We start from the raw sequence: 132,722 nt of genomic DNA, 5'->3' as shown, positions 1-132,722 counted from the left end.
GGAAGAGACGCTCTCCTCCCGCGCTCTCAATTCTAATTTGCACAACATTCTCCAATAAATCACAGCCGCATATTTGCTCAATTGTATTTTAGCACATGCTTGTATTAATATATAGTGTAGAATAGTTTGCGATGGAACTGTGCAGAAACAGTGAAAGAAATGAAAAAGGAAACTGAATACAGTGAACATAGAAAGTAAAATACATAAGGGCAAAGAGAAATTGTTAAAAGCAAGGGCAATTTCCTGTATATGGTGATGGATGATAGAGAACCGACTCTGGGTGGTGGACACACAATGTGATATATAGATGATGCATCATAGAATTGTAAACCTGAAATTTACATACCTCTACTAACAGTTGTCACCCCAATAAACTTTAATTTTAAAAAAAGCAAGGGCAATTTAAATGCACAAATTAATGAAAGAATAAATGTGATAAAGATAGAAGTCGGGGTAAAAAAGGGTGAGAGGAAACTAGACTGACAAAAATTTGGTAATGAAGTGATTATATATCCTTCCCTCCCTCCCTCCCTTTCTTGTCCTGTTCTTTAATGTTGCCTATCTTAACAGTGCTTAAAAAATATTGGCTGCTTGATAATAATGTGTAAGGATTAGTTGAACATTTTTAACATTGTGTATGACAATACAGTTTCAAAGTCACATTCCTCTAACAAGAAGTCACTTACCGCACTGCTTATATGTACAGAGAGAAATGTATTGATCAGAAAGAATAAGATGTAACAAAAATTGTTTTTTTAAGAAACGATAAATACACAAATGGCGCACATACATCATTCTTGTTTACACACCAACACAATCTGATGAGAAATGATCACAGCTTATAAATTATAGATATCACAGCTGTTGAACAGAGGCTATTTTTATTCATTCTTGCGATCATCTTTCTTGCTGACAAGAAGTATCATTAAGAATCGCTCTACCTAGCTGGCAATTTGGAGAAAATAGCCAGTTATTTTAGATACTAAACTTTCATTTGGTTAAGCTCAATCCTTCAGTGTTCATTCAGATGAATAAGAAAACAAAATACCTCTTCAGCTTTTGCAATATAAGATTCATGTCTGTCTCTTGTTCTAACATTCCGTTAGAAGATGTTGAAAAGTCTATTAGATTGTTTTCTTGAAGCTACATGAAGACAGACTATAAATAGATATTTTAAGGCATTTTGCACTGTCTTAACTATTTGTTGATAATTACAACTTAAGTTATACACGTCGTAACAATGAGCCTTACCTAGCTACTATGAACTACCTTTATTTTTATGTCAAGCAAGTGTATGATACTTTGATTAAAAAGTCCATTTAAACACAAGTATCTCATTTAATTGTCATAAAAGAAACTTATGATTATCCCCATTTTATAGATAATAAAACTTAGTTTTTTCCCTTTCTGATTTGTCCAAGGCTAATCAGCTAAGTGACAGAGTCAGACCTCATATCTAGTTTTGACTTACCCTTTATCTCTACTATTACCACAGCTGCCTATAAAAACGTGGTGCTCGTGTAAGTTTAAAATCTTCACAATTGTCGTCCCATTCTTGTTTTTTTGATTTTTTTGTTTTTTATTTCTAGGACAGGCCAATAATATGCCCTTTAAATTTATATTTTTAGCTCTTTACCTGACCTTTAGCTCTTTTAGAGGAACGGTTGAATGTTAAGTGGGTGAGAAGGGTGGGAAAGCACGACTTCTGGCAGCACTCAGCCTTCTATTGCCCTGAACGTTTTAGATATGGTTCCATCCTTGCCTCTCCCTACAGAGCAATACAGTGTGACAGTTAATCAGACCAAATCTGCTTAACAGTCATGCCTTTTGAGGGTTCACTCCCTAAAGATGTCTGGTAAGCCCAATATTCCCCACTTTATTATTTTCCAATGATGTTTTAATGTCCGTGTGTTATTTAGTGCCAATCTCTGAGATTCGGTGGACCAGGCAGCTATTTACTTCTTAACCCTAGTCCAACTGTTACTGCTTTACCCTCCTACTACTGGGTCTTTGGCGTTACTTTACTTCAAATATTCTAAAGCAAGACCTGAATAGGAGAATAATGGAGTACCACTAATCTAATAAACTACATTCCACTGGTATTATCAATAACCAGTTCCTTCAAGTTGCTCAGGGTCACCTTCTGAGTGAGGCCTACTTGCTCTGACCAATCCTATTTATTGCAGTTTCACCTCACTCATACACCCTGCCCTGAACTCTCCGTCCCCTTAACTTCCTCAACTCTGTCTAACATACTATTTACTTGTTTACTCTGTTTTTTTGTTTTGTTTTGTCTGTCTCTCCCAAGTAGAATGTAAGCTTCATGAGTGAGAGTGTTTTTCTCTGTTTTGTTCACTGATGTTATCCTCAGTTCCCAGAACAGTGCCTTACAAATAATTATAGGCACCTGAGTGGATTCAGGCTGTGACATCTAATGTTTATACAATCTGGGGGACCTCATTATGGGGGAAAAAAATGCAAAATTGGTCATGAAAGTGAATATTTCTTTGAAATGAAATAAACTATCTACAAATATGTTTAAGCTGACAACACAAACATCCCCAAATTCAGAAAAAAAAAATCTATATAAATTAACTATCCCACATACCGTTATAATTCTTATTTTCTACATTTTTTGGTTGTATATTCTTTGATTGCCTCTTCATATTTTATAACATTTTTTATAGAGAGAATAGAAAGATAATTCTGTCCTTCCTCTAAAGTGATTCATCAAGTTTTTGACTGCATATTTCTCTTCAGGATTCCCATAGCACTTTTTTCATATCGCTAATACAGCATCTATCAATTCTGTTATTTTATATATATACATGAAATATATATATTATTGTATATACATGATATATATATTGTATATATATATATATATACTATTGTATACATGAAAAATATATATTTCATGTCTACATTAATATATATATATAAACAACATACTCCATCTGCTGCTTCTAGGACCCAACGGAACTTGGTACATCATTCCAGAAATATTTGTTAAATTGAAATAAAGAAGATGGTTATTAACCTATGGAATTAAGGAACAAGAACACAGGAAAGAGCACTTTAAAAAGAAGTCAAAGTTAATAAGTTCATTTTATGCATATAAATGTTAAATACCAAGCTTAATTTTCCATCTTGGGGTAGGTAGGTGTCACTAGTGAGGTTGGAGTTAGGCGTAAGCCAGAACATACTGGACCTTATAGATTCATGATAAGGTGTTTCCGTTATTGTTCTCCAGTTTAAAATAAAAAAAAATTAGACACTCAGTGATTAATGAAGTGTGTTGATGATATCTTATATGTAATACAAGCCAAATAATTATTTCTTTGTTATTTTTATTATGAAAATATGTAAACATATACCAAAGTACAATAATATGTCAATGATTAGCAACATTGTCAACATTCCCCAATCTACCTTCCCATTTTTAAAATTGGTTTGTTTCCTGGGGTGTTTTAAAGCAAATAACCATATAGATTATTTCACTGGTCAATACTTCTGTATATAGCTCTAACAGGTAAGGACTTCTTTTAGGCACAGCCACACTACCACTATTACAGCTAACACAATTACCAATAATTCCCTACTATTATCGAATACCCACTCTATGTTCAATTTCCCTCGATTTTCTTAAAAATATAGTTTTAGTTTTGGTTTGTTTTAATCCAGATCAAAAAAAGTTTGCAGTTACCATTTTTTTTAAATGTCATTTGTTGAAAAGTTGGGTCATTTTACCTGTTGAATATCCAAACTTTGTTGGATTTAGCTCAATAATTATTCTTGATCACAAGAGATAGTATGGTGTTGTAGACAAAGCAAGGTATTTAAAAACAAAAATCCTGAGTTTTTGTCTCAGCTTAGCCACTGAGCCGTGTGTCCTTAAACATGTAATTTCACATCTCATTGATAAAACTAGTAATGTTGAACTAGATTATATTTAAAGTTATTTTCCATTGCTAGGAAATTGAACTCCCAAATCCCACTTCCCATTTTAGAAGGAAACTATCAAAGGAAAAAGATAGGGAGATTATTATAAAGTGCTGTAGTCCAAGGTATCTCAACAAACTATTTGATCTTGGTACCTTATTTTCCCTACACACATTTATTTAGTTCTCAACATTTATTATTATTGGTTTGTAAGGCTGAGAGGATATTCCTGGCCCAACCCCTTCAAAAAGATAAATAGATAAAATACATGTGACGATACTTAAAACACTTACAAGGAAAACGTAATATATAACTTTGAAATATTATTTTTAGCAGGTACCCTAGTAACAAACTTAATGTAACCCATTTCCATTCTGTGGCTGAGTACATTTATAAATTGCTTCAATATGAGTCAACATTGTAATTTTCAGTGTAGCTGAGAAAAAATAAAACATTTTGGATCAGACTTCTTCCATGAGCAGATGTATTAATTGGAATAACAAAGGTTGTTTGCTTTGTTATATAAACATTATGGGTCTGACAGCATTTTTAGAATCTTGCTTTCATGTGTGTGTTGACAGCTTGTCTGAAAAAGGCTCAAACACACTTTTAGATCAGTTAAGCCAATTATTTCTCCCCTGGCATGGATTCAGTGCCTATCAATACCGAATATTTTTAGGGGTGGCCGGATGGCTCAATTGGTTAGAGCATGAGCTCTGAACAACAGGGTTGCCAGTTCAAATCCCACATGGGCCAGTGAGCTGCACCCTCCACAATTACCATGTTTCCCCAAAAACGGACGATCAGCTTTAATGTGACCTGGTCTTATTTTACTATATTATAAGACAGGGTATAATATAGTATAGTGTAGTATAGTGTAGTATAATATAGCATAATATAATATAATATAGTACTGGGTCTTATATTAATTTTTGCTCCAAAAGACGCATTAGAGCTGATTGTCCAGCTAGATCTTATTTTCGGGGAAACAAAGTAGATTGAAGACAATGAGCTGCCGCTGAAATTCTGGAGGGGCAGCCAGATGGCTCAGTTGGTTAGAGCACCAGCTCTCAATAACAAAGTTGCCGGAATCTGCAACTAAAGATTGAAAATGGCAACTGGACTTGGAGCTGAGCTGCGCCCTCCACAATTAGATTGAAGGACAACTACTTGGAGCTGATGGGCCCTGGAGAAACACACTGCCCCCCAGTATTCCCCAATAAAATTTATTTAAAAAAAAATACTGAACATTTTTAAATTGGTAAGGTTTGCCTAAAGAGATACCAATGTCACCTTGAATTGATTATCATTTTTGTTAGGCTTGTGCATTGGAATTAAAACAACCCTTGACAAAACTATACAGTGTACGTATTATTTGAAGTCTTCTATTACACACTTTTAATGACCTCAAGCGGGTGTTAATACTTTGGCTTGTTGGCTCAACCCTGTGAACATTAACAACAAAGCTTTGATGGGATTAATTAGTGCAAAATTCAGATCAATTAAGTAATTTCAAAATGCTCTGTAAATAATAAAATAATTCTCCTTCCAAGAATAAAGACCTTTAAAAATAGCCAGAGAATTCACTTTCTTTCTTTTTTTATTAGAGTTTATTGGGGTGACAATTGTTAGTAAAGTTACATAGATTTCAGGCGTACAATTCTGTACTACATCATCTATATATTACATTGTATGTTCACCACCCAGAATCAGTTCTCTTTCCATCTCCATACATTTGATCCCCTTCTGTTTTTCAGTTAGAATGTTGGCTTGCATTAGGTACCCTTCAAGGGCTCTTGACTCTAAGGTTCTGATTCTATGAAATTAAATTGTTAATCTTTTTTTTTAAGTCTTGATTAATAAATTTTCACCTTTGAATTTTAAAATATTGAAATGTTTCAATAGTGGTATAAAACTAGCTATTCCACCTATTAAAGATTCCCAGATCATTTGAGAACATTGTTCCTTGTTCCAAATATATGCATTCATTGGACACAGGTGTGTTGATGCCTACTGAGTCCTAGGCCCCTGGTCTAGGCACTGGGGATACAGTAGTGACTGAGACAGTCATGGCAGTTAGTGACTCGTTTACCACTCATAATGTTAACATTTTGTTAAAGAAAAAATTAATCATGACACTCGTTAAACGCATACTTTACTCGGGACTACTGCCATCGGTATAAGAACTACTGCAATGGGGTTTTGCAGTAGGAGTGAGAAATTGGCCTCGACTATGCATAAACAAAGAAAAGTGAGGATTTATAGCCCAGGAGCAGGGTACAAAGGTCACTGGCAGAGAAATGACCAAAAGGGGATAATTCTTTGCTAAACTGACCTAACAGGATCCTTGCTGAAAGCAGGCCAAGGTCATAGGAAGGATAAGGAATTTTGTTGCCTGTCGAATCATTATCCTGGCTAACCTGACTCAGCAGGATTCTTGTTAAAACGGGGCTCTTGAGGACATGCCCCACTATGGGTTCAGTTGGGCTCAGAGGATCCTGACAAGAGTTAGGTCAAGGAGAGAATCTTTGTCACATTTTAATGGAAAAGGCAGACAATAAACTATCAAACAAATATACAGCAGTCCCCCTCTTATCCATGGGGGATACATTCCAAATCCCCCAGTGGATGTCTGAAAGCACGGATAGTACGGAACCCTATGTATACTACGCTTTTACGTTTGCACACATACCTATGATAAAGTTTAATTTATAAATTAGCACATTAGGAGATTAAAAACAATAGCTAATAATAAAATAGGACAATTACAACAACATACTGTAATAAAAGTTATGTGAATGTGTCTCTCTCTCTCTCTCTCTCTCTCTCTCTCTCTCTCTCTCAGTATCTGATAACTGATCTTATAACCTAGACAGCTACTAAGTGACTAATGGATGGGGAGCATATACAGCACAGATACCCTGGACAAAGAGATGATTCATGTTCTGGTTTAAAGAGAACAGGAAAACACAAGATTGCATCATGCTACTCAGAACGCATGCAATTTTAAACTTATAAATTGTTTATTTCTGGAATTTTCTATTTAATATTTTTGGACCAAGGTTGACTATGGGTAACTGAAACCACAGAAAGTAAAACTGTGGAGAAGAGGGGAACTACTGTATAATATAATGTAATGTTCGTGGCAAGCGCTGTAAAGAAAAATAAGTGGAGGAAATACATACAGAAATGAAAGTGAGGGGATGTGAATAGGCATTTTACATAGGTTGCCAAAGAAAGTGTCTGAGAATGTAGCAGATACATTTGAACAGATACATGAGAATTATGTGAAGAAAGGAGCCATTGAAATATCTGGGATAAAAGCATGACAGACAGAAGGAAGAGCAAGTGCAAAGGCCCTGAGACAGTACAAATAGCATATTGGAGGAATAGCAGTGTGTCCAGAGTGATGAGTACAAAAATAAGAATGGAAGTGTTTGCAATTAGAATGCCTAGAGCCAGATCATACTTGGTAGACTTTGTTAAAAACTTTGGATTTTTTTTAAAAAGTGTGATTACATTTTGGGAGAATTTTTTAATATGAGTGATGTGATATGAATTATAAACTTAAGAGATCTCTCTAGATGGCTGTGTGGAAAAGAGTCTAAGCTGACAAGAGTGGAAACAAAGAAACTAAGTAAGAGGCCATTGTAGTAGACCAGTTGAGTGTTGATAGTTGCTTAAACTAGGGTGGCAGCAGTGAAGATGGTGAGAGCCATTCAGATTTAGCATACATTCTGATGTTAGCACCAAGAGGATTTGCCAATGGTTGAATGAGAGGTGTGAGAAGAATCACAAAAGCAGAATCAAAGACATAGATTTTTTTGGCCCATACAACTAGATGAACAAGCGGGCCACAGACGGAAATGCAAAAGGCTTCATGAGTAATAAGTTGGGAGAAAAAGGAGGAGGGCCAAAATTCTGTTTGACTATGGTTAAGTGTGAAATGTTTTATAGAAATTCAAAAGGACATGTCAAGTAGGTTGTTGACCGCAAGAGTGTGAACTTCGGAGGAGAAATCCAGACTGAAAATGTAAGTTTCAAAATCATCAGCATATATACAATATGACTGGAGATCCCTCAGGAAGTGAATATGAACACCAAAAGAGATGCTCAGACTGAGATATCCCAGATTTAGAGATCTATAAAAGGAAGAGGAATTAGCAAAATATATGGAAAAGGAATATCTACTAAGGTAGGAGGGAATTTAAGAAAGTATTATCAATATTTCAAGACACTATTATCAACCATGTCTAATGCTACCAATACATCAAATGAGATGAGGATGAAGCATTGACCATTGCATCTGATGACCTTGACAAATGACTTTGTAGTGGAATGATAGAAATAAAGGTCAGAGTGCAGTAAGCTTATGAGAAAATTGAAGTGAAGAAATAGAGAAGGTGCTTCTGTACAATTCTTTTGAGTTTTGCTATGAAAGGGGCAGCAGCAAATGGGAGGTGTGGAGACAAGGGTGGACTTTTTAGGACAAAGGAAAAATACAGCACACTTGTAAGCTGATGGGAATCATCCAATAGAAAAGGGATAAATGATAGTGCGAGATAGAATAACTGTAGAACATTTAGCAGTGACTCCTGATTTGACAGTTCTTTAGGACCTCCCACACCTTCTTTCAAGGGACTTATGCTCTACTGAAGAATATATACATTAGATTAATAAATTTCAAAATGGTACAATAAGTCATATGAAAAAGTTGTGGATAGGACTGAAAAGTGTGGAGCGGTAAGTTACAAGGTCTTGTATTTGACCAGAGGAAATATGACGAGGACCCGAACCACTGGCATTTCCAGTAGTGAAGGAAGGGAAAGGATGGACGTGAGAACTGTTTAAGAGAAAGTATGAATAGGATTTAATGATTGCTTATTTATGAATTAGGAGAGAAATGGAGTAATTCTGGATGACTTCCAGATTTCTGGCATGGTACTGAGGATGGATGAATCTTCCTAACATAGCGCTTAGCCTTTTACTTTCTTCCTTAAAAATGTTCAAAAACTTTTTACATTGCTCAAAGATGAATGTTTAAAGCTCTATAGTCTGGAATTCACCCCTAAAATCTGCCCTTTTTGGCATGCCCTTTACCTTTCTGAGGTACCTCCTTAGAACTTAAGGACTTACCGTAATAGCATCCGGTTTGAAAAAGGACTGGTCTGCAGAGTAAAATTCAAAGCCTTTAAGTCTGCATTCAAGGCCCTCTGCAATCTAGCTTCTCCCAAACTAATTTTTTGCCTCATCTTCCTAACCCAAAGCTCTAACCATATGAAATTTCTTTCTATTCTGTGTCCACACCAACCTGTAGTAGGCTACTGTACCTTTTCTCCCATCGTTCTCAGTGTCTGGAACTTCTTTATTCTTCGGTACTCTCAATCATGGTCTGCCAAACAAATAACCTCCACATGTTTCAAAATTCACCTCCTTTGTACTGTCTTTCTTCAACGTCCCAGATACATTTGACCATTCTGTCTTTAATAACGCTGTGTACTTTATGCTTAATTAAATCCATCATTCTACTTACCTATTTATGTATCTGGTCCACCATTTGCTTATTAATCCCTTGAGGGCAAGCACTGTGAACATAGTAGGCATTTAATAGATGTTAGCTGAATGACTGAGTAACAAATGAAATCTCAGCTCAGGCATCACTTTATCTTCATTTACCTGTCCCCTCCAAGACAGCGCTAAAGACTTCTTTCTGTTCATTCCTGTAAGGCCCTATTTCACTTCTGTTTATTCCTGTGAGGTCCTGTATCACTTCTGTTTATTCCTGTAAAGCCCTATAGCACTTCTGTTTATTCCTGCAAGGTCCTGTATCACTTCTGTTTTGCACTATATTGTGCCCCAACATCGTATTTGTTCTATGGCATTGTTTTTTCTCTCTCTTTTGGTGTATGTGTCTCCTGCCTGAAATATTCAAAGGCATGGATTTTATCCTGTTTATCTTGGCATCCCAAGCACTTAGGTTCTCAATAAATGTTTTAAGAATGTATTGTTTAATAATTAAAGTGCTATCTTACTTTTTAAAGTCTTAGACCATGCAATCATGCCCATCTTTTTCCACCTTCACAGAGTGTTCCCTAATCATTCTTGGCTAGAATTCACCTTTCACTCTGTCATTCTATTAAGCTGTAGCTGTATCTCTGTTGTGTAATTATCATTTCCTAGGACAGTTATTGATCTAGATCGAGTACAAAAGCCTAAGAACAAGAACACTTTTATTCTTCATTATAGTCCTGTACTGTTGTGATTCTCGACTCTTCTTTTTTGTGTACTGCGATGCTTAAGCAGCGTACACCCCTACCAATTTCTAGAGAACTTGACAAAATTAATGGCAAAGGACCATTGGAGAGAGTCATAACAGCAACAATCTTGAATCTGATATGATTTATTTTGTCAAAATAAACAAGTAATAAGCTCCTGCATTTGTACTATCACTAGTAACATTTTCCGACAACCTTCGCCCCACTGAACCTCATACATGGTAGGCATTCTTTAAATACTTGATTAATAAATAAAGGAAGGAAGGAACACTATTGCCACTACCAAGTTCAGAGGGCATTCAGACTTTGCCTTTCGTACAAAATTTGTTCACTCATTTATCTATTACGGTTTAGAGCCAGAAACAATTTATTTACATGGGCTAGAGGAAGACAAATAATTTATTTATATTGTCCTTCATAAACTAAATTCTAGATAAAATAATAGTTTTACTTTAAAAAATTAGATTTCTTTTCCCATCCCACACTAACCTTGGAAACAAATAGAAATGTTACAGGAACTGAGTATTCCCTGAGGTTTTATTAAGTTCTGACCTCTCTATTCTCTCTGGAAACCCAAGTGACCCATACTCTTTGCCATTTCCCAGGGTTGCTCAGCGCTGATTGTCTAGCTGGCACCCTCTGCTGCTAAGATCCTTAAAATTGAGGAGGAGGGATTTTTTGTTTATTTTCTCCTTCCGGTGACAACTCTTTAACCATTAAAAAGGTGATGGTCTTCTTTTAGGTTACAGCCCTTTACGACGCAGAACTTGAAACAACTTTCTCAGGAAAAGGGCTGAGCAACAAGGGAAGGAGATCATCCAGGTATAGCCATACTGTCATCCCTGCTAACCATAACTGAGTAGCCCAACCCTCGTGTACCTGTCTTTCTGCTTTCTTCTACCACTTGGGTAATCCTTACCTTTTCTGGGAACACCTTCCACTTTCCCAAAGATTGGAGGCAGCATTTATTTCCCCCACTTTGCTTTTTTCCTCTTTGTGTCGTCATCCTAGGGCCCCACACAGAGTCTCCTATTACTGGGAAAAAGAGAGGAGGGAGAACAAAGCACGTTGGGAGGAGGTCCCCACACAAATTTGACACTTTGGGGCCCTTGCCAGAATATGGAAAGTGAGCCTGTTGTTGGTATCCCCACTATGATCCTGCTCTTATACTCTTTTCATTATTTGATCCACCTGATAGCTCAGAAAGATTATGTAATAAATGGTGTAAAATTTCAGGCGTTCTTGGCTACAGACATAGATTAGGGAAATGCTAAAAATTATAAGGTGTAATGAAAAATCTATCACAGCATCTGCCATGAGTTTTTTCGGGGCGAAAAAATAGACGTCAAAACTGTCTTCAACTACATCCCCGGAAGTGGAGCTTTAACATTTTCCTAATGAGGAATAAAAAGAAATCACCTTACGTATCTTCCTTTATTTTTTTTAAATGTACATGTTAAGCCTTTTATAATCTATTTCAAATATTGTTTGGAGAACAGTGAAGAAAAATACATTTTGAAGCATTCTTTTTTTTTTATATAACTGATTCTGATTCACTTTTATAAAACTTACAACTACTTTTGATGTGGCTTTTTTCACATTTTATATTTGGCTTACTATAAAGTTCAATCATTAGAATATTTTTTTGTAATTTAAATGCTAATTTTTCAGAATGCAATTCAAACCTCAAGAATTTTTTAATGTTGAATATACTAGATACAAAGAAGTATCTCATGAACAATGCCCTTAAGGCTCTGACCTTCTCGAAGAGAAGACTTGTACCCATGAAACAATTTAAAAACAAGTTACTTATTTTTTGACTTGTGGATTAAAATGTGCAACACCTCTATCTATTTCACCAAACTCTTTTTTTCGTTATATAGGAAAGAAGTAACTTAATTTTTGTTCATTATTTTCATTGCGTATGACATAAATACCTTCAGAAACATACCCTTGTAAAAAAGAGTGTGATTATACACCCTTTCTGCCTTTTCTTTACTCCCCCATTCTAAAATCTAACGGTAGCTTATGATGCCCACAGGACAAAAGCTAAATTGTGTGGTGATTGCTTAATGAAAACAACCTGGAAGGCAAGGAAAAAAATGTTTTTCAGACAGAATTAATCAAACCTACTTTTAATAAATCCCATGCTTTTAAGTCCCAACGTTGACTATATTTCTTGAATCCAAAACTCAGCTTCAATCCTGAATTATTGCTGGAAAGTCTCTCTGCATCAGTCTGATGTATAGACAGCTGTTGTTAACTCTTACCAGTTGTTCCTTACTTTGCCTCTTAGTTTTCTGGTTAAGTCTGTTCTACATTTTTCTTATTTACCCATTTTCCATTCCTGCTCCATTCAAAATCCAAAGGCCTCAACAATCTGTTGTTCATCCCCACTAGTCCAAAATTCATTCTATAAAATTCGGATGCACCCTAGAAAACTCCAAACTTTCACCGAAGAAGGATGCCATAGTATCAATTAAACCAGGAACACGCCTCTCTGACAAGGTTTTGTCATACCAAGCAACCCCCAACCCTGCAACCCACCAGCATTTATCAATATTGAGAAGGGATCGCTTTTTCCTCTTCTTCGTGAAAGAGGTTGCCATAAACGGTTATTATTAAGCTTCGTTTAAAGAATTGAACCTATTGAGAGGTTTTAAGTGAGGAAATATTTGGATTGGTAGTAGAAGGCATGAATAGCTTTTATAAATTGGAGAAATGAAATCTAAGTTTAGTTAAAAGCACATTCTACACTTTATTTCCTGTTCAATAAATGGAGCATTTTTGTGGAAATAAGCCAAAGGTTTTATGAATAGCTCTTTACTTTTTCCCATGAGCTTGGAGCATTTTTCAAATATAAATTGAAAAATAAATCCCTACAAGAATGTGTATGTTCTCACTTTTTTGCTGTTGGGAACTTTACATCATAACTTTAGTTGTTTTAGCTGCGTTTGTATCCGATAAAATCCTTAGAATAGAGTCAAGCATCAGATCAAAACAACTTGATCTTATTGTATGGCAAATATCTCTTAGCAATAAGCAAAGAATTTTGAGATATCAGATGTTATCTATTTTTTAACTGCTTTACTATTTCTGCCATAATATGTCTAAGTTCCTAAATTAAAAGCTCCTGAATATTTGTTACAAATCTGATATTTCATGAGGTAAGCTGGTATTGCTGTGTGGTTTAGATAATACATTTAGTCTCTAAACTGTTATCACATTTTAACCTATTAAAAAATAAAGGCAAGTTCACTTGAACTGTGATGATATCCATTTGCATCCTCAAAAGTTTAGTCATGACAATTAAGTTTCCCATAGTAACGTAATATGTATGTATAAAAATCATGAGCACATTCTGTTTCTTTTTGCGTAGCTATATTAAAATAATATTTTCTATTCTTGTCACATATTTAGTCTATCTAAAACCAGTTACAGAATTGGAAAGTTATGGTTTGAGGAAGCAGGGGAAATTGTAGAAATGATATCTCTATATTATTTCTGGATGACTTGCACAGATGCAATTTTATATGAACTTTATTTTAAAATATTGCACGACTTCAGTGTGAAGTTTGAATCATGAAAAATATACAATTGAGCCAAGTGAGTTTAACAATAATTATATAGAAATTGAAAGCTTTATTATATGCATTCAATTGGTAATAGAAACCAGTTTGCGTTCTATTATTTCCATTTTTTTAAAAATTAGCATCAGCTTTCTCATTCCTTTATATTGTTTGCTATTTACTGTGATGGCACTGCATCATACAATCTATTTGAAATATTTTTAACTGTGCTAGTACAGTGATAGTCCTCCTGACAGGCTCATAACTACATAACGTGAATCTCTGAAGGTTTTCCCAGTAAGTAAATTAGAAAAGCAAGAAATGTGAAAGCACCCAGTTCAAGAACTGCTTTTCATCAGTAGTATAGTAAATGAATAGTGAATACCCTAAAGACAGTTCCTAAATGTATAAAAACTGCACAGATCTCTCTCTCTCTCTCTCTCTCTCTCTCTCTCACACACACACACACACACACATTCACACACACACAGGGACGCAGGTGCACACAGCTTATCTGAGTGAAAGTACTTGCAGTATATCAAAACAATACATGTATACCAATGATAAAGTTTAATTTACAAATTAGGTATAGTAAGAGATTAACAGCAATAATTTATAGGGGGTGGCTGGTTAGCTCAGTTGGTTAGAGCATAGTGCTAATAACATCAAGGTTGCTGGTTTGATCCCCACATGGGCCTCTGTGAGCTGTGCCCTCCTTAAAAAAACAAACAAACAAAACCCAATAATTTATAAAATAGAACAATTATAGGTATATAATGTAATAAAAGTTATGTGAATGGCTTAGGGCCATTATTTAATAAAATAAGGGTTACTTGAACCCCAGCACTGCGATACTAAGACAGCTGATGAGTCTAGACGGCTATTAAGTGACTAAAGGGTGAGTAACACATACAGCGTGGACACACTGGACAAAGGGGTGATTCACACCCAGACAGGAAGCAGTGAGATGGTGGGAGATTTCATCATGCTACTCAGAACAGCATGTAATTTCAAATTTATGAATTGTTTATTTCTGGAATTTTTCCATTTAACACATTTGAACAGAGGTTGACTGGGTAACTGAAACCATGGAAAGTGAAACTGCAGATAAGGGGGACTTCTGTATTCTGGATTATATATGTATGGGTTCATTCAGTCATTCAACATTCACTGAGTGCTTACTCTGTGCGAGGGGTTTTACTAGGCCTTGAATATACAAAGATAACAGGTACCGCTCCTGTCTTCGGAAGTGAATAACCAGAAAGCACAGTAATAAGAAACATGTTAGAGGTAAGCATAGGTGCTTAGGAGGCCCATAAGAGGAATGACTGTTTTGTTTTGTACTTTCTTAGATTTAATTACTATATCAAATTTCCTTCTCTAAACTTTCACTCTGGCTCTGAAACAATCAAGTCCTTTGTAAGTAGAAACATTAAAATTTTAATAAATTCGCAATGATATTTTAGTTTTTAACTTTTTGTAACTCAGGGATGTGACTTGGGTTTTTAATCTGTAGTAGTGATAGATTGTATTATTCTTCAACCAATATTTACTCTTCTGTTCTTCCCTTCCCTCAGCTAGACGAATATACTTCCCCACGGCACTGATAAGGAGTGTGGCCATGTGACTTGCTTTGGCCAATGAAATGTGAGCAGATGTGACATAAACCCTATTCTTGCAGAGAAATTAAATATACTTGCATGGGTTGGCTTGGCCTTTTGAGCGTCCATTCTCTGCCAAGAACAGCCTTTCTCAGATAGTCCCAAACTGGAAAAAACACATAGAGCCCATCAAAGCTGGAGGCAACTCACAGGCCTGTTAGCATGAAATAAATGTTCATTAGTGAAAGTCACTGAAATTTGGGGATTGTTTGTTACTGCAGCAAAAAATGATTAATACAAGAGTCAACTTTATAAGCACACTTGTGTGAAAAACCATAAGCAATATAAACAAAAGGCAGGATATTTGAAATGACTTTCAAAATTTAAAAAAAGCAAATGTTATACATAGATTGTGAAATATGCTCCATTTGTATCACCATTAACACATGGCTATCTTATAATACCTGGTGTAGGTATAAAAGGCAAATATTTAGGAGCCAGGCAATAATCTACCATATGTCAGTATGTCTGTATTAATAATTAATAGTTATGTATCTGTCATGAGTCCCCTTATACTATAAAATTTAGGACACTGATTCATTTTTACAATAAAATCTATTGCCATTAATCTAATGCAGAAAAGTACATGAGGAAAAAGAGTTTCATCCTAATAAAATAGAACTTAGGCTTATGAAATGCTTCAGTTTTCACTATCCACAAATGACCACAGGAAACAAAATAAAGAAAAAAAATCATGTTCTAGGACTATGTTATATAACTACACACCCAGATATATAAATCATATATATTAAATTATATATACAATTGTATAAATTAATGTAAAAAGGATAAAAATACCAAACATTAGTAATTTCCTCATTTGTAGCAAGGTTCTAGTTCTAACACTAAGAAAGTTTTCTTCCTCAATACTGTGCATTAGTAGTAGCAGATCACAACATTTTAAAATCGTCTATGACTAACATTCATCTTGTTTATATTTTCACATAGCATTTACATATTATAGTTATCTGGCTATCTCAAAGCAACCTTCCTGTTCCCAAACGAATCATAATATTGTAGACTAGTATGTGTGAGTGGAGAGATTGTAACCGTATAAAACAATGATATTATGCTGTTACCAGTATGAGTACTTTTATGTACTCTAAAATCATGTAAGAAAGCACATTTTTATAAATTGAAAAACATTTTATAAGCACCGGTGGGATGTAAACGCCCTTCACAAAGACACATATTGGCTTCTTCCTGAGCTATCTGGAATTTTTCATCTAAATGAAAATTATTTTTACAGCTGATTTTTGCAGCAGTTTTTCATTCTACCCTGCAGATGTATTAATGTGTTTTTATCATGTGGACATCTGATTATAAACAAATCTATTTTATGTTAAACTTCAGTGTTTCTCCCATGCTTATATTATGAGGAAATGGAGACTAGTTTGAATCAAAAGAAGTACCTCCAGAAGTTCCTGTTGACCTTTGCCAGCTTGAGGCTAATTTGGGGGGAGATGGAGAGGAGGTATAATCATCTAAAATATAAATAAAAATGTTTTCTCAAAGTTCCTTGAATCAGAAAGAAAAAAAATATGTTTGGGATACACCACATAGATTTATTTGAATTCCCTTGCATACTTCAAGTGAATCCACAGCCAAACAAATGAAGCTTATGGTTGCATAGTTGGAGACTTAACTACTTCTTCATTTTATAAAAATAAAATTGCAGGTGATTGTACACCAGTTGGTTTGAATTTGTGCATGTAGCAAGTAGCTAATGAATTACTTCCTCCACTTTCTCCAGGTACTGAATAAAAGCATTTTTCATGAATCTGTCATATACTGCAAGAAGGAGACTGGATATTAAGGCTGAAAATAACTTTTTGACAGGTCCTTTTACCTATTCACTCCTTGATTTGTTCCTTTGTCCTTTTCTTCACTTGTGTATTCATTCCTTTAACAATAAACATTTATTGAGCTCTTCCTGTGAAGTAGGCAATGTGAGAAGTTCTGGGAATACAGCAGTAAATAAATAAACGCAAGAGGAGCTCAAAAGACAATACCAGATCCTTCTCAAATTCACTCATCCATTTATTCACATTCATTTCCGACCCATACCGGTAGTGCAATGAAAAAAGTCAAACATGGGTTTAATTTGCACTTAACAGCTGGGTGATATTGGGCAAGTTGTTTAAATTCTCAGAGCCTCAGCGTTCATATCTGCTGTCTATCTCAGAGAATGTTAGCATGGATTACAAACATAACAGAGACCTGCTTGGCATTTTATTTTCCCACCACTCATACCAAATCTCACCTGTTCCCCACGTTAGGTCGTAGGGATACATAATGGATAGATGCATTTCCTAGCCCCATGCTTAGTTGTAGCTAAGAATATAGAGAAATATAAAATGTGGTCCATGCCTTCTGGAAAATTAAGCTTAGAATAATAATGAGTAACATTTACTATATACCAAGCATTGTTCTAAGCACTATACGTGGATGAACTCACTATCTAATTAAAACCTGGATCATTGGATATGTTTCTGTTTAATAGTCCTTCCTCTTATTTTTATCAGTAATGTTTGTTTTTTCCTAATCTTTAACATATAGTATACATAACAAGATACATCCAACATTTACATTTCTAACACAACCCAGTGCCATAAAATTATTAAAATGAGATAATGCATGTTAAAGTTCTCGGTAAGCTGTCAAGTACTGTGCACACATTGTCCCAATGCAATCACCATTAACTTATACATCTCAGACTATACAGTATGTCACATATACACACAATTCTCTGTGTGAAAACCCTTTATATGCTAGAAGGTTATCATCAAATCCCCATTCTAATATCTAGGCTGAATAGGCTAGTTTGTTTACAATTTCCTCCTACAATCTCTTTCTAAAACTTTTAGTGATCTTTGTATTTTGTGACTTTTGTTTGATCTGTCATCTATTCTTTGTTGCCATGATAATCTTACAAGTGAACTTCACTTTATGAAACACAACTATGCAAAAGTAGAAGTTTTTTTAATAAATTGTGTCAGATTGCAGTTTCTTAAAGACCCTCCGTAGAGAAAAAGGAGAAGTTAGAAAAGGACTAGTTTATGGAGACCCTCCTCCTCTGCTGATCTGTAATGTGACCTTGTTTCTTAGCATCTCTAAGCCCTAGTGTCGTCATCTGTAAAGTAGGGGCTCACCATCAACCCCTCCTGTAGTGGTTCTCAGTGGTTCTCACATGTGCTGGGGCACCTTTGAAAATGCCATTTGTGGCAATATGGATGGACCTGGAGATTATCATGCTAAGCGAAATAAGTCAGACAGAAAAAGTCGAGAATCATATGATTTCACTCATATCTGGAAATAAAACTGAAAGCAACACAGGAACAAGACAAACAAAGAAACAAAAACTCATAGACACAGACAACAGTTTAGTGGTTACCAGAGGGTAAAGGGGGAGTGGGAATAGTACAAGAGGGTAAAAGGGGTCAAATATTTGGTGATGGAAGGAGAACTGACTCTGGGTGGTAGGCACACAATGTGATATACAGATGATGTATTACACAATTGTACCCTTGAAACCTATGTAATTTTATTAACAATTTTCACCCCAATAAATTTAATAATTTTCAGTCCTCACAATAATGTGGTTAGCTATTGCTATTTAGTGAGGGGATGGAGTAGGGGGCAGAGACATAAATATATATCCCAAAATGCTTAGGGCAGTCAATCATAACTAGAAACTGTCCTGCCACAAAATTTTGAGAAACAGATAAAGCAACTCCTTACAAACTTCCCCCTGATAAACTAGTGAACACTAGATGGCAGGATAAGGGTACTTTATGCTTAAGGAGGATTTAAAACAAAAAAAAAAAAAACACAAAAAAAACATTCAAAATCCAGGACACTCTTCTGTCCTGTTAAAATAATAATTTTAAAATTCTTTCCTGCATAAGTTTGCCCAAAGCACATCTGAAACTCTCCTGCTAGAGAAAGTATCTTAAAACCTCTGATCAGCTCCCTGTCAGGTTAGAAGAGTTTTATTAATAACTTTAGAAATAGCTAGCTGACTTCCATTTTTATCTGTTTCTAAAGTATTACTTGCCTTGAGTCAAGTAAGCTATATTTCCAGTTCTAAGTTGTATCGGACACTTCTTTGGATGCATGTCTCTTATTCCAGGTGCTGCTGGGCCAGACAGCTCTGTAGGGGCTCTGACAAAGTTCACACAGGCCTCACTTGAAAACACTTTACCTCCTACTCCTGCCTCACACGTCTCTCCTCCCATCCCAGAGCATCCTATTAGGGGCATGCATGCACCCATATCTACGCTACCTGGAAGGGCAGGGGGTGAGCCTATGACCTCAGGGACCATAGCCAGTGGATAAAATCTTCCTCTTTTCTAGCCCCTCCTCTTCTAAGTTGGCAGTCCTGGGATGAGGCATGTCCTAATCTTAAGAGCACAATCTTTTAAGTTGAGCAATCAATTGTACTTTGCAACAACTAACATATAATGTCCCCACTTTGGCTTTCCCACCTCCTTGCCTCACTCTCCTTGCCCGTCACTCTTCTTCCCTGGGATTGTGCTCCTTAATAAAAAAATAAGAGCGCATAAGCCGTCTGCTTCAGGCTCTGCTTTGGGAAATGCTGGCTAAGAGTAAGTAAAGTGGAGCACTGAAACCATCATCTGGTTAATTCGGACCAAACTCTTGCAGAGATCAATTCAGACTAATTTACAGGACAGGATGCGAAATACAGAAGAATGGTGATATTGCCAGTTGACGAGTAAAATGAGCTGTCAACACCGCCCAACCATCCTACTACATTTCTCTCGTAAGCTCACTTCCACATTCGCTGAGATATCTGTTTCACAGAATTTCTGTCCTATCCTTCCTGTCCACATTGCTATCACCTTCAACTGACAAACTCACTCCAAATTTAATTGGGAAAACAGAAACCATCAGATGGGCACACTTTCACAATCTTATCACCAGATCAACAAAGCCATCTGTGCCTGCCCTCCTCTCCTTCTCTCTTATTTCATCTGATGAGTGTCGCTTCTCCTATTATCAGCCAGTTCCTCAGTAGAGATCTAATTCCCTCTGGCCGTCTCAGGGGCCTGCTTCCTTATTTCCCTCTCCTTCTTGCAGCAGTAATTCCTCTCACTCTGCTGCATTGTTCCCCTGGCGTTCAAAGTACTCTCCCACCATTAAAAGGCCTCCCTTAACTGCACTTTGTCCTCCAGCTTCTTCCTTCCTTTCCCAGTCAAATGCCTCTAAACAGAAAGCTGTCTCAACTTTCTCACTTTCTATTCACTCCTCAGCTCTTGTAATTAGGCTCCCACCTCCACCACTTCACTGAAACTGCCCTTATAGAAGTTTCTAAGGACTTCTCTGTTGCTCCACCTAATGATCGTTGTTGTTTTTTTGTGGCTTCGTTTTAACTCCACCTCAAGCAGTAATCAACACAAGCAACCATTCTCTCCTTTGCACTCGCTCTTCCCCTGGCTCCCTTTGACACCTGCTCACGTGCTGCTATTTCTCTATTGCACTCATGTGCTGCTCCGCCTCTTCCTGGCTGCTGGTGTTGTCTGTCCTCCAGGCTTGGTCTAGGCCTCTCCCCTCCTTGTTACATACTGAGGCTTTCTCACATACACCCATGATTTCAAATGACTTCTTTTGCAGATGACTCACAAATGTGTATTATCAATGGAGACCTTTCCTCTGACCTTTATTTCCCTCTGGTGCTTACAATCTTACCTGAGAATCTCAAATCCACCTCAGTCTCAGTATATGCAAAAAACCAACTCACTATTTCCGCCCTACCGTCCCCTCTGCCCACCCTGGCTGTCGTTCTATGACTTGATGGGCAGTGATGGGTATCACTGCCCATCAAGTCATAGAAACAGAAACAGCATGAAGGGAAACACCCCCTTCACCAATCCATCACTGTGCCCTATTTGTACAGGTTTTTAAATATCTCAATCGATTTAATGTATATTAAGTGTATTTGAAAATATTTCTTGAATCTGCCCACTGTGCCACCACCACTGCCCCCAGAGTGTACTAGTTAGTACCTCGCGCCTGGGGAACTCCAATGTTTGTTCAGCCAGAAGCCAGAATGGTGTTTTCAATCCCCTAAAGTGATTGTGTCACCCTGTTGCTTAACATCTTTAAGTGGTTTTTCTGTATTTTAGAATAAAATAAGGAATCCATCCTCTAGGCTACAAACCCTGCATGTTCTGGCCTCAAGCTACCTCTTCAGTTTATTTTTTTTTTTTTTACTCTCTGTCCTTCTAATTCATTGGTTTTCTTTCAGCTTTTCCTATTATCCGTGCACCCTCCTACTACAGTACCGTGTTTCCCTGAAAATAAGACCCAACCAGAAAATAAGCCCTAGCAGATTTTTCAGGGTGACATCCCCTGAACATAAGCCCTAATGCGTCTTTTGGAGCAAAAATTAGCATAAGATCCGGTCTTAGTTTCGGGGAAACACGGTACCTTAGGATATGCTTTCCCTCTGCCTAGAGTGGCCTTTCTCTAGTTAATGCCTGTCCAGTCTTCATGTATCAGCTTAGGAAATTTTTTTTAATGCAAGCATTCCCTGATCTTCCAACCAAGTCAGATTCCTCTTATACAGTCTATCCTAGACACCAATAACGTGATGTGTGAGAGAGCATGTCTAAAAAGTACACAAGGATTTAAATTAAAGCAGTGGCTTTAGGATTTAAAAGTCAGAACCCAATGTGAAACATGCCCACAAGGGAAATTATTTTGATTTTGTGTCTACTTTACTGGTAGCAAGGAATAAAAGGAAAGTTGGAGGAAATTTCGAATGTCGGACTTGTTTGAATGGATAGAGAAAGGTTCCTTAAAGAGAGATGGCAAATTATTAGGCTGGTGCAAAAGTAATTGGGGTTTTTGCAATTACTTTTAATCTTTTCAACCTCAATTACTTTCACATCAATCTAATAAAGAGCAGAAATGGGTTTAATGGCAAATTAACGAATGAATGCTGGTTAATTTCTATATATTACTATAGAGTTGTCTTCAGGATATGGTGTTAAGGGTAAAAAAGAAGGAGGAGAAAGCATACATAGTATGTTACTATTTATTTAAGAAATGGAGGGGTAAATTCAACTACATAGAGGGTGCCAAAAAAATGTATACACATTTTAAGAAAGGAAAAAAACTATTAAAATTACACTGATGGTAACCACTTTGAGCACCTCTTGTAATTGCAGAGTCAAACATGACTTGTATTCATCTTTTGTTATCGGTATATGTTGAGCACTACAATTTTAATACAGCTTTTTCCTCTCTAAAAATGTGTATATAGTTTTTTGGGCACCCTCTGTATATTTGTACTTATATTTAAAAACAAAACAAAATGACAAACCATAAATATTTTAAATAGTTACCAATGAAGGGGGGACATAAGACTGTACTGCAGGCAGGTCTGACAGAACACCACAGACTGGATAGCTTATAAATCACAGAAATTGACTTCTCACAGTTCTGGGGACAGGAAGTCCAAGATCAGGGTGCCGGCATGATGGGATGAGGGCCCGCTTCTGGGTCACAGGCCTCATGCTGTGTTTTCACATGGTGGAAAGGGCTAAGGAGCTCTGTGAGGTCTCTTTCATAGGGGCAGTAATCCCATTTGTGAAGGTTCTACCGTCCTGACCTAAGAACCTCCCCTTTCTGACCTAAGCACCTTCTAAAAGCCCCACCTCCTAAGACTATAACATTGGGCATTAGTATGTTAACATAGGACTTTGGGGGGACACGAACATTCAGACCATAGCACTATCATATTGGGGACTAGAGCCTCAACATAGGAATTGGTGGGAGGCGGATATAAATGCTCAGTCCATAACATAAATTATCTGTGTTTAGTCACTGGCTTGGGGTTGCCCAGAAAGAGTGAGGTCTCAGTTCGAAAACCAAAATGAATCCTGAAGGCACTGAAAATAGAGGCTGTCAATGGACTTCACTTTTTCTAACAGTAGCTAGACAACAAGTTGTCTCTTGAAGGGATAGCTAAGTGATGCACCTCTCTGGCCAGGCCAGGCCAGCCGTTGTGTCATGTAGTGCATTTCTCCCTAGGGAATATCTCTTCCAGGGTTCTTCATGGACTTGGGATACCTGACTACTCAGCTCACTTGTTCCCTTCATTTCTGTTCCTGTTTGATCCCAGATGTGACACTTTCATTTTGAGTGCCATGCTGCTGAGCACATTGCTAGGGGGAAAATGGGATGTAGTAATGCATGGCCTGCAATGGCATCATAGCTGTGCTTGATTGTGATGAAGTGCCAGAAAAAGCATGTGCCTTGGAAGCTTAAGTGGCTACTGTGTTTGCCCATTATGGCAGTCAGGATGATTATAAGGATGGTGGCATGAGATGGATTCTTTTGTGATCACTTCAACACTTACACACACACACACACACACACACACACACACACACACACACACACACAAAATGCGAAGTCAGGTCCATTAACTCTCAGCTCTCTTACCCATGGATGTCGCTTTCTATACTCTGTGCACAACAATTGGTACCCCAAAGGGTTACTTCCTGCTTGCCCAGTGAATGTGGACTAGCTCTGGTCTGGGAAACCAGAGAATTTTTTATCAGCTACTGGACTGCAACTACACCTTCTCCAATGAAGTCTGAACTTTTGTCCATGTTTTAATAAGCATGTTCCTCGGTTATTCTCCTCAGCCCCAAGGTGTATTTATATCTTATTCTTTTAGCATAACTTGATAATGGATTATATTGAACTTCCCTCTTTAAATCACAGCATTATATCTATCTCGTGACTGGACCCAGACTGAAAGAAATGGAATCCAGGTTTAGTATCTGGTACATGTCTAGAAACTGAGCAAAGGATTACAAACTTTTTTTTAATTGTTATTATTTTTTTAAATTAAAGTTTATTGGGGTGACAATTGTTAGTAAAGTTACATAGGTTTCAGGTGTATAATTCTGTATTACATCATCTATAAATCTCATTGTGTGTTCACCACCCAGAGTCAGTTCTCCTTCCATCACCATATATTTGATCTCCTTTACCCTCATCTGCCACCCTTCTCCCCCCTTACAGAATCATAAACTTTTATTGAGGCAATTGCCCTCAGCTCCCTGCTTACCCATTCTTGTTTTCTTTTGATTCAAAACGGAAAGCAGTACTTTTTTTTGACTGCTTATCTATTTTTCCCCTAGAGACACTGTATTATTTCTCTGAGTCATCTTTATGACTCTGTGGATGAAGCTGTCTTAGACCAACTTGGCTCATTATTATGATAATTGTGAACCGTTGGCTTCTGCTGGCGCAGCCCTGCCAGGTGGCCTCATGCCCCTTCCTCTCAATGAGCCAACTTCTCCTTCTGCGCTTACTGTCAGACCCGGCTTCCACCTGAGAGCTACCATTAAACCTCTTAGTGATACTGATGCCTCTCTCACTGACATATACCTGAAGACCTTGGCAAATTGTGTGGTCTTTGGAACTTTTATAGAACAAAACCCTCTGGTGGGTCTTTTAGCTTCACAAGACATTTCTACTCCAGCATGCTCATTGCCTGAGCTTTTTATTCTCTCTGTCCACCATATGTCACAGAAAGTCAAGCATTTCAACTTAGCTCAATGAGCCATTGCTTTCTTCAGCCACCATTGCAGTGAGTTTGCACTGTCTTCTTAGTTTCTTGGAAGGGTGCTAAAGCTAACATCTCAAGAGAGTTCTCCCAAGTCAGTAAACTCTCCCTTATTCAGTCTTATATTCCAGCCCCTTTGATAAAATGTTCTCAGTACCAGTCCCACATGTACTCCCCCTGGCTCCATCTGGAATATGCTAATTCTCACAGCTCATTTGGAGTACAGACCCTAGCCTTTCTTATCAGGCTGGGTTATGCTGTCACTCCACATAGCTATTGATTTGGTAGCTTGAACCCAGTGGAACAGTGGAGGAGAGGTCTCTAGAGTGTTTTCCTCCACAAAGAGAACATTAGTTATTAGAAGGTGTAGGCCACCTCTGCAGGCTCTGAAGGCTTAGATAAGTCTAGGGAGCAAAAATCCTCAGGGGCATCTAATAATTATCCCCATTCCATGTATCAGGACCCCAGGTTTTTCCAACCAGGGCCCTGACATTGGCATAATAGACCTTCTTTGGTTTTATATCCAATTGCCTTTGAAGCTAGAGACTATTCAATCTTGAATTTGATTTTCAGCTTTTTTTCTGCTACAGGAGATGAGGGCCTCTTTCTAAGATACCAAGAGGCTCTCTGGCCGTCACAATTAATTTTCTGTTATTAACCGCCCTCAGCTTTTCATTATCCCTTTGTAAGACAGAGGATCTGTAAGACACAACTTAATGACAACGAACCAATTTTATCGTATGCATTACCTCCCACTCCCATTCCTGAATCATTACACCAACGAAGACATCCCCCTTCACCAGAACATTCTAAAACACCTGAAAATTTGAGCAATTGGACACCACCTTGTATCAGGGGCAATCCATGCCCCGATATCCACTGGTATGATTTTCCTTTAACTTGAAGAACTTCCATTATCATTTCTTGTAGTGCAGGTCTGTTGGCAATGAATTATCCCAGTTTTTGTCTGAAAGAATCTGTATTTAACATTCATTTTAAAGGATATTTTTCCTGGATATACAATTCCAGATTGACAGTCTCCCCCAAGCACTTTAACATGTTAAATTCATTGGTACATCTTTTTTTCTGGCTAGCATTTTTCCTGACAATGTCTCCTATGAGTAATGTGTCTATTTTTCTCTGGCTACATTTGGATTTTTTCCTCCACTGTTAAGTAATTTGTTTATTATGATCCTTGGTTTGGGGTGTGTGTGTGTGTGTGTGTGTGTGTGTGTGTGTGTGTGTCCATGTGTTTATTCTGCTTGGTATTTGTTGAACTTCTTGAGTCTGTGGGTTTATCGTTTTCATCAAATTTGGAAAAAGTTCAGCCATTATTTTTCCTCTCCTCTGGGAATCAAATTACATATATATTATATGACTTGATATTATCCCACAAGTCATTGTAACTGTTCATTCTTTTTCAGTCGTTTTCTTCTCTGTGCTTCACTTTAGAGGTGTTTCAGTTAACTATGTCTTCAAATTCACTCATCTTCTGTAGTATTGAATCTGCTAAACCCATTCATTGAATCTTTTTATTTGGGATATTATATTTTTTAACTGTAGAACTTTCATTTTATTTTATTTTTTAATCTTTCATTTTCTCTGCATTATACTTATATTTTCCTTTAAATCCTGGCTCTTCTTTAAAGTTACTGCCTACATCTGTCATTTCTGGGTCATTTACATGAACTTATTTTTCTCCTGGTTATGAGTCACATTTTCCTGCTTCTTTTCATGTCTAGAAAAATTTCATTGGAAGCTAGATATTGTGATATCATTGTGTCAGGCATCAATTTTGATGTCTTTTTTCAAAGAGTGGGTAAGTTATTCTAAAATTTGTTTGACGCTTGGGAGCTGCAACCTCTTCTCCTGCCTCTAATAAACTATCTTCCTGGAGATATTTTCCTGTTTAGCTCCCACTGTTCTGTTACTCTGCTTTGTAAGTTCTAGTCATCTCAGCTTCCCTGACCACGAATCTTTTTTTCTTCTCAATTCAGTGAGACAGCTGTGCTAGTTATGCTTTCTCCCTGCACCACATTTTGTAGAGTGACTTCAAATAAAAAGATGGGCAATCATAGGGAGTCTCTAATTTTTTCCCTTTTTTTAGGGATCAGAGCCTTCGTTATATCTGTTGCCCAAATTTTGAAAATAATCGTTTTCCATATTTGTCCATTTTATCTAGTTTCTTTTTTTTTCTTTTTTGAATGACAGGAGGGCAAGCCTAGTACCAATTATTCCATTATGGTGGAAGTAGAAATTTGTCATAAGTGTTGTGACAGGTATGAGCACATGGTTCACCCAAACACACAAATATTATAATAGCTTCTCAAAAAGACTTTCCAGAGACTGTAACACCTCCTCTAAAAGAGAAGCCAAAACTAGAAGGGGCAAAGGATGTTTCAGGTAATAGACTAGCATGAACAGAGGCAGAGAGGGATTCTAGAACCGTCAAAAGTGTAGCTAAAGCCTAGAGTAAGACTTGCAAGGTGTGGGGAAGAGGAATACGTAAGAGATTATTTAGGGGAAAATATGATGTTCTTCTCATGCATTTAATCAGTAAAAATGACTAAAGAAATTATGTTTCATAAAACTGCTATAACCACTCATTTAAACACTCTAATTCCGTTAAAAATGATGGTTATGAAGACTATAAAGCAGGGATGGGGTGCTTATAATGTTAAATTAAAAATTCAGAATAAAAACTTACATTTATGTACATACTACTATAATTATTTTTAAAAGTCAAATGCATAGAAAATAATATCAGAAGGAAATATACAAAACTGAAAAGTGATTGTACTAATGTGGTGAGAAATGCATAATGGTTCTCCCCCCGCCTTTTTTTTGTTTCAGATATTCTGTATTTGGTATTATAAAAATGCCAATACATAAATATATACATGTCAGTACATACATGACACATACATACAGGCTGGTCTTACCCTCTGTGCCTTGGTTTCCTACTCTGCAAAATGAAAATTGTGGTAGTACTTATCTTACTGATTTATTGTGTGAATTAAGCGGGACATAATTTATTTAAGCATTTTTTTCCCCCAACAGGACGACTGTTGCATTTGTGAAGGACAATGCATTATGCTGAATTCTGCTACACTTCTGAGTCCCACGCATTTTATGCATGTAGCAACCCCCAGACACAGTGAATACAAAAAAATGTTATCCCATATTTCCAAATATTTATGGTCGAAAATCACATGTGTGAGAGTTATGGATCAAGAGACACAGGAATAGATATATGACTGTAAAGGCTCTTTCTTTCCTCTAATTCTTTGATGAAACATAATCCCTCACATGCGAAGAAAACCCCATACAAAAAAGAAACAGGAACAATGTGGTATGATAGCAAGTGCCCAGGACCCGGACTCAGAAGATACAGATCTTGTTTTATTCTCTTTTTTAGTCAAGTCCCTTAGTCTCTCTAGGATTATTTCTTGCTAATAAAATGAAGTCCACGCTACAACTAAGAGTCCTCCTGCCTCTAAGTTTTGATCATTTTAATGCATTCAAGAAATAATTCTGCTGAGGTGCCTTCTTTCTGTAGCAAAGGTGGACATACACAGATAGACCAGTTTTGCAACTTGTGAATTACAGAGGGGAGGGGTTGAGATTCTATCACCCTTCCCCCTATTTAGATACAATCAAGTAATCCAGAGGTCAGATGACAAAACCTAGGAAGAATTTAAACAGCCGCCCAAGCTTTTTCAGATGAAGATTTTTATTGGCCAACCTGAATGTGAACTCTCAGTCTTGTGTTTTTGTCTTTAGCTGTTTCTGTTTGGATGCATCTCTTTGCCGAACATAGAATGCTGAACTTCTTTCCTCATTTGTCTATACATTTTAGAAACTTGTGCGTTTCAATTACTTACCACACATGAAGTGTTAATCCTCCATAACAGAATGTGGTTTCTAAGTAGTAGTTGCATTATGTAGCTGAATTATAAAAAGATACCATGAATTGAGTATCTTATTTAACACTGTATGTACATTCTTTACTTAATCTGCATGGGAACACTGTAATGTAAATACAGCTCCTTTTACAGACCAGGGAACTCAGGGACAGGGAGCTGAAGCCACTTGCCTGTGGTCACACATGCTAGTAAGGAGCACAGCCTATATGACTCCACACTATCACAACATCGAGATTAATCACCTGAATCATTTAGGGAATTTAAGGAAGATATTCACTTCCCTTCAAAATTAAACATTCAGAAACATGCCTATTAAGGGTTAAGAAACTTTCTCGAGTATTAGCCCTAATATTGTCTATTGTGTTTCCTGTTTTTTAAGAGAGAGTATCTATATCAAATCCTGGAACCTGAAAACCTTCTAATTATCCTAGGAGAATGACCCACAGAGAATGCTCAATGGCATATATAACCTTTTATGTGTTACTACCTTCGGATAGTTACCTTGATCTCCACTCCAACCCACAGGGTGGGCATTAGACATAATACTTTGCCCAGATTCAACTGTAAAATAATGTCTTCTTTATTACTGTTATACAAACTGGGTTAAAAAGTGGAAAATAATGAGTTTAAATAATATCGTAGAAAAAGACATTTATTGTTTAAGGATAAATAAGCTTGTCATTCTTGTAAGAGACTGAAGGACAACAAAGTTCCTTTCTGTAACCCTTTCTTCTTGTTACAGTGGGACTACCTTTAATAGTACTAAACTTTTCCTGTAAAGTAAGTCAAATCCCGAGCCCACCTGCCTCCCTGCCAGGTGTCTGCCTTTCCCCATGGGGTCCTGGATGAAGGTTTTTTCCTGGTGCTACTGCTGCTCTAGATGTTCCCTGCTGCTTTGACACTTGCTGGGCTCATTCCAGCATGGCTGCTTCCACCCTAATTGATATCACCGGTCATGCCTTTGAGTGGAAAAAGGTCTTTCCCTTTCAGCATCTGTGTTTGACACACAGAGCTTTATACATTCTTCCCGGTTGGCTGGAATGAAACATATTTGATAGTGAGTCAGTAACCTACTTGACAATCCCCCCTGTCAAAAGATCAACTTGAGCTCCAAGCTCATGTGTCTCAATTCTTTCCTAACAATATGATTTTACTTCATGGCAATTGGGGATGCTCTTCATCTCTTCAACCCTGTCTTTTTTGTTTATTCTGAGGCTTAAACACCCCCATGCTGGATTCCACACAATCACATTTAAAGTTTACTTCACGGTTTTTCAGGTGCCCTAGGAACCTGAACAAAGAATATCTTTCAGCATCTTGAGGACAATTTTTTGTTCCTGGGACTTAATAAAAGTTGGTGTTCAATTATGTTTATTGAATGAATGGACAAATTGATGACACATAGCTGTTAAGTAGGCATACTAGTTAAGCAACATAAGAAAAGCTGTGTAGCACAGCATTTCTGTATTTAAATATACCTGTGTAATATATTTACAGGTACTTTTTAGACATTATGATTTATTTACTGAGCTATATAATTTTTAACACAGTATAGTGGTAACTTGCTATGGAAGCACTTCTTACTGAAGAACGATATCCAGACCTACCTTAGTAAAATGATGGGCAGCAGTTAGGCCAAGGATGAATTTCTATCTATAGCTCTACCTCTATCTAGTTAGCTATGCCCTTTCAACTTGATCTCTTTTACTATTTGTTTCAATACTTTTTCTTCATGTCCTTCGTATTAGTAATGATAAAGAGTGACATACGCAGTTTAAGAATTCATTATAAATATGTCTCCTAAAACACTCACAGAATTTATTAGGTGTTTGTACTGATCCTCTCCATTCGTTTTGTAACTGCATGGCTGACTCCCAGGACCACTCTGTTGCACAGGGTTGGGGGCTTCACGGATGTCTTTGTGAATGGAGACCCTGGAATTTTGTGGCCACATATGTGGCCCTAGATAACATACATTTCCAAAATTTTTATGGATATAATTCTGTTGATAAATAATATATAATTTTCTATATGATGTATTATATAGAAAATACATTATATTTGTATTAATAATAAATATAATTAGAAAATTATGAAGCATGCCGTTCAAATCAAATCCCTATCAAATCTTAGCACTAAACTAGGAGTCTATTAAACTATTCCATTAAAGAATTTTGATCATTTTAACAGTGAAAATAATATAATAATAGTGTATCTTCTAAGAAATGATTAAAGGATGATTTTTTAGATAGAGTCATTTCAGTCTTCAAAGGATTTCCACATTCATTATCTCTTTAAATTCCCATATCAAGCCAGGGAATAAGGTCTGCGATTCTCACTTTATCAAACTGAGAATTGAGGTTTAGGGAGAGATAGCAACTTGCCCAAAGTCACACAGCTACTTAGTGACAGACCTGGGATTCAAGTTGCCAATTCTATTTGCGATAGTATTTCTATTGTGCTACTTTTTTAAAAAAAATTGGAAATACCTTGCATGTACTAGAGAGAATTCCATGACCTCATAAGTGTATATAAAATCAAAGGGGATATAATGATATTACATAAAACCTCAAAAGAGCAGGATAAAAATGCCCACAGACATCAGAAGGGTCCTTCTGTGAAATTTTATTTTATTGTATATTAGATTTTTAAAAATTTATTATAGATGGTTTATTACTCACTTATTAATTCAGTATACATTTTTGGGGTGTCTGTTATTGACAAGGCACTGAACTGAACACTATGAGAACTATAAAAATGAGCATAATACAACCACTGATCTCATGAAATGTACAATCTCCAAGCATACAAGTAACTGTAATAGCCAGTGGAATGTTGTAAATGCTGTACCCGCTGTGGGAGTACAGTGTTAATGACAAATTAGCATAGAAAATGGGGAGGCAACATAATTTTCATGTTTGCCTACATTGAAACTATATTACTCTTGTAATAATAATTAAAAGGGAGTCATTTATATGTTTTCCGCCCCTTCTTCTACCTTCCCCCTCACTCCCCACTCCGGTTCGAGCCGTTTTTTATCAGTCTAGTTGTGAAGGACACAGTTCCCTAGCCCATGCTGGTAGTATGAGCCTTGCTCTACCCCTGGCTGAGGCAGTCGGTGTCTGGTCGTTGGTCGGCCACTCACCCATCGACCTTGCCGTTAGGAGCATGGTGCTCGAATCACCTGAGCCACCGGGCTGGCCCACGTTTTTTAAAGAAGAGAGATTATTAAGTTCATGGAAGACAAACAAAGGTATGGAAGTGGCCATGGAGAGTTAGGAATATAGAGATCAACTTTTTTTTTCTTTGCCTCTTGAATTAACAGGAAGAAGAAACAGTAGCTACCTTCCCCAGCAAAGTTCCAAGGAAACGATGATACCTGCGAAAAACTAGGTTTCAAGTAAAATAAGCAAGTAGATGCATTTTTAGGGCTAGAGTGGGGGGATCTTGGCTGTCATCTTGCACAAACGCCCATTTTAAAGTTGAAGAAACTGAGGCACAGATAAGTGAAGATACTTGCCCATGATCACATGACCTGGAACAGAGACAGAACTGTTCGTGTTCACATCTCTAGACCCCACACTATGTTCCCTGAGTACGAGCAATATGTAGATTACTGTCTAAGGCATTAGCAGAGTCAGGTTATCTTTATGGATATCTACAGCTGTGCCTTGTACATTATAAGCATTCACTAATTCTTTATTTAATGAGTGAAAAATTAAATTGGTAATACAAATTATTTGATGTTATAAGGACAAATAAAATCATATCTACGCTATATAGCTTATCCTGAATAAATAATAGACATTGCAAATTTTACGCTTCCCAAACAGAGCTTCTGATCTTCCCTCCCCAGACCTGCTTCACTCTCAGTCTTTCTCTGTAGATGCAACTCCGTCTTTCTAGTTACTCAGGCTAAGCATCTGGGGCTCACCTTTGATGTCTTTCTTTTTCTCCTACCACATATCCGTTTTGTCAACAACTCCTGTTGGTTCTACCTTTAAAATATCTCCAGAGTCTGACCTCTCTCACCACCATCTTTACCACTGTCATCTCAAATCAATCCACAGCCGTCTGTGTCCTGGGTTACTACCAGTCTCAGTACTCCCCCTTTGTCCGTGCTCAGTCTATTCTCAAAGCAGCCAGCATGATTCTTTTAAAACTTAAGTCAGAGCATCACTCTTCTGACCCCAGCTCTGAAATACACATCCATGTCACTCTTGAGTAAAGGGTAAAACCCCTTTAATGGCGCAAATGTTCATAGCAGCATTATTCATAATAACCAAGAAGTAGAAACAAGCCAAATGTCACCAAATGGATGCATAAACAAAAATGTGGTATATCCATACAATGAAATAATACTTGGTAAGAAAAAACAAGTTAAGTACCATTATATGCTAAAACTTGGATTAACCTTGAAAACATTATCCTAAGTGAAAGAAACATACTGCATGGCTCTACATGGAATGTCCAGGTTAGGCAAATCCATAGAGACAGAAAATAGATTGATGACTACCTACATCTAGGTTGGAGGGGCTGGAAGTAATAGGGAGTGATGGCTAATGGTTTATTTTAGGGATGATAAAAATGTTCTAAAATGGATTTTTGGTCATAGTTTCACATCTCAGTGAATAAACCAAAGCCATTGATTTGTACACTTTAAATGGATCTATTTTAAGATATGCAAATTACATTTCTAAAAATCTGTTTGAAAAAATTGGAGGTAATAAAACTAGGAAAACAATATAATAAAAGGAGCAGTGTATGTAAAGACCCCAAAGTGGGAAGGAACTTAATTTAATATCCGTGAAGAACACAGGGAAACCCAGTGTCCCCAGAGTGCATGAGCAAGGTGAGAAATAAGCTGGAGTGTGCAACAGGAACCACAGTATAAAGGATTTTAAATTTCATCTTAAGCCTCAAAGTTTTAAAGGGATTTATGCAGGTCAGTGACATAAACGAATCTGCTTAAAAAATCATTCTGGCTAGTCCGTGGAGAATTAGAGGTAGATAAACGTAGAAACACAGAGAACAAATAAAAGGTTATAGCAGTAGGTGAGGAAGAAAGAACAGTTGAAGTGGATACAGAGATAAGAGATAGGTTTTCAGATCTAGTTTGGAGGGAGAATCAATGAAAGTTGGTGACTAGATGGAGAACGTGAAGGCTATGTGTAGATGGAGGTTCCATTTACTTAGATGAAGGCCTCTGGAGGTAGAGTGGCTTTTGGTGTATACTCCTGAATATGCTGTGAGATGCGTTTGAAAACAACCAAAAAGATATGTGCATAGGTAGTGCGATGTATAGCTTAGATTGGGTTCAAATATTGGCTCTGACCTTCATTAGCTATATGACATTGAGAAAAGTGATTTTTTTCATGATTCCTTCATTTGTTAATGAAGATAAAAATAACCTTTAATAGCCAAATAATAATATACTAGGTTATTACAGGCTTGTTGGTTTAAGAGCAGATTTTGGACCCCAACTATCTGATTTGGATCCTGGCCCCACCATGACTATTGTTGTATGACCTTGGGAAAGTTAGTGAACCTCTTTGAATCTCGTTTTCTTAATCCCAAAATAGGGATAATAATAACACCTGTCTCATAGAGTTGTTAAATAGTATATGCGTTAAATAATTCATGCAAAGTACTTTGGGCTTGGCATATAGAAAGCAATTGTCTGGTGATTAGATAAGAGTAAGTGGCAGCTATTACTCTTATCTTACAGGGTTAACATGAAGAGATGAGATAATGCATATGAAAAGAACCAGTGTGTGGTAGACACTCAAATAATTTTATTAAAGTTCCACCTGAATTTTGTCTCGAAGGAACTTTTGACTTTTACCCAGGTTAGATTAATCTGAGACACCCTCTCAATATGGGAAAGGCTACTAAACTGTTCAACAGTATAAAATGGAGATAAAGTTCAGTTACCATTGCCAGAGGAGAGGAAAACAGAGAAAGGATTGTCTACCAGGAGAGGGACAATCCAGGTGGGAGAGACAGAATGCAATCAGCAAATATGGAATTCAGCTTAGACAGTGAAGCAGAGGGTAAAATTCCTGAGAACAGTGGAGCTGGTGTGGGACATCGGCTGCTAAGAGATGAAACCCCACAGCTATCTTCTAATGAATAACAGCAAAGCAGCCTTCCTCAAGTGAGGACTCTGATTCAACAATATCTAAAATTATCATGAACTCTTCCTGAGGCTTTTGTATGTGCCATCCCAACTAGTCATTCGTTTATTCACTCATTTATTCAACAAATATTTGTTAATATAAATTTAAGAAGAAAAATAAAGCAAGGGCGTCAGGAGAGATGTGGACATGGTGAATAAAGTGAAGCCCTAAAGGAGGAGAACATTCTAGCAGGGGGAACATTGCGTGCAGAGGCCTGCATCTTCCTGTCCCTGCCATGCTGTTGCCCGTTTCCCCATCCTGTAACATTTAAAGAAAGAAAAAATTTCTATCAGACTGAAGAAGGTAATGTACGCAGTAACGCAACGTAGTTTTAGTTTCTTAGGGCTTTTAAAACAAATTGGTACAATCTGGGTGGCTTAAAACAACAAAAATGTGTTCTCTTCCTGTTCTGGAGGCTGTAAGACCAAAATCCCACCGGGCCACCCTCCCTCTGGGCTTTAGGGGCTTTAGGACAGAATCCGTTCCATGCCTCCTCTGCCTTCTGGTGGCGGCCCCAGCATTTCTGCCGGCATCACCGCAAGCTCTGCCTCCATCTTCACGTGGTTTTCTCTTGTGCTTGTCCATGTCTTCTGTTTCTTATAAGACACTTTTTATTAAATTCAAGTCCCATGTTGGTCATCCAGGATGATCTCACTCCAAGATCTTTAGCAATTACATCTGCAAAGACATTTATTCAAAATAAGGTCATATTCTCAGGTTCTCGTGATTAGGACATGAACATACCTTTTTTTTTTGGGGGGGGGGGTGACCATTTAAGCCACTACACCCAATAAAGGTATTTTAGTTCTCCTTTGCCCTTGATATGGAATTCCTCACATTCCCCATCTTTTTTCTTCAAGTTGAAGGGTTGTCTTTTAGAATTTTTTTTCTTTTTGCGGGGGGTGGGAAGAAGGGTGCAGGGGGTAGAACTAAGGGAGACAGATGACTAAGAATTATCTGGGGTAGAGATGTTCATATGGCCATAGCCATTAATGTTATCCAAGGGCAAGGGCGGGGGGCTGGCATCTGTTCTGGAGTTGGGATAACTAGGCAGGTTAAAGTTCCAGAATAATTCCTCTCTGTTGGTCTAACATCAAATACATAAATTTAATCAATTTTAACAATCTGGAAAATTGAAGGAATTCATCTTTCTCCTTTTCCTATTCATACCATACATAGCTACTCCCTTCCTAATTCATGTTTCATTCATACTTTCGCTACCCTTTATGGTTTAAATATTTATTGTGGTGTAACATACATGTGACAAAGTGTAAAACCTTTATGTTCACATTATTAAATTTTACATATGCATATACCCATGTAAGCACCACCCAAATCAAGCACCCAGAAGGCTTCCTCGTGCCTCTGACCAGTTAATAACACCCTCCCCAAAAGTGACCACTATTCTGAGTTCTATCACCATGTTTTTGAACTTCTTATAAAGCAATACAGTGCCAATTTCTTTTGTCAACATTATGTCCGAGAGGTTCATCCATGATCCTTTCTGTAGATGCAATTCATGTCTTCTTTACTGCTGCATAGTATTCTACAATGTGATAGCTTATCATTTATTTAGTCATTCTCTTTTTGATGGATGTTTGCGGTGCTTCCATTTGTGAGCTATCATGAATAAGGCTGCTATGAATCTTCTTGTACAAGTCTTTTGCTGGACATATGTTCCCACCTTTGTTGGGCATTTCCCTCAGAGAGGAATTGTGAGGCCAGAGGAAAAGGATATGTTTAGTTTTAGTAGATATTGCCAAGGAGTTTTCCAAAGCAGTTATACCACTTTTCACTCCAGTTGGGCCACACCCTCACCAACACTTGATTTTGTAAAAAATATATTGCTAGGATTTTTAGTTGTAGCCATTCTAATACGAATATATTGTGGTTTTAATTTGCAGTTCCCTAGTAATTAATGATGTTGAGCACCTTGTCCTATGCTTATTGGTCATGCAGATATCCTAATTTGTGAAATGCCTATTCAAGACTTCTCCCCCTCCCCACCCTCTTAAAAATTGTGGGGGATTGTCTGTATTTTTCTGATCGATTTGTAGTTCTTTATATAGTCTGGATATAAGTCCTCTTTCTGGATATATGTATTTTCCTAATCCTTACTTGCCGTTTCACTTTCTTACGTGTGTTGTTTAGCTGTAAGCAAACTTTTTCTGTAAAGGGCTAGATAGTAAATATTTTAAACTTTGCAGGCCATGTGACGTTTGTTATATCTACTCAGCTCTGCCCTTGTAGCACACAAACAGGTGCAGACAACCATACATTAAATGAATAAGCATGGCTGTGTTCCAATAAAACTTTATGAACAATGAAAATTTGAATTTCTATACATTTCACATATCACAAAATAGTATTCTTCTTTTGATTTTTTCAACCATGTGAAAATGTGAAAAACATTTTGAGTTCACAGGCTGTATAAAGACATGTAACATCTGAATTTAACCCTCAGGGGATTGTTTGGTGACTTCCAATGTATTTTATAAATATAAATTTTTAACTTTAATGAATTCCAATGTATATCTCTTCTTTTGTCGTTAATGTTTTTCATTCCTGTGTAAGAAATCTTTGCCTACCCTAAGGTCATGACTATGTCTCCTTTGTTTCATTCTAAAAGCTGTGTTTTATCATTCACATTTATGTCAGTGATCCATCTGTGATTAAGCTTTGGATATGGTGTGAAGTAGAGGTTTTACCCATTTGTTTCTACCTACTCAGGCTATTATATACCTGTTACAATGTTATTATGTAGCTATGACTCATCTGTTCTGTGAAACTTTCCCTGATGGCTCTATGTGGAACTTAGAACACTCTGCTGGTCATTCATTCAGCAATTACTTTTGGAAAGCTTATTATGTACCATGCTAGGTAGAAAGGGTTGGCTCTTCTGAAGCAGATTATAGTCTTTTGAAGAAACCAATTAAGTCTTCACAGTAAAATGTGATAAGTGCCATGATAATATTGCAAGTAATCGTCTTTTGAAGAAAACAATTAAGTCTTTATAGTAAAATGTGATAAGCGCCATGATAATATTGCAAGTAATTTGTTTTTCTCCTACTAAAAATGAGATGAGTCATTTGAAGAAAGGGATCATAAGCTTTAATTTGATTATCTCTACCACCTAGTATGAATTCTAGTATAGAATACGTACTATTGAACATTTGAGGACTGAATAAATGAGTGAATAAATACAGTGAATAAATACACAAATATGTATACAGTCAATGTTTATACAGAGTATGTACAATATAAATTCAGTGAATAATATGCATCATTGCATATATGTACACACACACACACACACACACACACACACACACACACACACACACCCTTTCCACCCCTTCCTCCCAGCTACAGTACCACTTGGGGAAACCACTAATCTTTCCCTTGTGTACCTTAGACGACAAAGTTTATTCAGTCTAGATTAATGATTAAAGTCTTGGTGGCTCTTGTATCAAACTGCATAGGTTCAAATCCAGGCTCTATCACTAAGTAGTCACATAATCTTAGTTAGTTAACCTCCCTGTGCCCCAGTAACCTAATCTATAGAATCGAAAACCTTTCTCATAGAGTTGTTTAGACTATTAAATGAATATATATAGATATATATATGAAACAAATGGAGCTCTAACCACCCAATGAGGACAGGAGTTTTTGTCTGCTTTGTTCATTGCCATATTCCCAGCTCCTTGAAGAGTGCTTGGTACATAGTAGGTGCTCAAAAAATGTCTGTTGCGTGAACGACAAATACCTGGATCATGAAAAAAATCTCAATAACTCAAAAATTTCAATAATTATTATTTCATGTTTGATATAAAAGTTCTGAATTCTTATTCCAACCATTCCCCATCCCCCAGTTACAGCAATTTTTTACTTTGGGAATCAGCATTTTTCTACAATGACACAAGGTGGCAGCATTGGTCTCCTTTTGAGTTAGCCTCGCTCTAGTTTGACCCATTCTACCAGGGACAAACTGCAACATCTTTATTTGCAAGTTCCTCCGTCCATTCTAGATTTTGTTTATTTAAATGAACATTAACTGATTGAATTATCATAAGGTTAGTTCTTACCAGCCCTAATTTCTAGCTAAAGAAAAGATTACTGCTTGTAGAAAGGTAAAAATATTGACATGAATTGAGGCTGCTTTCCTGTAACACTACTGCTTGGTGTTCTTAAGGCCCTCTTTTTGTAACAAATAACTGATTGGCAAATAATGAACCCAAATCTTCCTTTTCAGTGATACAAGGTGCAGCAGTGTTATTCCTTTCCAAGTCTACAAGAAAAGACAAAACAAAATATAACTTGTCTGTCTTTTAAATAAAGATGAGGCTAATTCTCTACTCCCTCTAAATTACTCTGTGAAACCACTGTTGAGAAGCAGACATTTCTGAGCACCTTTGAGGGTGATGCAAAGAAAAGAATCTTGGTTTACAAATTAAGAGACCTCGAATTCTAGTGGTGCTTCAGGACTCACCTCCAACTTTAAGCAAATCTCTTGTCTTTCAAAATTCAGTATCTTTATTTCTAAAGCAAAATCTCTGCCTTACCTACTTGAAATTAGATCAGTGAAGATAAATACCTTTACAGACTGTAAAGCACTCGATTTTACACTGCGTGAGCTAACGTTAGAATCATTTCTACTTTACCTATGAGGAAAACCAGTTCTAGCCAGTTAAATGGGCTTGCCTCAGTTTTCTCATCTATAAAATGGGCTAATGATAGCAACCCCACCCACATCTGTGACTTGTAAGGATAAAATAACATAATAGATGTGAAAGTGTCTTTAAAATGGAAGTACTCTCACTTGTACTACATGATTTGTTTAAGCAAATGGATTTTTTTGAGTTTCACAAACAATCTGAAAAAAACCAACATCTTAAAAAAAGAAGCTTTTGATTTACTACCTTTAGAAAGCTCAAGAAAACAGACATTTAAAAAAAGACAGCAATAGAGACGCTAAAGGTGTTATTGCATTTAGGGACGGATAAATAAAATTAAATTGGTTAGCGTTCTATAGAGTATTCAGCGTTAGTATTCAATCAACACTTTTTGAATATCTGTTTTTAAATGAGGTGTACTGCAGCGTTACTACAACACCAAATCATTCAAAATATTAACATTCAAATAACACTTGTAAACTGCTTATTGTGTACCAGTTATTTTCAAATGTATTATTTAATTTTTAATGCTCTAGTCCCCAGAACCAGAGTAAACTGTCAGCACCATTTAAAAGTTGAAGAAACTGAGATTCAGAGAAGTTGCTCCACTTGCCTTAGGTCAAAAGCAGATCCAAGATGGTCAGACCTCAAATCCTGGGCACTTTCCTGCCTTTTCCCAGGAATGTCACTATGGAGGCTTCTATTCAGTCCTCTGGGAGCACTCATGATGTAGAATCCAATACTTACAGCAGCAAGCCAGCAATTCTTATTTAGTAAAAAGCAGAGGTGGAATGTGTAAAACCAAGGATTTTAAATAACCTGGATGAGTGGGTACTTAGCCGCCAAAACATATCTATCTTCTTAGGTGAATTTCAGTGGCTTGGAAAATTTAAGCTCTGACCTTGGGACTATACACCTTTATGTAAAGGGACTCAGTTATCTCTCCCTTAAATATTTCAGACCTAATTCATGCCTTTTCGGGGGGGGGGGGAGTCAATTATTGAACGTTAGGGGTTAAAAAGAGAAATAAAATTATGAGGTAACACGAGATCTTAGAAATGAAGGCCATTTAAATCTCTTGGGAGGTATCAGTTATTTAAAAATGATGTGCTGTTGTTGTCACACATAGTAAGTTAATCTTAAAAAGGCATTTATCCCCGCTGATATTGTAGTTTTTATACAGGCTAATTTAGAGAACTGGATGTCATCTTAGGCGTGAATTTGGATAAGCTATGTTTACCAGGAATTTTAATTACTTGATTTCTTTGAAACGACACCATTCTAAACTATCAAGTCTGCTTCGTGGCATTTTATTTGCTAGTTAGATGGTTCAGTTTGGGGATTTAAAGCAAAGAGATCTTCACATTTTTGTACCTGGTAGGCTGTTTTATTTCTTATCTAAAGAATGATATTGACAGTCTATTTATGACGTGTTCAAGTCAATTTAATGAGTCTCTGTAGTGTTCTGTTTCCTTAAAGTTACTCAAGTATAATGCTTGTTTGCAAACAACTACATACATCTATTAACACTGTGATCTTTTCCTTATTAAAAAAATAGCCCACAGAGCCTTGTAAATGGAAATATAAACCTCTCATTTAAACATCCATTGATTTTCTCTTTCATTTGCTTCTGAAATAACTGATTTTCATCCTTCTTAATAATTAGCTGAGTTTAATCCAGAGAAACTTAAAGCAAAACGGGTTTCTAGTAGTCAAGCTAGAGCTGGCTAAAGTTAATCTTACCCAAGAACTTTAAACAGACTAACAATCATTGCTGAGTTATAATACCATTTCACCACAGTAAAAGCCTGGCTCTTTTAAAAATGTGTCTTCTTAAATTAATAAAAGTCATTTCACAGATAAGAAACGCAGACAGAAAAGGTAAAGGGAGGTAACTGTAAAACTCAAATAATAGAACAGAGTAGTATATACAGTGGGCTATAAGGGGCCTTCTCAGTGGCTGCGCAGGACTCTTGGAGCTCCAAGGAGGAAAAGATCAGAGTGGGGCGTAGTTTCAGGAAGGTTTGCACTTACTCTTAGATTGAAGTTCCAAGGACAGGGTTTGGCAACTAAGAACTTGAAGAATGATTACGATCACAAAGAGGGTTGGGTGGGCAAGGAAAAGACCTGGGAATCCCTGAATGTCTCTTAGAATGTCAATAATGATGAAATAAGCCTTGTATTATTGTTTCTGCTATTTTAACATTTCAAGAGAGGGCATTTCTCACTGAAAAGCTATGGAAGGAATCTGTTCTCTTGGTTACCCTGGCTTTTACTTGCTGCTATTTGAATTGAGAGTGTGCTGAGTCTGATCCGCAGCTGGGTGCCCCAGCTCCCACACTGTCTTGGAGATTCAGTTCCTCTTGCTTCCAGAAGACAGTGATTTTGCTTTTGTGCCCCTCCATGCACACACTCACACTTGTTGTTATCCAGTCTGGACATGAGCTTAGTTCAGCAGCCACCAAACCATGTGCCAGGTACTGAGGACATGCTGTGAAGCTGATAATCTATTGAGTGTACTGGAGTCTACTAACTATAACACCAAATCAAACTGTGCTAAGTGCTACAAGAGTGTTATAAACAAAGTGTCAAAGGTGAACTTAATTCTGTCCATGGGTCAGGAAAGGGCTCAGAGAGAAGATGACATTTCAGAGGACCCTAAAGCAAGAGAAGCATTTTGGGAGCTAGAGAAAGGATGGATGTGCATTATAGGCAGAGGAAGTAGGAGGGCAGGGGTGTGGAGTATGAAAGGACTGTTTGGAAAAGGGCAAGTGGCTGACAGCAGCTGGATATAGGGTTATTGAACCCCATAACAAGTCGGTGTAAATGTATTAAAAAGCTACAGGATGCATAAAAAGAGACATCTGGAAGAAATGTTTATTGTCCACTGTGGGCCCAGCTCCCTGCAAGGCACTATAGAAGATAGGAGAAGGGCAGGCCCTTGCCCTGGAAATGTTTATCTGGAAGAAAGATTAATTCACATAAAATAATTTAAAAATGATATGACAGTCTAAGGCAAAGCATTAGATTGCCCCAGAACTCAAGCTAAAGATGGTACCTCCAGCGAGCACTCCTGCGGGCCTGGGCTCCCCCACCCCCATAGTGGTACAGGCAGCGTGAGGAGGGCTGAGGCCGGCTGAACCCGCAGAGGGGCTTGAGGGCTTGAGATTCCTTCTCCTCAAAAACAGGAATAAAGGTCATGGAACTCATAGACGGCACTCATAGACAGTCACGTACCTGACACCTTTCTAGGTGCTTACATTGATTAATTAAATCTTCACAATTACTCTGTTTGGGAGAAAGAGATATTATCTCGTTTACGTATGGGGAAACTGAGGCACAGAGCCCCAATCAGAATTCAAATTCACCGGGTCTAGCTCCAGAGCCCTGCAGTCTTTTTCATGTTACTCTCCTCAGAATCCAGCACCGTATGCAGTGCTGGGTGTTAACATCTTTAAAAAAACCAAAGACAGTTTTCCTTGAGTATGTTCAGGATAATGTGATTCAAATCAAAATAAAGACCTGAAAAAAAAGAACTTGAAAGCCCCGCATTTGTAAGGGAGGAGAAATATTATATATGTTAGCTGTACAGGCTTAACTTTTGCCTGACCCAAGGCCAGCAAGAAAATGTTCGTTTTTATTTATATATGTATTTTTTCCTTTTGTGACAATTTGGCGTTTCTGAACGCTAGGGGCTCCCGGATTCTCTGGTTTGAGAGTAACTTTTCCTTTTAGGATTTTTTTTTTTTTTTTCCTGAAGGGGGTGGGGGAAAATGTGGCCTTAATTATCCTACGTCTTAGCAACTTAAGGAAGGGGCTGTGCTTTCGGAATCCCTTCAGAGCCAAGTAAGGAGGTCCCTCTCGTTCCCTCTTTCTCTCTCTCTCTCTCTCTTTTAAAGGACCTCGTGAAATAAAAGTGCAGAAAACAAACCCGAGGCGTTCGTCACAGCAGCCGCGGCGGCAGCAGCAGCAGCAGGAGGAGGAGGAAAAGTTGGAGTTGGGGCAGGCGCTCCGGAGGGGCTGAGCTCTGCTCAGCTTCCATTCATTAAGTCACCAGCAGCGGAGGAAAGTGGCCGAGCGCCCGCGCTGCCCACTCCCTCGCTCGTGCACACAGACACACGCCAGCCCAGAGCGTCCCGAGCAGCGCAGCTCTGCAAAAGTTTCTGCTGGGGATTTGGCTCTCTTCCCCTTGGACTTTCGAGCGATTTGGGGTTGAGAGAGGAAAGAAAGAAGCACACAAGGGGAGCAGAAAACACCACCGTCTGCAGTTGGAAGCGGGCAGCGAAGCGCCACTCTCGCCGCCGCGCCCCACGCCGGGGCCGAGCCGCCACTCTCCCCAGCAGCCTCGGCCAGGAGGCGACCCCAGCCTCTGGGTGTGTGGCTGCTGTCGCTGGGCGTCTTCGCGGGGCGGGAGGCTCGCGCCGCAGCCAGCGCCATGCAAAACTACAAGTACGACAAGGCGATCGTTCCGGAGAGCAAGAACGGCGGCAGCCCGGCTCTCAACAACAACCCGAGGAGGGGCGGCAGCAAGCGGGCGCTGCTCATCTGCCTCGATCTCTTCTGCCTCTTCATGGGTGAGCCCAGCCCCGCGGTCCCTCGGCCTCTCCGCGCTCGGCGCGCGTCCCAGCCCGCTTGGGTGCCTGCGCGCGGGGCTCGGCGCTTCCTCGCTAGCGCGGGGCCGCCGGCCAGCGGCGTCTCCCGGCAGCGCCGCGCTGTCAGCCTGGGAGGCCCCCGCTGGGGAGTCTTCGGGCCACTTTTGGTCCCCAGGCCCGCGCCCTCCCCGCTCCCACCTACTTCCCGGCCTGCACACGAGTGTTTGGGCGTGCTTAGGCTTTCGCGGGCAACTGTAAACCGGCTCCTTAAAAGCGGTCGAGACCACTTGGAAGCCCAGGCGGAATCCTACGGAAGGTGTGGGTTCGCCCTTTTAGAATAGGGGAAGTTGGTTGAACCATGATCTAGAGCCAGCGCATAACTTGTTGCCCTCCATCCAAGTAAAATGGAACTCCTGGAGCGCCGGGCTCCTGCCTGGAGCCTAGCTGCCTTCCCCTGTCTGTGTGTAAACATCCAACCTCTTCCGCCGTTGCTGCCTCGGCCCTGGCCCGATCTAGATCTGCAAGCTGGCCTTTCCACTTGCTCCTCTCCTCAACGCTCCACAGGGGTTCCGAGGCGCTCTCTAGGATCTTGGAGCAGGGTGCCGGTCTTTGGCGCCTACTATGTGCCAGGTGGTAGATTTAACTAGCCCTTTCCCTGACTCGGTGCAGTACGAGTGAAGAGCCCTATTTCACTGATGAGAAAACTGAGGCACCGGGAAAGCAAGCCGCGGTCTTATTTTGGGACCACAGTTAATTGCACCCCAGAAAGTTGAGGCGATAGTCCACTTCGTTATCAAACTAGCTGGAAGCCACAGCTAAAAGAGTGGTGGGAGTTGAAAGAATTGGAGTGGGAGAGTAAGAAGGATTTATGAACTCGGTGCGGGGAGGGAAAAGCTACTGACACGAATCTACAGGAGTTCCAAGGTTGAAGTCAGCGTAGCAAATTTTTATTTTTAAGCGAATCATGGTGTAATGGAAAGCGCACAGACTTGTCATCAGAACACTGCCACTATGCCACTTGTTGGGTGTGCCACCTAATGGCTCAGTGGCCTCAGTTTCTTCATCAGTTGAGTGAGTCGGTTGAACTAGATGCTCTCCAAGGCCCCTTCCTGCATTAAGAACTCGGATTTGGTCCAGGAGCTGTTCTGCCAACTCTGCTAACTGAAGAAACATCTGTGTTCCCAATTCAGATCCCTTAAAATAGAACTCCTGCACGGAGACTGAAGTCCCCTTTGAAATGGATTTGTCCAGGCAGATTGTGCAAACCAGAGACGTCCTGGGATGGACTTCTGCTTTCTCTGTTCATGACTTTCTGCAGTAGGGTCCTTACTGAGGTGCATCTGTCCTTGGCTTGCCTAGCCACAGTAAATTTAGCAAGTCAAAGAAAGATGGGACTCATTTTAAAAATAAGAAAATCCCCCTTTAGATGGAGACAGTGTAGGGTAAAATTGTGCTCTGTGCAAAGGAAAAAAAAAAAAAGGTGACTGACTGCACACCCCATTCCCACCTCTTAGAAAATTCAACATTACAATGCAATGTAAAGGAATTGTCACTGGGGGGCCTGCCTTCCTGAAGACTGCTGGCTTATTATCATGCACACTGGGAAGATTAGTACTTAAAGTCTCTGCCAAGCTATTGAATTTTTAAAAGACCCTCCCTGGTCCTGGGGGAGAACAAGGAAATAATAAACACGGAGAAGCTGTTTGCTGTAAACTTGCCTGGGGCTTCCCAGTGTTTACTGGAGTGTTGGGTTGGTGGTAGGGTAGACTGACTGCTGGTGCTTTGTACCCTCCTACCTCCTATTTTGTGTTTAGGAAAGCAGAGCTAGAACGAGCTTGACAGCCTTTGTACAGCTTCATTGCCTCCTCCCACTCTTCGGATTTCAGAAGGCGGTCCCTAGGGATGGTGTGTTCTTATTAAAGGATAAAGAAGTGTGAAGGAATTTGCAAAAAGACACACTTGTAGCAAAGGATGCAGAAACCCCACTCTGTCGTGCATGGAAGGTGTTTAAGTAAAGTGTATGTTTGCACATTTCAGTTCTTCAACTGCCCCAATTCTCCCTGGGTCCCCTCAAAGCTGATAGTCTAAACCTAGTTGTTTATTATGTTTCCTCACTGTTAGTCTGTTTGAATAAGTGATTTTATTTATCTCAAAAAAGTAATACAATCACAGGATCTTGTATTTTATTATGAGAAGCACCTAGCTATCCGTTTTAAGTGTACGTGCCTTGCCATTAAAACCATGTAGACAAAATCATTTTCAAAGTGACTTATCAGTGTCTCCCCTATGTACTGGCCTAAGTACAATATCACTAATTTAATGCCTCTAACACCTTTAATAAGGAAAACTGTTGAGTAAATATTTACTTGTGAAATTTATGCAGGAGAACTCGGGCTTCCAGAAGAAAATTAGCAACACAACATGTGATTTTAATGTTCTACACACCACAGTACTAAAAAAAAAAAAAAAAAATGTTTCTACTTGGTTCACTTTTTGCCTAAGACTGTCAGTATGGTTTAATTTTTATATAGTTTATTGATCATATGGTCTGGATTACAGGGCACCAACGTATTAGAAAGAGAGACATGGTTTTCTGTTTATTCGCTCACAGGAAGATATACCAAGCTTCATCTCCTTGTATCTGGAAAAAATAAAAGCTGATGTGCTATGGACCTTATGTAAGTGGAAATATGCAAGCAGTTCAACTTGTTCCACATACCTTTTTGGAATGTTAAATTCTTGGTGGAAAAACAAAAGTCCACCGTAGGTTGAAGGCCAAAAGAATTTGGAAGGCCAAAGAACACCAATAGTAGGTTACCTTCTGTTGAACAGCTATCTTCACCTTCACCGACTCATTGCGTGCATAAGTAGTTAGGAATCTTTGCATGGTAGTTTCTCCTGAAATTGGTTTTGTTTTCCTTGCCATTAAGTAATATGCACGCCTCCTGTTTCCTGTGCCTTGGTTCTAGTGTGTGAGGTTACATGAGGGCAGCTGAGAATATTCTCAGGCAAGAAGGGAGGAGCATCTCCTATGATCTTTCTAAGCTCTTCTTAGCCTCTTTTTTATATAAATTAGTTTATGTACTCTTCACTGGAATTCTCCATTTTATGGATGAGAAAGCCAAAGGTCCGAGAAGGGCAGGACTGAGATTCTTACTGAAGTTCATTTGGGTTCATCCCTAATCCTCAATGAGCACGACTTTCCTATCTGAAGAATCCTGAAACTCAAGATTCTTGAGTTCCAGGATTCAGAAAATCTTGAAGCTCAGTTTGCAGAATGCCCAGCCTCTCCACATTTCCGAGTTACCCTAAGCAGATGGAAAAAGCAGTTCAACTCTTCCAATCAGTGGTACAGTCTCATCGCTCCATGGCCTTGTTTTTCATTTGGGGTTAGTGCTAGTACTAAGTAATTCCCAGATTTTGAGGGCACCATTTTACCCCATGAGACAGTGGTTCCAAAGAAAGAACACACAGCAGTACGTGGCTATAGCACAACACAAAGAATTGGTAAATCTATGTTGAGCTTCTGTGCTCTTGCTACCCCTCTTCCTTATCCCCTTCTCTAGATATGTACTGAATGCCTCCTTCCAACCCATGCCTTTTGATGGGTAGGCAGTTTTTGACAGGCCCAGCTTTTTGTCCTGTGGACTTTGTTCCCGCCCTTCATCCTCTGAGTTCAGTGAGCTCATCTGCAAAATGGTAATCAGAATGTCCACTCCATTACGCAGCTGTGAGGATCAGAAGAAATACTGGATGTAAAAGTTATTTGTCATCTCTCAAGATTTGGGCAAATGCAAGGGATTTATCACCTGGAACCTTGCATGATGGTTATGTGATTGTCTTCATATATTTTATCGCGGAATCATTGATAGATGAGACCATGAAATGAATATTTGGTAATAATATTATAGTGAAGACCACAAAGCATTCACTTCCAGTAGGAGAATGTCATATTTGCCCTGTAAGTTGAAGACAGCTGATTTCCATTCATTGTTGATCAAAACATTTAGCTGAGAAGGTAGCCCCTAAAATTTAGCAGAATTTTTGAGCCATCTAATCTTCACAGTATTCCCTGAGCCCTCTTTGAAAAAGGTTCTTTTGTACATAAAGACTGTTTCTCTTTTGGCTTTTGATATTAGAAGGTAGGTTAGCTGAGTTTATGGTAGGGATGGGAAACATTAGAGGATGCTTGGATAGATTGGGTCTGAAAAGCCTGACTCCTGTGCCCTTCCCCACCAGGTAACAGTCAATGGGTGGAACATCATGAGCAAAGGAAAAGAAGCTCAAACACAGAAAAATATAGAATTTGGATGGTCAGCAACCATACTGTATATTTTAGTGGTCCCAAATGTTTGGGGACATTTCTTGTTTTGCAGTTAACAATGGTCAGGATAAAATTCTAGAACTGGTTCCATATGTGGGATACATAAAATCATCATGCGTTATTCAACTATTCACACTTAATAGTGAGAGGGGGGCAGTGTGGGGTAATGAAGAGAATGGGAGATTGGGAGCCAGAAGCCTCAGGTTCCAGGCCAGCCAATGCCACCATCTTGCTGTGATTGTGGACAAGTAGGTTTTATATGGATCTCAGTTTTTTTCCCTTTGGTAAAATGACTGGTTGGGCGAGATTTTCTGTCTGATGTCTAAGGCTGCCATGCAACATTCTGTGACCAATTTCTAGAAGAGGGGAATGACACATCTGTTCACTATCTACCTCATGGATGTACTTTCCTTAGCTTTTCATTGTCCATTAGCTCAGGGAGTCGTTACAACAATGAGGTACCTAGAAACATGAGTTCTTCTGGTCTTGTCCTGTCAGTACATCACTGTGAGACTTTGGGAAAATTCACTTGACTTTTCTGGGCCTTGGTTTCTTTATCACTGCAACAAAGGAAGGGGACTACTAGATCACTTCTCGGACCCCTTCTAGCTCTAACAGGTTTATGAGTCTGTGCTGGTTGGTATTGTGATGTAGAAACCCAGTCATTATTTCTCTTAGATAATTTATCATCAATTAAATTTTTACACATTTTTTTTCACCAAAGAAGTGATGCTAACAATGAGCTTACATTGGTATTTATTCTGGAAAAGTAGTAAGCACTTTTACTACAGTTAAGCCAGTATGCTGAGAAACGCTAGATTTTTGCTGGGTGTGCCCTTTTACCTGCCTCCTGAAATTTATGGTAATCACAAGGAAACAAGGGAACTTTTCCCTTCCTTTTGTTGCTCAGTTATTATAGTCACTAAGTATGTGTTTTCAGTAATCTGGTAGGTTTTGATAACTTAATCCGCCGTGTGAACCACTGAACATAGAAATAGATTTTCATTAGTCAACTGGTGAACCACCTAGCTGAACGTCCTGCGTGGACTGAAATAAAGGGAACCTCTAGTTAGTAGGTAAGCCCTGCTGATTTCCCTAGGATGGTTGGAAATCTCAATTTTCTCATTGTCCAGACTGGCTGTTTGTTTGTTTTCTTTGCTCCTTCCCTAACTTTCTCAAATACTTCAGAGATATAGCTGCCTAAGGGGGTATAGCTGCCTTTGGGGGACTGCTAAAGCTAGAGTTGGTAGCCTTTCCACTTTTAATCCTTTTGATTTCCTGTCCACTTTGGATTCTTTCTTTCCCCCTTCCTGTGCAGTTGTTTGGGCTGGCAAGCTCAGTTGGACACAGCAGGACATTAATAAGACTAGTCAGAGCTTCTTCCCTGTGTAGGCAGTGGTATTTATGGGGAAACCTTACCCTGGGTGTCAGTTCAATTCAGTACACATTATTCGAGAAGAAATAATCTATTGGGGGGATGCTTGCTATGTCAATATTTCACAAGTTCACCTATGAAGGAGACCCATCTAGTGTGAAATACAGATTCTCAGACCCCTTCCTGGGAGAGTCAGATTCCACAGGCTTTGGGCTAGGGCCTGGGATTCTGTAATTTATCAAAGCTTCTGGTGATCCTGGTGAGGCCAATTTGAGAATCACTGTTGTTTCACAATGGATGTCTTAAGGGCAATTGACTTATGTAGAGGGCTTTTTGTCCCTGTACTGAAGGTTCTAGCATTTTCCACATTGTTAGATTGGCTATACTTTTTTTCATTTACACCTGTCTTTCTCAGTAAAGACAATCAAGCTTGTTACAGTTCTTTCAAAAGGAAAAATTACCTCTGGGTGTCACCCTGAGGTCTGCTGTGATTTTTAGTGTAAGAACGGGTTCTTGTTTTTATTTCCAGGTTCTAAGCAGAGTTCTAGGTAGTTGACCTTGTCAGCCAAGTGACCATTTTGGATAAATGAGGTGGTAATTCTATAAATATTTTCTTTGGAGATTGAAGTTTGTGTATGACTAAAAGGAATAAATTAGATTCCTCAACAGAACCTTTAAAAGATCAAAATTAGCTTGGCATACATAGTGTTGTAGAAACAACACAAACCTTTGATTCACCCAGAGATGGGTTTGAATCCTGACATAAAGCTAAAGCTCATAGGTAGGTGTGACGTGGGCAAACATTATTTAACCTTTCCAGGTTTCAGTTTCCTGACCTGCCAAAGAAGCAAGCCAACCTAGTGACACACTTTTGTGGTGATGCTCAGATGAAATCATGGAGCTGAAAACATTTTGAAAAGTTAAAAAACACTGTCATTATTAGGTATTATGTTGCTAATATTATTCATAGTAATAGCAATAATTTCCTTCCTTTCCCAAGTGTCCTCACTCAGTGGTTCTATGTAATCCTCTTTCATTTTTTGGCAGCGAAGTTGCCTGAAATATATGAGGAGAAAAAAATGTGAGGAGAATCCTAAACAAAATCCAGGCAGAGGGAACCCAAGTGTTTTCCATTAGCTGAAGAAGAGCAATGGCAGGTTTTCTGACTCTGGGAAAGTCACAGGGCAGGAATCTCGGTAGCCTTTGGTGGCTGCATTCTCCCCCTTTGAAAGGAGGATGGCTGTATCATCTTAAGAGCAAGGCAAATACACCTTAGAAGGGTGGGAGGGGATTTGGACAAATGGTCTGTTTTAGCGTCAACTCTTCCCTGTATCTTTTGCAGCCCAGGGGGAAACCTAACTAAATAAAACAGCTGTGATTGGAAATGATCAAAATGCTTGTTACCCAGGGCACTCCACATATTTGCTGAAGAAGAGAGTAACTGTTCTAGTTATCATATTTATTATTCATGCTTACACTGTGATGTAGATACTAGATCCCTTTCATAGATGAGGTAACTGCAGCTCAGAGAAGTTAAGTAACTTGCACAAGGGCACCCAGCTAGTAAGTAGTCACTAAAATTTCCAGAGCTCTTGTCAGCTTAACTTGCTGCCCACTTTTCCATGCAAGTAACGCAAAGGAGACACCCTCTTTTCTATCTCAATCCATTTCATTTATTTCTATTCTATTGAGTCTGAATATGTATAACACGTTTTACAGGGCTCGAGGACACGGATGTGAGTCTTTGTGGGGATCGAACCGGCAACCTTGGTGTTATCATGTAGCGCCACGCTTTAACCAACTGGCCACCCCACGGATGTGAGTCGTAAGGATCATTTTGGACAGTGGAGGAGACAGTTTTACATAAGTAATTGCAAAAATCGCTTGGAGTGTGCTGAATGAGCCTCTTCTGTGGACATTTAAAGAAAATACCATCAGAGCAATTCCTCATTTGTGGAGGAATTTGTGGAGTTTGAAAGTACATTTCATTATCAACAAAGTACATTTCATTATCATTTTTTGTCTCAGTCACAAAAACAGGCGTCTTCGAACAGGGGGAGGTTGGGAGGTCTGAGGGGTACAGTACAGGCTTAAGAATCAGACAGATGGGGGTTTCCTTGCTATTATTAGCTCTGTAAGGTTAGGCAAGTTATTGAATATCTCTGAGGCTTTAGTTTTCTCTTTCGTAAAATGGGATAATATATATGCATTGTGAAGCTGTGCGAATCGGCCTGGTATAGAGTATGGTGTACCTATGGGAGTTGCCGTCGTCACTGTTAACCTTATCCTGGGACCCTCGATTCACATATGGTGAACCTGAAGCTTGGATTGGTTAGTAATTAATTGTCCAGTGATAGTGAAAGAGCCGGGCTAGAACCAAGGTCTTGGCTTTATACCAATTTTACTTTTCTGGTGTTTACTTGTCAGTTTGAAATTGGATATCATTTATGAGGCAGAAGTCTCCAGGGAGCAATAGTCTCTTCTTTCTCCTCCCTGTGTCAATTTAAAGAGGAACAAGGCAAACAGGTTTAACTTTTAGTCCAAATTCATGGATGATCATTGAGTGAGGCCAGAGATACTTGGGGCAAATTGGAAGGAGCAGTCCTTTTTTTTTTTTTAACTGCTTTTTTGCTGGCATGGTACAGACACTTTTTTTTTTTTTTAAGGATTTTTATTGGGGAAGGGGAACAGGACTTTATTGGGGAACAGTGTTTACTTCCAGGCTTTTTTCCCAAGTCAAGTTGTTGTCCTTTCAATCTTAGTTGTGGAGGGTGCAGCTCGGCTTCAAATTGCTGTCCTTTCAGTCTTAGTTGTGGAGGGTGCAGCTCAGCTCCAGGTCCAGTTGCCGTTTTTCTAGTTGCAGGGGGTGCTGCCCACCATCCCTTGCGGGAGTCGAGGAATCGAACTATCAACCTCATGGTTGAGAACCTGTGCTCCAACCAACTGAGCCATCCAGGAGGCAGCTCAGCTGAAGGTGCCGTGTTCAATCTTAGTTGCAGGGGGTGGAGCCCACCATCCCTTGCAGGACTCGAGGAGTTGAACCAGCAACCTTGTGGTTGAGAGCCCACTGGCCCAGGTGGGAATCGAACCCGCAGCCTTTGGAGTTAGGAGCATGGAGCTCTAACTGCCTGAGCCACCAAGGAGCAGTCCATTTTTGAGAAATCATTTTCTTCAGACTGGCACATGCTCTAGAAAGTGCTTATTACCAAAGATAGCTGCTGACTGATTTGAGCTCCAACAGGCACCATCTTTCTCAAATGATGTATCCAAGGAGAGAAGAAAGAACCCAGGTTTTGGAAGTTCTTGCTTTTTAAAAGCTTCTTCACCACCTCTTGAGGTGGAAATTGTTCTAATTTGACTGAGGAGGAAACTGAGTCTCAGGTTAAATAATTTTCTCCAAGTCATGCATTAATTGGCTGTCATTCAAAAGAAGTCTAGGTCAGGTTCTCAAACATGCTTGTGAAACTATTCTTCCCTTAGGTCCAGGTTAAATTATAAATTATGATCTGCATTAAAATTCCCCAACTTAAAACAAACCAAACAAAATAACACATAGGATCCAGTTGGAAACGTTTGAAAGGAACTTGTTGATTTCTGTGTGCTTTGAAAGTATACATTGCAATCAGAGTATTGGTGGTAAATGTGTTTTTGAGGGTTGTCACAAATTAACAAAATTATATGCCTAGAGAGTTTTGCAGAGAAATACAAATCAGTGTAAAGCGCCTTGTCATAATAAGCAGTATGCTTTGGTTCCCGTTTACAGATCCCTAAAGCATATAACACACATGATTATATTCACATGAGGGAAGCCTCTGTCACTGATGGTTTCTTTATCGCTGGCCCACAAATTAGTTTGTGGTATCAATCATAATTTCTAGAGAGCCTATTTAATGAAGTCTGTGTTTGTATCTGTCTTTTTAAGTATCCATCTTTTATAGATGTTTCTTCAGCACCTACTATATGCTAGATCCAGGGGCTTCCTTGCCCTTTAAGAATCCCAGGCTGGTGAATGGGAAACTTTTGCATAATTACACACTGGAGGTGATGCTGACTTTGGAGTGGTAAGGGAGGGGCTACAGCAGCAGGGCGAATGAAGAGTGATGAAGTTTGCAGGAAGGCATGGACCTGGGTCTTGCAAGATACAAATGAATAGAAGGGCGAGATGGTATTTCAGCAGAGGGGCAGGGAAACACAAACCTTCTTGGGAAGGGTGAGTAGTTGGAGGTTGGGTGTAATTATTGTATATTTACATTGAGTGTGTGTGTGTGGGGGGGGGGACGGGGGAGGGGTGGAGGATATTGGAGATGAAGCTGGAGAGATAGGTTGGAGCCAGATTGTAAAGGGAGGTTGTAAATGGCAGGCAGCTAAGGAATTTGCACTTTATTTTGGAGGAACAGCAGAGCAAATATAGTTGTTTTTGTTTTTGTTTTTCTTTTATTATGGAAAATTTAATAATAGAAACTGAACAATGTATAAGTAGGAGTGGAATTATTGCTGGGTGATCTGGTTATTGCTGGGTCATCTGGTTAACTTCATGTTTGACTTTTTGAGGAATTATTGCCCAACTTTTTCTACCGTGGCTGCACCATTTTAGAAATAACATAAAGTTAGTGAAAATATGTAAGAAAAGAAAGTTTTATAGATAACAATTGGATTAACATATTCGTGAAATTTTTTTTAAAGAGGGGATTAATCTAATCTGATTCATGTTGAAATCCTGGGTTTGAGAGGAGGGAACTGCAGGTGGCAGAGGGAGACTGGCTGGAAAGCAGGTGAGAGCTGACCCTAAGGCTTTGGGGCAGAGAGGAGAGAAGGATGGGCAAGCAGGAGGTTACAGGTAGTTCCTCATCTCCTGGTCGGGAACCTCTAAACTGTGGTGATGCCACTCCCTCCACAAACACTTCAAATGCAGTGTGTGTAGAAGACTTACGAAATCATAGGATGGGATTAGTAAATGCTTCATGTTCATAGCCTTATTAGAAAGATGAGGCTTTAAGTTATGTTTTTTTTTCTCTGCTCTGAAATTCTTAAATTTTTCATATGTCCCTTAAAATAAGTGGGCCATTAGAAATCCTCTTGGTTTAAAGAAACAGTTTTTCTTGGGTCGTAGTGGTATTTCTCAAACAGTTTTATCCACATATATTATAAATCATCGCACCATACAATTCATCCACTTAAAATGTACAGTTTACTGGCTTTTAGTATATTCACAGAGTTGGGCAACCATCACAGCAATCAATTTTAGAACATTTTCATCATTCTAATAAGAAATCTGTATCGACTGCAGCCACTCCCATTTACCCTCCTCCTCCCCCATCCTATGATAATCTCTAATCAGCTTTCTGTTTCTATAGATTTGCCTATTCTGGACAATTCATGTATAAGTGGAATCATATATCACGGTCTTTTGTGACTGGCTGCTTTCACTCAACACAATGTTTTTAAGGTTATACATTTGTATTACGTATGGTCAGCATGTATTAGTACTTCATTTACTTTTATTGCCAAGTAATATTCCATTGTATGGACATACCGCATTTAGTTTATACATTTATCAGTTGATGGACATCTGAGTTATTTCCAATCATGCTGCTATGAACATTCACATGCAGATGTTTGTGTGGGTATGCGTTTTCAATTCTCTTCGGTATATATACACCATGTTTCTCCGAAAATAAGACCTAGCCGACAATCAGCTCTAATGTGCCTTTTGGAGCAAAAATTAATATAGGACCTGGTATTGTATTGTATTGTATTGTATTGTATTGTATTGTATTGTATTGTATGATATTATATTTATCATATTATAAGATCCGATCTTATAGTAAAATAAGACCGGGTCTTATATTAATTTTTGCTCCAAAAGACGCATTACAGCTGATTGTCTGGCTAGGTCTTATTTTTGGGGAAACACGGTACTTAGGAGTGGAATTGCTGGATCATATGGTAACTGTTTAAAATTTTGAGGAACTGCTGAGTTATTTTCCATAGTGGCTGCACTATCTTAGAAACATTAATAAGATTAATTAAAATATGTACGGAAAAAATACAGAAGTTTTACTGAAGACCTTTGCAATTAACATATTCACAAATCCACTGTGGTGTCACTTTGTCCTTAGGGGCATTTTTTTTTTTTTAAAGAAACAGTTTTTAATCAGTTTAGTGTCACTGGATTTAAGATGAGTGAGCAGAGAACAATAAAGCTGACTGAGGAATAAATGCTGGGTGGTCAGCTAGACCCTCTCACCCGCTGAGTAACATACTTCCACAAACCAGGGTGTGATATGCAGAGTCCTGCCTCAGCAAATGAAAAAAACCTTGGATCTTCAGAGTTCCTTGAAAACAGTTAAAAGTACAGATATTAATATTAAAACCTATATATGCCTAGGATCTGCTTTACAAGATTTTTAAGACCATGGAATAGAACTCGTTCCTGATAAGGTTGATTAGTCACACTTTCCCCCATGGATAGATGGCTGTATGCATAATTATCTCAGGTTTTATTAAATTAAAATGACCATGTATCTTTTAGAATCATGTGCTGGATGCTTGAGATATTAAATAGTATAATACACAATCATTTAGGAATTAGTTGGAGTGTCAAGTTGTAAATTGACACTTAAAATTGCACTTATAAGTGCATGAAAAATTTTACAAAAGGGCAGGAAAAGGCACTCACTCACCTTTATTAGGAACTTTAGATGATACCTCACTTTTTCCAATAACAGAAGAAAGTAGATGTCAATTACTTGGGTTTGCAACTCAGAGAGGATAAATGATTTGTCCAGGTTCACACAGCTCATACGTGTTGGGGCTGGTATTTGGACTCAAGCCTGACAAAATAATGACCATTGCTAATATTTATCTAGTGCTACTTTTGTACCTCTCAGTGGCTTAAACCATGTGCATGCATTCTCTTACTTAATCCTCCCCATGAGCTTATGAAATCCTTGTCATCATCTGTATTTTACAGAACTGGAGGTCAGAAAGGTTACACATAACTTAGCAAAAGTTATGCCAGCAAGTGAGTTGAGAGAGTTGGGGTCCGACCTAAGAAGTCTATCTCACGAGGCCATTCTTAACCCCTGGGCTCTACTGCTTAATGTTCTCCAAGTGCCCCAATTTCTCCCTGCAACTCCATGCTGGCTTTCACATCGGCAACGTGTGAGGAAGTGTCCAAACTGAGTGAGACCTGTGATTCTAACCCTGGGTTCTCTGGACCCACAAAGGTCTATCAGGGCAGTCACAGGGCACCTTATGCTCTTTGCCACACTTCAAAAATATCTAATGTGTGCTATGTGTTTCTTAGTGATAAACTTGCTCACATTAGCTCAGGGCATGAGCCTCTGCCTAGACGAGTCAAAGCATCTTCATTCTGCTCGTCATTTGAATGTACAGTGACGCCAGTCAGCTCACTCTGAGCTTGCTGGTTATTTCCACGAATCAGGAGATTGGATTGGCATTTTCTATGCTTTGATTCACAGAAGTGGAGAAAGGTTTTAAGCGTAGTTTACTTGGTAAAGAAAGATGTCTTCCAGACATCATAGAGGGTCAAGAAGGAACTGCAAGGGCTCTTTGATGGTGAGGAAGTGGGACATCCTAGAAGGGACAAGCCGCTCTGTGAATGTGGAGGAGAGGATGTCCACTGGATCCCGGGAAGGCTTCCTAACGGACGGAGGGGCTTGGTAAACCTTTGTCCCTCATACCAGGCAGCAGAAATGGGTTGTCATGGGCTTGAGCTGCTGTCCTCGTTGTTTGGGGTAACCTTTGGGTCACATGGAGAAATGTTGAACTCTGGTTAGTGGCTGCGGATGTGGCACCTTCATTAAATGCAGTAAATAGACCTTCTACCAGTAGCCTCTTCCCCACAAATGACCCACATTGTTGTAAAGTTAACAACCACTAACAGGAAGTGGCAGAAATGCTTCTCAGCCGCACAGTGGATTTCATTAGACACTTGCCCAAAGTAGCTGTTTTGGTCAATTTGGCCTGTGTAGGTTCCTAGGGATGAATGGACTAATGCACTGTTCCTCATAATTCCATTTGTCTTGCTGTCCTCTTGGCCGTAGTGGGTATTTTGATTAAATGCATAGTGTCTTCTTTTCAAGCAACTGCACATACTGTGATTATAGGGAGGAACTTCTGGCAGGCTGAGATTTACAAACTGTTTCCAAGGTGTGACCCACTTACTTTGGGTCTTTGGTTTAGTGGGCTTCTAATTTAAATCTGTGTGGAGAGTGGTTCCAAAGACATGACAGAGGGGATGGTGGGCTCCACTCACCCTTGTAAACCATTGCATTGGAAGGTCTGTACCTCAGGCATCGCATGAGAGAAGAATTCCCAGGGGCTGACTGAGGAATGACAGGACACTTCTTGGATCAAAACATTCAAAATACAGGCTTTCAATCCCAGGGCAACATAAGCCATGTTGATATTAGATTTCACTTTTCTTAAGGCCATTGATGGAGCTGAAGAAACTTTAATTATGATTTTACCTTAAATGGGCTGTTTACAGTTGTGCTGACCCCAGCTGTGAAATCCCAACATTTATTGTTAATTAATAATCCCTTTTACTGAACACTTCTACCAAGTGGTAATGTATGCATTCTGAGAATTTGAATGCAAATATCCTTTCTTGCTTCAATTGATTTTTTTTATTCTACATCTCCAGCTTTCCAGCCCTGAAAAGCCAACAAAACAAAACATCAAAAGCATCACACCCAGAATATCATTCCCAGATGTCAACTGGACAAAGAACATTTTTAACCTTTCCATTACAGATAGGCACATTCACATATCTGATTAGATTGTGCAATCCTGAAGGGGAGATAACTGCTCTAACTGATCTTACAGATAAGGCAGTTGCCCTTCTGAGAGGTTGAGGGTCGTGCTCGGGATTCTGTAACTAGAAAATGGTAGTTGGAGCATCTGGGTTAAGAACCAACCAACACCTATTTTTCTTCCAACAATGAAGACTGGCATTGGAATTTGCACTGACTACTGTTTTCAAAAATAAGCATATGACGAAAGCAAGAAAACCAGAAAGTTTCAAAATGAAATTATCAGGTCTTGTAATTTCAAGTGTTCAAGTGTGATTTGGGGTTTTGCCTATTTTAGTATTGCCTGTTTCATTGTGAATTCCTAGAGGACAGAGATTAGACTCAAAACCTCTAGATTGGAAGAGGGAAGGGCATGAACTTAACTGAATGCTTCTCTGGCAGGCACTAGTGCATGGGGCTTTACATGAATTATTAATCTTCTTGAATTTCACAACAACCCTACAAAGGAGGAGGTTGGAGTTCATTTCAGTTTTCCATAACCTGGTCAACAATGCCTGTCTCAATTCTTTTGGGTGGTGACACACTGTATTAATAATTCAACTAGTTAATCACTAGCAGAGATCCTTTACTGAGCTTTCAGGGGAAGTTGTTTTCTAGAATCTGCTTTGAACCAGTCACTTGGACCATGCATCCACTGTTACTGAAAATAATGTCAAAGACAATCTCAGCCCCAGTTCTGTAGAGCCTTAGAAGAAAAGGGCAGAAGCTACGGCAGGAGAGTACTTTGCCGATTTCATACAGAAACGGAATGACTTTTCTGCAGAGGGATAGAACTGCACGGTGTATTGTTAATTCTTCTTAACAGTCTTCTCCAAAAGAGTTAAAAAGCCAGGGAAATGCAACGTTTGGAGTGAAGTAGGCTACACTTTGGTTAAAGACTCTGTGTATTTCCCAGGCTATTGTAGGGCTGCTATTCAGCTGGGATTTGAATGGTGGTGTGATTAGCATGTGAGCAAGTGTATAAAGTAGGTCTTTTTTTCCCCTTTCCTAAAAGAAGTTTTGTGGCATTTCTTTTTCTGACAGAGTTGGCATGAAGCTTTGACAAACACAGGCCCATGGAAAAGTTAAATAGGACTTAGAGCAGGCCCATTTTGTACAGATCCTTCACACTTAGAATGCAGACCAGCAAAGCATCTGGCAAGAGGCGCCTCAGATCACAGGAGTTAGCAAGGGCTGTTCCTCCACTGTGGACCTGTTATGAATGGCAACTCCAAGACCAATGGGAAAGTGTACCCGCGGCTCTTGACCATTCTCTGTCAGAAAACTATAGATGAGAACGTGCTTGGGACTCAGCTATCAATCTTATCCTATCCCTCAGCATTTACTGAGATAGATACCAAGCACTGAGGGAGATACAAAGAAATACAGGACATGGGTCCTGCTCTCAAGGGGCTGGTGAGAGGTTGAGAAGATAAAAGCACAAACGGCCAATGGAAAAAACTTGACCAGGTGTCTTAAGCTAATAATTAAATGAAATTTTTTAAAAATTTAAAAATCTAGCTCAGGGCTGAACTAGGCTCTGTTCCCAGCTTTGCTGTGTTAGCTGGGTGACCTTTGGCAAATCACTGTCACTTTAGGCATGATAAAATGGGGGTGATTCCCTCCTTGCCTACCTCATAGACCAAAGGATATGATGTAACACGTATCTACAGGAATACGCTTAGAAGCATTGTAACTGTAAAGTCGTATTTGTACACTATATATATTTGGTCTTCTGAATCTGCTCTCTCCTCTTCAGTGTGTCTATTTCTAACCCGTGTTAGGTGCATGGGATCATACACCTACAGCCGCAAACATTTCTTTACAAATTGTGTTTCTAGGGCAATAGCCTCTTCTCCCCCACACATCCTTTATGCAATGAATATATAGGAGTCATTTCTCAAAATTGCCATTCTGATCCTGTAGGCCTTTCTCTTCAGAACAGGACTTTTACGACACCTCATGAACTACAGAATAAACTTCTTAGTATATTTGAGACCCTTTAAAAACTGGCCCCCACCAACCCGTTTTACTCCCCATTCATTCCCTTGTTTCCCATCCCCTCTAGTCCCCCGCTGCAAACCCTTGTCCCAGGCAGCTCCATTCTGTGGCTATTCTAGGCACTTTCCCACCATGTCATTCTTTTTGCTTGGTATGTACTTCTTACCTCTTGATACTCAATTCAACTTGTCACCCCCTCTGTGAAGCCTTTCCAGATTGCCTCCGGGCAGAATTAGGTCTTCTTTGGGCTCCCATACCACTTTGTATACACCTTCCTTCTGTAAAAATATTTGGTTGGTTTCACAGTGTTTTACAGTTCCATCTTAATAGATTATGACTTCCTTGTATATGATAGGTGCTCAAAATGTTTTATTGAAGAAAATATCAATAAAAATTTATTTTAGAAACCACAGACAAGAAACAAAAAGAAACATAAAATTTTTGTTTCCTATACTACCATAACCTTAAGGTAACCACTGACACAGTTTCTTCTTCCTATAAATAGCTGAATTATTATTAAGTATAATTATAAAGCTAAACGCTGGGTGCTTAATACATACTTTCTGCAAGTTGGTGTGATGAAATGGAAAAAAAAACCTTGCTTTCTAGAGTTTCTATCAGCCCATAATGAAGTCTTAACTAACCGGGGAGAACTGGGAGTATGTACCTTAAGAACAGCAAGGTGTTTTAAATTCAATTTTGCATTCATTTTGAACTTAGTTGACAGACTGAATTTGCACTAACTGTGATAGCTTCTATTAAAAAAAGCATTTAACTTACCCTGAAAACTAGGACTGTATTTAGAATGTGTGATTTTTCTTATTCTTGTCTTGCCTTAGGACGGCCTCTAAAATGGGAAAGCAGAAACCTCCTGCTGTAGAGGAAAGACTCCCAAGGTGGGAGTTGAGAAATCTGAGTTTATGTCCCAGCTTTGTTGCTAACTTCCTGGGTCAGCTTGGCCAAGTAACTTTCCCCGTCTTGACTCTTGCCTCATCTGTGACATGGGACAATTAAATCTTCCAGCATAAAGAGTCCTAATTGTTTTGCCCAACTGGATATTTCCTCTGAAATCTCTGTTCCTTAAAATGTTGTGAAGATCTCTTCACTTCAAGGGGGAGAAGTAATGATTTTCTCCTTTAACCTTTTTCTGTTTGATCATATGGCCATACTTGTTCTTGCTTATATCACTTCAAAAGTATTAGAGTCATTGCTTTTACCTATTGCAAAACCTCTTTCAAAGAATCGCCTAGTGTACTAGCACACTGCTTGCTTGTATGTTTGCCTTTTGAAATTTTGTTCTAGGTTAATCTTGCTTCCCACTATTCCGAGAGGCTGAGATTGATATACCAAAATAATCTGACTCAGAAGAGAAAGGAACTAACAGCATAGAGCCCCTAATGTATTCTTGACGCTTCATGTGTTTTATTCAATCCCGGCAACATCCTTGTGGAATGAGTGTTTTACTCCAATTGTATAGATGAAAAAACTGAGGCATAAAGAGGTTAAGTATTAGGAGTTAACTCCAGAACTGTGTATCTTATTTCAAAGCTCAGGCTTCAAGACCATTTAATCACTCTTCCCACTCTCACCCCCATCCAGGGCACCAGTCGTCTTTTCTTGGTTAGTATCAAGCCTCTGTTTAATACTTCCAGGGATGACGAGTTTTCCTCAGAGGCAGTTTAATTGTTCAAAAGGTTATGTTAATAAGCAATCTACCTTCTTATAATTTTAGCTGAGCATCAATTATGTTTGGTTCCATGTTGATAAGTAAGTACTAGTGTTAATAATAGAATTAATCAGTTTTATAATTAAAAGCCCCTGAATAAATGGTAATGTGTCATTTCAACAAACACTGAGCACTTGTAATGTACCAGATGCCTAATTAGATGAATCGGATATGGTTCCTTGCCCATGTGTCTTCTGGAGCAGACCCTGAGCAGATGCAGTACTAGAAATAAAGCATGGACACTGTACTACAGAGGTAGCAGAATTGAGCTGGGGGTGGGGGGCAGTAACATCACAGTTGTTTGGATGGCCAGATTAGGAGAATGCCCTCCTAGGCCCCACTTTCAAAGAAGGCTTTGCACTGAAGAAGAATTCTTTTTAGCAGAGTGGTTTCTCTGCCTCAGCTCTGACCAGTACCAATGGCCGTCCTTTTGAATAAGCTTAGAGCACAGAAGGTGGAGGGGCCTAAGCATCGAGAGTTTTCCCCTGCCCACTCCCATTATATAGATGGGAAAACTGAACTCAGAGAAATTACCTGTCTTAGAAAATGTGTAAAATCCCGAAACAAAACTCTTCTCGTGCAGATTCAAGTTTAAATCAAGTAAATACCATATTTTAAAGCATCCCTTTACACTCTAGATTTGGTTGCAAGTCTGATATTGGCTCCCTGTATCAGTAATCTGCAAGCCTTTTAAACCTTAACATCCCAAAGCACAGTAATATATTATTCTAAAAACAATGCCATTAATATGATTACATTAATAAGGAATAACCCTGTCAGTCCCTCCCAAGTTCCTGCCAGCCTTATTTTGAATGCACACGTATTCTCACTGACATCCACCTTCATCCATAGCGTTCTTTCTGGACACACCCCACAGATGTCTGCCTTCTGGCCTTTGGTCATGTCTTTCCCCTTCAAAACACCCTCCTTTCTCTGCCTGTGGGAAAGGGTATCCATTCTTAAGGCTGGTTTCTGCGCACCCCACTCCCTCACGACGCCAACTTTGGGGTTCTTTCACCTCATATCAAGTCATTTCCAGGTCTGGCACCAGTTAGTGACCTTAAACAAATTTAAACTTATACTCTGTTGGTGTAACTTTCCTTACCTAAATAATGTGGCAGTTGAATTAGATGGTCTTTATGTGAGATCGTTTGGGAAAAAAAAGATTCCATACCTAGGGCCGTGCTTCAGTTGGAGGTCTTGACCTTGTGGAATTGTTGAATCCTGCCACAGGGTTGCGACATAAAGGGAAAGATGAAGAGATTCACTATCACACGTTTTCACAATTTTAACTTAGTCATAAAGCTTTAAACGTATTTAAGTGGCATTGTGGCACAATGGAAAGAAGATTTTTGTCTTGGGGTCATACAGTTCAGGGCTCAAATTTTGGCCACACTATTCGCTAACTTACGTCCTGAAGCCAGGGTTGTAACCTCTGAACTGGAGTTTTCCCATCTGTAAAAGGGGAACAATAGTTCCTGTCTTACAGGTTGTCCCAAGATTCGAAGATGCCTGGCAGAGAGCAGGTTCTTCCACATTAATCTACCGTAGCTCCTAAACTTTTTGTATGGAAACTTGCCTGTCATAGATAATTGGCTAGCTTCAGAACAAATATGTATGTCAGAAAGCACTACCTGGATTTATAGAATAAGTATGGATGAGGCTAAGTTTATCTTATGTTTGAGAAGTAACTGTGGAGTCCTTGCAAAGAATCCTGTGGCACCTGCATAGATCTAGCTACCTTTCCATTTGATCTGCACTTGCTTCAGGAAGGTGTTTTCCAATTGGGAGAGAACAAGTTGGAAAATTGTCTTTAATGCATTCCAGTGTTCTGAGGCAAAGACTTGCTGGAGATATTGAGCAGAGCATATTAACCAATATCATTTAAAGTTGATTAAAGCTATCATCTTAATTAAATACAAGAGAACAAGAAGTTCTCAGTCCTCTGGTAGCAATTAAAGACTAAAGAGTCAATTTGAAGTTGTTTTTGCAACTCTTAAAATAATACTCCCGCTCCCCCCTCCCATGAAAAGAGTTTCTTAGCTATAGACATGCCCTCACATTGAGGGTTTTGAAAGCTGTTAGGACCACAAACCTGCTGGCGAAGCCTTCTGCTGCCAAGGCATCTGAGTTCTCAAAAGCAAGAGGGTTCAAGCTCAGGATACGCTGATTTGGAAAGAGAGCCCAAACAAAGGGCCTTTTGAGGCAGGAAACTGGGCTTTGGCTTCAGCACAGAGCAATGTGGGATTGGAAAAGCGCTCTGGGACTTGCTGAGGAGAAGAGGGACTATGAGATCGATCGATGGAGGAAGTATAAAGTTTCTCCATACAGTGAAGAGTTTATTTCAAAACCCTCGAAAGTTGGTTTCAGAAACTGTTTGTTATCTTTCCTCTGTCAGCTTAATCAGCATGCCTATAAAATGTGGGCTTAACTTTATATGTCTTTGAGCAGAAAAGGGAAATGATCTGCGAAGGTACATGTAGATGTCACTGTTCTAGCAAGGATGTCTGATGAATCCTTTTCATGTAAGACCCCCGGCAACTGCATTCATTAACTCATTTATTCACCCACTTATTCCTGCAGTATTTATTGATTATCTGCTATAGGCTATATTGATATAGCTATGAAGTCAAAAAGATACAATTCCTACTCAAGGAGCTTAAAATCTAGTTGACCAAAACTTGAAGATTTGAAATGAAGGAGACAGTCTTTCTTAATACCGCGTTTCCCTGAAAATAAGACCTAGCAGGTCCATCTGTTCTAATGCGTCTTTTGGAACAAAAATTAATATAAGATCCAATCATATTTTAACATAATATAAGCCCTGGTCATTAATATAATATAATATAATATAATATAATATAATATAATATAATATAATATAATATAATATAATATAATATAATATAATATAATGTTATATAATATAATACTGGGTCTTATATAATACAGTATTATAATACAATATAATATCAGGTCTTAGATTAATTTTTGCTCCAAAAGATGCATTAGAGCTGATGGTTCGGCTAAGTCTTATTTTTGGGGAAATATGGTAAGTATTTCCCACTGTGTCCACAGATGCATGACTCTCTTCCCCCCACCACCCAAACAGATTTTTAAAATTGACTTTCCCTGAAGTGAGCCTTCTAATACTCATCTTCACAGATATTCTAAACAGAAGCAAACTGACCAAAAGAATGAGTCCAGCAGGGGCAGTCAATTAATTAGACAAGGGCTATAAACATGAGAGAAGATTCAACGATGTAACTCAAGGAAGAGGAAATAATTTAAATGCTGGTGGATTCCACTCTTCATTTCCCTCCATTTTTTTATTTTTGTGTATCTAAACTGCATCTATTAAGCAAAAATGTTCATGACCAGAAAAGACCTACTTCCTGTCAACACTTTGGTAAGATTTGGGGGCGGGGCAGGGGCAGAGGTGGGGCCGGGAGGAATAGAACAGTGGGAACAATAGAAGGAAAAGAACCATTGACAAGAGAACTTAACACTGGGAGGACCTGGGTCAACTGAGCCCCAGTCACCATAGAAGAAGAGCAGTGGCTTTGGGCCACACTGATTCTTCTGGAACAGATAGGGCTCAGAGATGTGAGGCAAGAAGGGACAACTTCTCATGAATTAGTGATATTAAATGTTTGCTCTATGCCCCACCCAAATGTGCATCAGTTGTGTAGCTTCCAAGAGTGAGGCGTCTAAGTTTACTCAGTCTCTGTCTTGTGGTTGTATTTATGTGGCAGTAAACTATTATTGTTCCTACACAGTAGTTTTAGAGATATGCTTGATTAGCAAATGCAAACATGCTTGAATTCACAGGTGCCAGGTCTTTGAATCCATAAACAGGTAGCCTAACATTAGTTAGATGTTGTCATGAGATGTGAGGATGGGTTTTCTCTCTCGCTGGATTTGTACTGCTAGTGTAGTGTATGACAGCTGGACCTAATCAGAGAAATCACAATGGCTGATTGGTTTATTAGATAAGAACATTTAGAAGAAAAGTTTCTGATATGTTTATAGATACCTAGGCTACACACACAACTTTTCTCTCCCTCTTTGAAGTGTGTTTGTGTGGTAGATTAAAATTAGGAGAAAAACTATTTCTATGCATATTTGGAGAGGTAGAATATAGATAATAAATATGAGTTTATGAAGAACCCTGACTGAAATCTGAGTCAGGGACCTCATCTTTTTACTTCCATATTCCTAGTGCCTAACTTGGGTCCTGGTACATATAAGTTGTTCAGAAAAAATTGAACAAAACAGAAAAGCCTGCATTTTTAACACTAACATAAAACATTTTTTTAGCCTTTTTTTAAAAGGTAGATTTGTTTTTCATTATCGATGTCTCAAACTATAGCACTCCAAATTTGGGGAAAAGAGGGAAAATCACCCATAATCCACCACCTAATGCAAACACCATTTGGGCATATTTCCTTTTAGTAATTTTTATTTGATTTTCTGTCGGTTATTTGGGTATATCTACGTATTTTGTATGTTGCTGATAGTTATTTTATCATTATTTGACCAAATGACCCGTTATGATCATTCAGAATTAAGCATCATTCATTCCCTCTCTCTTTCCTTTACCTTACCCCCCCAGATCAAAACTGTGGGGTAGGTGCGATTGCCCCCTCTTTGCTAAGGCTAATGTAACAAAGTACCCCTAACTGGGTGGCTTGAACAGCAAAAATGTATTGTCTCACAGTTCTGGAGCCTAGAAGTTTGAAATCAAGGTGATGCAAGGTTATTCCTTCTTAGGGCTGTGAGGCAGGGATCTGTTCCAGGCCCCTCTCGTTGGCTTGTGGATGGCTGTCTTAATGTCCATATGGCCTTCTCCCTGTATGCATGTCTCTGTCCAGGTATCTCCTGTTTTATCAGGTTACCAGTCATTGGATGAGGACCCACCCTAACAACATTGCAACTTGATTGCTCCGGTAAGCTTTATCTCTAAATAAGGTCCCACTCTGAGATCCTAGGGTTAGAATTCAACATAAGAATATTTTTAAAGATGGGAGGGGGACAACACAATTCAACCCATAACACCCCCAATGTATATGTGAGGAAATTGAGGCCCAAGCCAAATAACTTGAGATTTTAATTTAGGCCCATGTGACTCTGAAATGGTGCATTTTCATCATATCCTGTGTTCTACCCATGAATTAAAAATACTATGAACAAGGGAAAAAATGCCTTCCTTGATGTGAAGGTGATTAGTGAGACAGTGTTTAATCATTAGTAACTGCTAAATGCAACTGACCAGTTGAAACCAGTATATTTAAAAAACAAGATTAAGTATAGCACCCACTATGCTCAATTAAAACTTTGTTGTTGCTCTAAAGCATTTGCTAAACCTGTTGTTCAGATGGTTCCATTCTTATTTGAAAGCTCAGGGAAGACAGTGACCTATAGGCTATCTAGCATTCCAGTAATTCCTAGCAATTAACCACATTCCCCAGGAAAACCAATCAATATTAGACATTGACCATTGATTTTTTTAGTTTCTCCAGCATTTTTATAGATTCCTTTTAGTTTTTAGTTTTCCTTCTCCTGCATCAGTGCCTATGACAAGCTACACACACATGCATACACAGCCTATGTACCTACACACCAAGAGGCCCCAGGGAAGGCGAGAACCAGTATAACAATAATCAGCCAATGTAGCCAGTCTGTCTGTGGTCCTTAGGGTGTCCATGTTCACAAGAAGGACAGAAGCTGCTGAAGCTGTTGAGCAGAAGAGGTTGCATGGTCCCTGCTCAGCCCTCTCCATTATGGAGGAGTGGACGTGGCACTAGCCTGACTTTCAGCCCAAGTGAATATTGAAGCCTGTGAGTAGTGTCCCCTGGAGTTTTGCAGCACGTACGTACCTGGGTCCTTTGTCCACAGAGTACCCTTGAGCAAATCACTATTTCTTTTCTTAATTTCCTCACGTGACTATAAAAGAAAGGATTTGAACTCTGAACTCGCTTTTATGCCTGTGCGTTGTGCAGTATAGGTGCATAATAAATATTTATTGGAAAAAGTGAATGAAAATGAACACGTAGTCCCCGTAGCGATGGAAGTAACCAAGAAAGTTCCAGGGGACATGCCATTCATTCGAACCAGCATGAAGTACTAAGAAAATCCCTAGTTATTTTCCTTTAGCTGGCAATAATCAAACATTGAAAAGACATTGGTAATTTAGAAAACTACATATACAGTTGCCTTTGCCTGTTTTAAAGGAAAGGAGCTCCCACCTGGGAACAAAGGGCTACCCTAGCCATCATTCTTCATTCTAATGTAGTCCTCAGAGAAGGTCATGAACAGTAACCAGTGAACAGAATGTGCTATATCCGTATGGTACTGTATCTCTAAACTCCACAGTAACCCCGCAAGGTGCCTGTACTATCCCCATTCTACAGATGGCTTAGAGAGGCAGCAAGTTGACCAGTGAATGTCACAGGATGAAAAAGAGCAGCTCTATGCTTCCCACGCAAATCTATTTGACCCCAAAGCCTGTGCTTTTTCTGATAATCTGTATTGTCAGTCACCCACACCAAAGGCTTGGTGACTTTCATAATACATATTTAATAACTATATGTGAAGTAATGGATTTCTTTATGGGCCAAAATAACACTGACCTCTCCAGTGTTATTTTGAGACACACCATCCCGTATTTATAATAGTGATATTTTTGCGCCTTTCTGTGTGCCAGGTATTATCTGAGGCAACTTCACACACAAAATCTTATTCCTCTCACATCACTGTGAGAGGTTCACTGACTTGTCTGGAGACAGGACCCAGGTGTGTCTGACTCCAAAATCCACATGCTTGGAGCTACATCTTTCTACTCTTTGCTATTGGACTTCACTTTCCCCACAGAGGGATTGCCATCTTCAGCCATTTAGTCCTAATCTATACCAAAGTACACTCCTGGATAGTGCTATGTGTTAAGATAACCTGAGAGAGTGAATAGGGAGAGTATAGCCATCAGTTTCCGAGAGGTGTTTGAGGCAAAGAGGGAAACAGCCTCAGACCCTCCTGGATAGCAGGCAGTGTTTATTGGAGTTGTGCTGTCCCAGACCTGGCATGGCTGTGAGAAGCCTTCATACATCTTATTCGGGATTGATGGGCATGCGACTAAACCATGCAGAAGGCTTTTCCTTGGGAAGGTGGTTGGTCACATCTCCACGGGTGATCTTTCTAAAACACAGCCTGGCCGTGCCACTGTCCACCCAGATGTATTTCTTCGAGTCTCTGCTGTGTATCTAGCACTGTGTGGAGGATAAATAAAAAATATTGCCTCTGCTGGCTAGGAAATCAGTCTTGTTTGAAAGCCATATACACAAAACATAATTTTAGAGCCAGTTAGGGATCTAAAGGTTACCCTTTAGGCTGCCTCTTCTTGACAGTGTTCTGGACAACTCTAGTTCTGCTAGGTTGTCCATCTTCCGGTGGAAACTCAGCAGTGAACTTGGATGACGTTTTCAGGAAGTAAGGTTCATGCCAGATACGCTTTGGGATTTGACCAAATAGTCCAACCTCCTCTCTTTAATAGATAAGGAAAGGGGACTTTATTTTATTAAGTCACAAAAGAGTCCAACCTTGGGCCCCAAGACCCAGCCCAGGGCCTTTTCTGCTGCACAGGGGAACCTCATCATTTTATCCCCCACTCTGTTTCTGTCTTCAAACCAGACAGTCCTAAGGTACATATGTTCTCCTGAATCTTGAAAACATATGCTTCTCAGGCTTTTTCTCCCCTTCTCAGATAGGCCCCTGAAGTTTGATGTCTGAAATCATTGTTTCTCTTTTGGAGCTTTTCTGGCAAAGATATTGTTAAGCTAAGGTCATCACAATGAGGCAGAAGAGAATGTGGGAGGAGAACTGCAGATTCGAATTCTTACAGGATCCTTATGGAGGAAAACCTGGTTTTTCGATTGGGATGTTACTGGCCCCCTGGACAGGAGGGAGCTCTTTGAGGTCAGGAACCCTGTTTTACTCATTGCAGTATTTTTCCATCCCTAGCACACAATAGATGCTCAGTTAACAGTGGATATTCAGTGTGGTTTAAAATTGTGTTTATTTGGTATATGCATATATAAATTGCATTTTATGTATATTATACTTTTTTTTTTTAAAGCCCTTGAATTCAAAAAGGAAAATGTTTGGCTTTTTGAACAGTGACTCCCAAATCAACCTGAGATAGAATCATCTCAAGGTCTCGTTAAAAATGAGAATTCTCAGGCCCTTGCCCAGGAAATTCTGATTGAGCAATTGAGTAGGTTGGGGCAGTGCCTGGAATGTGTTTTGTAATAGATGCTCCTGATGATTTTGATGATTGGCCAAATCTGAGAATCACCATCCAGATTGTTCAATTGTTCAAATCTTGTTCGATCCCCAATTTCACCCTTAAAAACAGACGTGAAAATAAGCACTAGGTTTCAGGCCTGGAACCTTCAAACAAACAAACACGTGCATAGGAATACAGACAGGATGTATTTGGAACAAGTGGCCAGTGTACCTGGTGTCAGATCGAGAGGGGCAAGGGAGAGAAATGATTTGCAAGCCTAATTAGACCTGCTCCCAGTTCTCAAACCTGCAGCTCTAAGCCTCCTGCTAATTGGCAGTCCCTTAATAGATTAGGACTTGGCATTGGGTTTGCATGTTATTATAAACCACACACAGAAAAACCCAGTGGCTGAGGAACTCCTGCCAAACCCAGGCCTGGGTTTTTGTGAGGCTTTTGAAGTGCACTAGTCTTTCAGTATTTTGTGTAGTCCGTGTGCTGAAAGGCATCAAACTGTTCCTTTGGATGGGATTTGTGAAGGGCGAGTTTGTTGAATAATTAATTCCCCCAAACCCATTCTGTCATCTTGACGGACAAGCAGGAGCCCACATACGCAGTTCTGCTCTTTGCGGTATTTGGAGCATGATAGGAGAGATTATTTCTGGAATCCAGCCCCCTTCCCTTCGTGTTTTTGGTGGGGAAGGAAGAAGCATTAGAGTGCCTCTGCTAGGAGCCTGGCTATTTAACACGCCATCTCAGAAAGTCCTCACAGCAGCCCTTCTAGCCTGCAGGACCTATTCTGCCAATGATGATGCTGAGGTCCTGAGAACTCACTAGTCCAGGGTCACACTACCACAACCTGGCAGGCAGGGGAGGGACTTGTACCTAGGTCTGAACTGTCACCCAACCAAACCAAACCCGGAAAATACTTGGATTGTTTTGGGTGCTCAGTTGATTACTACAGGGGATGAAAGTTTTCTGCTGTTTACATCATGCACAGGGATGCCTGTTGTCATCGTGGATAATATAGGTACTATATGTGCTCCCCTCCTTCCTCAAATTATATAATAGAGTCCCCTACTTGGAGGTGAGACTCCCCATTACAGAGCCACATCATCCAGAGGGACGAGAGAGAGGCTGGAGAAAGTGGCTTTCACCAGAGCACACAGGCCTGTTCCAGGCTCCAAAGGCACAGTCTGGTGTTCTGGGAGCCTTGCTCTCTGCTCCTGTCCACCCATTCAGGTTCCAGTTGGAGAGCCTTCCATTTCTTTCCAAGTCCATTTCCACAAAGGGAGAGCTGTATTGGAGGCTGAGATTTCCATGAAAACCTTCCATTTTTCAGGCAAACATACCAGGCAGCTCTTGTGGCAATACCATGGTGAAGGAAAATAATGTCATTTGGCGTTTTGCCCTTTAAAAAAGTGTGTGTGGGGGGGTGGGGTAGGCGGGTGGGGGGAGGATGGGAAGAGAGAACAGTGGGGGCTTTGTAATTTACTGCAATAGAGAGGTCAGGTGGGCAGGGTCATGAGGGAAGGAGGGGTACAGAGAAGGCTTGAACCCCCCTTGGGCTTCCATACCCTCCTCTCCCCCTCTGCCTGATTCACACATTTTGGGCCTTTGTAAAGGGGAAGTTTGGGGGGGTATGTTTTTATTTGGAAGAAGGACTCCAGACATTCTGTCCCTCTGAGAGAAGCTGGCTCCTTGCTGCTTTGCAAGGATTAAGGGTCCGGCTTCCAGAACCATTGAAGAAACATCCCAGGAACTACCCTTTTCTCTCAACAGCTGAAAAATGCATCACAGAGCAGTAGCTTCCTGGAGAGTTTTGGCAAAAGATCTTCCCTCTGGAACAATAGGGTTCCTATAGCCAACCACCTAGGAGTTTTTACTGCAGCCCATTCTCCCACGCTGATCTGAATGCCCGCATTTTGTTGTCCCCATCCTGGTGGGGGAAGGGGTGGGGCTGCCAAAGGGACTGAGGGTGGCCCCAGAGCACATGGATTTCTGTCTCCAGAGGGCTGGCCAGTTGATGAGATGCACCCCTTCTCAGGTCCAGTCGAAAGTACCTAAAAGACAGGAAATGTGATTGCTGCACAGAACTGTGGAAAGCCAGCCTGACCCAGCACCATGCCTGCTGTGCTGCCCTGAGCCCGCTTCCGATCTTAGTGTCGGCCTGGCCCAAACTGAGCTGGTACTGCTTACCTGGGAAGGGTTTATTACCAGGAGGAATAAACGAGGCCCAGCTATAAAGAGCCTAGAATCGTATCTGGTTTGCAGCAGTTGCTAATGCTAATTCCCACCTGCCTCTCACCCACACCACATTTTTGCCAATGCCCACTTCTTTGACAGAGCCAAGAGCTGCCAATCATTAAGTCAGTTTCTAATTGAAGGTCTGCAGAATTGGGGATGTTTCCTGGAACTGTTCTTTATAAAAGAGCATCTTTGAACTCCGAGGAGCTGTGCTTGGCCAGTCTACCTTTATGAACTTATGCTCCTCGGTTACCCCAGCCAGGATTGTGGGCAGGATGATACCCATCTGCTCTACATGGCTGCCATGGAAACGAAGCCTTCGGTTTGTTTATAAAACGCCCCGCACTCGTTGGATAAAGGTGAAAACTCCTAAACTTAGAAAGGTCCACAATGCACCTGGTAAAAACCACCCTTTTCAGTTTACATATGAAGAAATAGAGCCTGGGAGAGCAGCAGTGTGATTATATAGTTAGCAGCAGAATGATCACGGGTGAATACAAGTTATTATCAATTATCTTCGGCTAGTTTTTGTTTTTTAAGGTTGCCTTGGCAGAAGAAACTTAACTCCTAATATTCCCAAACTTGCCTGTGTTATCCTCTTACTGGTATCAGGCATGTCGTCACTACACCAAAATCTGGGCTTGAAATGCTTTTCCTCCCCAGGATATCATTGGCTGAGCTGATCCAGCTCCGAATACCGGAGACTCTTTATTACTCAGTAGGTAAAAGGTTGACTAATTTGCTAGAACAGCCACACCAAGTAGAATGATCCCAATATATTTCTTTGGCTTCAGCTTAACTTCAATTTATAGTAATGCTCGTGATGATTAAACCAGAAACCCTTTTCCCCAATTAAGAAATTTCTTCTGGATTGAATAACATTTTTAACTACTAGTTTTTCCTTTTTCACATCTTTTCAGTATCTATGTTTTAGGAATCAGATGGTCTCCCTCAAACTTACTTTTTTCCTTTTTCCTCAGGGTAGTAAGTTGGGTAGGGAATGAGGGTGGAATACAGAAGCAGTTTTGTTAACTTTTAGGGGGAAAAACTTTCGAGTTCTGAATTCTTTTTTTCTTTTAGTATAAGGTGAAATACATTATTGCCATTCAAAGATAGCAAGGAATGTTTGAAATGCATTTACTGGGCTCGTCAATAAACTGGTATTCCATGTCTGCTGGCTGCCAGGTCATGTGTTGAAGGCGTCCTCTGCTCCCTGGACATTTTAGAAATGCCTCTATGGGAGTTCCTGTCACATTGCATCATGGGTAGTTTCCCCCCAAGTGTGCATTCTTCGAGGGTGGGGACCACATCTTAATAGTTTCTGTAGCCCATAATTCTCTGAGTGAGGAGTTTTCTCGTTCAAAGCAGCCTTTTTCTCCTTCACTTTCTTGCCACCCAGTGTAATGTGTAAAACTTGGTGGGGCCTGGACCAAGCCTCAGATGTCTGAGAAAGAAGTTTGACTTGTACTTTAATCAGGTATTTTGTAATGCCCTTCACTCCCTGGATACTTCTAAAATGAAAATGGAGCCTAGAAGGACAGCACAGAGAGAGGAAATCAACTAGAAATTAAAAAGTGATTAGTGAGTGTTTAAGCAGAAGGTCAAAGGGATTATTTTGGACTTCAAACTTTTCAGCTTTCAGGGCTTGTATTCAGTTACAAAATTACATCCCTGAATTATTTGTGCAGGTGGCAGCTGTCATAGTTGAAGAAGGTTTCAGTGCTTTACAAAAGGAACATTGACAGGGCTGGGAATGGGGAGTGTGCTGCTGGGGTGAGGGTTGTCTTATCTGCAGCACCCTGGAATGGCTCCAGTCTTGCTCAACTTGAGTGACATTCCTTGTCTGAGCTGACGCAGCCCTGTCCAGGTTAGTTCAGCCACCTTCTTGAGGAAACCAGTCAAGCCAGTTGATTGGCATCATGTAAACAGCTGGATAGTAGATTTTCAGGACTGGGAGGGCAGAGAACGCACCATGGTTAAATAGCTACCATGTGATATTTCATCCTCACAGCTCTTCAGAATGGCTGTTGGCATCTTCTCTTTACACTTGGGGTTCAGAGAAGTTAAGCAGCCTGCTGAAGATTGCATAGATTATAAGCGGCAGAACTGGTTTTCAAACCCAGGTCTAAGTTGCCTTGTTGACATTGATGTTCTCCTTTTTACTTAGAGCTTTCTTCAGGGCAGAGATTCTCCAGAGGGTCACAGCAAAAGGCCTGGTGGGCTGACAGTGATCCCTTTGTCCCTGGGGCAGCTGGGCAGGGCAGGGTGTAGCTCCTGAGTCACTAAGCAGTGGCCTCAGCTTATGTGGGGCTGCCCTACAAACTATTTTCTGATAGTTTCACTTCGTGAAAAAGGCCTGGAAACAGTGAAAATTAAGTGTCTTGAACATCATGCAGCCTAACCACCCACCTGAGACTTGAAGCTGGTGAGGTTCCCCATAAATTATTCCTGATGGAATTATCAGCTCTTCACAAGGCTATGATATGTGCTATTGTGTTGTTTTGAGGGATACGGTTAGCTAAACAGGGTTTGGGAAATGAGAGAGATTAGCTGTAGAGGTAGGAGAGGGGGTAGTTCAGAATTCAGAAGGGGTAAAAAGGATCCACAGGTCAGAGTGTATTGGGATGGAGTCAGGTCTTTTGAATTTTAGTTTGTTTCCTATACATTTATTCAATACATATTTGTTGAGCACACTCTAAGTGCCTGGAATTATTCTCTGTGCTGGAGATACAGAGATGAATAAAATATATGGACCCTGTTCTGAAGAGCCTCTCAGCGTGTACAGGAGACTTACCGGAAAGGAATAATTAGAATGCTAGAGTGTGGTGAGTCTCAGTCTTCACATCTCTTAAATGGAGTCAATGACATCTAAGATCTCTTATAGTTCCAGACTTTATGTTCCAGCATGTTACTGCAATGTGCCGAATTCCATTTAGAGTGCGCTTTGTGATACCAACCAATATCTGACGGACTTTAATTCTTAAATCGCTTCTCACTGGCTTTTACTCTTTAAAATTCATGAGCCTCTATCAGAAGGAGACTGTTTTATTTTTATTTTAAATAACTATTGCCTTAAAAAATAGAACTCTGATAGCTCCCCCACTGCCAGCCTCATGGAATAAATTTGCTAAGAGCTTCTAATCCTTATGCCTTGTACTAACTGAGACCTTTAGCAAGTCATTTAGCTTCTGAGCCTCAGTTTCCCCATATCTAAAATGCAAATATTATTAACTGCCTTGTAATGGCGACTTGACATAATCCTTGGATTTATAATTGAAAACATAGTTAGGAGGCTCAGTCTTAGATTAAGATTAACACGGATACATAAACACATGCACATATCCATTCACACATACACATGTCGAATGAGGCCATTACCTACCATGGAGGACACTTGAGTCAAGAGTTAGTTATTTCTATTGTTATGGGTTCATCCAAGGACTTCCATATTCTCTAGAGCAGGGATGGAAAAGACAGATGTCCACAGGGCCCAGGCAGTTTAACAGAACTGACGGAAGTAGACCGGGGTATAGGAAAATTGACAGTACAAGCTGAGTGAGAATGGCGACTGACACATAGCCTTAGTGGCATGGAATCAGTAGGGAATGCTGGCACCTGGAGAATGGATGCAGCACGGCTACCACTGCCTGTATTGCCACATGGTGTTAGAGCTGATTTAAGGAGTTGGAAATCTGGATGTTACGTGAGACCGCCCGTTATTAAATGTTAACAACTAATTTAAAAAAATTGAAACCGTGGGTGGGCGAAACAGAACATCTCTGCAGACCAGATTTGGCCATGGGCTGCCAGTTTGTGACTTTTGACTTAGAACCTGGACCATGTGGCTTGATGGGTTACCTTGGAGTACCCTGACAGCCTTGGGTTGCCGGCTGGCATGATATTGTTCTCACAAGGCCTCCAATAATGCTTCCACGCTTTGTCTTTGGCACCACATCTCGCTCCAGTCTTGCCTTTTGACTCTCTCGAACTTTGGCCCTCGTAGGTGTCTAATATTCTGCCAGTCCACAGGTTGTTTATTTTATTGCCACATAAACCTGGGGTTTGTGTCCACCTGGGCAGCATGGCTTAGATGGGGGCATGAATGCTGACGAAAGCATGTTTAATTGTTGGAAAAATAAAAAGAAATCTTTCTTTTCACCCTTATATTATATATAGCTTTACCTCCCATTCAGCCTCGTGTGATCTTTGAAAACGCATGGCATGGTTCTTGCTTCTCTCTGACAGGGTGCCAGGTGCTGTAACCACTGTGGAACCCCCTTCTGTTTATGCAATCCCAAGAAATCCCTGGAATTACGGGATTTTATCAGCCTGCTTTTCCCTGAGGATCAGATTGCATTTGGAAGTGACTGGCAGGCCCACAGCTACTTGAGTGAGCTTTTGACATCATTCTGATCACATCTTATCCCTGCTTAAAAGTTTTCAATGGCTTCCTATAACAGATAGAAGCAAGAATGAACACTGATGGAGCCAGGGAATTACCAGATACTTTATACACTGTTTTAGTTTGTCTTCGTGATTAACTCTGTGCTAGGAGCTCTTCTACAAAGTCCTCTTGTACCGTGATGAAAGTGAAATTCAGAGAGGTAAGGTGACTTGCCCAAGGTCGTACAGGAAGCATGACAGGTGACAGAAGTGAGAAGTAAAATCCTGTCTGCTTGACTCTGAAGTTCATGGATGAATTGGAAGAAAGGCACTCTGCCAGAATGGGTTCCATGGCTAAGTAAGTGAATCCTTGGAGAATTATTTAAGTCTTGAAGGATGAACAGGAGTTTGCCAGTGGTAGTTTAATCCAGATGAAAACACAGGAAAATCAAATGTCATTATTTATATAAGAGCTATAAAACCCTATGCACCCGTGTGATTCTTGCTGTGTCCAAGCTCTGGGCAGCCATATTTCATATGAACACATTTAGGTCATAAGAGAGTCTGAGGCAGGAGAGTGGCTGGATCTGTATAAATCCATCTCAACATCTAAGGGGGAGCTTACATTTTATCCTTGTTCAAGGTCAACAAACACTTTCCAGAGCTTTGTAGCTTTTCTGAAATCTGCATAGACGTAATATAGTTCGTGTGTATTTAGCAAGAAAGGCTAACTGGCCCCATCTCTGAATGAACTTTACAGTTAAAGTATTCTATTACATATCCTGGTTATGGCTCTTATCAGCAGAGTGGACACTGAGGCAAATTATAATCTCTCTGACCCTTAGTATTTTGGCTATATGCTAATTAATTTAGAGGTTTATTTTGAGAGTTACACTATCTGATGTATCGAAAACTCCCGGCACACAATACATGCTCAATGAATGTAAGTGTCCTCCCATCCTTATTTTAAATAAGGGATCAAAAGAGAGGAAGGGGGTCTTGGGAAATTACTCATTTTTACCTGGGATAGAGGAATCATAAGTCCTGTTGGCTCTGGTAATTGTGTGTTAGTGGTAGCAATAAAATGTTTCATTTGTGAAATATGTAATGGCAGCAAAAGAGGTCTGGACATCTCTCAATGAAAGCTATGAACCATGGGCTGTTGGTCAGTTTGTTTTTAGTTCCTGGTGGATGTGGTAACCCTTTAAAAATGCAACTGAAAAGGCCAAAACAGCCAGAGCTGGAGGTGTTAAGGTGGCTGATATTAATTATTTTAAAGAATAAAATGTTTTCGCTTTAAGCACTTTCAAATAAGAAAGGCCATCCAAAGTTCTTTGCTCACACCAATGATTAGACTAAAGACAGGTGTCTCTTTGTAAAGGAACCTGAAACTTTCCAAAGTTGAGAAACTCAGAAACAGTGCAGTCGCTTCCTCATTGTTGTGTCCCCAGCACCTAACACAGTTCTCTGTCCACAGTCACTGTCCATAAATATTTGTGGAACGGAACTAAACACCTTGGACTTCGGATCAGGAAACCCAGGCACCAGAACTGGATGTGCCATTAGTTTCTTCATTTGTAGGATGGAGGTGCTTTCGATTCTGACAATCTTCTTTTTGTGAAGAAAGGGCCTGAACTTTCCAGTACTGAAGAATTGAGCATTTGTCAAAGAGAACCTCTACACCCAGAATATTGCATGCTCACACCAGCCAACAGCAAGTGTTTTTCATGGCAGCTCCTTTCAAAGGTGGGAAACACCTTCATAGTAAACTTAGTTTTGTCTCATCTGGATTGTGTCCAGTCTAAAAATCTGGACAAATATCATAAACCAAAGAAAGTTTGCACACTTCTAAGACCAGTAGCAATTAATTACTTTAAATAGAAACCCTGTCACTTACAAGCAACATAAATATTTGTATTTTGAACCTCTAAGTAGTAGTTGGGTTGACCATTCTGGCCGTAAGTGATTAAAAAAAAATCATTTGGTCATATTTTAACAGGGAATACATTTATAAAGAAGGGGAGGGTCAGGTCATAGAGTAAGAAAATATCAGCCAAAAGAAAGACAGACCTGGGTTCAAATCCTGGAGACCAATTGACTCCCTTGGGACCATTGCACACGTTAGAAAACTTCTGGCCTTAGTTTTCTGTTGGGTACAAGTGAAAATGATAACCTTTAACTTTTTATAGCAATGGTGGAGATTAGAATATGTTAATTCCTAATTAGACTAAACTCCTTGAAATCAGAATCCCAGTCTCTTCCATATATATTTCTAACATCTGGTCCAAATTGGTGCCATTTGCTAGCTTTGCACTGGAGACGAGCTGTTTTAACCTTTTTGAGCCTCAATTTTTCATTCGTAAAGTGAGTAGAATTCTACAGTGTAGGTAAGATGGATAAATTCCTGTCTGTCCTAATAGCTGCCTGATTTGAGCAACTTACACTATGCTGCATACTTACACACATATTCTGGTTCCAGTATTATTTTGTGGGTAGGTGTGTAGACTTTCTGCAGATGTTAGTTTAATTATTACTCTCCTAGATTGTAGACTTTTGCTTATTTTAATGTAAGTACAGATGCAGGGAAGCGGAAAGTTGCAAAACTCTGGATGGAAAAGGCACTCGAAGGACTTGGGATATAGGACACATGGGAAGCCCCTCCCTGATGCTCTGATTTGGTTCGTGCAAAAGTGTAAAGATTTCTCATTCACTCCCCGACCCCCACTCTTTCCCTGCCTACACCAAGGGCTTTCTAAAAAGCGCTCTGAGAGCAGGAGGCTGTGTTTAATTTTGTGCAAACGTGAAGTTGTGACTGAAGGGAGCAGGGCTCTGGCGCTGGGTCACTTTGGTAACACTTCCCACATGACTTTACCAATGGGTGGGCCACGAAAACTTAGCCTCTGTTTTTTTACACCCCACTCCCAACCGCCCAACCTGCCCAAGTGTTAGTTTTTCAAAGCCCAAGAAGTTTCAAAGGCCTGAACCCAACACAGGGGCCTTTCTTCATGCTTTGATTTTCTGCCCATTAAGTGTTTGTCAGTGAGTTCGAATTTCACCTCCGCTGCAGCCTACATATCCCAAGAGGTCCCTGGAGGTATAGGAAGTTAATTGATCCTTGATTAAAAGGAGAAATACTTGAGTCTGGGTTTAGAATCACCAGATGGGGTTTTCGTGTGTGTGTGTGTGTGTGTGTGTGTACACTTTTTGGTTCTGCTCTGCAGAAAGCTCATAATGTACCTTTCATTATAGATAAATCTAAATTCCAGAGTTTTGGCTTCAGAGTTTTGGCTAAATTAGATACTGAGCACATTTGTGGGTACATGGCGAATGTTCAGTGAGCAGTAGCCAGTGCTGTTACCTTGACTGTTGCAAACAAAGGCTTTTTTTCTTCAAAGACCATGAGGTTTGCTCAGCTTCATTTAATTTATTAATACTTATAGGGGCCTCCTTCTCTCTGTTTTAAGTGACTCACTTACTTTACAAAGCACCCAAGAACCAGATCATTTGAACCCTATCCAGCTCCACCACTTACTTGCAGAGTGACTCTGGTAAGTCACTTAAATCCGTTGAAACTTAAGGTGACTTAACATGTTAGTTTTTATGACTATTTCTCCCATGAGCCTGTGAGCCAGCCACCTGAAGGTTGGGACATAGACTCCTTCAGTAGCCCCATCAGTGCCTCGAACGTGACAAGCAGCCAGGTTTGTCAGACTGTACTAGTTTATGTGGGGCTCATCAGCACACTGTGGCCACGTAGTAGTTGTTTAGTAAATGCTCGCTATTATTATTGTTCTCTGTGCTATTTTCCCCTTTGCTTACTTATGTATCTCTTCCAGCTCTGCAGCCAGATTTAAAATTGTATTCTTATATGGCCATCAGTTTTCTTGACTGCTTTATTGGAATCCCTAAACCAGACTAAATTCTCATGAATGTACTTAGCTCCTGGGCTCCGGAAACCTCCTGCTCATATAAGTGTCACCTCACGCCTCCCGTCCTGTGGGCCATCTGTAGTGTCCCTAGTAGAGTATTGTGCCCTCGCTGTAGTCTATACATATGTCAGTTCACACACTAAAAATATTTTAATGCAATTGTTTTTGTGACTTTCTTACGATACCATGAGCCTCTTGAGAACAGGTACTATGTATGATGTATTCACCTGTAGATTCCCAGTGGCCAACACGGAATTTTCTTGAAATGCAATGCTCACGGATTGTAGTAGTTGGTAATAAAGATGGTGCCAAAGTTGGAAATGGAGATCTCTGCTTTGGAAAAAGAACAGCCTCTTCTCTGTGTCCTGGAGACGGAAGGCTTGATGTTATGTCTTTTGAGGACTAGCTACCCCATTGGGGACAATGTTTACGCTTTTCACATTGACCGAAAGAATCTGAAGTTATTCTCTTTTTGGAACCAAGTCAAGATTTGACTGGCATCACTCCCCATTGGACCACAAGTTTGTAGGGGAGACAAAGAAAAGCCATTGGTTTTTATAAATGCTATTTCCACGCCTTTCAAGACAACAAACAGAGTGTGTTTAGATTCAACTTCTTGTCTGTTTGTGGTCATCATCCACATAATCAGAACCGGAAACCTTCCCCAAGCCTTGATCACGGAAGGAAGGAAAAGGATTTGTGTTGCTCCCAGGTTGAGGTCAAAGGAACTGACCAGACAAATTTTCTTTCCTAAGCTTCTCTGTGGGACTTTTTCGCCCTTCTTCCTTTTTCACATTTATTGAGTGTACATAGCGTGTGCCAGACTGTGCTGTTACTAATGTTGCCTGGTACCTTCCAACTAAGCAACATCCTGTACTGATTTTAATGGAGTCTAGGTGTCTTCCCCTATTAGATCGTAAGCTCCCTGGGGACAGGGCTTATGTTATCTTTGTATTTCTTATACTTAGTATGTACATAGTAAAAACTCAAATATTTGTTGAATCGATGAATGATTTAATACATTAACTTATCACATCGCCCCAGCAATCTGAAAGCGAGATTTCCTTCTTCCCTTTGCACAAATGAGACGGGGCTTTTGGAGATGTGAAATAATTTGCTCAAGGAGAAAGGGAGCAGAGTTGAGGTCATTAACCCAATTTATCTAACGCCACAGCTCTTTTATATGTGTTTTACTGTCCGTAGAAACATGTTTTACAGGCCTATCATGTGAATGCTATTAAAACATAGGAGCTGGGGGCCTGAGAGTGTAGCATAAATTTAAGGAACTCGGGGTCTGTTTCCTACCTAAGTTTATTAGCAACGCTTTGGCTCCTAGGCACCACAGAGACTGCGGCTGGGCTCGGACACCAAGCGCTAAACGATTTTATCACGATGTGTGGAACTTAAAAGCGGACTATTAATATCATACCGCTGGCTTCTCAGCTACTTTTCATAGCCAACTTGGCCACATTTCAAAATATTTAGGCAGTGGAATGAAGATGGTTCAGGCCCACATGATATCTTTTCTCTCCCAGCCCCCACCCCGAAAAGATCAACTCACTGCTCTTGCTGCTTCTAAGCCAGACGGTTTATCCACCACCCCTCCCTTGCCCCCTTTTCTCCGTTGCAGAAATGCAGTTTCAAGAGCTGATGGTTACTGCCTTCCAGGGCCCCTCTGTGTTTACTTTGAGAAGGTCAGGCACAATGCTGTGTGGTGTGTGGCTGTTCTTTTTTTCAAAGCACCAGTATGAATTTGATAAAGTAAATTGTTGTCCTAGCAGGAAGCAGTTAGGGGTCACCAAATAAATAGCCGGAGAGTTCAAATAAATCCAAAGAATAAAATCAAATAAATCCATGTGTGTATGCACAGTGATACATAAATACACTTTTTTGAAAGTGAGCATTTTTATCACTGCAGGTCTGGACCAGAGTAATTGAAAAATTGTGGCATTCATGGTACTTTTTTTTTTTTTTAAAGAGATGGTGTGAGCCTTCCAGCAACGTGACGTGCATTTAATTCTTTTTGAAGAACATGAAACTGGAATTTTTTTTCCCCCACAACTGGTTATCTTGGGATTTTTCAGCTAGTGAAATTCACATTTGGATGAAACCAATTTGCAAAGTTAAATTAGGGATTTAGGCATTCTGGGATGGACTAAGAAACTGAGTGAGCTCAATAGTCTCCCTGAGTCTCTGTTTTTTCCGCTTAAAGATGAGTGATATTCATGCTTAAATAATGCTTTACAATGACCTCTCAGGATTATTGGAAGATTCAGTGCAAAAATGGCTGTAAAGTACTTCACACAATGTAGGTGCACACCAGGGGTGGATGTTGCCGTTAACCAGATGTTTTTCATGGTCTTCCCTAATCCTAACATTCAGTGGCTCACCTGTTTACTTTGTGAGGTGGCATTGGGGCTTGGGTGGTAGGGTAGAAACAAGTCTTCCAGTCTAAGAGAAGAGTCTAAACCAAGATAGGATATCTCTGTACGGTTTTCTTGTAGGATGGGTCAATGGGGGACAGCAGACCCTGAGTCTAGAGAGGAGAGGTTCGTTCAGGTCATGGGGAACTCTGTAGGTCATACTTTATCTTGTCCTGTGCAATGGGAAACCATCGAAGAGGCTTTTTAATGACATGCTCGTGGTCAGGAAGTAAAGTGGTGGATATGTGTAAGAGGCAGTGAAGGCCAGAAAACTGAGTGGGAGTCCTTTGCATTGTTCAAGCAAGAGATACTGGCGGCTTTCACTTTTTACTTTAGGGTTATGAGGGACTTTTTCCTGGCAGGTGATGGAATCCATTTACCATGACCTTTAAGAGAATAGTCTGAGCTGGCTACTGATTAAACCAGCAGCAGCTGCATGAGCAGCTTGTTACTCTCACATGCCCTTGGGCTCTGCTCCAGGTCTGCAGGCATCAGGGCCCAGCTCAACTCTGCTCAGTCTTCTCCAGGACTCTTTGAACAGTAAAAGACAAAGACAGGAAATGGCATTCATTGAGCAGCTACTATGTGCCAGGCACTGTGCTAGTCTTTTATGTGCTTCGTTCTCCTTTAGTCACCACCACTACTTCCTTAATATACGGGGAAGCTGAGGTTCAGGAAGATGGCGTGAGAACCAGAGGTCACACTGATAGGAAGTGGTGGACCTGGGATTCAAAATCAGGTGACCTGACTCCAAGGCCTTCACTACTCCATGCAACGCAGAGGATGGAGCCTTAGGATGAACTTCTCAAAGGGAAATGGTTAAGACTTAAGAGAAGAATGTACTCGAAGGCATAATGAGATATCATTAGATTTGGGGCTGTGCTAGTAATTATTACAAATTAGACTTTAATTTTTAACAGGATGTTATAGGGCAGTGGAAATGCTCCTGTCCTGGCTCTTCCATTGCCTCCTTCTGTGCTCTTGGCCAAGACGAGGATTATGCTACACTTCTGGAGGGTGATGAAAGGAGGAAAGAGGATGTGTGGAGTGTGAAAGCTCTCATTAGGCTGTAGCTCACCACAAACACAAGGAATTAATATCACTGTCCTTGTTGTTTGGGGTGGTCTTAGTTTTAGGTCATTCTTAAGCTCCTTGCATTGATGTTTTCCTCTTCTCTTCCCCCCCCCCCCACCCATGGTATTTGCAATGGTTCCATCTTGACCAGCGGGCCTGCCCTTCCTGATCATTGAGACAAGCACCATCAAGCCTTACCACCGAGGGTTTTACTGCAATGATGAAAACATCAAGTATCCTCTGAAAACTGGCGAGACAATAAATGATGCTGTGCTGTGTGCCGTGGGCATTGTCATCGCCATCCTTGCGGTAAGTGCCCAGACCATCATGCTCAACCTGTCTGATGTCCCCTCTGTCATATTAGAAAATATCTGAGCCAGCAGAGACTGGTTAGATCAATTAGAATTTTGCTAGTTAGCGTTACTTCACGAAGTTAATACTGTTACTAAAGGTATTTTAAAATACTAAAGAGACACACATACACACAGAGCAGGCCGTCAAATAACATCGTTTGGTTCAATGTCTTTTTGTTATAACATCGAGCTGCCACAGGAACTTAACTCTTGTTTCTATCAATTAGCCTATGGTAAAATTGGCTTCCTTATCCGTTGTTTCCCTTAAAGTCACAGATGCTATCATGAGGACTTAGTGTATACTAAGAGTATGCTAAGCACCCTCCTAAAATACTGTGCATGCTTCACCCTCACAACAGTCCACTGAAGCTAGATAGTGTTCTTATCTTTAAGAAACTGAGGTCCACAGAGTAAAAGTAATTTTGCCCAAGGTCACTTGGTTAATAAGAGGTAGCGTTGGGCTTTAAACCTACTTGTCCCTTACCCCAGAGTCTGAGCCCTGAGCCCCAGAGGAGGGGGGACGTGCCTTGTCAGATATCACAGGCATTTTCTGGGTTCTTTCCATACCATCACTGTGCTGCTATGACAGTGATAACGCCACTAGCATTCTCTGGTATAATGTTTAGTTCTCTCATCCAGTGGCTGTGGTGTCAAAGTGAAAATAAAATGGGACTTGGGATGCAGAGACCTCTGTTCTAGACCTGGCCCTCCACTGATGAGCTATACGTCTCTAAAACCAAGGATGCCCATCTTGCTTCATAGCATTGCAGTGAGGAGTAAGAGATCAGGAATAGTGACATACTTTGCAAACTCTTAACTGCTAAGCAGGTTACTCATATGTAGGTGTAAAGTCCAGACTTACATCCAGGTCTTCCTTTATCTTCCTTTAGAGGATGAAATCCTCATGGAAGATGCAAAAATGTGCCGTGGGCTTGAACAAGCTCCACACTTACCTTGAGCCCATGGAAATTGGGGTTTGGCCTACCTGGGCTCTACTTGGAAGGTCACTGCCCTATTTTAGATGTGTCCATTTAGGACAGGGGTGGGCGGGAGTATGTGATGGTAATCCGGTCTTATAATTTGTGAGTCATACATTTTTCACATCTGTCCATTCCACACCTCCAGTATTGTCTAAGTTTGTCCTTTGCTCCTAAACCCCAGTCATGTGGAGAAAGGCGCAGGCATCATGTCCACGAAGATCATAAATTCTCCCTCACAGGCCCTTGCGTCATCCATGTATCAGCCTCCACCTGGAAGCTTATCTTTGGCCTGTATTAGCAAGCAATTCAAGAAGGAGGGAAGTTAATATTGAGATCATTACTTGTGAAATAAGTGGTATCATTCCCATTATACAAGTGGAAAATCAGAAGCTCAAGGGGGTTAAACGATATGCTCAAAGTCTACAGCTCATAAAAGTTGGGGTTCAAACCTATGCCTGGCTTATTTCAAAGCCCTGTTTCCATCTTGCAGACTTGATTTCGGAATAGAGGTTGGGTTCTCCAAATGCACTGCTCAGGGGGATAGGCAGTTAGCTAAATCTTGCCTACTCTGGATCAGATATAACCTATTGATGGTACATGAAACCTGTTTCATGAAGTTTCTTTTGACTTCCCCACTCTAGGCGTTGGTTGTAAACTTTGAGACCTGTCTTTGTTTTTTAATAACATTGCAAACCAGGCACACCATCAACAGTTTGAAATTGGGGAGGTGGGGGAAGGAGGCTAGTAGAATTCTTTTCAACATTCAAAAGAAAAACAGTCCATTTGGCAACTGTAGTAGTTTCTCAAAGGTGGACTAAAGATCTTTGTGTTCAAAAACCGAAATATAAAATCTGATTTTACTATTTTCTCCAATTTGACAGTGTGGGGTTGAGTTCTCCAGGAAGAATGGCTTTGCCTAGAAAAGATGTTTGTAATAGAAGGTAAATAATTGCACAGTACCCTGTACTTAAGGTTTGAACAGGTGTTTTTGACAGTTGGAGGATCAGTTCATTAAATGCTTTTAAGAAACCGACTAAGTGGTTAAGATAAAGACACACCCCAGGATGGTGTATGCTCTCCACTCTCTGTGTCACTGGCTGGCCTCATGGGCTGCTCCCACACACAGCACAGCAGCGAAAGACACTCTTCAGAGACCTGGGCACGTACTGACTGTATGAATTAGGTGAATCACTAGTTTCTCTAGCCCTCATTTTCCTCGTCTGTAAAATGAGAGTGGTGTTTGAATTCACTCCTGAGGATTGCTGTAAGAGTCAAATGCTGTCGTGCATGGGAACACACTTTGTGCTGTGGGCTAGATGAACAGAGGGCACTAAAGTAGATTCTGTAAGACCCATGCTGCTGTTAGTGCCTCCTTCCTCAAGCAAAACTCCTGGGCATCAGCTCTTTCCCTGCTGTTTGCCATAACCTGCCCCTTCCGCCTGACAAATGCTAGCATTTCTACAAAAAATCTGCTTAAAGATTTTAATCATGGCGTGCCTATCTGCTCATGTCATGTTGATGTTTTAATTAAAATGCTCCCTGACCTCCCAGGTTTCCTTGAAATAGTCACGTGTTGTGGTCTTGGTTAGAGCATGAGGAACAGCACTGCTTCCCCAGCCATACACGGTGAGCAACGTAGGTTTGCGTAGTACTTTTCCTATAGTTCTGAGAAAGATCAGGCAAGCAGATACCACAATAATGATCTTTTGTCAGGTGCTGCCGAGTGCCCTAGAAACCTGTGGACCATGTTCAAGCATTTTCCCCCACGGGAACCCCAAGTGCTAGGTATTCTTATGGTTCTCAGTTTAGGGTGTGGTTAAAGGCATAAACTTGGGTTCATATCTGAGATCCTCCGCTATGGAGCGTGTAGCAAGTTAATGAAGCTCACTGAGACTCAGTGGGCTCATCTGTTAAATGGAGATATGTCTACTTATTAAGGTTTTCAGAATTAAATGAGCTAATATATGTAAAGTAACTCAGTGCCTGGCCCCTACCATACACTCAGTAAATGTTAACTATTTTTATACTGAGTACCCAGATTCAAAACATGGTGAATTCACTTAGCCAAGACTCTGTATCTGATAAAAATAGAATCAGCAAAGGAACTCCAGTCTTTGGACTCATATTTCCTGCTCCTTCCTTGCAGTTAATGAACAATATAGAACCCAGGTCTCATGACTGTCGCTCTGGTGCGCTTTGCAAGAGGACCTTTACCTCCTGACCCAGCTGCCCTTTCATTTCAGCTAGAGGCAGGAGGCCTGCTTGCCCGTTTACCTGCCTATAAGTCCCAGAGTCCTCATGGACAAAAGTCAAAGACCTCAGAGGAAGAATGAATCATTCACTTTAGTTGATTCATTTCTGGAAAAGCAATAGAGCTTAAATTCAACAACAACAACACACTTCCCACTTTCCCATTATGACGTCATAGAGCCCGGCTGGCTCCATCCAGAATCTGCTCCTGGTCAGAGGGCATGAGTGACAGTCAGGGCTGGTAGATGGGGACTCCAAGCTGGAAATGTAATCATCCTGCTAAGGCCTTCTGTGCTGAATGTCAGGTTTGTTTAAAACAAGAGAAGCCTGGACTGATTGGATACCCTTGCTTCTGTTTGAACGTCCCCACAACAAAGTAATGGAATGCCGGTGGTGGAGTTTTAGCCATGCAAATCATCAGAAGTTATAGAGAAAGCAGACACCTTTCTATGGCAGGAGATAGGGAAAAACCTAGTCATGTTGACCTCTTTTTCAGATGTATCTCAGATTCTGGAATTGTAGCATAATAGGAATTCCTTCCAAATCCACAAAGCAATGGTTTCTATCCCTGCCTTGTAAAGGCTTAATGACTCTAGCTGCAATGAGATTAGGAGCAAATAGTAAAATATCATCTCCTATCTAGCCTCCTTGCGTTTTGCCTTGCACTGTGCTGTGAAGAGTATTATGGGCAAAGATTTTAATATGGAAAAAATGCTCAGTATTCTTTTTAAATAAACATGGGATCAGTGCTTGCCTTGGTCAAGCCCTGAAAGGGGTTTATATGGATTCTTCATATCTAGGAGTTGATACCTGGGTGAGTCATGGGTGAATCCCCTTCTCCCTCCAGCCATAAAAATGCTGCTTTTCCTCTCAGATCCCATTGAATCTAATCCTCTGTAACGATTCCAACCAGAGAAAAAGCTCAGATTTTGGCATCACCTAACCTAATAGGTTCATGTCCCAAATTCTGTGCTTACTCTTTCTGTTACTTGCCCTTCAACCTAAGGCAAAGCCACTGACTCCCTTGGAAAAGAGGGATACCTTCCTTTTCTGTAAACAAGTGACAATAGTTCACCAACTCCATAGGCTTGTTTTGGGAGTCAAATCAAATGAAAGCATGTGTGTCCTTAGTGAGAATCTTCCTTTTCATTTCTGCACTGTCGTGCAGTTTACAAAGTGGTCTTTATGTGTGCATTGCCTCATTTGCACCTGACAGGAGGGAAGATATCAGAGGATGTGCGCATGGGGCAGCTAAGGTAACGGGGGCTCAAGGATAGTAAGTGACGTTCTCAAAGCTAATTAGGGCAGGGCTAGACCAGGAGTCCTCTGATTCTGAGGCCAAGACTTTTTTTTTGTAATGACACCATGGCTGCCTTCTAAAGCCAGCCTACCTTCCACAATTATTCAAACCCCCATGGTGTAGCAGGTGCTAGGGGTGAACCTCAGTCCAAATAGCTGCATGTTGGCTCTCATCACTAAACTGCCAGAAGCTGTCCCATCTCAAGCAGACAAATAACACCTCAATGCACATTGCCTTGTAATGTGATTTGTGTCCGGTCTTGTCTTCCCAGCTAGATAATAGGTGCCTGGAAGGCAGAGACCAGGCCTTTTCCTCTTGCACATGGTAGGTACTACATAAACAAGCAGACGTCTCCTTCTTCAGCAAGCATTCCTTGGCTCCCTCCTCCCCCACCTTCCAAAGGTCTCAGAGATCCCTGGACCCACCTCTGTGTTTGCAGTTACTGTGCTGAAGTGTCGTGTCTGTTTACTTGTCTCCTTCCTGCTTACCCTGTTAGCTGCATCAGGGTAGGGACCGGTTTGATTTGATTTTGTATTGCTAGACATAGTACAAGGCATAGTCTTTGGTGCTCAATATATATTTGTAAAAATCACAGAGGAGGCCATCCGTTTTGAGCATACAATCAAAAGCATTACTAGGCCAAAAGATGTCAGAGGATGTATGGAGCAGGGAAAAGTGTCCAATTTGCTTCCCTAAACTTTTAAATGTGGTCCATGCTGCCCACTGGAATGTGCTCTGTACCACATGAAAATTGCTTGCTGGAGAGACAAGAAGAAGAGCTTGATACCTCCAAGATTTGTTTATTCAGGATCAGGCTTCAGTTTGCCTACATCTGGACTTCATTACTTCCTCCCCATCCCCCATCTCCCTTTATCTGAGAAAGCACTGCCAAGAAAACAAGGTTCCCCAAGATTGCCTCCTCATTAAAGGTTAGTCAAGTTTTCAACTCTAAAAAAAGTGAAGTCACACTGGCCCAGTGGTGCCTTAGTGGGAGACCCCTACCCCCAGTTTACAGTCCACTACATCTGTGCAATTACCAAGACCACCAACAGAGAGTGGGGCCACATTAATCCTCCAACTGTGTCATCTCCTGATCAGAAGGCTAGAGAGTTCTTCTGAGACCTTCTTATCCCTAGAGGCGTGGTGGGAGGGGGCATCTATTTGCAATTTAACAAACACAGGCATTGAGATAAAGATTTACTGTAGTCTGTTCCCTTTCCCAACCACCTCCACTCATGCCCTGGAAGAGTGAGAGCTGTAGTAATTCTTCCTAAGTTACGTAGAGCTCTGAGGGGTTAATGACTTTGAAAAATGTATCTAATACGAAGGTGACGATATTCTCCATTTTAAGTGATAATGCTTAGGAGGCTGACAAAATCTGTTGGTGTGAGTCAGTGAGTGTTAGAGGATGGGGTAGAGAGTCGGATAACATTTGTGAGCTACCTAATGGGCCGGAAACCAAAATGCCTTATCTTAAATCCTCTTCAACAGCTACATGAGATAGGTATTATTTACCCTATTTACAATGAGGGAGGCTTACGAGGGTGACGTGACTAGTGTGAGGTTACTCTGCTTGGTGGGTGGGGGAGCAGGAATTAAAACCCAGGTCTGTCTGGCTTCAAAGCCCAGTGTTTGAACTGAAGGTGCACTCTGTGCTAGGTGCTGTGCAGAGTGGTCTTTATTTAGTGACCTATCAAAGCTTTTAGTTCCCGGGCTTGGAGCTCAGTGTATGAAGGAAGAAAAACCATCTAGACCACTGGGCAGGTGACCACGGAAGATGGATGGTGTATCACAGGGTTTTGTATGAAGTGGTTTGTGCCGAAGGTGATAACCTGCTGTGTAGGTCGATACATGGTGAGACCTCCCCTACAACAAGCAGGCATGTGATAGGCACCTTGGCCTAGAAGCTATAAGACGTAGATAATGCCCTTGGAGCTTATGGTCTGATGGGGAAGCAGGTCATGTAGTAGACTGACTACACTATTAGACTATTAGAGACCCTTAAGGAAACTAAAGAATTGGTCGGAGAATAAGAAGAGAGTCAGGGCTGTGCGGGGTGGTGGGCCCCAGAGAGGTGAGAGCTACAGTACAAAACAGGCCACATGCTATAGATGGCCTGAGGGATAAACACAGTGCTATAGGAGTTCAGAGGAAGATCATTGAAGGTTATTGTCATTTGGCGAAGACTTCATCATCATCATCACCGTTCATTGAGCACTTTTACCCATTTAATTATCACAACAGCCCTTGAGCTGTTGGTACTGTCAACATCCTCCTTTATATACAGAAGGAAACAGAGTTCTCAAGCTCAGTTGTGCAAGACCCACAAGTAAAAGAGCCAAAACTTTAACCTAGTACACTAGTTGGCAGGTGAGCTCTACTTTGAAAGATGATTTAGGACTCTCATCAGAGAACCTGACCTTTCAGGCAGAGGAGATTGCTTCAACAATAGTAGAGCCTGAACAATAGTGTTTTTGGATCTCGGCTGGGGGAGTGGAGAATAAGGTAATAGACAAAGCTAAGGTAGGAAAGGATTATATAGCTATGTTGTGAAATTCCTTGAGTGCTGGGGAATTCCTCCAATTAACTGGCTAGAGTTGGATGATTGTATTTGAAGCTAGCTTGGTCAATTTTCTAACCAAGGTACAGATGAGGCCGGAACCACAGTGACAGCAATGCAAGGAGAAAAGAGGGGAAAAAAGATGGCTGTGTGAGATGCCTTGCAAAAGTAGGATGAAGAGAATTTTACTGACAGTAGGATAAGGGAGAGGGAGGAGCCTACAATTTCATGTCTTTGAAGTTGTATGTTTGGTGGTACCGTGAGCAGAAATGGAGGCAAGAAAAGTGAGGTTTGGGGCAGAAGTTGGACTGAGTGGAATGGATAGGTTGACATGCTAATAACATCAATTTGATAATCAGTTGGGAGATATGACTGAAGATTGGAATAGGGCTGATAGGGGTAAGGTATAAACTGAGCCTAGAGAGAGCAAGAGATACCCTTTTGGAGGTCATCTTCACAGAAGTAATAATTGAAACTATTGAAGCAGCTGAGATCACAGCAGACAGGCAAGAATACAACCCTAGGGAAGACCCACCTTTATCTGGTAGAACCCGGAAGTGGAGGCACTGGAAGAAAAAGGTGTTTGAGAATAGGAAGAAAAGGACCATGGTGCTATATTAAGGAAGCTTAGGAAATTCAATGTCAAAAGGAGTAAGAGATGGGTTGTAGGCAATGCTACAGAAAGAACAGCCAGGAGATTCTTTCACGGACGGGCTAAGGTGGTCATCTAGGAGAACTATGGGTTTGAGTCCCTGAGTTTTGGGAAGAGAATGTCTTCTTTATGAAGATGGTGGGCATAGGGCAGCTGCTGCTCATTTCAACCATGAATAGCTTCTGTGGCCTCTATGTGGCCTTTTTGCTGTCCATATCCTAGATATTGGAGTTTTGACTTACCCAGAAACTCTACGGGTGACCTTGAACAGATCTATGTTCTCATTGCCTTTTACAGTCTGTGAGGCACTGATGTCTTGCTATGAGGCTGAAGACAACCAAGTGAGAGAAGAATCAAAAATTAAATTTTTCATCAATGATTTGTAATCACTAAAGATGCTGCATTTTATTGCAGTAGATGGAGCGTTAAGCTTCAGAGAAAATATAGCTTCACTTGTGTCTCTATCCTTAGAAGCAGGACCTAGGTAACTTTACATGTTTCCTTTCCCTTGGGACTGAGAAATAAACTGAGAACGATTTCTTCCTTCATTGTTCTCAATCCTCAAATGTTTGTTGAGTGAAACTCTTCTGGACTGAAAGAAGTTCATTAATCCCCATAACTGAGATGTGAAAGAATAACTTGGTGCTCTGTGGCTGGAAGGGACTTAGATGGGCAGGTGTCTGACAAGATTACGTGATCTTACCAGGTGCTCTGTAACTGTCCATCTCACTGGAGACACAGACCCTGCTGCCTGCTAGGACTTCTAAGAGAAAGCCAGCTTGATGCTGTCAGAGCACAAGAACCAGAATGAAGAAGTCCAGGTTACAGTGACAGTCCTGCCACTGCCTTATTTCTGACCCCGGGTGATTCACTGACCTCTCTGCCTTCACCTTACTCACTTATAAAGTGTCGATAATAACTTAGTAATTCATAGTCTGTTGGTGACAAGCAAATAACACAGTAGATGTGAGAAGGTTTTGAAAGCTGTAAAGTGCTATGCAAATATTATTCAAGCAGATCAGAGTATAGGGAAGCTGGTCCTTCAAATTCAGCAGGGGAAGATGAGTTCCTGGTCTTTAAAAGGAGAGATTATTGAGATACTACATGCAAAAATTTTACTTTTCTTCAGATAATTTAAAAATAGAGTGGAATGTTAAAAAATAACACCAAAGATACAGTAGAATTGCTCTTTCTGCATTGGGTTTAGATTTCCCTTCCACTTTGTTCCCCTGAAAAAGACATACTAGATTAAAAGGTCAAAGCCAATGTCATCCATACACACGTTTTCTGGTTCTACCCTGGAGGGGGTAGTACTTCCAAACTTGAACTTGGAAGTTCTCTTCCAAGGAGCTCTTGGGGGTATCTTGGAAAAGATATTTTCTACAAGTATTTGTTAATTTTTTTGTTTCCCCTTCTCCAATGGAAGAAGAAAATTAACTTTTGGAGGGCTCCTCTGTTAGGTCCTGGGCATCTGACATACCACTTTCTTGAATCCCCTAGCAATCCTGCCAGGTAGATATTATCAGTCGTCTTTCATAGATGAGGAGACCTAAACCCAGAGAGGTGAAGTCACTTGCCTAAGGTAAGAGATGGGATTCAGACCAAAGATTTTCTGGCTCCAAAGTCAGTACTTCTTTTACCACCCTAAGCTCTCCTTTCCAAAAAGTCTATCCCAATATTTCTCCAGATTTCCTCTCCAGAACAGTTCAATATTTGTGAATCTGTGGGCTGTTGAGCTCTTTTTCACCAAAAAAGACAGGAAGGGTGGCTGTCTTAGAGTTTGAGACAACCTCCCCCCAAACTGCAGCCGTTCTCAGGCAAGGACTGATCCCTTTCTGTCCCCTCATAGCTTAATTGCAATGCTTTCCCAGTTTATTAGTTTCCAGATTCTGTGCCAAGTGCTTTAAAAGGCAGGTAGGGGAGAGTTCTCTGCTCACCTGGCAGCCTGCCATGCCCCTCCCCCCTACCCCCACCCCCCAGAATCTGTTGCTTGCTGTTTCAGAAAGGGATCAACATTGAAGGCATTTTTCTCAGCAGTGAAATTTACATATCACCATCTTGCTGACTGAAGCAGAAATGAGGGCTCCAGGGGCAGGAGTCTGGGGGTGGGGACAGAGCCTTTGTAGGAGAGAGGGAGGGGGAGGGAAGAGCTTATTTTATTACCCAGGAATAAAAACATTGTGAGTAATGAATAAAGTCCGAAAGCAGTAAATCTGGGACTCCAGAGTTAGGTGTGTAATGTGTCAGAGAACAATTTAAGCCTTCGCCTCTTCTGCAGAGGTGAGGTATGCAGGCCGTCATTCACAGCCCGAATTTCATTAAACGGTCTTTTAAAGGTTAGGATTACAAGAAGCCAAGTCCGGCTGGTTCATAATGATGATTTATGGCTGTGTTGTCGACTCCCCGACCCTTCTGTACAAGGGGATAGAGAAAATACATAATTTGTTGCTCATTAACTCCAAGATCTGTCAGGCTGGCCCAGAAGCCATGTGGTCCTGGAGTCATGCGTCTGCTAAATGACTTCAGCCTGGCCCAGTCCTTGAAAATATACAATTGCTATGCTATAGTGGAAACTGTTTTTAATAACAATAGACATAATAAAGTTATCTCACTGTAGTCTGGCATGGGTCTGGGTCTTTGAACTTGAGAGTCAGAATAGCTGGGTTCTGCTCTGTAGCCTCAAATCCTTCAAATAAGTTGCTATCTCTCAGAGCCTTGGTATCGCCATCTGTAGAATGGGTATATCTTCTCCACAGTTGAAGATTAAGTGAAACTATAAAGTGTGAAAGATAGGTGAACAATTGCTGCTATGATTAGCATTGTTATGAGGATTTGAGGTGCCCTCAAATGTTCTTTTTACCTCTTTACCTTCCCATGAGCAACAAGGAAGCATTTTAATTAGAAGTTTACTGTTTGCAAGACTGTGGCATGGAAAGCCGAAGTTTTAGGATGAAGGGATGTTAGAAGTGAAAGGAACCCTTGAGTTGTAATCAAACCCTTTCTCTCTATGCTGACTGAAGCAGAGAGATGACTCACTTGAGATTAATCAGTAGATTCATGTAAAAGATGCTAATTTGTAGTGGAAACTTGCGTGTTCTTTCACAGCATTAAACAGGAAATCACACTCAAGCCGAGCCAATTCAGAAAATTTCTTAATCTGTGGCCATGGTATGGTTTGAGGAACTCAGGAGCAGTCCAAGGGTGGGGGTTGTGCATGCGGCCCCGGTTCCGCTCTTTGCCTGTGTTATCTCCGGGGAAGCACCCTTCCTCTGCTCCTGCTTGTTACCTTTGCAGGGCTGGGGGGCTAGTGGTGGAGGTGTAGCACAGCAGAGTTGAGAATAAATGCTATTGCAAGTATGAGGTAGTAAATCACGGAATCGAGAGTCCTCATTTTGCAAATGGAGACCCTAACTTAACCCATATTCATTCAATGAGTACCTTCGAACCCTGGCCCCTTGACTCCGAGTTTAGTGGTGTTTTTTTTTTTCCCTCTGCACCTAAAATCATGTGAGTATGACTTATAAATAAAAAATAAGAGAGAACACGATGGTGGTAATAAACATCTGGAACTTGTTAGCCTGGAAGGTTACATAGGGTAAAAGTGTAAACAGGTTCAAAAGGGGAATTAGAATGAATGGTAGGAAAGAATGCTGGGTGGGGAGTTGGAACACCTGGGTCTAATCTTTAGATGTGAGTTAATTTGGACCTCAGTTTGTTCTGTATATAATGGACCCTTTCATTTCTGACTTGCTGTGCTTCTCAGATTTTAATCTTTGCAACATGTTATCAAAGGTCTCTTCGTAATGTTTAGAGGATATTTCTAATTTTGCCATAAGGCAGCTGTGAGAACTACTGTCCTGCTCCCTTTCATTAATTCATTCATTCAACTAATAGTCTCTGAGCACCTCCATCGGATCAGGTAATAGTTCTGCTCAGCCGGGGAATAGCTAAGTCAGGACTTGGCTCTTTCTCTCTCTAATAGAGAATCATACGCAAAGTGACCTGGGAAACCAAAGTCTAGTACTTAGAAGTAGCAAGCTTTTATAAACACAGAATCACTGTATAAATGTTAGCAGAAGTAGCTGTTCTCACTACTGTACCTGCTGGCCTCGCGGCCCAGCTGGCATTTCCCTTCTACATGGCCATCCTCTCCCCAGACTTTGGAGCCCCTGAGGACTTGGATCACACCCCATGCCTTGACGCCTTCCCTCGCAGTGAAGAATAGCAGGAGACTTAGAAAAGGAGTGCCCGGATGTGTCAGTCGATTGCTTCCCTTGTGGTTGTGAACTTGCTCTCTGCTCCCTGAAAGGGCAAGTGTGGCTCATCATCCCGCCCTGTGAGGAAGTGTGAAAGGGACTTTGTGGTGAGTGATGAGTTGAACATTGGCGTCCCTGGACTGTGGTGCAACAGGAGGAAGTGGTCATGGCTGTGCTGTGGAGTTAAGACAAGGGCAGCAGGCTGTGTGGTTGTGCATCACCAAAGCAGCGTTGGTCCTCTGCTGCGAAGGCATCATAGGCAATTGTCTTACAGGGTATGGACTGGCCTCCCATCCTTAACGTAAAACCAGGTCGTTTCCGTTGAAGTGCTTCCCCCCTCAGGAGAAGTTCCCCCACCCCCCAGCCTCAACAATATCTATCATGGTTTTTGTGAGGATTTCACAAAGGAAGTATATAAAAGCAATGCCTGGTATGCAGTAGGTATTCAATAATTGATAGCTCTCTTTTATTATTATTTTTTTTTTAGTGGTGATAAATGTCCCCTCAGTGTCAAGGAGTAGATACAGTGGGGTGGAAGAAGGGTATGAAAATCAAGACTCACTCGCCCTCCTTCAGAATTGAAGGAACAATGCAGGCAGACTTGAGGAAATTCACCAACTCTGAAGGGCATTGTACTAACCGTGCCTTGGTTTGTAGTGCAGTGTTCTTTTCATCATACCATACTTCTGAAACGGGAGATGAAAGAATCACTTTCTATGACCCAGCTCGTTTCCCATCCATGTTATCATATTTAAGCCAACAACTCTGGAAAGGTGTGTAGCCTCCTTTCATGGAGAAGGAAACTTAAGCCTGGAGAGGTTAAGTTATTGCTGAAGGACATCAGGTAGGTGGCAGAGCCTAGATTCAAACCCAGGACTTGGTCTTGGGATATTCACCCTCCCCTGTAGAAACCCTCACTGTGGCTCGATGCTGACACAAGGCTTAGGCCCTTTGTAGAGTTAGATCGTTAGTGAGTCTTTCCTCCAAATCCCAGATTCCTCAGATCCTCTGATATCCTGGCCACCCTTAACCCTGTCTTGATTTTTAATCAATTTTTTTTTCTATAGCTAAGTTCTTATTTGTCTCTTTCTTACATTAAAAAATACGTGTATATTTATATATAAATATGTTTGGTTTTATGTTTTTCTTGTTACAAAGGTATTATATAGCTATGTAGGACTTTTTTGAAAAAAGCAAATAATGACCAAGTTAGCACTTTGATCTTTCCTCCCAAACATATTTGTGTCTGTGTACTTGATAAATAGAACATTGGGATTTTCTAGATTACAACTTACAGCTGTAGACTGAACATTCTCTTTTGTCCTTAAATACACTTTACAGCATCAGTTTTGTTGATGCATCTTGATACTGCTTAATTCCCCCATTGGTTTCCTTTCAGATCATCACAGGGGAATTCTACCGGATCTACTACCTGAAGGAGAAGTCCCGGTCAACGATTCAGAATCCCTACGTGGCAGCCCTCTATAAGCAAGTGGGTTGCTTCCTCTTTGGCTGTGCCATCAGCCAGTCCTTCACAGACATTGCTAAAGTCTCCATTGGACGCCTGCGTCCTCATTTCTTGAGTGTCTGCAATCCTGATTTCAGCCTGATCAACTGCTCTGAGGGCTACGTTCAGAACTATAAGTGCAGAGGTGATGACAGCAAAGTCCAGGAAGCCAGGTGAGACGCCTCCTCCCGTGGCCGCTGTGCACCCCTTTGAGACAGAGAGTTCAGTGAGCACTTAACTAAGCACCTCCGAGGCGCCAGGCCCGGTGCTGTGCTCCGGGTTAGATGGGTCGCTATGGCATAGTGCTTATGCTTGAGGAAGTCACATGACTGAGCTAGACACATACGTAAACAATATGACATAGCATTGGTACGACCATTCATTCATTCATTCATTCATTCAGTTGCTTGTCCATGTGTTCTTGACGATGCCTCAGGTTACAGGCGGTCTGTCCAAAGCACCACCTGGGATGTAAAACCAAGACGGTGCTGTTCTCTAGGTCAGTCTAGGGAGGGAAGGCAGGCAGACAATTGTGTAGCAGGGATGTGAATATGGCCCTCTCACGGCCCTCTCTTACTCTTGCAGGAAGTCCTTCTTCTCTGGCCACGCCTCCTTCTCCATGTACACTATGCTGTATTTGGTGGTAAGTACCTGCCCTCTTATTCCAATGGAGCCCAGCCCCAGCTTAAATCCCTTCTGTGCATAAAGCCCCCCCGGGGGGTTTGGGACAGGTGTACTATGAAATCCTTGAAAAAGGGCTCAGCTAGAAAATTTGAGTTCTATTCTGAACTCCGCCACTGCCTCCGCAGAAGTTGTTTTAGTCTCCAGGATTTTCTTATTTTTCAAATAAAAATAATTACTGTAGTTGCTTGGTAAGCATTGTGTACCCATTTTGAAATTATAAAGTGAAAAAAGACACTTTGTATAACATTTTATGGGAACAAGGACTGTTTTCTGAAAATCCATTAAACTCGGTTGCTCCTTACAGGAACCTTATGTCATAAGTAATATTATTTCTATTGTGGGAAAGGATTACTTAGTAAGGCTCAAGAGAATGCAAGTGAACTGCCAGAATTTACATAGATACCAGGACTATTGCTCAAACTTAAGCCGCCTGGTCAAGTTTTTTGCAATGTTCCCCATGCTGGTCCTCTAGTCTATTGATGGAAGAGCTTGAAAACTCACCATCATATGACTACATAGAGTGATTTTATGTTTTACAAAGTACTGCGTCCATGAGCACACGTGACCTTGTACTAACAGGGAAGTATCAAAATCCTCATCCCCATTGCTTGGATGCAGAGACCAAGGCCCAGAGAGGCTACGCCGCATGTTGGAGGTCTTTCAACTGGTAGTGGAGCCACGATCTGAATCCCCATGTTGCCCTTCCCATGGCCATGTCTGCTCTGACTTCCTGTAGATGCTGGGGCAGTGCAGGTGATATCCCGTTCCCTGCCAGCTGCTGCACAGATAGCGGCTGATCTGTTTCTCTTTGTCAGTTAAATATGGTCCCCCTGCCTTTCCTCTTCCCTTGAATGAGGTTGGTGTGCCAAGGCACTTCCTGCTTTCGACTGCTTTGATGGGAGGACAGAGCGAGAAGGCACCGAGAGGTCAGACATAGCTCAGAGGAGCATAAGCTGTTTGGAAAAAGGACGTTTTGATTTTGACTTATTTAAGAAACATGATTAGGAATTGGAAAAAACTTTTAAGTTGTTTTGTCTTGTTTCTTCCCCCCAATCCTTTCCAAGTCTGGAGGCCTCTGGGCTTCCTGTTACCTAGGATGCAGAACTAAAAGGTGGGCCCCCACCTATAGAAACATTCAATGTGGATTTTATTTATTCGTGAATAGCACTTCCCTTCATTCTTGATTTTCTTGTTTTTGTGTTTGCTTCGCTCTTAGAAAGGATAACTTAGCAAAGATATTCAGTTTAGTTTCCTGTTCCATTCCTATATTTTACCCAGGCCTGGAAGCAATTTTACAAATGTAATCTCACTGTTTGGTAAAGGTGCTTACAGGAGTGCATATGTGCTCAGTTTTCTGTATTCCTTCATTTTCTTCCAAGAGAAAAACACGGGATAATTTTGAAACCTACGCCATGCAGTGTGTGCTCCACAGCTGCCCCAAAGGTAAAGGCACTGACAGGTTTCTGGTGCCTTCTGTGTGCCAGGCGCCGTGTGGAGCACACACTGTAATATTCGATTCTCTCAGTAACCCAATGAGATACCTTGTGATTACCCTGCTTTCCTTTTAAAATAGACCAACCAACCGAAATCTAAGAAGGTCTGCAGTAAAAGGTCTACATCCAGGAAGACGCAGAAAGGGTATCTGAAAACTGGTCTTTATAACTCCAGCATCATTTTATGTGCTTTTCATTATCCTGCACTACGAACACAAAAACAAAACAAACCTGCAGAATAAACTTAAGGAATATAAGCCCTTGACCCTGATTTCAATTTCACCTGAAGGCGAGCTGCCTTTCTTCAGATCTGCTTTAAGGGGCGAGATGCTCCTCTCACCGTGCCCACCCCCCCACCCCCACTGAATTACCTCCTTACCAGCTATGATTACAGCAAGTCTCTGCAGGGGGCATGGATGCGGAGCAGATTTTGATTGAATGTTTATTTGCATCTCTCTGAGGGAGGAAAAATTGCAGTGCCTTTGTATTCCTGGAAAGAAGAAAAAGAAGGAGGGAGAAAGGAAGAAAGGGAGAGAGGAAAGGAAGAGACGGGGAGGAAGAAGAGCCTTCTTAATCCTTCATCTCTTGAGCACATTAGGAGACACACTCCCTCATGCACACACCCTACACTCTTAGGAACCCTCGCGGACTTACATGCATTCAACATGCACAACTCACATGTACCACATACAAATACAGGGCTCTTCACCTCTAAGGTTATCTTGCCCTGAAACAACCTCTGAAGCTAAGAGCCAAAAAGTAAGGGCAGTGCTCTTTGCCAGGGCTGTTTTTTTGTGATATTACATGGAAATGTCAGCCCCTTGAATGGTCCATTTTGCAATGTTTTCTATCGTTAAGTTTGCTGCCTGTCAGAATTGGTGGGAAATCCTGCAGCCAGTCAGAGAAGCCCTTAGACCCTCTCCCCGCTCTTTCATGTTAGGCTTCAGGAAGTGCTGGAGTTGGGGGCTTTTGTTAACACAGCCTGTGATCCCAGCTTCCGTGGAGCCTTGGAGAGAATCACATTTGAACTGGTTGGGTGTAGTGTTAACAGCTTTTGCCTTTAGAGTCAGACAGACCTGGATGATTCTGGCCATGCCAATTAATAGCTATGGAACCATGAGTGTGTTACTTAGCTTTCAAGCCTCAGTGTACTCACCTGTAAAGTGGAGACAATCATGTCTGTTTTACAGCGTTATTGCCACTTTTCTCTAGACCCCTCTTTCCCCATCTGTCAAATGAAAGAGTGGAATTAGATGGTGCCTGTTTATCTCTCAATCTCTGTGGCTCTGTTTGAAAGAAGGTTGAACTACCCTAACTGCTGATGGGAGGCCCTCAGGGACAAACTTAGGCCCACATTACCATGGAGTTCAAAGAGAGTGGCCGCCCAGAAGCATCAGCCACCCCTAACTACAGGCCTTTCAGCACCAGCTGCCATGTCAAGCCTCCCAGGGCTTTGCAGGGCATTCCGTATTAGGTTTTGATTTGTAAAATAGTTAGCTTGGAAAAACCATTCCCCAAACACCAAATTATCTCTGGGCACGGAACCTTAAGGATGAGGTTAGGGCTTGTTAATGCATATTCTAATGAGAAAAATCCCACAGCGTATATAAACATCAATGGTGCTTCCCACCCGTGAGCCCTGGCCTCCACCCCAGAGCACCACATCTGGATTGGCCCTGCACTTCCATAGTCAGGGACTGAAGATGTCCAGCTAAAATGCCAACAGCAGGGCAGGCACCCATTCGTGTAACGTATCTGCTGTCTCCTCTGTTGTGTCACCTTCGGGGGCTACTGAGCTAAATCAGACCTGGGGTCTGCCCTCCAGGAACTTCCCTGTGCATTCAACATTCAGCATCCAGCACATATTTAGCGAGTGGCTCTGATGCACCAACCACCGTGCCAGGGGTGGGAATATGGAGATTAGGAAGGCATGGTCACAGTCCTTGGGGAGTGCAGTCTAGAGAAGCAGGTGGACAATGACAATAGTCCGGTTCATTGTGCAGGGGAGAAGCAAGGGGATGTGTTGGTGATGGTGGAAGCTGAGAATTGTAGCAGCTACCCAAGAGTGGACAGTGGCAGAAGCCAGGGAAGGTTTCCAGTCGGATGAAGGTGGGAGGATTGGAAGGACTCACTACCTGTGTAGAGGTGGGAAGAAGGATGGTGCTTTGAGAACGGCAGGTGCTCCGTTCAGTACAGCATTGATCTGAGAGGAAGCCAGGGGTGGAGGGCACGTTACTTGCTGAGAAGACCTGTGGTAGCATCTGCCCTGACCCCTCCTTTTGCAGCTCAGATTAGGCAGCAGTGCATTCCTCTGGGGCCTGCTGCTCCTGCTGTGTTCCTTTCCCAGGACTCTGCTCTTTGCCCCCTTGCCCCCTTGCCCGTCCCTGGCAACCCTGTGTAAAATGACAGTCCCCTCCTCCGATACTCCCTAATATCCTTTGTGGCTTCCCCCACACACACACACACAACTTCTCACCTCTGACGTACTATGTATTCGCTTCTTTGTTTATCTCCACTAGGGAAACTGAGCTTCTGTCCATTCCAGTCAGAACTTTGTTTGTCTCCTCATCACTCACTTGATAGATCACAAGGGGCCTGTGTGGTGTCGGAAAGGTCTTGGTTGCCTCTTCGCTGAACTCTTTACCTATTGACTCTTGACTGCGATGCCCATGAGAACTGTTTATGTGTGGAGGGTAGGTTGGGTACCAAGGAAACAGGGAAGTGGTTGTCCTCGGACAGCCATGTTCTCCAGCCTGTGGTTGTTAGTCATTGAGGTTTGTTCAACGTGTTAGGAATCCTGGAGCACTGGGGTCTGGTGTGCCCACGAGACATTCCCACAGATCCTGGGAGTGTCTGAAACTGCAGAAACAAGATTGTGGTTTCCAAGGGGAATATACCGCTGTGCCAGATGTTTTTCCTTTTGTCCCTCTCTATCCCATCCATCCATCCATCCATCCATCCATCCATCTTCCAGTGTCAGTGACCAGTGTCAGACCTGTGTCAGCATCCAGGGACACCACAAGAGTTCACATCTTGTGTGGAAAGCCTGAAAAGTACATAGCTGCCAAACAATGGGATGAGTTCTCTGACTGAGGGTGGAATAAAGGGTTAGAGTACAGAGGAAAGGGTTGTTACCTCTGCTGGGAGGTGCACTAAGACAATTCACAGGCTCTCCTTACCTTAAGGTCAGCTCAGAGATTCTACTCTAACTCTCACAAAAGCTGGCCACTTGTGTTTCAGGGATGGGTGTTACAAAAGCATGTGAACAGTAAATGAGAGGAGCCCGAAGTTCAAATGCCCCATGCAGGTTGTTCTTTCGTTCATGACAGCTATGTAGTCCCCTCAAATTGGTTCTTTTCTCCAAAGATATAAGTACAATAGAAAAGACCAATACTTTGTGTGCAAAGCACTAATTCCCTAAAGAAGCCAGATGGTTCTGTGGTTAGAGCATGAACTTAGAAAGAGGCAAATCTTCCTTCATGTAAATCATGCCTCTTGTTACCTTGAACAAGTGACGTGGCCTCTTTTGGCCTTGTTTTCTTCATCTGTAAAATGGGCACAGTGGTGTCCATCTACCAGGATGACTGTGCAAACTGCAGGTTGTGTCATTTAAAGCACCTAGCACAGTATCTAGAACAGTGCTCGGCAAAATGATACTTTCTTTTTCTCTCCCTGATAGTGACAGAAAATAAGATCTGATTCCCTTCTAAAGAAGGAGCAAGATCAACTAAAGCAAATATTTCTCTTTTGTCCTGAAAGTAGTTGAATGATTTTCCAGAGAGAGGTTCCAGTTCTGCACCATGTAGACGAGTCACCGGGCACATGAAGCAGAGCCAAGCGTGCGCCATGGAGGAGATGAGAGGGAGAAACTGTCTCCCTGTGGGTGTCAGTGATCTGGACAGACTTCCAGGAAGACAGCAGGCTGGGACACAAGGAGGGACAAAAGCCTCCTTTTCACTCTTAGCAGAGCTGTCCCAAGAGCGATGGAAATGAAGGGAAAGGACAGTACCGACCTGTTTCACCAGTATGCAAATCGTGTAATGAAACACAAATGACTTAGCAAGAACGGGGCTGTGAGTCACCCTCATCTGACTCTGCTGGTTCAGACCCCAGGAGCCAGCTAGAATTCAGCCAGGGCTTTCTAAGGAGGTTTTGTTGAAATTCTACAGGACCCCGATTTTAAAGCTAGGACCAGGAAGAAGAGAACTCCATTCATGGAGTGAGTTCTCTGTGCCAGAGACTTTCACACACATCATTTGGTTGGGGGGAGGTGGGGGGCGGGGATGCAGGTATCTACTTTTCTATTGTTGTCTTCATGGTATCTACAACCAGCCGTTTTAGCAACTGGATGAAAAAGCTTAGTATAAGAAAAGGACTTTAAGATTTTATTCTTTTTTTCACAAAGGAACGTATTTTATTCATGCCCGTCTCTTTCACAGACATGATTTTTGTTTGTTTGTTTTGTTTATTTGTTTTTTTTTAAATGAACAGAGTTCCTTATGAGAAAGCAGAAATTCAGAGAAGCAGTGTGACTTGTCTTACAGTTGGTATGAAGCAGAGAAAAGACTCAGATCTAGTTGCTCTGATTGCAGGGCAAACACTTTGCATTTTCTGCATTGTCACACTGATGGTTGAGAAGCAGATTTTTGCAGCCCAGAGATCTTCCCACCACCAATGGGGAAGTGAAAACAGATTAGACAGGCTCTCACGGCTGCTGAGGACTATGAGAGGTCAGGGTGATTTAGGCTTTCCGAGTTTTTCTTCAGCTCTGCTCACCCCATTCCTAACCACTTTTTTTTCAGGGTGCCTAGGACTTTTTGGAAGCCCATGTAGGAATTCTGATTCTGAGAAAGTCTCCTTGTTGTTTGGCCCAGAACCGGGACATTACATCCTTGTGGTCAGGAGGTTTGGCTTCCTCTTCTGAATTAGGGGCACCTGCCCCTGTGGAATGGGAATGAATGGAGCCTGCTGACCCACACAATGCCCCCAGGCTCAGGTTTCCCAGGGAGCAGGGTGCTCCAGAAAGTACTCACTGACTCTGCTGAGGTCCAGGCCCCTGGCCTGCGAACGAGGCTATGAACCAGCAAAATCTGCATCATTGAGCAGTTAGATTGGTGTGGGAGGGAGGAGAGAGTTACCAGGTCCTTTGATCAACCTCAAAGCCTGTTGCCACCCGCTTACTTCTCAAATCAGAAGTAGCCATTGGGTGGAAGGTCATTGTTCAATCTTTCTTTAGTAATTTACTTGTTTTTGTGAAATCAACCACTGTCATTGCCTAAATTTCATTTACTAAGGCAAAAGGGTGGTGTGGGTTTCTGGAAGAGTGCCTTGAGTGCACTAGATACTGCTCTACCTATTTCACAGGTGAGAAGTTTAGAAAAGTTAAGTGACACACTTATTAAGTGGTAAAGCCAGGATTGGAATCAGGGCTGTCTCACCCCAAAATCCACTTTACTACTGCTGGGCTTTCCCCTGAAGCCCCAACTGCAGACACCAGGGTCAATCCCAAGATCTTGAGACATTTCTCCATAAGTGTGCTAGCTACTGATAGATGGGGTGGGGCAAGGGCAAGCTTCCCTCCACAGACTAACCATGACTGACTGCTTCCCAAAAAGATTCTTTCCCCATGGCTCCCTACTCCTTTCTCATTCATAAGCGCTGTCTTCCTGAAGCTATTCTGATGACTGGTCTTTTCCTCTCCAAGTTCCTCTCTTGTATTTATTTTTTTCTTTTATGAAGCTCCAGCCTAAGTATCTGAGTCAGTGGAAGGGGAGAGGTATGCTTTGTTGGGTTGGAAACCCACCCTTCCTGTGCCTCACCCTGATTTCGAAGGCCCGTGACCTCAAGTCTGCAAGTGGGGGGAAGTGTTGCAGGGTTTTGAACCAGCCTTTTCTGCGGACCTGCAGATTTTTCAGGGAGGGAAATTAGAAAATCTTGGGGCTACTAGGTCCAAATGAAGAGAAGTGGTCAGCCGCATGTGCTTCCAGGCACTCGAGCTACATGATCACCTGCCTGTGACCATGGTGGCTACATTTATTTTATGTGTGGGGAAACTGAGGCTCAGTGAGGTTTTCCTGATGCAAACCTGGACTCTTTCTGTTATCCAACACACCCCATCCATCCACAAGACTTGCTGGAGGGAGATCAGACCCTAGCGGGCACAATACAAATAGACACACTATTCCTTGCTCCCTGAACTTGCCACTGTCCTGAAGACTTGTGTTGAGTTGGAGCTACGTCAACATCATCTCCATCCCAACTGCCCAAAGGAAGGGAGCTTTTATTCGTGATTGCAGAATCTGTGGTTGGGTCATTTCCGCAGAAATAAGGGACGAGGCTTTGACCTGCAGACTATTTTTTATGGTACTAAGTGCCTTGCTTCACACGGTTACATTTGTCACTGTTGCTTACAGTTGACATTTACCCCTTGGGACTCAACGGGTCGATGTGCTGTAAAAATAGTGATAAGTATAATAAGTGAGGAAAATGAGGATGTGGAAGAGAGCATTTACCAATCTTTTTTTAAAAGACCCTCAGTGTGCCATGGAGTATGGTTTAGAAAAGACTGGCCTACTAACGAGAGGCCAGGTGCCTTTGTTTGATATCTAGTGCCCTTCCTAAATAGCCTCTGCGAGCCTCTGTAGCCCTGTTTCTCATCACCCCCACCCCCACCCCACCCCAACATCCTCTTCAGCTGTACTGAACTATGAGAAGTGCTCTGGCACTCTGCTGGCTTCTAAGTCGTCACTCTGCCTGGAATACACAGCCCTCACGACTGTCCTCTTAACTCCTACCAAACAGTATTCATCTTTAGGATTCAAGTCAAGTATAATAATTGACCCTAGTCCCTGATCTTCTTTCATACTTCCTATAAAACCCATAATATACTTACTTTTGCTTTCATGTATCTCCCCAACTGTGTGCTCCGTAGGGCAAGAATTGTAACTTCTTATTTCTGTGTCCTTAGCACTTATCATAGTGTCTGGCTTGCTTGCTTGCTTGTTTTTTGTATGTATGTATGTATGTATGTATGTGTGTAAATTATTATTTATTTATTTATTATTTTAATTTAATTTTATTCCTCCCTCATTCCACAGGTTTGGCCTTTTAGATTATTTATAGAATATTGTTGTCACGGTTTTTTTCTCCATATCTTTATAGGATATCCATGGGAATCTGATTGAATTTACATGTCAATATATGAGTTTATGAGTTAAGTGTTCTAAAAAATGAGTGTTCTTATAAAGACAAATTCGAACTCTCTATTCAAATTGTCCTTCATGTCCCTTGTTTCATAAGGGCCCTGGGTGATTCTTTGTAAGTTCATTACTATTTATTTAATCATCTTTGCGATTACCATGACTTTACCTCTTTTAGATCTTTAACTGGTTATTTTTTGCGTATGAAAAACCTTTGATTTTTTTTTTTTAATCACTTGTTTAGCAACCAACAACATCAAAGCATTCTGTATTATTTTTTCATTTGTTATGCTTAGATTTCCCAATAATACATTCATGTTATTTCATAATGATTATAAAATTTCCTGCTGTTCTCCAGGCCTGGGTTTTTGAAACAGTTTCCAAGTAGTTGAGGATTCAGTGCTAGACACTCTTCCTACGTCGATAAGAGTGACTCCGGAATCTTCCATTCTTGTCTCCTCAGGACTGGTCTGTGGCGTGCTCTTTCCTGACCAACAAAAGGAAAATGTCCATTTGTCTCAGGAAGGGCAGTCACGCCTTTGCCACTGTCACAGGTCTATCTTTAGGCCATCAGCCCTCTCCCCTCCACTCTCTTCCCTTCTCCTGGTTTTTGCTTTGATTTGTAGTCGGAAGTTCCTCTTGTCCGATTGCCTCTTCCCCCTCATTTCCCAAGTTCCCACAGGAACCTGGAAAGTAGGTTGTGCCCAGAGGTTAGAACGGAAACTGCAGCAAGATAACTATGGGGGACAATGCCCAGTTGACGTCATTTCAACTTCTTTGCTTCGGCCAGAGGTGTTTTTTTTTTTTATTCCATTTTTCTTCAGGTTACTCTCCTACTCCACCCAGCCCAGTGTCTGTCAACCTCTGTTTGAAAGCTCTCTGGCATTGTCTGGCTGGTTTATGTGTTTCCTTACTTTCTAATTCAAAATCCACAGCCCCAAGTAGTGACTTAGAAACTTATCCTTTGATAGAGATGCTTTCTTCTGAAGCATAAGCATCCCCTTGTGACTATCATGATAACCTCCCCCTCTCATCATACATCTTATTTCCATGGCAATCCTGAGAGGCAGGTAGTACATGGATTGCATAGAATAATCTCCAGGAAAACACACAAATGCACTGAATGAGTTGTCAGTTGTAAAAAAGGAAAACTTAACTAACCCTGGTTATTCTTTAATTAGTTTCAATCAAGAAGAAGACAAAAGGGAACTAATATTTGTAAAGTGTCTAATACATGCCAGGCAGTGTGCTAAGGCTATTCTCATATATTATCTTCCTCAGCTCTCTCTAGCTTATCACCCTAGAAAAGCTCCATTTTTCTTAGTTTTTCAGTACAGGAAGTACCGCTCAAGGTTTAAATAACTGGCTTGAGGTCGTGTCCAAGTTGAATACTCTTTCTACATGCCACGCCCAAGGTCCGGATGACTGCATTTAGTGGAAATGTAGTATGCATCGACTTGGTATTATAATGCAGGTGAGTAGCGAGTCACTTACTGTCTGTTCATTTTATCTGCACCCTCCAGCTGTACCTGCAGGCCCGCTTCACTTGGCGAGGTGCCCGCCTGCTCCGGCCACTCCTGCAGTTCACCCTGATCATGATGGCCTTTTACACAGGACTGTCCCGTGTATCTGACCACAAGCACCATCCCAGCGATGTCCTGGCAGGATTTGCTCAAGGAGCCCTGGTGGCCTGCTGCATAGTAAGTAGCATCTTGTCCTCAGTATATAATCCGACCTCTGGACTGCCTGCTTGTTAAATGTTTCCAGCTCAGTGACCAAAGCCAGGGAGCTCTGCGTCCTCTTCTCTGCTTGGTATCTGAAGAGTCACCCTACCCAGGACCCCTTCAGTAAAATGAGAATAAAGCCTGTGAGTTTTAATCCAACAGAGTCTGTAAATCCTCTGTTCCATCAACAATGACAGATTTGGACTCACAGAATTTTGCAACTGGAAGAGATCTTAGATCTTGTCCAACTCACTCACTTCATTGATGAGGACATTTAGGGTTAGAGAGGGGAAGAAACTTGTCCCGGGTCATGTGTCAAGTGTAAATCTCTGACTCAGTGCTCACATGCTGCTTTGGTGGACGCTTACTACTGAGTAGAACTTCTCAGCTTCTTGGAAACTTCTGTCTGTCTCTGTGACCTTTAGGGTGACTTGGTCAGACCCTAACCTCAATGTTGGCTAGAAAAGAGGGGATTTGGTGAAGACTAAGGCCTTACCCATCAAGTCACAGAGTTCCCTAGAGGATGGCCTTGCGATGGGTCACGTTCTGGTTTACCCCAAATGAATGGGTTACCCTTTTCACGTGCTTAATCCCTGATTCCAGTTTGGGTGGGATAAGGTATTCCACCTCTCTGAGCCTCCATCTCCTCAGGAATCTCTGCTTTTCCTGCCTACTAAAAGTTTTCGGGGCTTATTTAGCAAATGTGACTGAATACCTATTCTAATATTGTGTCTTCCTGGGCCCTACTCAGGGGAGCTCAGCCTGGGCCGTCAGGAATCCCAGAATACAGTAATGGCTGGATGTTTCAGCACCACACGTGTAGGCTGTGTTGTTAGCATAACCCTCGCTCTTTCACAGTAAGAATCATGAACAATAGGGAGATATAGACCAGCCCCTGTCCTTTCCTGATTTCTAAGCCTGGCTGCAGCCCCACGTCGCCCTACAACAACCTCTTCCACTCTTCTGTGACAGCATTTATCTCTGTTGAAATTGTTGATGTGTGTCTCCCTTTAGGCTGGGTTCCTTGGGGGTAGGGACCATATGCAACGTATATGTTATTCTCCCTGTATTACCAAGGCCTCTCAGGGATCTTAGCTCAGAGTAAGTAAATGTGCTTAATCATTAAATGTGCTTAATTAGAGTCAGTGAGATGATCTACCCTCTCCTGAGAACCCTGTCAGGAACATTCTCTTGAACGTGGAGGGAAGAATAAGGCAAAGCCCTTGCACCTAAGGAAATCCCAGCCCAGTCGCTCCCATAGCTGGGCCAAGCACAGCAGTTGTAGTACAATGTGGGGCTGCAATGGAGACACAGACAGGGTGCTTCAGCAGGCCGATGGGGGTCTGACTGCAGTGGTCAAGAAGAGGAACCAGGAGTTGGGGTGATCAGAGTGGACACCATAACGAAAGGAACATCTGAGCTGCTTGCCAACCTGGCATGGGAATCCTAACCTAATAGACTGGCTGTTTTGATTCATTACTTTCCTTTCCCCTTTTTTTTGTTGTTTGTTTCTTTTTCAGTCAAGGAAAAGAAGGGTGAGAAATTGGGAGAACAAGCTGCTAATGAGAGCAGCTGTCACTGACCAGCTTGTTCTCTGATGCTTGGCCCTTTAATGTAAAGTGACAGTGGGGGATGGGTGTATGCACTAAAGGGTAAACCTTTGCTGACTGCCCTTCTCTGCAGGAGAAGGCCCACAGGGTCTGCTGTTGTGTTTCCTTGGCGCCACTGCCCTAATTAGAGTGTCCTGCACCCCCAATTAAAAAAAATTAAAAGATGAGGGAGTCCTTCATTGCCTTCCTCTCTTTTACATCCCAGAGCACTGGCCATGCACAATTAGACAAAGTGTTCAGGACGACCAGGGTTATTTTCAAGAAGGGAAATGAGGGGTCTGAGTTTTATCCTGTTTGGCCACTGTAGCACAAGATAGGAACTTGGTCCTAGCATTTGTAGGACCTACTCTGCGCTGGCACGTTGTAGATCCTTTACCCATTGTTACCTTTTAGGTCCATGAAGCCATATTACAGATGAGGTAACTGAGGCTCAAAGTGATGGCTGAGGCTCAAGTCACCCAAGGTCAGAGCTAGCTAATAGGTGCTCGCAGATGCTCACTGATTCCAAAGCTTTGCCCTCTGCACTTGGCAAGGTGGGATGATCACTGAACCCAAGGTCAGCCAAAGTTAACCCAAGGCATAAGCAGCATAGACAGCTACATAAAGAGCATAATTTAAGGGTGTCACAAGGGCCTTTCCAACCAACGCTTTGAGTTTGAAAGCCTGTTTTACAGTGTTAAGGTGGGTAGGAAAGGGGTGATAAATATCTTTCCTTGTCGGATAAATATCTTTCCTTGTCTTTTGCCCCCTTAGTAGTGAACACATGAGAGAAGGGACTGGGTCTTATTATTTTTGTCCAAATACCTAACACCCAGGCTGGTACTCCAGAGCTCACGGTCCTGAGTGGCTCTGAATCACAGCACTGAGTGATCCACTTCATTTAGGCCATCTGAGAGGCCAGGGCAAGAAGCTGTGGCTGGTCAGCATAGGAGTTCGCAGATGTTTAGCTTGGGGAAAAGAAGGCAGTCGGTCCTTTCCCATCGTAAGCTCTGTCATCCAGGTTTTAATTGTAAGGAAGACAGAAGGATAGTTCAGGACCCTGGATTGAGCGGAGATGGGTCTGGAGTACCAAGAGGCCATCTGAAGACACCCGGGAGAGGGAACCGTGAGGAGGATGGAGGGTGTCTGCCTCACAGGTTTTATAGCTTTATCACGTGCTTTCCTGGAGTTCAGCATAGCTCTCGTAGCCTAGGCAGGGACCTGTGGCCTCTGCTCTGCTATGTCTTGTAGAACTTTCCCCCAAGAATCAAGGCTGACTGTCCCAGTGAAACCCAAGAAAAGCCAAGTTCTCTTCTCATCCATGAATGTGGCTATGTTGGATGGATCTTGAAACAGACCAAGAAAGAGGCAGTACAGTGTGGTACAAGACCGTGGCACAGGGTGCCAAGAACTCAGAGTCCATTCCCCACTCTGTCTGATCATCACTTCCTAAGCCATGCTTCTGTGGACTTCCCATTAATTTAACTGAGAAATAATATTTGCTAACATGTATTGAGAGTTAGTGTGCCAGCCGCTATATTAAGTACTTACCCAGATCATCTTCAGTCCCCCCAAAATCCTATATTGAATCCTATATCCATCATTGTCCTCACTGAAGAGATGAGAAAACAGTGACTAAGAAAGATTAAGCTGCCAGATGGGAGTGGGGTTGGATGGCTGGGTGAAAAAGGGGAAGGGTTTAAGAAGTACAAATTGGCAGTTACAAAAGAGTGATGGAGCTGTAGAGTACAGTGTAGGGAATACAGTCAATAATGTCATAACTAGGTATGTACGGGTGCCAGGGGGATCACTTCACAAGTTATATAAATGTCTAACCACTGCTGTACACCTACCTGAAACTAATGTAAAATAATATTGACTGTCAACTGTAATCGAAAAATAAAATATATATACATATATATACAAGAAACAAAAAAGAAGGATTAAGTGCAATGGAGAGAAGGTAGAGAAGCCAGGAGGTGGTCCGACACAGAGCCAGCACTGCCAGCTTCTTTTAAGGGGCTCGTCTCCTGCTCCTCTCCAGGCGCACCAAGCTTGCGAATATTTTCCAACATGGCGGTCCCCTTTGATGGGGACATGCAGTTTCATGTTTCACCTCATCTCTGATCCAACCTTCTCTGTTAGTGTCTCACGTTGCTCTTGGAACACATTACCACCAACCTAGTGGTATAAAACAACACAAATTCATTTTCTTATAGTTCTTGAGTTTGGAATTCCAAAAGGGGTCTCACTGGGCTAAAGAGTCAAGGTGTTAGCAGGGCTGCGTTCCTTCTGGAGGTACTAGCGAGAGTCCGTTTCCTTCACTTTTCCAGCTTCTAGAAGCTGCCTTTGTTCTTTGGCTTGTGGCCCCTTCCTCCATCTTCAAAACTAGCAGCATAGCATCTTCAGATCACTTTCTTTCATTCTCTCTGGCCTCTGTTTCCATCATCACATGTCCTTCTGTGATTTTGACTCTCCTGACTTCCTCTTATGAGGACCAGTGTGATTACATTGGACTCACCTGTATAAACCAGAGTAATCTCTCCATCGCAAGATCTTTAACTTAATGACACCTGCAACTCTATTTTGCTATGTAAGGTAACATATTTGCAGGCTCTGGGGGTGGGGACATGGACATCTTTGCGGGCCATTGTTTAGTGTACCACACCTTCCCTCTGTCTTCGCTGAATAAAGAATTCATCTAACTTTCTTCTAGTGTTGCCATGGCCTCTTGCATGTTTTTTCTGCTGTGGCATTCAGCCTGGCTCTGTCGTAATTGCCTGATCATATGGCTGTCTCCCCATCTAGATTGCGGGTGCCTCAATAGCAAAATCCGTGGCTTAACTTTCTGGCTATTCATTCCCAACACTTAGTACAGTGGCTGACACAGTGGGTGCTTGATAAGCATTAAAGAATGAGTGATGAATTAGCTTACGACCTATAGCAAGGAACTTCCCCTCTGAGCCAAGTTTCCTCAACTGTGAATTGATCTTGAAGGCCCTGATGTTGGAGCCCCATGACCTTCTCTCACAGATTCTATGGCACAGCTGATTTTGGAGACCTGCTTTCTCAGAGGAAACCCTCTCCCTGTCATGCCCACGAAGGTGGCCTCTACTTGGAGATCATGACACGGTTCTAAGCCCCCAGTGAGTGCTGTGCACCCCCTAGAATGTTGGCTGAGTCACTGCAGAGCCTTAGGCAACAGGCCATGACAGCCAAGCCCTTTCCCAAGTCTGCTGAGAGTAAAGCCTGTCACAACAACAGACATGTCTAGACAAAAATCACATGCCAAACAGGAGGGGGTTTGGTTTCCTCCCCCACTGCTCACTCGTTGAACTAACTCTTTTCGGAGAGGGAGACAATGGCACCCAACACAGACAGAAAACATACACGACGTGATGGACTCAATATGAAGACATGGGCACATAGGGTCAGGTGGGCCTGAATGGAGGTACACAGGACAAAAGTAGACAGCCAGCGCCCAGAGAGACAGAGGCATGTGGACAGATCCAGTTGTACCCAGACACATCCTCTCCGTTTCTCACCTGCACTCAGAACCACAGACACACATAGACAGGCCAGTGTAAACACAGGCACATACTGACCTTCACAGTCCCCTTCCCCCCCCCACACACACACACAGACACACACACACACACACAGTTCTACCAAGATGTGAACTCTTCAGCTGTGCTCACCATGCCCAACCCCTGGTGTAACCCAGGGACTCAGATGAAGAGACAGACATCAGTTCATTTCCTATCTGGTGACAACTTGCCTATCTGGTCACCTCCTCCCTTGACCTTCTAACAGATGGCAAATTATGGGGCCTTGGGAGGGGTCAGGGCAGGGCCAGGCCGCCATTGCTGTGGGTTTGGCAGAGGAAGCAGCTGCTCGTGAATTTCATAAACACACAGCAGAGTCTTTCCTGGTTTTCCTCTTCCCGGGGGTGGGGCTGTGCTAGCAGTTACTCTTTTTTTGTGCTGCTGTCTTCCTCCAGGATGTAGGGCAGGGCGAGGGTTTTCTTTGTCTTTGCCCCAGTGAAGTAAAGAGACAAGCAAGAATGTGAATGTGAAGAAGAGTTCAGTGATGACAACTCCCTCAGGAGGAAACTAGGGGGCAGAGAGAGAGTGTGTGACATGCCCAGGGACGCAATGATAGAGTAGGAACCAGATACAGGGGTCTTGAGTCTATCTCACAGGACGAAAACAGTCAACTCCAAACATGCTTGGCCTATACCATGAATTTGTGAGATCTCTCTCTTCTTCAATAGAGGAGATTACCACCTATTCCCATTGGGTTTATTCGACCATGCCTGGACACGGGAATCGGTGAAATGAGCTCCCAAATCTCTTCTGGACTTGCAAAAGCCTAGCTCTTGGCCACTCAGGCCTTCACTGTCAAGTGGGCAGGGGTGCCAGGAATGTGGATGTGGGAGAGAGAAGGGAGCAGAGGCAGAGATACATTTTGGCTCCCATTAAAGGAGGACAGCAGTATCTTTGCAGTATTCTACGGTTTGCAGAGTCCTTTTACCATCTCCTTTTGCATTCCCCTGCTGAGATGGATGGAGTGGATGGTAAGCAGCGACTCAGAAATGGGAGTTATATTCCTGACACTTGCTAGTTAGGCATATTGGGCAAGTCACTTCCGCTCAGCAACCTTTTCCCATTCTATGAAGTGGGTATAGTAATAACTTTATACAATCTTTGGATTAAGAATTCAAAGAATAAAAGATGTACCAGGCTTGGCACATGCAACACATTGACTGAATGTGTCCTATGTGCTAAGTATTAGGTTTTGTGTAAAGATTTGGCTCTAAAAAGAGTTGGTCCTTAAAGAGCTTAGAATGCAGTAGCTTTCCAAGACTTGACCACAATCGATAACAAATACATTTTACATCATAACGCAATGGAGACACCCACACATAACTAAAATATTTCACAAAATAAGACTTACCCTTACTGTGTGTGATACATTCTAATATTTTTAATTTAACCTTTAAACATGCTGGTGGTAACCACCTAGTATATTGATTTTGTAACTTACTAATGATTTGTGACATGCAGTTTGAAAAACACTAATCTGAGGGGTGGGCAGACACGTGAACAAACATGCATTTGAAGGGCACAGCTGCTAGGATGGTACCCTCTCCCGGGAACAGTGGGAGCATAAGAGAGGGGATAGTTCATTCTTCTTGAGGCTGTTAGAAGGCTAGAAGAGGAGATAATTCTCGAAAGATGAGTGGACATTTTTTTTGAGATGCAAAAGATAGGCATTTCGTGCAGAAGGAGTAATACAGACTTGGAGATCCGTGAGAGTACGGTTTGTCTTCTGACCCTAGGAATTCAAAACAATGGAGCTTATGGGATAATGGGGGAGGTGAGCTCAATAGACAGTGGTCCCTTCACTCTTTCAGCCTGAAAATGTCGGATTTCTGGGAGTGGGGGTCCCTGCCTTTGGCCGGCCTCTGTCATCCTTGGGTACCACATTCCTGAACTCTGCCTGCTGCCGGGTCTAGCACCCCATTGACAGAGCAGTCAGTGCTCTGGGTCCTCCCTTCCACAATGCCTTTGTCGTGATAGCCTAGAAATGACTTCGTGTCAAGCTCCTTGGAAAGATACCGTTAGGACTGCCAGCAACTTGCTTCCCTCTGCTGCTCCAAACTCTCCTCCGTTTTCTGAGACTAACTTCCTTTACGTCCCTCCGTAGCAAGATGCTCTTGAATGATGGTACCTGAAGTAGGATTTGAATAGCTCTTTATAAGTGTTTTCACATAAATTCCTCCATTTGAGCCTTACAATAACGATGGAAAGGTAGATTTTTAAGTGACATTTGCACAACATACAGTGCAGACCCATCATCTGAGATCATAAACCTCTTCAGTTTGTGTAAAGTCAAGCCTAGACAAGAGTGTGACTTAGCCTGGCTCGCCCAGCAGCAATTTGGGGACTAGATCCTGACTCTTAGTGTGACACTCTTTCCACCCCATCATGTTCCCTCTCCGATACATTAGGAAATCATAAATATTCCCAGTGCCAAAAGCCACTGAAAGCTCTTTATTGTGGTACATATCAAAGTAATGATTGCAATCAGGTAACTCCCATTTAGTCAAAAAACAGGGCTGCCAAAAATGGCTTTTCTTCAGACACTTATTATACTTAACGGCATAAAGGTGAGCCAGGTCCCAAGGCTTTCTCCTGCAAAGAAAATAATTTCTTTCTTTTTTTTTCTCCCCCTTCTTCCACCCCCCTCCCCCCCACTCCGGTTTAAGCTGCTGTTTCTCTGTGTAGGACACAGCTCCCTGGCCCATGCTGGTATTATGAGCCTTGTGCCCCCCCCGGGTGAGGCGGTCAGTCACCAGTCTTCTGTCAGCCACTCACAACAGCTCATGGCAGCTCTCGCCGGCTGCTGGCTGCTCACGCTGGCCACCGGCCGCTCATGGCAGCACACGGTAGCCCACGGCAGCACACTGCAGCCCACAAGAAAATTATTTCTTAATCTATAAATTGCTTATTATGGTAGAGCAGGATGCCAAAAGGAAATCCCAGGGCCAAGGCATGGGGATGTATGCAAAAGGAACAGCCCATGGTGTCTCTCCTCACGTGAAGAGTGGACTAGATTTATTGAGGGCTCCAGCTGCCGAGCTCTGGACACAGTTCATTCCCCTGAGCAGCTCACAGTCTAAAGGGGACACGTGACAGCATTTAAAGCATCATGCATTATAGCCTATGCCCAATGCTAAGACAGAAGGTCAATAAAAGTTCAGTATGGGTACCGAAGAGAAAACGTAAGGGCTGCTCAAGAAGGTATTAATGAAGCCCTGTATACAAATAAAGGAGCTGCTCTCAAAGAGACTACATGATATCTAAGACAGATAGCCAGTAACTGGCGGGTCTAGGATTTGAGCCAATCTGTTCATCTCTACTGGCTGTCCACTACGGTTCTCCTAACGTTAGTCTGCATAACAAACATCAGTAGTGTTTGTTCAATGCAGATTCCAGGCCAAACTTTCAGTAGGTCAGGGGTGGACCCAGGAATCTGCTTTTTCAAGGCCTCAGCTGATTCTGAAATATATATTGTGAGGATGACAGTCTGAGAAATACTAGAATAGATAACTCTCAGTCTTCTTCTTTTTCTAACATTCCAAAATTCTTCTGCCTTTATACTTATCTGATTTGTGCCGGCATCTAAGCTCAACAGGGACTTATAAACATCCTGATGAATAAGGACATGATTCCTATCTTCAAGGAGTTCACTTACACACTCTCAGGAGTTGAAACACTCAGGGATTCCATAAACATTTCAAGGACAATTTTGTTCTCATAATCCGCCCTTACAATGACCCTGAGAATTTGCTGACTTGGCCATTTGCAGCAATGGGAGTGGAAACCTGGCTACCACCAGGCTTCTTGTTTCTGGCCAGCTCGGTTCTTGGTGAGCTTCAGCCAGGCAGCAGCCCGGCCAGCATCTCCGGGGTCGGTGAATACCGGCAACAAGACATCGGAGCTTCTTCCTTGTTAGTTGTGCTGACTCATTCTCTAAAATAGCCCCAGAAATTATAGGCCTTTGAGTACAAGCCCTTATCTGTCCAATGGAAAGTTTCCATTCGTACGTGGTCTTCATGTCCAGCTTGAATCCGTACAGGCTGTCACATGCTCATTCATCTTAATCATTTCCTATTTTCTCCTCTCTCCTTTTCCTTTTTTGTCTAGTTCTTTCTTCACTTTCCACACCAGGGGAAGGAGAAGATAAGTAAGTGACTTTGTGTAGGTAGGCACTGAACACACAAGCCAGTGATAACGGTTCCCATTTACTAACCTTTTACTGGACACTGGGTGATGGGTCACAATTGTGCCTTTTGTTAGGTCATATAATCCTTAGAGTAACCCTCTGAAGTAGGTAATGGATTCCTCATTTAGATATTTTGCTGAAAATGGCAAAACTTGGATTTGAAGACAAGTCTGCTATTCTACTCCAAAAAGGAAAGCTTATACAAGGGGAGTGGGTGATGGTGACACGATGCTAATGTAATAACAATAGTCACCATTTTCAAGGAGCCTCCCTGCACATGTCTTAGCGCCTCGTCACAGTGAATGGGATCCCTCCGGCCTGGGGTTGCCTTGTTTCTGTGTAGCCTTGCTCTTGATGGAAGGGCTATATTGTCCTGAGTGCTTGGGTGAATTGGATCACAGAATAGCCTGCCATTCTGACACAGCAGGAGGTCAGAACCACTTCCCCAAGACAATATCAGAGGAAGCCAAAATATTAGAAGTCAAAGGAAAGCACAGCTGCAATTTGTTTCACTAGCATAGTTACCCAAGGTTAAAGTTTTGATGGGAACAAGTGCAAAGATTTCTAGAGGTGAAAACAGAACTGGACAGAAAAGTATTACCTCCTCCTGCACACTTACACCTCCCCACTGCACTTCTGTCTTCAACGTTTCAGAAGCCATCTCTTCTTTTTTTGTCATCACTGCATGGTTGTAGTTCAGGACTCACCCTCTCCTGGCTTCTGTAGTAGCGTCCTGCCTTCGGGCTCTGCACCCCTTCTCATTCCTTCTCCGTCTTAAATGCCATCATAATCTCAGTGCGAGTCTTCCCAACATTCTGTTCCCTTTTCAGCTTTGACAACAGCTCCTAAGGACAAGAGGATAAGGTCCGAATTCCTCAGCGTGTCCTAGGAGGCTTTGTCCTCTCCGGCCTCATCACCGCTTGGCCCTCGCTATGCCGAGCTTCCTGCAGCTCCCGAACATGCTGTGCTGTCTGTCCTCTCTCACTGCCGTGCCTCTGCACACACTGCTCCGTTTGCCTAGAACAACATTCCTGGCATTCACCACCTGGCTAACTCCTACTTATCCTTCAAAGCTAAGCTCAAATATACCTCCTTTGGGGAAAGCCTTCTAAGGCCCTCTCCCCTCCCCTTCAGCCTGGGTTGGAGGCCACACTCTCTGTGCTTCTTTAACACCCTGGCTTCCCCATATCATAATCCTTAAAACACTGCATTGTAGGGGTCTGTTTACCTGGATCTCTCCCTCATTGCCCTGTGAACTCTTGGAGGGCAAAGGACACTGTCTTATGTATATTTATTTTTATAATCTCAGGGCTTGGCACAGAGAGATGTTCAATAAGTGTTTACTGATTGCATTTTTCCAAAAAAGCAATTTATAAAATGCAGACGAGGAGAGGTGGAGTTGAAAGTATGTGCTCAGGGCAGTGTAACAGAACTCCTCTTGGTGCTTCGGGTATGGATTTCGTGTTTGCTGAGACTCTGTATTATCTAATGTGTTCTTTCTTACGACAGAGAAGATGTGTGGAGTGGGACTGCGGCTGGGAGTGGGTTTGTTCCAGTGGATTTGTTTTAAGATAGCTCTCTAATTTATATAGACCCTTCCCTTTCCCGCCTGGGCCTCTGGGTTTTCTTTCTGGGGGGAAATCATCTTCTGCAGGAAATGGAACTGCTCCAAGCCAAGAAGTTTTCACTCTTACAAGTCCTTTTGGTGTTCTGCTGTTCAAGCATTAGGAAGACTGAGCCCTGTTTGAGTCTTGACAGGACCGTGTTTTATGATCGCAAAAAAGTGTTTGTGTAACTTCAAGCCACGCTGAAAGTGAAATACAGCTTGAGGAGGGGGGGTTCTGCTGGCCCCGGCTCAACTTTTCATCTTGCCGCTTGGCTGTGTGCATGTGGTGTGTCAGAATATGGTTCCCCTGAAGTCCGTAGGCGTTGTATGTGCCGACAGGATGCAAGGGCCAGAGTGCTTGCTTCCAGTAGAGAGGAGTTTAGCAATTCAACAACAAACACTTATTGAACCCCTGGTGTGTCCAAAGCTCGGTGCTGAGTGCTTTGGGTGATATAGGGTGATTAGGTCCAGGGTCCCATCCTCGAAAAGCCTCCCATCTAGGAAGAAAGCCTGAATCACAGAGTTTTAGAGACATGAGAGGGCATGGCAATTTCTAGGTCCAGTCATTACTTGGGTGCCCAGAGCATTACAGAAAGGAATACCTTTTCTTGAACGATGTACCAGACACAGGTTTAGATCTTCTTCTCAAGTACATTGCTGCCTTTAACCTTTATATTCTCCCTATCTTGCAGTTAGGAAACAGAAACCCTAGTACGTAGCGGATACACGCTAAGAAAATTAAAATTGGGAAATAAGCCAATAGACTAAGGTGGTGTCAGGATCTTGAAGGGGTTCTGTTTGTTTGGGGGTGGGGAGACTGTCCCCTGCTATATTTGCCCTGAGCAGATGGGATGAGGCTGGGATTTCTGCTCTCAGAAATGACAGTAGTGGGAGCACTTATTTGGTGGAGCGACCTATCGCTGCTGGGCTTGAGGAAGCAGAGTTGTAATACCAGCAGTGGAAGGATTGATCATAACTTCCCTCAGGACACAGTGAAGGAAGGAGGGGAAGGTAATTTCCAGGTAGAGATGAGGATGTTTATTGGCTCTGTACCTGTCAGAGAAGAGTTGAAAAGTTTACCTCCACATGTCACTTTAATCATGTTTATTAGTATTTCCTTACAGTGGAGGCATGTGAAAACACCTTCTCTGAGCTGCAAAGGTTCCCGAGCGGGGGAGCCCAGAGCCTCATGGCAGGGCTGAGTATACAGATCTGTTCCTTCCTGGTCCTCAAGTCTGTCAAGGAGATAAATCTTTCTGTGCCACAGTTCTCATACCTCTTTAGAAAAGACAGGGACACAAAGCTTAATTTTTTTCCTTTGCAAAGTGCTAATTCAATAGCACTCAGACTGTAAATATATTAAAATCTTAAATTGCTTGGCTTTTTTATAGTAACATAGAAATATCCTGGCCTGCTTTTCTTATTTATAATCTTTTTTTTTTTTTTACAAACAATAATAATTAGACATTTGAGTAAATAATATATGTAATGGGTACAAAATTCAAAAAGTATTAAACGGTTTTACAGTGACGTGTAAGTCTCGGTTCCACTTTTGTCTTCTAGTCACCCAGCTCTCCTGGGGGTAACCAGCATCGCTGTGATTTTTGTGGCACTTTGTTGATTGATGCAATTTTAGAGATGGGACATTGTGGCAATTGGTTCAACAAATGATCCAAGTCCTTAGCGCAGCCAGGCCCTGGCTGCTGGAGCCGTGCTGTTGGTGTGAACTCTCATGAAGAACTTCATTTCTTGCCTAGAATGTGTCCAGAATGAAGTCACAGTGCCATCATCAATAGTGAGCATATGACCCTCTGCAGGACAAAGACATTTCTATCCAGAAAGCTGTTAGACATAGGAACTTGGACAGTGTTTTATTTCCCATTTCGAAACCCAGCCATATGTTTCCTATTACATTACATGACTGATAGGTGCCACTTAGGGTTACTTAATACAAACTCCTGTTGCTAAATGGCTCAAATGGATGTCTGTGTATTTATTTTGCCATGTAATACAAAGCATAAATTTTTCTTACTCTGGTAACTTATCAGAAGTTCTTAAATCTTTCATCAGAAGCTAATTGAGACAGGGACTCTGCCTGAGCCATCCCTATACCCTCACAAGTGGGTGTTCAGTAAATGTTTCTCAGTGATTCAAGAGAGACTCAGTGTGTCGCATGCTCAGAGGGAGGAAGGCCGTGAGATGAGCAATAGGAGAGTTTTCATTGACCTTTCCTCCGGGTTGGTTGCTGACTCCTTCAGCAATGAGGCCCTGGCTTCTTGACCCCCATCAGACTGTTGATATCACTGGGCTTCCAGGAAAAGTCGTCACAACTGCTTCCTTACTCCAACTCTTGCTGATAGGGATTAGGTCTTTTGTAAGGAAAGGGAAAGTATTGTGATTAATGACGGACTTAATTATGACTTGCTTCCTTTGTGTAGGGATTTATCTTTCATTGCTGTTCATTTGCTTTGAGAAATAAGGTAGTGGGGGCTGCAGATATGGTGCAGTGGACTGGGAGTCCCTAGCACTGAACTCTGTGCAACCTGGGGCAGGTCACGGCCCTTCTCTGCGCCTCAGTTTCCCTGTATGTACAAGAAGGATTGGACTGTGTGACCTGTATGGTGCTTCCCTAGTCAAATATCTGTGGTTCAGGGCCCCCTTTTCCTAAAGTCCACGGTCTTATCCCCTTCCTTTGCTCATCCCCAGATCCCAGATGTCAGTCACTGATTTGGATGTCTGATTTGTGCTTGCAGGTTTTCTTCGTGTCCGACCTCTTCAAGGCCAAGATGACACTCGCCCTGCCTCCCCCTGCCATCAGGAAGGAGATCCTCTCACCTGTGGACATAATTGACAGGAACAATCACCACAACATGGTGTAGGTGCCGCCTACTTCCTGCGCTGTTTTTGTAAAATGACTGCTGACAGCAAGTTCTTGCTGCTCTCCAATCTCATCAGACAGTAGAATGTAGGGAAAAACTTTTTGCCCGACTGATTTTAAAAAGAAAAAAAAAAAAGTCTTACTTTGTGGCCTTCCAAAATAGGTAGTGCTCACCTATGTGGAAACAACAACAAACTAACACCAAGTGCCGGAACCCTGGATGTGCAATTGGTTTAAGTGTTCATGTTCTAGTGAACACTGGCTTGTTCTGGAACAGACACTAAAATGTTTTGAGTAGAGTCTGCCGGTCACTTTTGTGACGGAGGCATCCCAGGCCTGTGAGAAAAGCTCAAATTCACCTTGTAGCACACAATGCCAGAAATAGCACTGAATCAAGAAAATAGCCATTGGGGGGGGGTCCCCTCTAGTGTCTCTCTGTCCACACCACTCTATCTTCTACTGTGACTTTGGTTCAGGAAGTTTTTGTTTGTTTGTTTCTTTGTTTGTTTTTTAATATAAGGAAAGAGCAAGTTGCTCAGTCAAGTGATCAGATCCTGAATCCAAATTCCTAGACCGAAGGCCTTATCACTCACTTCCCGGCCCATAGGCCAACACCACCCTCCCTCGCGTTAGTGATTAGGAGACTCTTTGTGGATGAGTGAAGATCACAAATAGCACAACTTCAGACGAGATCGAGGGTACAGGCCCTCATTTGTCTTCTTTGGACGCATCATCCTGTGACGTTGAAACGGCGGTTGCAGGATGCTGATGTTATAGAACATCCATCACCCAGGCACTTGCACACTCTTAGTAACGGTTAGCTTCGGTTACCGCTTTCTCCCTGGAAAGCCTCGCTCTGTACCCACCGGGATTTCCTGTGAGGGTCTGGAGATGAGCCAAGGCATGGTCTGCCACCAGCTGATGGAAAGCAGCCTTCCATACAAGACATGAGGGAGGGAAGGGGCAGGAATGAAAAATGAACCAACCTTTTGGCTACTCAAAGTCGGAACAAGCCAGAGTAGCGGACGGTCTCATGCCTGAGAGGCTGCCCTTCTAGGTAATGGAGCTGACGAGGGTCTCTGTGGGAGTCGCTCTTGCTAAGCTGTGTAAAGCACTATTGTCTTGGGGTTGATCTCTAGGACAGTTCTTGATAGGTTCTGCTGGGCAGAACACATGGGTTAAATCTCCGGAAAGAGTTTTCCTCATCCTCTATCCATGAGTGTCCTCCCATCACGCAAGGTCCCACTCTAGGCAATAGACAGGGACCCCTTCTACTGAACCTTTGAGGAAAAGAGGAAGGAAGAAATGCTTTCAAATCTTCTTGGATGCAAACCTTTCAAAGGGCTAAATGTAACCACATGGATCAACCACAAGCACATTCTTACCACAGAAGCCGTCCTTTCATTTCAACTTATAGCAAGCTATGATTTTTATATATAAATATTATATAAATAATGTATAAAACATTAAAAGTTAACTATGTAAAATATTATTTCTGAAACAATTTTAGCTATATCCACTATGATTATAAACTGTGTCTCGACCTGTGTTATTTACATTAGCTGCTTAAAGAAGCATTGAGTTAATTTTTTTAATATCAACTAAAATATCATAGTTCTGTGGTAGACATTGTTTTACAACAAAAGAAATAACTGCAACTAGGGAAAACTGTATAAAAACATTAAATTGTCAGTATTTTTGTAAGGTTCCATTTTGTAAAGAGAATAATATTCAAAGACTTTTGTAGAATACAAAGTGAAAACTTGTATCTGCGAAACTATACTTGTATTAGATGTGCTTTTTAAATAAAAGCTCATAACACAACTAATTAAGGAGTTGGAAGTCTGGAATGTTGGAGGGGTGTTTGTCTTGGGTAAAGGAGGAGGGGAACAGGCTTGTCTCACCTCCGGGCACCTTTTCCTGAAATATGGTGGTCATTGTATGGATATAGGTGTCTAAGCTGCTCTTTCATCTCCGAAAGCCTGTTTGCCAAGTGAAGCTCTGGTGCTCCTCTCCTCTCAGGCTCTTCTAAAGAGCTTTGTACTCTAAAGGGGGTTTCACAGGGAGGGAGGAGCTGTGGGTCCCCCAAAGGCAGATACTGGCAGTGCTTGGGGAGCTCTGAGGAGTCCTTCTCACAGCCAACATCAAAGGAAGGAGGGTGCACCGCTGAACGGGACATTTGGCCCCTGATTTCCCTCCCTGTGTTGCCTCAACCTGGAAGAAGACAAGCTGGAAATTCGCAGGTAATGAGCCACCTGTGTGCCTGGCACTTCTGCCTATTGGTCACTTTTGATCCTTATAGCAGTTATTATTTTGAGAAATAAAGAATGCTAAGGGATGTAAAGATCAAACAACTGAAGATCCTAGAAGACTAAATTGCAAACCAGGACTTGAATTCATTTCCTACTGCTGCTCTTAACAAATTACCACAAACTGGGTGAGTTAATACAACACAAATTTATTATCTTAGCTCTGGAGGCTGTAAGGGAGAAACTGTTTCCAGGTCTTTCCCAGCTTCTAGAGGTCATCTATATCCCTTGGTTTCTGGCCCGCTTCTTCCGTCTTCAAAGCCAAGCAACATTGGGCCCAGTGCTTACTCTGCCACCTCTCTGGTCCTCTTCTGCTACTCCTTACATATTTAGGACCTGGTGATCAGACTGGGCCCACTCGGATAATCCAGAATAATCTATGTAAAGGTCAGCTGATTAGCAACCTGAATTCTATGTCACCATAATTCTCCTTTGCCATGTCACATAACATATTAACAGGTTTCAGGAGTTAGGACATGGACATCTTTGAGAGGGCCATTATTTTGCCTACCCCAGTTTCACCCTTTGGCCCCCAAAGATTCACATCCATTCCACATGCAAAATAATACATTCACCCTATCCCAACATCCTCCAAAATCTCAACACATGATAGCATCAATTAGAAATCCAAAAATCTCATCTAGGTTTTATCAACTCAAAAGTCCCAAATCTCATCATTCACACTACATTATCTAATTCAGGTAAGGATGAGCATCTGGGTTTAACCCATCCTGAGGCATAATTGCTTCCCATCTGTAAATCTATGAAACTCAAGAAACAAGCTTTCTGCTCCCAAAATTCAATGATGGGAGTCATAGAATAACAGTTACAGACATTCTTGTTCAAAAAAGAAAATGGAAGGAAAAAAGAAGTCACTGGTCCCAAGCAATTTCAAAGTCCAGCCAGGCAAACTCCATTTGGTTTCAGGGCCTGGGAATACCTCCATGTGGCTCTTGGCTTCCCTTCCTACCGACAACGTCAGCCTGCGTTTCACTGGAAGACAAGCCCCATTCAGGCCGCTGTACTAGCTCAGCACTTTGTCAGCATTTTGCTGAAAGTGGAAATGTAACATTGGGCCCTCGCTTGCAACTAGGGAGACCCATAAGACCAAAGTCCAAATTTTCCCTTCAAATCTAGGGGAACAAAGGTCCAGACAGACATAAGAACTTGCTGGTGGGGAAGGGGCACACACAGCAAGTTAGTGGAGGAACTGGTGAGACCAAACCCCGAGTCTTCCTTCTAGTTCCCCAGTCTTTTCCAGTATACCTTTCCAATAGCACTTGACAGACTAAACTAGTCTCAAAGCAGAGGAACAGAAAGAGGGAGCTGTTATATTTTATTCAGTATTTCTATGTAATTTTTCTGGGGGAGGTAGTTCTGCATTAGTTAAGTCAACTAGGTATGTTGCTAGATTTGGAATTTCAGCATTCCTTTCATGATCTCGTACTTGCCTATCTGTCTACCCTTGTTTCTTTTGCTGCACCTACCTTTGTCCTTATCTCCTAAAATCCAGCCATACCTAACTGCTTGCAATTGTCTCAAACTCATACCACTTTGCTTTCGCATGTGTATCTGCTTCTTCCTGGTCATCTCCTGGGATCAGATCTGTCTCCACCTTCACTGGGAAAACTCTGAGGTTGGGTTGGATGGCATTGTTGGCCTTCCACAGTCTTCTTGCTCTGCGATCGACTAGATGTATATCTATCTCAGTTATTGAGTGTGAACTCCTTGAGGGCAGTGACAATGTCTTATCCCTCATTTTTTTCCTTAGGAGGAAGCACAGTGACCAGCACAGAGTAGGCACTTGATAAATATTTTTTTATTGAATAGATGTCTAGAGAATGCATCCTTTAGTTTATATATGCCAAAGTGTGTGTGTGTGTGTGTGTGTGTGTGTGTGTGTGATTATATGTGCAAGTATGTGTATGTATTTGCAAATACAGTACATGATTGTGTATCTCTGGATCTGCATGCAAGTTTGTGCCCAAATATATTCATACTGCTTCTTCTGAGTGGGTGACACAAACCCTTAGGTGGCATTTGTGGAGATGCTGTGATGTTTGTGGTGACAGTGGAGAAGAGAAATAAAGGATAATTGCAACTTTGGTGACCAAACTGTGGAATATGTGGTCCAAGCAGCTCTCAGAAACTCTCCCTACAGAAGGTGCCTGTTATGGAGGGTGGAATCCATGGTACCTAAGTAAACAGCGCACTGCTCTTGGGTTCAGGGTGTTGGGAGGAGGGGGTGGAATGAGTTTTGACATCAATGGGACAGCCTTGAGGGACAATGGTTCCTGTGGACCTGATCTCTTTAATTCCAATTGAAGCTTATATACCAAGTTTTCACTTTTTTTAAAATCCATGCAGGCCAGTTCCTGTCTCTCATAGGGGACTCTTTCCATCCCGTTAAGGCTTTGCCTTCTATTTCTGTGTTTTCTTTCCTCTCATTACTCTGGCATGTGTGGGCAAACAGAAACTTTCCACCAGCCCTCCACTCGATATCTGTCTTTCTCTGTTTGATTTGCGGGCTGCTGTCTGGTGGTCTACCTTTATCGGCAGAGGCGTTCCACGACTGACTTCACCACTGCTCAGTTGGAGGACCTCAGCAGGAATCAAGACATCAGAGGAAATGAGTGCTGATCCCCCAAGGTGACAAGCTCATAAAGTCATCATCAGTGACAGCAGAGAAAGTTAAGGAAAACCGAGGTCAGAGTTAAAAGAATACAACCAGTGTTTGTTTATTCAGTCCTCATTCATTCAATGAATATTCACTGAGCTCCTACACTGTGCATTAGACATAGTTCCTGCCCTCGGAATTTACAGTCTAATGAGGTAGATTGGTATATGGACAAACAGAAAGACAAAAGTAAGCCCAGGACACTATGGAAACCCAGAGAAGAGGACTCTAAATGACAGGAACATCAATGAGCAAATCATACACACACTGATAAAGAAGATGGGCTTAGAGTCAGATAGATCAGGTTTAAGTCTCCACTCAGCCACTTAACTACAAACGCTACTCACTGATTGGCCTCTATTCTTCAGTTGGACATTGGAGGTAGCGTACCTATGCAAAATGGTTGTGATGGTTAAATGAAATGAGTTTTTAACATAGACTCACTGCAAGTATTGAAATGGAAGGTGTTTTATTATACCTTGTGTAGATGATGCTTAATGCTAAATTTTAAAGTAGGAGTTGGCTAGGTGAAGAAAAGGGATCATGGTGTTTTAGGCAAAGAACACAACTGTGTCCAAAGGTCTGACATGTTTAATGAGCTGGGAATGATAAGATTTGCATTCTTTAAAAGTTACTCTGAGGCAACCTGACAAAAGTGTCAAGAGCCTTAAGCATGTTCATATAATTTGATCTAATAATTTTACTTCTAGGAATTTATCATAAGGAAACAACCATAGAGAAAGACAAAAATGTAAGTGCAAGAATGTACATTGGAGTCTGTTCTATAATAATGAACTTGGAAACAGTCTGAATGTTAAATAATTGGAAAATAAATAAATTATGATACATCCAATTGATGTAATATTTGAAAACATTCAAAGGTATTCAACAATATTGAAAAGTACAGGAAGGCATTTATAATAAGATGTCAACCAATAAAGAAGAATTCAAAGCTTGAATACAATGATTCTGGTATTGATTTAAAATAAATAAATAAATAAATGCGCAGCAAAACTATTGGAAGGAATTATACCAAAACAAAACAAAACACTATAGTTATCGGTGCATAGTGGAATTATTGGTGATTTCTGTTCTCTTTTTAAAGTTTTTACTGTACTTTCCATATCTTTAGAATGAATATGCAGATTTTACAATTTAAAAATATTTTTTAAATTATCATTCTTATAGGCATTGTACAGAATACAAGTTGATATAGGGCAGACAGAAAAAATATTAGACATGTAGTTGATTATCATAATAATCCAGGAGAGAAGTGATAAGATTTTTATCAAGGCATACCCCGAAGGGTTGTAGATGCAAAGATGAATTCTAGAAATATAAAGAGTTAGACTTGGGAAGACTTCATTACCTCTTAGATATGGGTGGAAAAAAGAGAGAAGAAACAAAATATAATGCTCAGGTTTCTGACTTGCTTGTACTGATCTGAGAGAGAGAAAGTTTGAGAGAGAGAGAGAGAGGCTGAAAACAGGGAAAGGACAATTTGGAGGAGACAGTAGTAGAAATGAGGAGTTCTGTTTTGGAGTATTGAACTTTGGGTGTTTGCGGGATGTTGAGGTAAAAATGTCCAGTAAATAATTGGATAAATAGGCCTGCAGTTCATTCATTCATTCATTCATTCATTCAACAAATATTTATTGAGTAGCTACTGTGTGCCAGACAGTGCTTTGGCTTTGGACATATAGCAATGTACAAAACAAAATAGAGCTTGCATTCCAGTATTCCAGTTCAGGGCTAGACTCTCTAGCTCAGAATATAAGCAGACTTCTGGGCTGAAGACAGACTTTTAGGAGTCAACCACCTGGACATGATGAAGGTGAAGAAAAGCCACGAGAAGTCGATGAGATAGATGGCCCGGTGGGGGGATGTGGAATGAGAAGAGTGAGCTTATTTTGGATCAAGTTCAGTCAGGCTATTTCTTTTCTATAGCTTAGAGGATTGAACTACTTTGATAAATGTCTGCAAACCCCTTAAATATGACTACTTTCTGACTGTACTCAACTCCTGATTTAGCTACTACTTCTGTGAGAGGTGGACAAATCACTGCCTTTCTCTTAGATTTGGTTGTCTTATCTCTATAATATATATAGTATGACTTTAACCTGCATCAATATAACTTCCTGCTTCAGGATCTCAGCACTTTCTCTTCCTCTGCCTTGAACGCCCTTCCCTATGACCTTCCCCTGCTCGGCTCGTTTTTGTCTTTCAGATCTCTGCTCAGCTAACACTGCTCCAGAGAGGACTTCCCTGACCCTTCTCCAGTGGAAATCAATATACACCCAGGCCCTTGCTACTCTAGCACCCTATCCCTGTCTAGTGTTTAACTCACTGTTAATTTTCCACACCGCAACCAGAATATGTCATGAGCATATGGATCATGCTTGTCTTGTTCTTTGTGACATAATAGTCCCATCTCCCAGAATACAGCCTGGCACATAGTAGGCAAGCAATAATTTTTGAATTATTTGGAATTATTTGAATAATTTTGAACAAATAAATAATTTTCCAGCTTCAGGAGTAAACATTAAAAAACAGTTACTGAACATTTCTATGTGCCAAGTATCTTATTAAAGTGTTTGGGATACAGAACTAAGGTTGACAACCTCATGAGAGATACAGACACCTATGCAACTGTCGTAAGGGAGTGACTAAAAGTGGAGCAGAGGTTTGGGCGGATGTGAGGAAGGATCTGGAGATGTGGTGTATGTGTGGGGGATAGAACGAGGTATTTTCAGGCTCCAAACTAGAATATTGGGATTGTGGTGCCAACTTGATATTCCGACCTCAAGGCTTGATCAATAGATGAAAAGATGGGTCAGGAGAAGCGTCCACTTTATAATCTAAACTAGACTATATCTGTTTGGCACACATTGTACATCATATACAGATGTATATACACATGACAGTAGATGTTCAATAAGCATTTTTTGAATAAACAAAAATATCATCTCAGATAAAATTCAGAATTGGTATATACCTACACTGGAATATTGCTCAGCCTTAACACAAAGGAAATTCTGACACTACTACAACATGGATGAAATTTGAGGACATTATGCTAAATGAAATAAGGGTTTTATTTTCTTATCTATTTCCCCCTCCTGTGTCTTTTGAGGGGAGCATTTAATCTATTTACATTGAAAGTAGTTGTTGATAGATATGTAGCTATTGTCATTTTATTATGCATAATTTGATCTTTTTTTATTCACCTTAAAAAAGTCCCTCTAACATTCCTTGTAATGCTGGTTTGGTTATGATAAACTGCTTTAGATTTTTCTTGTTTGGGAAGTCCTTTATCTCTCCTTTGATTCTAAATGATAGCTATGCTGGGTGGAGTAATCTTGGTTGTAAGTACTTGCTTTTAATCATGTTGAATATTTTGTGCCAGTCCCTTATGGCCAGCAAAGTTTCTGTTGAGAAATCAGCTGACAATCTTATGGAAACTTCCTTATAAGTTACTAGTTGCTTTTCTCTTGCTGTCTTTAGGATTCTTTGTATTTAACTTTTGCCATTCTAATTATAATGCATGTTGGTGTGGACCTGTTTGGGTTCATACTGTTTGGAAATCTCTGCACGTCCTGGACTTGTATATTTATTTCCTTTACCAGGTTAAGAAAGTTTTTGGTCATTGTTTCTTCAAATAGGTTCTCAATCCCTTGCTTTCTCTCTTCTCCTTCTGGTACCCCTGTGATGTGAATGTTGTTATGCTTGATGTTGTCCCAGAGGTCTCTTAAACTATCCTCATTTTTTCAGATTCTTTTTTCTTTTTGCTGTTCTGATTAGGTGTTTTCTGCTACCTTGTTTTCCAAATCACTGATTTGGTCCTCTGCTTCATCTAGTCTGCTGGTGATTCCTTCTAGTGCATTCTTCATTTCAGTTATTGTATTCTTCAC

General features: G+C 41.3%; 1 protein-coding gene across 1 annotated transcript; it reads left to right on the top strand.

Annotated features, from left to right (window-relative positions):
- Positions 1-43,770: 43,770 nt before the first annotated feature.
- PLPP3 (phospholipid phosphatase 3) lies at positions 43,771-123,963 on the top strand. Its single transcript, XM_019742528.2, has 6 exons — positions 43,771-44,406; positions 85,155-85,312; positions 98,754-99,034; positions 99,447-99,504; positions 109,761-109,937; positions 123,701-123,963. Exons 1-6 carry the CDS (start codon positions 44,268-44,270, stop codon positions 123,824-123,826), a joined length of 939 nt encoding a protein of 312 aa, XP_019598087.1. The 5' UTR covers positions 43,771-44,267; the 3' UTR covers positions 123,827-123,963.
- The last annotated feature ends 8,759 nt before the right edge of the window (positions 123,964-132,722 follow it).

This window comes from Rhinolophus sinicus, linkage group LG06, assembly GCF_036562045.2.
Source record: "Rhinolophus sinicus isolate RSC01 linkage group LG06, ASM3656204v1, whole genome shotgun sequence".
Taxonomy (NCBI): Eukaryota; Metazoa; Chordata; class Mammalia; order Chiroptera; family Rhinolophidae; genus Rhinolophus; species Rhinolophus sinicus.
The sequence above is the reverse complement of the archived record's forward strand: the minus strand, read 5'-3'. Positions and strand labels throughout refer to the sequence as shown.

What these genes read in the sequence shown, in the direction of transcription:
- PLPP3 (XM_019742528.2), top strand. Translation starts at nt 44,268, where the DNA reads ATGCAAAACTACAAGTACGACAAGGCGATCGTTCCGGAGAGCAAGAAC. An exon ending in ACACTATGCTGTATTTGGTG is followed by an intron (nt 99,505 to 109,760) that starts GTAAGTACCTGC and finishes TGCACCCTCCAG; the next exon opens with CTGTACCTGCAGGCCCGCTT. An exon ending in CCCTGGTGGCCTGCTGCATA is followed by an intron (nt 109,938 to 123,700) that starts GTAAGTAGCATC and finishes TTGTGCTTGCAG; the next exon opens with GTTTTCTTCGTGTCCGACCT.